The sequence below is a fragment of the Convolutriloba macropyga genome, chromosome 13 (genome assembly GCF_964194025.1).
Source record: "Convolutriloba macropyga chromosome 13, txConMacr16.3, whole genome shotgun sequence".
Lineage (NCBI taxonomy): Eukaryota > Metazoa > Xenacoelomorpha > Acoela > Convolutidae > Convolutriloba > Convolutriloba macropyga.
Window position 1 is genome coordinate 36390715 of NC_134480.1, and position 144179 is coordinate 36534893.

Consider the following 144179-nt stretch of genomic DNA (forward strand, 5'->3'; position numbering starts at 1 on the left):
AACCCCAATTAAGCAGCCACTTAACCGTGCTCTTCGGTATTACTGTTAAAACATTCTGCTCAGTGATGCCTCTAAAACATGCCGCCTTATGTGTTCACGTGATTAATATATAGACTAGCAGCCGTATTTGGAATTCTTATTCATGAGAACTCAAAACGATTAAAATGTGCAACAGGCAACATTCAAATGAGCAACCAAAACGAATCTGGTCAACGCTGAAAATTTAAATTCACACTAGCAGGTCCGCAAACACATCATAAGAAAAATCAACGGAATAGAAGGTCTAAACGATATTAGAATTTATGTTTCGTGCCATTTCCGGCTCGAATCCCTATGCCCCTGATTTGTGTCTATTAGCCTATGCAGCAGTAAACTTCTGTTAAGCGACAGTTTTGGCTTGGCCGAGTTGCATGTTTAAGTAGCGCTCAAACTTGTGCAGATAGCGAGCTTATACACTGTGGCAAAGCGCGTTTATCTATTGTCTATTCCTATTTGTGAATCAACAAATTTCTTGTCAATGCCTTTAATGACTCGCCTGCTTTGGCAAGCTTAATGAGCACAAAACATGAGCAGATTAGGAGCCAAAATATGAAATAAGAGAAAGATTGTGAAAAGAGAAAAGAAAAAAACCAAAAGAAACGAAAAAAAAGAGCGAAAGAAAAAGAAAATCAACTTCTCAAACTTGTGATCAAGGAAATCATGCGTCTTTTCGGGTTTTAATTGGACTCGAACACTTGCGCCTCGCTTAACAGTCAAGAGTCTTATCCTCTACGCTAAGTTTGTCTAATCCCTTGCGCTACCGCCGCCTGTTGCTTTTGTCTATTCAAACAACTAAATACGCAAATTGTTGGTCATTGGCTTTTCGTCTCGCTTGTTTTGGTTAAGCTGCATTCATAATTCATAATGAGCACAAAAAATGTGCAGATCGGAAGCTTAAGCATGATGGAGTGGGCTGCATGTTTAAGGTGGAGTAGGCTGCATGAGCAAAAAAACCTTTGCAGATCAGGCACTTAGGCATGGTCATGTAGGCTGCATGCTTAAGAATCGTTAAAACATGTGAATATAGGAGCGTTGTTAATCATAGAGTTCAAGTGCAACTTACATTTAATATATTAGATATAGAAGAATAAATAAGAAGGGAAATAGAGAATAGAGAATGAAATGGAGAAAGAAACAAAAGATGAAGGAATGAAGAAAGAACAAACAGAGGATACAACTAATAAATAAAAGCAAAGAAATGAAGAAGGGAAGAAAAAGACAATCAACTCACCATTTTTATCCCAGTAAATTATAAATACTTTTCCTCCCCTACATGGGCTCGAATCCATGACCCTCGCTTCACAGCCATAGTCTAATCCCCTTGCGCTACCGAAGCCCGTTGCGGTTGTCTGTTGAACTGGCTACATAAGCAAAGTCTTCGTCAATGACTTTTTTGTCTCGCTTCTTTTTGCTAAGCTGTATGCTAAATGAGCAAAACACAATTAAAGATTAGACGCTTAAGCGTGGTGGTGGTGTATGCTGAATGTTTAAGGGTCGTTAAACATCTGACGATAGTAGTGCTGTTAACCATTGCGCTCAAGTGCAATTTACATTCAATATATTAGATGAGGGGGAGAGAAAAATTTGGAGAAGGGAAAAAAAGATGAAGGAATAAATAAACACCAAAATGAATATATAAATTTAAAAAACAAAGAAACGAAGAAGGGAAGAAAAGGACAACCAAATCCCAAATTTATTTCCGAGTACATAATACATCCTTTTCCGCCCCTACTTGGGCTTGAACCCATGTCCCTCGCTTGACAGCCACAGGTATAATCCCTTGCACTACAGGGAATTAAAGAAGTGAGCAAGAAAGAAACACAGTAGTGGAAGAAAAACAAGATACCATTTTTGAGACAAAAAAGAGGCCTTTTTTCGTACCGACTCGGTCTCGAACCCATAACCCTCGCTGCACAGCCACAAGTCTAATCCCTTGCAATACCGACGCCTGTTACTGTTGTCTATCCGTTGTGGCTACATACGAAAATTGGTCGATGGCTTTTTGTCTCACTTGTTTTTGCTAAGCCGTATGCTTAATGAGCGAAAAAACATTTATAGATCAGGCACTTAAACATGGTCGTGTAGGCTGCATGTTTAAAGATCGCTAAAACACGTGAAGATAGGAGCGTTGTTAACCATTGCGTTCAAGTGCGACTTAAATTTAATATATTAGATATAGAGGAATCAATAAGAAGGGAAATAAAGGAGGGAGCAAGAAGGAAACACAGTAGTGGTTGAAAAACAAGATTCACCATTTATGACACAAAAAACAGAGGACATTTCTGGCACCGACTCAGGCTCGAACCCATACCCCTCGCTTCACAGCCACAGGTCTAATCCCTTGCACTACCGACACCAGTTACTGCTGCCTCTTGAATTGGCTACATACGAAAAATATTGGTCGATAGCTTTCAGACTCGCTTGTTTTTTCTAAGCTGTGTGCTTAATGAGCAAAAAAACATTTGCAGATCAGTCACTTAAGCATGGCCGTGTAGGCTGCATGTTAAAGGATCGTTAAAAAATGTGAAGATAGGAGCGTTGTTAACCATTGCGTTCAAGTGCGACTTACATTTAACATATTAGAAGATATAGAAGAATAAATAAGAAGGGAGCAAGAAGGAAACACAGTAGTGGATGAAAAACAAGATTCATCATTTTTTAGACAAAAAACAAGGGCCATTTGTGGCACCCATTCGGGCTCGAACCCATGCCCCTCGCTTCACAGCCGCAGGTCTAATCCCTTGCACTACCGACGCCTGTTACTGTTGTCTATCCGTTGTGGCTACATACCAATATTGGTCGATGGCTTTTTGTCTCGCTTGTTTTTGCTAAGCCGTACGATTATTGAGCAAAGAAGCATTTACAGATCGGGCACTTAAGCATGGTCGTGTAGTCTGCATGTTTAAGGATCGCTAAAACACGTGAAGATAGGAGCGTTGTTAACCATTGCGTTCAAGTGCGACTTACATTTAGTATATTAGATATAGAAGAATCAATAAGAAGAGAAATAAAGAAGGGAGCAAGAAGGAAACACAGTAGTGGATGAAAAACAAGATTCACCATTTTTGAGACAAAAAACAAGGGCCATTTCTGGCACCCATTCGGGCTCGAACCCATGCCCCTCGCTTCACAGCCGCAGGTCTATTCCCTTGGGCTACCGACGCCTGCTACTGCAGTCTATTGAATCGGCTACATACGAAAAATATTGGTCGATGACTTTCAGTCTTGCTTGTTTTTTCTAAGCTGTGTGCTTAATGAGCAAAAAAAACATTTGCAGATCAGCCACTTAAGCATGGCCCTGTAGGCTGCATGTTTAAAGATCGCTAAAACACGTGAAGATAGGAGCGTTGTTAACCATTGCGTTCAAGTGCGACTTACATTTAATATATTAGATGCAATGGCTTTAGATGATTGTTCTAATTTAAGTTTAACAATAGTTTGTTATCGTTTATCGAAAGTCACAGCTATGATCGCCAGTTTGCTCTGCTCCGAGCACGGAAGTTTCTGTGGGCAAAATAAAGGCTAGATGTTAGCTCTCCTCAGCTAACTACGCACTGCAGCGTGCTGCCCGTTATAAAGCTAAAGAGTAGCCGGACTCAGCGAAAGCTTTATTTGAGAACTTCTATAATAAAAAATTACTACTTTAGCGGAGTCCACCGATTAGACGTCGTCAGGTCAAAGAAATTGTTCGAAATTAATCTTCGAAATTTTTTTCTTCATATGGGTGGGCTCTAGCTTTAAAACTTTGTAAACGGTGAACCAAAGCTGGCCGAAAGAATTAAGGGGTCGCCTTAGCATACTGAGCAAGTAATTGTTCCCTCAAAGAAATCAATGCAGGTTTTTGGGCTTTAGTGGGACTACAATATTTAAACTCTAGTTGCGTCAAAAAAAAATTGGCACAACGCCTGATCGAGCTAGACTTGCGTTGCACCTTTGTTAAACTGTTCCTCTGGGACACTCAACTGGAAAACTATCATCAAAAAACTTTGGCAACAAGCATCCATACAATCATCATGGTCGATTATTGTGTCACCTTATCCTCTTTAACCTTGCCGTTTGTAGGATACCGAGAAGATGCGTGATTTCTTTTCATCGGAGACTAATTGTGTTGTTCATGTTGAAGACATTCTGAGCTTGAACGCTGGTTCTTGTGTCATGGCAGAGAACCCGTACAATTACCGTCGGGGAATGCCGGCTATGATTTTCTCAGATGATGTCTGGAACGCATGGGAGCAAAGAAGGGGCTCCGTGAGAGCCTTGAAATTCGTATTATCAAAAAAATTGTAGCAGAACGTTCACATAGATGCATCAGGAAGAAGTCCGTTTGATGTTTAAGAGAGTAATGTTTACAATCCTTGGTACACATGACTTCACAGGGAAGTTTTGCTTAACATATTTTGCCCTTCACAAACACCGTTATATATTTTTTGTCATCCCATTGCCTTTTAGCTCACCGTTTGCCGGATACCGCTAAGAGGTGCGGAATTCTCTTCTTGTGTGACTAATCGTGTTGTTCAGGTTGAATACATTCGGACATTAAACACTTGTTCTTGTGCCATGGTAGAGAACCCATAGGTTTGCCGTCGTGGGTTTCCGGCTATGATTTTCTCAGATGATGGATTTTCCAGAACACATTGGGGCAAAAAAGGGGCTCCGTGTGAGCCTTGAAAAGCGGAATATCATAAAAATCGTAGCACAAGGTTCGCATAGATGAATCGAGTGGAGGTTCATTCCGCAAAATTCGCCAATTCAAGATAGCATCACGGAGAAATTCGTTTGATCTTCTAGGAGAGTAAGGTTTGCAATCTTCGGTACACGTGACTTCACAGATGGAGTTTTGGACAACATATTTTGCACTGTCGAATACCCACTGAAGGCACGTCAGTCAGTGCCCGTAAGGGCCAACCTAGCCGCAGTAAAGTAATCGTTTTCAATTTTCTATTCTACTTGTTAACCAAGGAGCCGAAAATCCACCATCAGTTGGCGCAATCCTATGCCCAAGCAATTTGGTCACGTCGGCTTAAAGAGTATGTAACTGCTCTGAACCGGTACTGTTCTGACAGCTCGTCCGTCCACTCCTTAATTTTGTTCTGACCCACCAAACTTCTTTTTCAGGGCCGGGAATGTTACCGAGCGAAGGAAATGAATACTTTATATCGTATAAGGGGAATTCTTACAAAAAATTACTGCGGAGGGAGGGTGCATAAACGAAAAAGATCGATTATAAATTTTTAAGCCCAAATTTTGCGCGAAATCGTCTGCTTAGCCAGCTTTTTTCAGTTTTAAGAAATTGAAATCGTGATCGCTCTCAGATCAAGAACAGCCAAAAAATGTTGCCAGTTTTGCCGTTTTGAAGTCTTTCTTTGCCTTAAAGAAGTTTTCCCAATGGTTTATGCGTTGCTACATGAATAGATTCGCTTACAAAAGTGTGTTTTGTCCACTTCAATTTGTTTAAAAACTAAAATTCATTTATTATGCTCTCAACAACTGTTGCGGCTGAGCTTGAGAAGCATGCGTAGGTAAAGAGAAGCATAAAAGCTGAGGGGGAAATCTATTTATTGGGTTTTTTCCCTCTACTCTCTGTTGTCAACTGCTTAGTCTTAGTAACAATCTCAGTATTAGTTATAGTTACAAGTACAGTAACAATCTGCTGATATGAGGCAAAAGGCGCAAAATAGCAACCCACAAAGAACTAAAGAAAATTAGCCTTCGCAAACGGTTTTCCTCCTATATCTCAATATATTGCACAAAAAACTAATTTGCGTAATAAATATTGTGTTATTGCAGCAACTTGTTACTGTGTATTGTATTGAAAATAATTACGAGCAGTAAATTGTTTGTAGGTGTTTCCTGTATCTACGTATTACTTGAGCAGGACTTAAACTGCTTCTGTTATTTCATTTCCGGAGAAAAAGAACAAAAGCTCACTTAAGTTAAAACTTTATATAATTTTGCACAAAGAGGTTTTAGACATATATCTTTGGCTTCGATTTGCTTCACCATCAGATGGAACTGGTATACGTATAGAGATCCCATAATGTGTAATCTGTATCCATTCTGGTCGAATATTGAAGAAACTAATGTCCTAACGTCAACTGGAAAAGGAACGGTAAGATTATATATGCAATAGATATACAGTTAAAAAGTGAACTACAAAAACAAAATCTCTGGACAGATTCCAAAACACCGAAACGAAGGGGCTCGTTTAAAGTTTTCCTTGTCACAGCCGATTGGGAGAGCAGCCGTTACAACAGCACTTACATCTCATAGCCACACCATCCTCTAGGTAAAAAATTTAGTCTGTCCAACGCGTTCGTAAGCAAACAATTGCCAAAAACTGAATGACTTTATGGAAACGTCGGTACAATCAGTTCTACTTAGTCGCTGGGATGAAAAAAAATGATCCAGACAGTCTTCTATAACCACCTTAAGCAGCAGAGGTCAAATTTCCACAGATAAATATATAACGTTTGAAATGAAACCCCTGAATAAAATCAAAACCAAAACCATTGACACAGCAGATGGAAAAAACCTTATCATTTCAATCAGTAAAATAAATAAAAAAACCGAGGGATGGGTGGGATGAGTCTGAGTTGGGTGTGGTTAAAGGGTCTCAAACTTCCACTGCTATAACCCGCCCTTACAATATGAGACTAATTCCTAAAAAAAACATTTTCGGTGTATTGCAAACTTAGAGTCAGTTAGGCGTAAGGCTCTAAGGAAGCTGGCCAGCCAACTAATGCCCGCAGGTCTTATCCTCGCTTATTCAATTTGTGAGTATGAAAAGTTAAAACGTTCCGACAAAAAATCAGTAAAGCAAAAAAAGTCAACCTATAAGAACCAAACTTCACACCATAATTATAAGTCTCCAAAAGTGTCTGTGGATCGCATAATTGGAGACAAATGAAATGAAAGGCTCTAAGATCGCTTAATACCCGCCAGGAGCTGCGTGTTTATCCTGTTTTCGAGGACGAAAAGTTAAATGCGTCAGACGAAAAATCGGTCAAACAAAATATCGCATACAAAAGACCGACAAGAATAATATAATTGCTCCGAACTTCGTTTGACAGCAATTAATAATTGGTACACTCTTCGTTTAAGAGCAATTAAAAACAGTTCTTTTTGCACTGATATCATGATTGAAAGCTAATTTTTAAACACAGTAATGCCGGCGACAGTCCAACATTGTTGCCTAATCGGCAAAATACTTTCAATTTACTTTTCAAACAACGTTCGAACTGTCCAACAATTTTGAAAGACCAGAGTAGTCGGCAAAATGATACTTCTAGGTCGACAATATTTTTCTCAAAATAGTTTTCAGTTAATTTTCGTACTACAAGTGCAATATATTTTTCGTATGTCTACGATCAAAAATCTACATATTTTCGTTCCGATTTAAATAACTAAATGTAAAAGCTTCAGAAAGAACTGACTTTAGAACAAAATCTCGTGCTGGGTTCGCATTAATTTACAAATAATGCTCGTTAGCCGAAACGCTGTATTTGAACCTAAATTTGAAATTAGAATATTTTTCCTCTTGGACCTATCCGCAGTACAATTGGAAGCTTCTGCAACATTAGAAAAAAGTCTCTACTCAACAAAGGCTTTGATCTGCTAAATACAATTTTTAGAAAATGGAAAACTTTGTCACGATTCCAACTGTTTGCTCAAGTTCCGTTACAGAGTATACATGACGCTTAAAAGTTACAAGTAAAAACAATTCAAAATGTCGAGCTTTGGTTCGTAGAGTACAGAAAGTGAAAACGAAAATCTCTACTAGGATCAATTCAATATTTCAGTATAAAAAATGGGACCTCGCCTTATCTTCTTAGCATAAAAAATATTCTATAAAAAATGGGAATTCGCCTTATATCCTAAAATGGGAGCTCGCCAAATTAACAAGGAGAGTTGGACCAGCTATTATAAACATAACCGACTAACGTCGGGCGAATTGCTCTCGAACGACCAGGGAGCTGTTGGCTTCAGTAGTAGCCATCTAGGGTTCAGGGTCAATAGCATTAGGTGGGGGGGGGGAATCAAGCGATATCAGGGGGGGAGGGGTTAGGTTTGGACGAAGGGGTCGTTGTGTTAGTAACGGTGGGAGGGATTAGATACTTAATGCACCCTGTGCGTTACCTGTTTATCCCGTTTTTGTGAATAAAAAGTTTAAAGGGTCGGACGAAAAAGCGCACAAAACTAGTATAATTGCTACAAACTTCTTTTGAGAGCAATTAATAAAATTCATTAGATAAAATTTGTCAAACAGGTTTATCTTGGTTAAATATATCATTTTTATCCAAAACATATGGAAAATTTTCTGTCGCTCAGCAAACCTTGTTTACCACGGCAGTCTATTTCATTTTTCGGTTAAAACGTTGCTGAACCAACAGTACTATGGTAAAAAAACCTAGAAAACCAATCTTTTCGAGTCGTAAAAAGACTCCAGTAGTAAGAGATTGCCATAAATAGTGCCCAGCTATCACTTTACAAGCTATTAACAACAAGCCTGACCTCTGAAGCCAAAAAATCACCATAAACAATTTTATTGTCAACATGAACTTTGTACAAAGGTAATTAACTCAAATATTTTGAATAATTTGAACTGCACAAAATACTCAGTTTACTCAAAAGCACAGAGTACCGCAATAAGCTACAACTCATCATAGAATACGTTTCTACTGTTTAAGTAATGTTTGAAGTTTTATGAAATAAGTGTCAGCTGACATCAGCTGTGGATGTGGAGGCTACCATTGAATGATCTAGTCCTATTCTGTCAGATGATTCATGGGCTGTTACAGGTGCCCAATACTGTGCAGGATATTGTTGCGGCGGGTATTGCTAAACAAACAAATAACGTTTAAAAAACATTACTTTCAAAAACCAGAACTGCTTTCCCCTCCTCCCAACCCCCTCTCGCCAAATGACCCTCGATCCCCGCATTAATCTTTCTGACAATCAAATGGTCATTTTTGCTATGTTCCCAATGATTTGACTCAATAATTCTTGAACGTTCGCTAATATAAAAGTTAAACTAAAAATATTCCATACATTGTCGTCAAAAGCAAAACAATTTTTTTTGCTTAAAAAGCTAAGTTATCACAGCAGTATCAGAGATTGATAGCCACGTAGCCACTTAATAAATGGTTCGTTTTTTGTACATTTTTATCCTTAGTGCTGCAAAATCCATACCTGTTGTGAGCCATAATATGGCCAAGGGTAATAATAGTTTGGATAGTGAGCGGCTGTTGTTGCAGCCGCCATTGCGTTTGGATCATGCATGTCCCCGTTAGGGGCTGGCATGCCATTTGTCCCATTGGACATTAACCCAACTCCTCCGGCTAATTTGGCTTTCTTCTCGGGTGGCTCTGCGTCGTGCATCGAGGTGGAACTTCCACCTCCACCCTCTGACCACTTGAGCTCTTTAGTAAGCTTGCTGTATTCCTCCCGAGCAGCCACAATTCTGGGCAAAGGAAAAATTTTTACATATCAGTATAAAGGCATCACAGGTTCTTGCATGAACAAAAACACTTTTCTAAAAGTCCACTAAGTTACAGAGCAGGCAAATTATGGACAAGCAAATATTGGAGCAATGATTTCGCCGGAAGATTAAACTAATACAGTTACATTTTCTGAGAGCAAGCAATGAAACCGCAACGAACTTAATGCAGCACGTTACCTAACATACCCTTACAGCTAAATACTTATGAGCACATTAGAATAAGGGTTGAAAAACATTCCTTTAAGATTGATGGTATTTTCGAGAAAGACAACATCCGATATTTTTGCAATGTGTAAATAGGTCCGACAATAAAAAAGCGAAGGAGCCACGACTTAGATGGGTGAGTGCTATAAAATAGGGAAAACAGTGATCATACTCTGCCAAGTCAGTGCCAACATCCTCGAGCAGTTCCAGCTTCCTTTGGCAGAAGGCTATTCTGGTGTGAGATGCAATTTGGTTATTGGAGATGACAGTGTCACACGCATCACAGAAGCTGCTCACATTGATGACCTGTCGTGCAGAGTACTCCAAGTCTATCACACACAAGTGCAGCTTCTCATTTACCTGAAAAACGCAAAATCACGTCAACAATGGCCAGTTAAGATTTGCTTATAGTTTATAAAATATTAACCGAATAACGTCAGACGAACTGCTCTTGAACGACTGGCGAGGCAAATAATTTAAAACAGGAAATAGGCTAGAGAAACTTAAATAGTGGAAAAACTGATTGGGGAGGGTTTCAAACCCCAGGCTTCTCGGATGGAGTTGTGGAGATTAAACTCTAACTCTGCGCTATCCTGCGGGGTTATAATGGGAATATCCCATTCTCCAATCCTTAATTGTCTGTACCATACTTATGTGTCAGAAACTGTGGCAAGATATGGTGCACAACTCACGAATGTTTGCAAAATTCAGACGCCAACAAAAACCTTCGTCTGGATAACACGTGGGGACAGTTCTTCAGAGCACAAATAAACTTCTAAGTTTTCAAATTGTGAACAGAAAACATACCCGACAGATTGCCGGCAAATAGCCGCCGTTGATTACCATAACCACGATTGGGATTTGAAAGAATAGAAAATCAGGGAAAAAATTGACTTTTGTACAAAATCATTTTTGAAGTGCAAACTATTTTGATGTCATACTCAATTTGTAGTTGAACATACTCCTGTTTCTTAGTGTGAGGATACAGGGGCTGGTTAGCATCAACACCAACAGGCAATAGAGATGGTAATTAAGACCTATAAGAACCGAGTTCAAGTAACGGGCATCTAAGATTGAGCTTTATGGGTTTATCCCGTTTGTATTTCTGATTCAGTTTTTATACCAACTCTCTTATTTTGAATTGCCTTGCTGGGCAACTGCTGTATAAAAGCACTTTCAAAAGAATGAGAGAAGAGTTAAACCAGCTTAGAGAAGTCAAAAAGATTTCACGCAAAATGTCAAGAAAGCGGCAAAATGAGGTAAAGCGAAACAAATTTTTGTTCGACGAAGTAAAAAACAGCAGAAGTCCTTAAATACAGCCCAAATAAGTGAAAGAAACACTCAGAACAATGGCATCTGACCAGATAAAATGAAAAATGCCAGTCAAAAAGACAAACAGTCCCGAAATTGTAGAAAATAAAATGAACAAACTAACAAAAAATTGAACCATTGCTATAACTCTCGAAATTTTATCAACATAAATATAACCAATAAACCATCCACAAGCCTTGAAATGGTTTTGAACATTTAAATTTCACAAATTTAATATGTTCAAAACCATTTTTTGACTCTTAGATCTGTCCACCTACCCTTTTGCAAGACTTGAAAAAATTTAATCGGCTCTTGAAGATCGAAACTAAAATGTAAAAAAATTTGAAAGCAATTGCAAATATTATTGAAATACTGCCAAAACTCATGATATTAATATCTTTAAAACCATTTCATCGTCTTCAGAAACTATTCAGTAACCTATTTTTAAGCCCAAAAAACTTCACACTCCCATAAAGATTGATAAGCAATAATTTATGAGAAAATTTTAAACTTCTAATCCAAAACTTGCAACTCGTAATATTAAAAAGTTAATAACAAATACATTGCCCATACAAACTATGCAGTAGCACTCTATCAAACCCTAGACGAGGTTGCTTGGCCCCAGAGGCAGGAGAAATTAAAAAAAAACCGAAAATTGCAAAAACTAGTACAACTTTGGTTGTTGATATTGCAGTATTTAAACATATAGCTCACAAAATGGTCATTAGAAGTAATTATGTCATGCAGAAGAACTTTATCAACTTCTAAAAAATGAATTTAAGACTGGTGAAACAAAAAAACTAGACAAATGACTAAAAACATGAAAAATTGCACCATTTTGAGCTCAAAAACTCTTAAATGACTTTTTAACGTTGAATTAAGGCCTTCAAAGCAGCTTCACAACTCTAAACTCTTGAAGTAAAATTAAAATCGGCTAAGGGTCTCTAATGAAACTTAATGCCTTCTGTGCTTTACCTGTTAACCTCGCTGTGGAAGCTCAAAGTCATGGAAGAAGGCATCTTACAAAAAAAAAACATTGCAGGACAAGTACCGAAATACAACCCAAAAAATTTGAAAGAAAAAACAAAACTACTCATTCAGACCAGCACATCAATTGAACAATGGGAGTCGAAAACGCGAACAGTCCAGAAATTGTAGACACTAAAACAATCAAACTAAAAATGTAATCATTGCTATAACTTTTGAATATTTTGAAATTCATGTTTCATCCACTCAAATATACCCTTCAAGTCAAGCACAAGCCTTGAAAGGGGTATACTGGTCACTTCTGATTTCGATATCAAATACTTAAAATCTTCATAAATTATTTTCTAAATTATGCAATATATATTTAAAACCACTTTTGTTTGTGCAATCGGTCAAGTAACCCGCAAGAGTTAAAAACTAATTGGCCCTTGAAGACCGATAAACACAGAAGACGACTTTGACAAACAAATAGCAAATTGCTAACAATCGTGATTTTAATATCTTATAGGCCATTTCATTGTATTCAGAAACTATTAGGTAACCCAAATTTAAGCCTACGTTAGGTTTCACTGGCCCTTAAAGATTGATAAACTGAGAACATGAAGACAATTGTGAGAATGAAAAAAAAATTAAAGGTTATCAGAAAATTGCCAAAAGGGAAAAGGCCGTTGGAGCTGGAAAAAACCGACAATTAGACAAAATGAAAAAATGCAAATTTTATCAAAACCTTGTAAAATTTGGGAGATAGTGCAACATGGAAAACCCTTTTAATGCCACTAAAAATTCTACAGTTGCGTCTAGTCAAACCCTAAAGGAGCTTCCCTGGCCTCTCGGGCTGGAAAAACACAAAAGACAAACATAGCTGGCAGATTGCCAGAAAATAGCCGCAATAGCTTCGTAGATCTGCAGACTCAAAAAACAGTAAAAGAGGCAGACCAAAAAAATTCGTCATTTCATTGAAGGCTGATATGTTATATTTTGATTAAAAATCTGTATAAGTTTTTGCTGCCTCTATTAGCTGATCTCAAATAACCTTCATTTAGAGTGAAACACACCCATTTGACCTTATCTCTTTGAATTAAAGTAAATAAAAGTCAATTTCAAAGTGAGGAAGTCATTTTTGAGAGTGAGGTAAGTCAAGTGTGACCAAAAATTTAATCACGCGCATGAACAAAAAACTCGCTCCACTAAGAGCGAAAAATGACGTCACACATGCAATTCAGTTGAAATTGCATGAACGAATGAACAAAAAGTGGCTGTGACGTCATATGGTCGTAACAAAAATCATGACGACGAAATAAAAAAAAAACCAAGAGAAGGCCAATAATAGCCCCAGCTATCGCTGTGCGGCTATTAAAAAATTGTTTAGAAAAATTTAAAATTGAAGTTAAATTTAAAGATTTATAAAAAAATGCAAATATTCGTGATATAAAAGTCGAAAACCACTCCATTGCGACAAGAAAATAAGCAACAGCTCATTATCAAACCCTAGAGAAGGTTCCTTGGCCCAGAAAACCTCAAAAAATGAAAATACAAAAAAAAATTGAAGGAAATTGCAACAATTAGTATAATTTTGCGTTTTTATGTTTGCAGAACCAAAAAATATAGCTCAATTGCTCTTAGAAGGTAACGATTTCCTGCAAAAGATCTTTATCGACTTTTACAAACGCCATTTTAAGACTGGTCAAACAAATTCGACAAATGACAAAATTTGCACCATTTTGGGTTGAAAAACTCCTAAAAAAGATCTTTTAACCTTGAATTACGGCCTTCTCAGTAGCTGCACCATTATAAACGCTTGGAGGACAACTAAAATCAGCTAAGGGCCTCAAATGATACTTGATGCCCGCTGAGCTTAACTGTTTATCCCGTTTTGAAAGCTCAAAGTCATGGAAGAACGTGTGAAAACATCTTACAAAAAAGACAGCACCAACACAATCCAGAGTCTTTGGATTGTAAAAAAGGCAGAGCACCAATACAATCCAAATTCTTTGGATTGTAAAAAATAGGAACGCTATAATAGTCGGATGAGAAGATAAACTTTTTTCTCTAATTCCACTAATTTTTCTCTTCAAATGACTGAAATAAACCAACTGAGATTAGACATTGACATGAAAGATTCCCCTTTGTATTTATGTGACTTGGACTTGGTAACTGACCGGGTATTTCTTCAGTGCTTGTTGCAAGACCTCCATGGCCCCACTGAAATCACCCTCGACCTTCGCTTTGAATCTGGCCAGCTTCAGCGAGAAGAACACAATATGATCTCGCGTGGACGAGGCATTAATGGCTGATTGGAGTGCCTCGCACGCCTTACTCAAACTCCACATGCGCCTGTAGACCCCTGCCTTGAGAACTGGGATCTTGATAACATCCGGATGAAAACTCTCCAGGTTCGTCAGCACCTTCACTGCGCTCTCTTTGAACCCTGTCACAACACACGCATTGCAAGGTTTACAAAATTAAACACATCTCGCCGGTCAAAAATAAGCCTCGACATCAACAGTGGCTATCTTTTATTACAACAACCAGCATTTCAAAAGAAATCTAAAATTCAGCTTGCAAGAAGAGGATGTGCGTTCAAAAAGTGATGATGATATAGTTTGCTAGACGGCTCGAGTGATTTCAAATATAGAAACCCGACTGACGTGCGACAAATTGCTCTCGAACTACTTGCATGGGGGGGGGGGGGGGGGGTTGGGCTGTAGCCCACATCTTAGGTAGGCTAGCTTTATTACGTAATGGGGATAGACAAAGTGATAGAAGGTCGAGTGGATTGAAAAGTGCGGGGATCCAAAACTAATAAAATAGCCCTTGTCATAAATTATGCCTCTTGAGCAGTTAAACTTTCACTTAACAACCAAAGCCCTTAACTTAACCAAAGCTTAACTAAAGCTCTCGGAGAACTGCACACCAACTTTAGCCCCGATCAAATTCATCACCTATTTTGTCACAGAGCAATTAAACACCAGGCAGACTGCCGGAAAATTGATTCTCATTGATTTTCATAACACCGATTCACATTGAAGGACCAGAACATAGCCGGCAGACTGCCGGAAGAGCTGCGAAATAGTTGCGTGCCGTACAACACTGATAGAAACAGATACAAAAATGAGTCATTAGTTATGGGAAAAAAGTTATCACGGCCACCCGAAAAACTTTAATTCAAAACACTAATTCCATCATCCAGAGCCTTTTTGGGTGCAAAAAATATCGAAAATGCAGAGTTTCGAACTCCAAACCCCTGCATAAAAACAAAACCCATTAAACACCCGACTACCAGTCTCCTTCACCTTATATTCGATTTGTTGTAGCAGCCGAAAATTTACAAATGCACGCAATTTGGATGACGCAAAAAGCAAGAGTCAAGCGTAAAAAAGTGACTAAAAATAGCATGCCATAGTATGTTCTAGACAAATGTTCTACAAATGCATAACGAAAAAACGTCAGACGAAGAAATAAAAAAAACCAGAGCAATATAGCTCCACTCAGCTTAGAGCAACAAAAAAAAACAATGATGAAAATTGATTATCGTAAAAACATTTTTAAAAAGCGAAAAATTTTCATTGGATTTTGCAGTTATGCATACCCCTGTTTTTAATGAGAGGATGCAGGGGCTAGCATCAATGCTAATTAGATGTTAAATAAGAATTATCAGAAAAATGCTGAAGTAGCTTGAATCTAAAATTGGTCTACATTGGTTTATCCCGTTTTGATTTCAATTTCATTTCCTGATAATGATTCTGTTGAATTTAGATTGCTTTGCTGAGCAACTACAGTTTAAAAGCACTTTGAGCAGAATGAACTAAGATTGAAACTAGACTAGAGCAGTCGAAAATATTTCATGCAAAATGTCAATCAAGCTGTTAGCTAAGGTAAAGCGAAACAAAATTTTGCTCGACAAAGTAAAAAAACACAGCCGGCAGAACTCCGGAACAGATTCCAGTAGTCAGAAAATAAAAAAACCCGTAAACTTTACCAAAAATATTTCTGTAAAATTTTCTCCGCTGTCATAGCAAGAACGATTTGAGCATCAACATAATTGGAAAAACAATCACGACTTCATTTAGTTAACAGTACAAAAACATTTTTAAAGTGTGAGCTATTTTGATTGGATTTGGTAGTTATGCATACTCCTATTTCTTAATGAGAGGAGACAGGGGCTAGCATTAATGCTCAAAACACATTAGTGAGGCTAACTAAGACTTACAATAACAAAATTCAAATAGCGGGCATCTTAAATTGGGCTTTATGGGTTTATCGCGTATTCGTTATGATTTCGTTTTTCAATCCTGGCTATGTTCACTCTAGATTCCTTTGCTGAGCAACTGCTGTTTAAAACAAATTTGAGCAAAAACATACCCGGCACATTGCCGGAAAATAGCCGCCGTTGATTCCAATAAGCATGATTGGGATTGAAAGAATAGAAGATATTGAAAAAAAAAAGATTTTTGTACAAAAACATTTTTTAAGTCCGATTTATTTTGATAGACATTTCGTAGTTGAACATACTTCTGTCTCTTAGAGAGAGGCTACAGGGGCCACTATCAATACCAATAAGCATTAGAGAGGTAACTAATACTTATAGGAACGACGTTCAAATAGCGGGCAGCTAAAATTGGGCTTTATGGGTTTATCCCGTTTCCATTTCTGACTCCAATTTTTATACTGACTCTGTTCATTTTGAATTGCTTTGCTGAGCAACTGATGTTCAAAATCACTTTTAGCAGAATGAGAGAAGAGAGAAACTAGCCTAGAGAAGTCAAAAAGATATCACGCAAAATGTTGAAAAAGCGGCAAAATGAGGTAAAGCGAAACATTTTTTTATTCGACGAAGTAAAAAAAAATAGGAGCGCTATAATAGCCGGCTGAGAAGATGAGGGCAGCTATTAACAAGAGACAAATGAAACTACCTTAGAGAAGTCAGAAAGATCTCGGAAATTTCAAACTAAATTGAAAAATTAAGTAGAAAAACAAATACCTTTCATTATTAGCAATCAATGTTGAGAAAAAACACATTGCCATCAGCATATACAGATAAAAGAAATAAAAGAAGAGAAGCCAATTCAAAATTTGAAACATTGAAATAATTTGCAAAAAGGATCTAAAAAAGACTCAACAACAATTTTTTTTCAATTATCAAAAAAACGAAATTGAAAACTCGTAAGGTGCAAAAAAGACGTTCTAGTTAATAAAAACAAAATACAAACAAAAAACAGAAAACAACGTTCAAACACAGCAGTCAATGTCCGAAAAGAAAAAAGTCAAAAGTTCAAGTCATGAACAAACTTGCTTCAGCTTTAAAAAAAACCGTAGAATACTAATACTCTTCATTGAGTCGTAAAAAGATACACATGTTTACAATATTTTCTTCAAAGTTCGTTCGAGAGCAGTTAATTTGTATTAAGTCCAATAAGTGCAAAAAATGACGTTATGCACGCAATTCAGTCCAAAATTCAAAAATTGCGGCTGAATTGAAGTGTGCGTATGTCTGGTTCAAACTATTTTGTGTCGGAAAAAACAAACTTAATTTAACCAAATAATCCGTACCATGTTTCTCCTCGAACATTGCCCACTCTAGATGGAAGGTGATCTTTTTGGGCAGATGGGTTCGCCCTGCTCTCGAGAACACCTCCCTCGCCTCTTCAATCAGACCCTTGGATTCCAGGTACGTGATGTACTTAAACACACAAAACTGTTCACTTCAACGGAACTTAACCTTCACCTCAGTTTCAGACTGTAATTAATACTTATATTTATATAATCCAATGTCAACAATTTTACCGAGATTAAGTGCTCAAGATCAGGTGACAGCACTCAACGTTGCATTATCGCCAGTCATCATCTCGTATCATCACACCACTGTCAAGTCTTCTCTTTAGAAGGCAACGTTACCCGTTCGAGCCCATAAGAACAAACTAACGTTAGGCTGAAATACCTACAACTCGTTAAAAGTATTGATTCAAATAGGAAATATGAAAAAAAGCGGGCAAGGCACCCACAATTATGTCCACAACCATTGCTTTGCGCTCATAACTAGAACCCATTGTATAACATAACACAAAATGTTGGTTCTTGCCCATAATAGACCCGTCCCTGTTTAGTGGAGATTGAAACTATTGAAAATTCAGTTTCCGAAAGCATATTATAATGAACGACACTATAATCGAATTTGGTCTATAATAAGAAAGAGTCAACATTTGTAAACGGTTTGATACAAGCTCATTTAAGCAACTCAAGTAGTTTAGAATCTTTTCTGCTAAATTAAGAGAGCAAAGCATTCGCTGCGTATTTGATGTCAAGTTCGAGACAGGTTCTCTCTTCTTCGGGTTACTGTTGGTTCCTCGATTCTGTGGCATCAGACGCCATACAAACATACATACAAAAGAGTGATGCAGATCGTAGCTTTCCACTGAGAGCATGTGAGAGATAGCTTTAAGGCAGGAGTCTTGAAGCTGTACTTCCTTAATTCCATTTGCACAGCCACCCAAAGGGCGTTGACATAAGACAGAAGCAAGGTTACATTAACACATGGTATTATTTGATTGAATCTATTGATTGAATTGGAATTGAGTGGTATTTGAGTGACGTCACTACTCACCTTGAGCCAGTATTCCTCATAATAGCAACAGGTAATGACACATCTTTCGAATAGAAACAATACTCGCTCCCTGCTCACGCATTGTGCTCCTGTCAGATTCTCTCGGGTCATGAAGCTGTCTAGGTAGTCATTCCACGTCTTCAGCTGTCCACGCTCAAGGGGCTTCACGTGAAAGTAGTTCCGTCTCAGCTTAAAAGAAATCTAACTTCTAATTTCAAAAATGACTATTATTGCTCTGCGCGTTCTCCCCTATATTTCTTAAAGTTTCCGAAAGCATATTTCAACATTTTCTTTGTCAGTTCTCCTGCATATCGATTTTAATTATTAAAATAATTGGGACGATACCGCCTGAAAGTAGGGACAAGTAGGGAATGTGGAAAAGGTTTGAGGATGCAAAGTTGGCGATGAATTGAAATAGGCGTGTTAAAATGTCTAATGTTCTAATCGGAGGACTTAAGATGTTCCGATGTAATTTCAAGGTCAACCTGATGAACTGCACTTCACTTTGTTTGAGAGCAATTAACAACCGTCTTGTAAATCGACCGTCTTGTAAACCGTCTTCTTAATCAACTCTCGTTGCCTTTACAACAGCTGCATAATTTACGCCACATTGTAGATGATTAGACTATCTTTGAATAGCAACAGTGGGGAGAAAAGCGTGGCGGAAAAGACAGCCAATCCTAAAGTAGTTTCAGAAATGCTGAAATGTTCGTAGTATTCATCGGGCGCTAACAACTAATTTCATCAGTAATTTATCAAACTGTTGTTATTCAAACGAGAGTTGATGAAAGCCATGCTGAGTGTATCAGGTCATTAGCGACCAATTCTAAAGCTTCTTGTAATGAGCAAAACAATTACGTCAGATTCAATTTTCTGTTTAAAAAATATCACAAATGATTAAAAAATATCGCGCAGATTGCAGAAACAATTATGAAACAGATTTGCGCGTCGTGTAATATTTATATGGAAACAGAGAAAAAATTCACTAGAAGTCAAAAAAAATCTGGGATTAAAAATATGAACATAACCGACTAAAGTCGGAAGAACTGCTCTCAAACGACCGGCGGGTGGTTGGCTTTGTTAGTAGCTTGCCACGGTTTAGTGAGGCTAGCTTTAGCTTAATTGAAGGGGCGTGAGGTGAGCGCGGCGTGGGGGGGGGGGGCAACGGCCTGAACGATGTGCAGGCAGGGGTGGGAATTGGGGGGGGGGGGGGGTAATGTTGGAGGGTGGGTGAAGCGGGTGAGGTGGGGGTGCGGGATCAATTGCTAAGAACCGCCCTTCACACCATAAGTATAAGTCTCCAAAACAGTTTCTGTGAATCGTAAACTTTGTGACCAGTAGCTCAAAGAAATCTTAACGCCCGATGGGCGCTACCTGTTTATCCCGTTCTTGAAAAAGTCACATGGGTCAGACGAAAAATTGGTCAAGCAAAAAATCGCATTTTAGAAGACCAACAGGACTAATATAATTGCTACAAACTTCGTTTGAGAGCAATTAAACATAAACAGACTAACGTCGGATGGATTGTTCTCGAGCGACAGGCGGGGACCATCTAATTCACAGCGGTTGTGGCCTACAATTTTATGGGTTCAAAAATATCCGACGAGTGAGGGGCTTGATCCGGCAACCTTCTGAGTTAGAGACCTTGACCACTATGTGCTACGCCAGCTTGTTATTTCTCTGGCTCAAAAGTATCCGAGTTAGCGAACAAAATAGCGGTTCACGGAAACAAAAAAAATATTAAAAATGCGCGTCAGAAACAAAACCGAGACAAAGTATAGCAACTCTCCGCTTGCAACTTCCAGCTTTAAAAAATATTTGAAAAAATTTTGAAGTTTTGGAAGTGTTAACTGGCATCCAAGTATCTGCCAGTCCGATTAATACTCTCGGGCCCAATATAAATTACAAAATTTACAATTAAATTAAGCCCACTACGTCCAATTTTAATTCGCTGTTTCGATACATCCAAAACAGAAATGTCTCAAAAGCGCCTCCACATTCACTCACGGCAAGTTTTCTTTCTAAATACATGATTCCGGTCTTACAAAAATGAGGCACTCACCTGTGACTCAAAAGGCGCCATCTTATCAATTTCACTCTTCAGAGCCTCAAACACCGAAGAGCGCCTTTTGATCACGAGCATCTTGAGGGGTTCCTGGTCCTCACTCGCCAGATTCGCATTCCTCTCTTGCACGTTTTCTGGAGTCGCAATTTCTGCAAAGTGCTTCGCTGCCGCCTCTGCGTTGACAATTTTGACTGCTGCCTCCACTGCCGCTTCTGTTTCCCTCTCTGCATCTGTGACAGCAGAATTGTCGCCAGTAGTGTCACTGTCACTGTCCATTTTGGCATCTGTCTCATCCTTTTCTTCGTCATAGTCCCTGTCTTCCTGTCCATCTTTATCATCATCTGTGCCCGCAGCCTCTTTGACCAAAAGTTCTCCGACCAGGCCGATAAGTTCTTCTTTGCTCACTACTTCCTCCACTTTTTCACACCCCACAAATGTCTGGAACCTAAACATGCATTTGTTACCGCACGAAAAACTTCATCAAAAAATCTAGAAGCTTTGCAAAAATCAATCACAGTCGACAGAGGTATTAACCACTTGGCTATCAGGTACTCGTCATCGAGTCTGTAACAATCGGTTTTGTTTGAACAACAAATTTTACTTTGGAGTGAGAACAATGAAATCACGCAAAAATAAAAAACATAGCCAGCAGATTGCCGGAATAGCTGCGAAAGAATAGACCTGCAAGCCATATAATATAGAAACAGATACAGATCTAAATTGAAAAAAAATGACGCCGCTCAAAAAACTAGGCTAAAAAACATTCAGCGATAAATTAATAAAGCTTGTTAAAATTCATTCCACAGAAGCCTCTTATTAGGGACCTTTACTGCACATAGGAGTTCGTTTGACCTTAAACAAATTCAAATTTAACTTAAGTTTTAAAGTGCAAAAGTCATTTTATTGAGTGAGGTAAGTCACGTTTGATCAAAATCTAATCACGCAAATAACCTAAAAACTTTCGCTAAAGCGAGTGAGAATTAAAGTCACGCGCGCAAATGCCGTTAGTGAGAGGAAGAAGTCATTCAGAAAATTTGACTTTTTCAGTTTTGCTGTGTGAACAAATGTAAAACGAAAAAAGAGCGTCAGACGACGAAACAAAAAACAAACCAAGAGCACCGCAATATAGCTACGCTCAGCTTACAGCTTCGCAGCTATAAAAAACAACTAACGTCGGGTGAATTGCTCACAAACGACCGGCGAGCGGTTGGCTTCATCAGTAGGTAGCCACGGTTTAGTAAGGATACCTTCAAATTAATTGAAGGGGCGTAAGGTGAGCGCAGCGGGGGTGCAAAATGGGATTGGGGAACTGATGTGGGCCGGTGGTGTGTGGGATCAATTTCTAAGAACCGCCCTTCACACCACAAGTATAAGTCTCCGAAACAGTTTCTGTTAATTGCTTACTTGAAGACCAGTGGGCTGAACGGCTGTAAGAGAACATAATGCGAACTGGGCGCTACCACTTTATCCCATTTTTGAAGTAGAAAATCAAATGGGTCAGCCGAAAAATCGGCCAAGCAAAAAAACTGCACAAGAGAGACAAACAGGATTAATACATTTGCTATAGATGGCTTTTGAGAGCAATTAACAATGATTTCCTAAAAAGTATCTGTTAAGTCATGTATGATAAAAACATTTCTATTTTAACTCACTGTTAATGAGGATCAGAGATGATAACATTACGCCACATAACAGCAGCTGAAGTGTGGCATCGAGAGAGAGAAACAGAGAGAGAGAGAGAGAGAGAGATAAAACGTGAACGAGAAAGAGAAGGAAAGAGACCCTAACCAAAAGAGAGGGAAAGAGAGATAGGAAAATTTTCCATGATGGGATTCAACTCTGCAACTTCTAGTTTTCTAGCCTTGTTAGTAAATAAATCTTATAGAAAACTGAAAAAAGCAAAATTAAAATAAATTTTCAACTTCGCAGTAAAAAAGTTCAAAACCATTTTTTGTCTCAATCAAGTAACCCATATTCGAGACTTGAAAACATTCGTTGGCCAGTAATAGTCGTTAAACTCAGAAAAAAAAAACAAATATTGAAAAATTTTGGAAACCATTGCAAATTTTAACAAAATATTGCTATAATTCAAGATATTATATCCTAAGAACCATCTCATTGTATGAAGAGACTATCGAGTATCCCTGTTTCGAGCCTAGTTTCACTGGCTCCGTTTCTGAGTTTATAAAAACTCAGGGGTCCAGTTCTGAGTTTATAAAAACTTGGAACATGGAAAAAAATTTTAAAAATTTAAATTTCATCCAAAAATTACACATACTAGAGTCATAAAAATATTGATCATCATCCCATTAACTCACGAAATTATTCAGCAGCTTTTTATTAAAACTTGGAGGAGGTCCCAGGGCCCCTGAAGCCGAAAAAAATTTAAAAAAACATGAACAAATTCCAAATATTCTAAAAAAATTGCTTTAATTCGTGATATTAAAATCTCTATGAAGACATTCCATTACCTCTTGAAAGACATTCATTTACATCTATAGACTATGCAGTAACATATCAAACCATAGAGGACGTTCCATGGAAACTTGCCTTTTAAAATTCTATAACTTGTAATATTAAAAACCGAAAATTAATCAATGACCAACAAAAATTTTCCAGTAAATTATCATCAAAGCCTAACGAAGGTTTTCTGACACTTGAGATTCAAAAAAAAACCTGAATTACTATAAATTTCAAGAAATTGAAAATGGCAAAAAATGTCAGTAAATGCTAAAACTCGCGATGTTAAAATCTTGCAAGACATTCTATTACATCTAGAAATTATGCAGCAACCATTTTTCAAACACCAGAGGAGGTTCCTTGGCTTTTGAGGCCGAAAAAATTTAAAAAACGCCAAAAATTTTCAAAACTTGAAAAAGCAAGTTTTACCAAAAAAATGCTAAAATTTGTGACAATAAAATTTGAAAAACTATTCCACGGCCAGTTAAAACTTGTCAGTAACTTACTATCAAACCCCTTAGGATATTTTCGGAACCCTGGGTACGGAAAGACCTGGATAAGTAAAAGTAAATGCCAAAAATTGCAAGATTTGTCAAAAAAAATGCTAAAATTCGTGATGTTAAAATTCTGAAACCATTCCACTAACATTAGAAACTATGCAATAACCTATTATCAAAACCATGAGGAGGTTCCTTGACACCTAGGGCTGATAAAAAATCTAAAAATGTCAAATATTCAAAAAGCTGGAAAAAAAATAGCAAAACAGTATAAATTTGCGTGTTTTTAGCGACCGGTTGTTCGTCAGTAGCTAGAAACAGGGGGTTCATCAAGGACTGATGGGGCAACAGTGGGGTGTGTGTGGGGTAACAGCGCGGGGTTGTGGAGGCAAAAATGGAGGAGTCTTCAACCTCTAAGAACCGCCCTTCATACCATAAGTATAAGTCTCCAAAACAGTTTGAGCTGAAAAAGAGCTGAAAAGCTCTCAGACCACTTAATGCCCAATGGAAGCTACCTGTTTATACCGTTTATGAGGATAAAAAGTGAAATGCGTTGGACAAAAAATTGTTCAAGCAAAAAATTACATAAAAAAGAGCGACAGGACTAATATAATTGCTAAACTTCGTTTGAGAGCAATTAAAAAGTGCGTGGAAAAATCATTTGAAAATAAGCCAAAGATTTGTATAGAATAAAAGCGCAAAAACGGTCAAGCGGAAAATCTGCATAAAAAAGACACGTTAACAATAATTGCTTCTCAATCGAGGGCAATTACGAAGTTCAAAGCAACTGTAACAAGCACTCGAACAATTGTAATCGTTACCTGGTACAGTTCAAAACAGCTTTAATAGAAACTGTTTACATAGAGAACATAGCCGGTAGATCGCCGGAATAGCTGAGAAAGAATAGACTTGAATGTCGTATAATACGGATAGAAACAGATACAGATCTAAATTGGAAAATCGACGCCGCTGAAAAAGCTAGGTAAAAAATATTCAGCCATAAATTAACAAAACTTGCAAAAATTCATTCCCCAGAAGCCTCCTATTAGTGACCCTTACTGCACATATGAGTTCCTTTGACCTTAAACTAATTCAAATTAAACTTTAAGGTGTAATTAAAATTTTATAGTGCAAAAGTCATTTTATTGAGTGAGGTAAGTCACTATGATCAAAATCTAATCAAGCAAATGATCTTAAAACCTTTGCTAGAGAGCGAGAGGACGTGCCATTAGTGAGAGGAAGCAGTCGTTCAGAAAATTTGACCTTCTCAGCTTTGCAGTGTGAACAAATGTAAAACGAAAGAGCGTCAGACGACGAAACAAAAAAACATAGCCGGAAGAATTCCGGAAGCGACTCGAATCGTCAGAACTTCACTAACAAAACCGTAATTGCAACAGAAGCCACTACCTTTTGTATTAAACCATTAACTCACTATTTCCCCAGGTCTGCTCTAATAATTGGTGAAACTTAAACCACTGTCAACAAGAGAAACAAAATGCAGCAAAATTTTATATTATTGAAAACGTTTGGTAACGTTAAGAAATCCAAAATAATTAAGAAATCCAAACTACTAATTAAGAAATTAATAATCAAGTCCTGACGTACAATTTAAAAAATTTTCATTGACTAATCAAAAAAACTACACCTAGAACGGACTATGAGTGAATTGGGTAAACCATTTCTAAAAAAAATCAGATAACCAAAAAAGCAAATCAATGCCAAAATGCCGCTAACGAGAACAAAAAATCCACCAGCAACTGTAAATTTTATTCTGACAACAAAACTAGGCCTCGAATGAACTATGAATGGATTGGGAAAACCATTTAGAAAAAAATCCGATCCAAAAAATTGAAAAAGTACCACTAGCGAGAAAGCCACTTGCGAGAAAGCGAACTTTTGTGCAAACACCGTTTTCTCACTCTACTTTAAAATTGGAGCGAAAAAATTTCACGCCGCAAAACCACTCGCTTATTTGCTCCACTTCTTGTTTCGGCGTGACCAAAATCTCTACTCCAATGTGACTTCAAAAATCATGAAAATGTGTGAACAGATCAGATCTTTAAAAAAAGACCGCTCCAATACAATACAAATTTTTTGAATTGTAAAAAACCAAGAGCACCGCAATATAGCTCCGCTCAGCTTACAGCTTCGCCGCTATAAAAATGATTTGGGATTATCACCTGTAGTAACTAATTCTCTTACTTTTGGAAGTGTTCTGCGTGTTTGAGTGTTGGCACTTTGAACAGTCTGTCATATAGAGCTGTTACAGTCACAAACCGTCCATGGGAAATCTCTGTTTTCTTCACTTCTTTTTGCTCCGTCTTTTCTTGACTCTCGTCTACTTCATTCTGTGGACTGAGACCCTTTGGGCTTTCATTGTTGTTGTTCGTTGAGGTGTTATCAGCTGTTGATGAGGAACTAAGGGGTTCAGAAGCTGCTGCAATGTCCCGTTCCCAGTTCACAAACAAGTCCCAGAGTCGGTCTGATTTGTAGTCCCAACCACAAGCACCCACCCCACGCTCAAACAAACTAAATCAACAAATAGACATGAGAGAAGGCACGAAATTGAAGAAGACGAGTTCACACCAGTTATATAAGGGTGCGTTACCTTTTGACTTGAGTTTGCTAATCTGATGCGTTCTAAGCATTCTTAAGCATTCCTAATTCTTGACCGAGATAACCACTGATTACTAATTCACCATGTGAACCTGATCAAACATTCAATTAAAACATCCTCAAAATTTGTTTGCACGAAATGCTTCGACTCAAAAATTTCACAATTCTCGGTCACAAAATGACGTATTTCTGGACGCAGTGAATCAGTATATTTTTTCATAGAAAGCTTTCCAATTTTAAATGCATTATGAACCAGAAGTTTATTTTGTTAACTACTTACTTTCTAATGGCCATCACGTTTTGTTCACTCTTCTCGACGTACAGAGTTGAGCATGCATAGTTTATGTAGTGAATCCATAGGTCTACACTCAAAGGAATCGCAACAACTCCACGTTCAAAGATCTGAAACAGAACCCGCATGAACAAAAACGCACCTCAACTGCATCTGTTGTTATACACACAATTCCAGAAGCTTAAATCAACAGAAAAAAATTCACTCCCCAAATTCGGCGTGGATATAAAGGCAATAAGCACCAAACAGACGCTAAATAACTTTATAACTTATCCGTAGACAATCATCATAAAACCTCAGAAACCGGAACCCCGCTTGTACAAGAACTTGGCATAGTATATATAATCTAATAGTACGTAGCACTAGTATTGGCTGATGGTCTTGGGATTTCATAGTATTTGAACTTAGTTGTCAGTAGTTTATTAAATTGGTCGCAGTTCTGAATTCTTTGACTTCCATGAACAGAATAATGTAAGCTTGTACTAGTCGCGATTTCGAGCTAATTCAGGAAGACTAAAAGAGATGCACTAAGTCAAGTATACATGAGTCTTTAATCCTTATACCACTTGCCTTAGTGACGTCTTCATTGGAGTGTCCCCTTTTCTTCAAAATGTCCGCATACTTTTTCCAATAGCCAAAGCAGAGACAGTATCTATCCAAGAATACATCGTACGCCTGCATCACCTCCTTTATGTCTTCACAGCTTTCAGACTTTGCGAGCAGTTTTGTCCAACAGTCAAAATCTAAATAACCAAACATATTTTATGCAGATCCTGGTTTAACAACCGACCACAGGGTTTTACCATATCCGCCCAATTACTTTGGAGTTAGCTGGTCTAAAATGGAATCCTTATAGCGAGCCGAATAAATGCGACAGCAAATGAAGCTTGTTTGACACAGCGCCTTATAAAAACCAGTAACCAAAAATAATCAAATTAGAGACATGATTCGATGTTTAGATGAGAAATAGAAAAGGATACCGAGGCAAAGAGGAAGTGTTGAACCATGAAGAGAGCAACAGTGAAGTTTCATCTTCAAACTGCTTTAATTTCTGCTAAACACTAAGTTGCAGAGTAAACACAATGGTGTCAAATGACAACTAAACGAAAGTTATTTAGCACCAGCGAAATGCTGACATGCACAAAACTCACAAATCGGGAAAAATATACAAAAACGCAAAATTAATTTGCGATGGCATAACTCCGTCGCTTATAATCCCTCAGTTCTTTTAAATTATTGTAGTGCTGGATCTAGAACACAAGTCAGATCTAAGAAAGCTCTCAACTTATAATAGCTGAACTAAATAGCTTCAAATAATCCACAATTGCTACAGTATGACACTAAACCGCCTCCCTAAATTACTGACAATTTAAGAAACGGTTGACCACTGAGCCTGAAAATAATCTTTTTGCTAAAATTTCACGTGCTCTGCGATGTCACGGTACGCTCTCACAGTCACGATCTGTCATTTGCTGGGTTACAGAATGGTGTTGCTGGGTTACATATCAAGCACTAGGCGAAACTTTGCAAAGCTTTAACATTTTTGCATTTCTAGTACAATACGATGACCCCATCTCATTTTTGCTTTATAGTATATTTTTGCAATAATTTCTTATGAGAAAAAATTGGTCAAACTGCTGGGTTTTGAGATAATTGTTAAAAACCAACCAAAAAAGTTTTGGCGGGAAATGCAAAAGGAAGGGATAAGTTGGGAGAGTTCTGCAAACCACATCATTTACTTCTGTTTCAACAGTTTCTGGCTCAAGCGAAAATGTTTTGCTATCCTGGCTTTCGTATTGCTTTAGACGTCGGTTATTCTGAATTGTTTGCTGTTCTGGTTATCTGTCTCTCTCTTTAAAAACATAAATCTCAGTAATCTGTGGTGACAGAATGAGTAAAATGGTCAGTGGTCTGCTTTTTTTGACCGTATAACTGTCACATCTAATCTTTTGCACCAAAAAGGTGTTCAAGATATATCTCTCAAAAAAAACTTTGGTCCCACGACTGTTGGTTTGGGATAATTGAAAGCAGCCCAATTTGTTTCGCAGCCCCTAAAAAGAGGGTAAAATGAAGAAAGAACAGGAGGCAGAGCAATGCAGAGAGCGAACAGTATCAGAAAGAGAGAGAGAGAGAGAGAGAGAGAGAGAGAGAGAGAACAGGCAAATCATTAGGGCAGAAGCAGAGATAAGAGAGCAAAAGAGTACACAGAAATATATTAGATAGAAGAGGAGATAGAGTGGAAGAAAAAGAAAAAAAAACTCAGAAGGCAATAAAAACAAGGAAGAAGCATAAACAAATGTCTAACAAATTGCTTTCGAACGACAAGGGGGTCAATTTAACTCGGCGGATATAGCCCAGATCATTTCTTCTTTATGGCTGCAAAACAATCCAGCAAAAAATTTGCATTAAACAAAGTCGTTTGAGAGCAAATGAAAAAAAGAACAACCAAAACGATATCAAACAAAGGAAATAAAGAAAAGAGTATCGAACGAATTGCTTTCAAACGCTTGAAGCTCTGAACTCCAAATGAGATTGTTGAAACCAGCGGTCCCGCAAAAGGTTTCAGTAACGTCTAACTAAAATCAACTTCGGAAACACCTTAGTGTAAATCGATCTTATTTCGACTAATCACTCACTGAAAACTGCTTTACGTGCCAGAATCAATTCATCGAAAAATTGTCGAGTGAGAGCATTTACTAATAAAAATAAGAAAAGCCAATACATATCCGACTAAAAGGACGTTTGACGTAAGTTCACACAAAAATGAAGAATAACCACGATCTGTTGAACCATTCGTTTCAAACACGCTGGGGAGCAATTCATTTATAGCCTGCATTAAAACCCAGCAAAACCTCCGCATAAAAATGAAACAAAATGAGGAAAAACGCAACAAATCACGGCAATAGAGAAAAGATAGAATAAAAAAAACGCAACAAAGAAAAGATGAGTGATAACACGAAAAAACAAAGAATTCTCGACTGACAAAAAGAAAGCGAAGTCAGAGAGAGAGAGAGAGAGAGAGAGAGAGAGAGAGAGAGAGAGAGAGAGCGAGAGCAAGAGTAGAACAAGACAAACAGCGAGAAGAAGCATACGAGGAGCGCGAAAAAAAACAAGAAGATATAGAAAACAAAGGAATAGACAGGAATAGAAATAGAGAAGAAAGTAGAGAACAAATGAGAGAAAGATACACAGAGAGAGAGAGAGACAGCGGTATCAATGAAGAGCGTTGAGTTGTGAATTTGCAACCCATTAAACAAATGATTTATAAAAAACTGTTAAAAAACGGAAGAACAATATAAGTCGAGAAGGACGGGCAAGTACAGTTAAGACGAGCAGCGAGAAAGGAACAAAAAGAATTAGGGAAATCAGAGTAAACGAATAAAAGGAAGAAGAGACAAAACGACATGGAAACAATCAACAGAAAAAATAAGAAACACCAAAATAAGATACAAACAGACAAAAAGAACAAGATAAAGATCTAGTAAGAAATGGGGAAGATTAAAAGCAAGGAGACCAACATAAAAGAGCAGCCACAATTAGTAGTAGTTGTAGTAGTAGTAGTGGTAGTAGTAGAATAAAACTATTGCTTTTGAGGCACTAAATAATGAACAAACTCAGAACATGATAGTCATCATACTTGTTCTGAACAAAATTGAACACCAATGAATTGAGATTAGAATAGAACGAGGGAGCGTGATCAAACATATCAAATAACGCAATTTTGTGCAGTTCGTTGGCAAACAGGGCACTTCGAATGAAGAAATTTTTCCGCTTGATTTGACGTAGCTATCGGCAGGGGCGCAGTATCCAGCTCACAATTGGGCCAATCGGATAAGTGCGATTCGTGTCAAAGATAACCACGATCTGTTGGACAATTCCTTTCAAACAGGCTGGGGAGCAATTCATTTATAGCATTCGTTAGAACCCAGCATAAAAATGAAACAAAATGAGGAAAAACGCAATAAATCACGGCAATAGGGAAAAGATAGAACAAAAAAACGCAACAGAAAGAAAAGAACTCAGGAGAGAAGAGAAAGTAAAAAAAAAGAGAGAAAAAGCAGAAATAAGAAAACTGACATGAGATGAGTGATAACACAAAAAACAAAGAATTCGCAACTGACAAAAAGAAAGCGAAGTCAGAGAGAGAGAGAGAGAGAGAGAGAGAGAGAGAGAGAGAGAGAGAGAGCGAGAGCAAGAGAGAGAGAGAGAGAGAGAGAGAGAGAGAGAGAGAGAGAAAGAGCAAGGGCAGAACAAGACAAAGAGCGAGAAGAAGCATAAAAAGGAGAGCAAAAAAGCAAAAAGATATAGAAAACAAAGACGAGAGCAATAGAATTAGAGAAAAAGAAAGTGACAGAGAACAATTGAGAGAAAGATACATAGGGAGAGAGAGACAGCAATATCAACGAAAACAACGAAAGAACAATATAGGTCGAGAAGGACGGGCAGGTACAACTAAAACGAAGCAGCGAGAAAGGAACAAAGAGAATTAGGAAAATGAGAGTAAACGGATAAAAAGAAGAGACAACACATGGAAACAATCAAAAGAAAAAATAAGAAACACCAAAAAAGATACCAACAGACAACAAAAACAAGATAAAGATCGAGTAAGAGATGAGGAAGATTAAAAGCAAGGAGACAAACACAAAAGAGCACCAACAATTAGTAGTGGTTGTAGTAGTAGTAGTAGTAGTATAAAATTTATTGCTTTTTAGGCACTAAATAATGAACAAACTCAGAAAACGACAGTCATCATACTTGTTCTGAACAAATTTGAACACCAATGAATTTAGATTAGAATAGAACGAGGGAGGGTGATCAAACATAACAAATGACGCATTTTTGTGCAGTTCGTTGGCATACAAGGCGCTTAGAATGAATAAATTTCGCTTGATTATTGGTGTTTTCTACAAATGTTGGCCTGTTGGATCTTCGTAACAATCAGCTCTTGTACTCAAGATAAAAATATTCACCAATGGGCATGTCATAAAATCAAAATAAAATACGATTGAGCATGACCAGATCCCTGAAATTTAGGAAACACGATATAGGAAGGAGCTTGCATTTAAGTAGTCGATCCCTGTAATCTGTTCCGGAGCATATCAATTTACAGCACATTTTCTGAAGCGATTCCAGCTTTCGCAGATCACTTGCATAGGGAAACCAGACTTCTGAAGCATAAACAAGCGATGATAATATATATGACTTGTATAATCACAATTTAGTAGAGGAAGGTAAATTAGCTAAAAAACGTACCATCACACAAACGCACACCACCCCGCGCGTGAAAAGAGATCGAGACAGTCAGAAAAGAGGAGAGAGCACATAGGGAGACAGAAAGAGCAAAAAAAATAAAAAAAACAAGGAAGAAGACAAAGTGAAAAAGAAGAAAAGAGAATCGAACAGAAAATTGCAAGAGAAAAGAATTTGATTGAAATAAAAGAAAGCAAAGATAGGAGAAAAAGGAGGGAGAGAGCACCATGGAGATATATGCGCAAGGGATCGAAAAAATCAAACAAAGCCAAGAGATTGCAAGAATATCCGCGAAATAGACCTGCACGTTTCAATAACTCATATACAACGGCATTAAAACATTCCAAAGTCATAGCCCACAGGTTGCCAGAATAGCTTCGCATTGCTAAGACATATACAGATGATTTGACATAGCTATCGGCAGGGGCGCAGTATCCAGTTCACAATTGGGCCAATCGGATAGGTGCGATTCGTGTCAGCGTTTGTTCTTGTTCTGCTATCTTTGATGGTGTGCCTAGTTGCTTGTTATCTTTGTTGAGGTGAGTATGGACCGTGCGTCGCCGAATGCTTTTCAAAGCGTATTTGTATTCTTTGCCATTTATTTACTTCTTATTTAACGGGCAGCACGCAGAACTTTAACGGGCAGTATTTCACCCTCATTGGGTTAGCCATCGAAGTCCACAATTTTACAGAACCAGTAATTGTGCGAAGAGCAATGTTCTTTATGTTTTCAGGTGGCTCCAGTTTGTATTGCTGGTTGTGGAAGCCCAAACATACGCACCGTAGTTGATGACGCTCCCATCGATTGCTTTGTAGGTCACTGAGCAGTTTTGCAGTCTCTTTGGTTCTCAATGCATGTTCTCCAAAATTGAGCAGACTATCAAAGATGACACCTAGTACTTTGACTTTGGAGTTTAGTCGTATTGTTGATAGTGAGGTGAGGGTCAAACCTGGCCTCATTGCTCCAATTTGGAATTACAATGGCACCCAATAAATTAACTGCGAGGCCAATGAAGAAGCGAAGATGCTGTGAAGGCTCAAGTATGGACGCCTCTATGTAGCAGAAGTACGAGCGGTCAACCGCTCCCAGGGTCCATAAACTCAGTACATAGACTGCGAGTAACAGGTTTTTGCGGCGGCATCAGGCAAGCCCCGTCTCTCTGATCCCTAGCACGCACTTGGATTTTCATCTTTGTGGACGTTAACCTTTAGTAGTAGTAGTAGTCTAGGAATTAGAATAGGTCCAAGGGTCTTCGCCACTTTTTATCATTACAGAATGAGTTTTCCGTTGCAAAAACTGCATTTGCAAAAGTATTCCCCAGGCCACAAAATGGAACAATTTCCCTAACTCCCTTCGATTATTAAACATAACAACAAAATTAACAAAAAATTGAGAAGATATCTTTTGATTATTTAGATAACCCCCCTACATTTGAGAATACCTCTTGGATAAATACCCGATCTGGTCAATAAATAATTGATAAAGCCAAGAAGTCAGTCTCTATTTTGTTTTTTTACCAATTTACTCAACAATAAACATTTTCAATACGCTTTTTTGTTAAAAATGTCTGCGTATATATATTTCCAAATTAAATCCTCTAATTTCAAGTTTAACACACCGGTGAAATCCGTGCTAACTTGCGCCCACAATTCATCTAATCCGGGTACAGACGATAATCCGAGCCTGCCAGAAGGTTTTGTATCTACTTCTTCTGCCGCTTCCACCGCATTCTGCTCATGTTCAATAACACTTCCACTTAAAGCAGCTTCCTGCTGAAACGATTGTTCATCCATTCAATCTGAAATCATTTTATTTGGTAAAAATTAGGAAAATGTCCTTCCAGTTTGTGCTACCAAACCTTATGTCTTCATGAAGCATTTCTTCAAAACACTACGTCTTCATGAAGCATTTCTTATTGTTTAAATCTATCAATAAAATGATTATATATATAAACATCAAGTGAGAAAGTAAAACAAAAGACAGACCGCATTAGAAAAAACTAATGACGAAAGTAGATGAGTCAAACTAACAGCCTCCCTTCTTCAACCACAGCTCCCATCGAAGCATCAACAGGGACTTAAAACTCCCCTGAACTTGACCCTAAATACTGATTTATTATTATTATTAATAAAAATAAGGGCTCAGATAGCAAAGAATTTGAAGTGAACTACTGGTTTTTGATTACCAATTTCAGAAAACTACCAGTTGAAGCCGTCTCTACAAGTCAAACGAAAAACGCGCCATAGAACTTATTTAAACATAACCGACTAAACGTCGGAAGAACTGCTCGCGAACGACTAGTGGGAGCTCTAATAAATTGCAGCCTGCTTCAGTCGGGGGGGGGGGGGGGTGGAGGAGGGAGAGGGAGCATAAATGGGACTAAGAAGTTCAATAATGGGCTTCAAATAACCACATTAGAGGTTAGCATATACCACTATTAAGATTTAAGATTTAAATTAAAAAATGGCACCAGTTTCGGCGCTTTTCAGTTGACTTTTAGTATTAAATTACCGCCAATTGAGTTCAGCTGCTTGAAATTGCGATTGAGCGAGAATTTTAGATCACGCGAAACGCAAAAAGTCAAGGGCGTAAAAGTCACTCGAAAAGTCAAAATTGTCAAGCAAAAATTTTGCATAAAAAAGACACGTTTACAAAAACTGCTATGAACTTCGTTCAAGAGCAATTAACAAAATTAAATACTTTCAGCTTACAATACAAATAAAAGTTGTCGTAGTAGAAACTGATTTGTCAAATTAAAATTAATTGATTTCTAGGATCTTTTCCGTTTGTGCCCCCAGTACGTTCTGCTCCCTCAGTAACAGAGCACGTAATTGGGAAATGGGTCAAATCAAATAAAACTAAACTGGGAGTCAATAAACGCCAATTACTCAACTTTCGAGGGACACGTGCATGTCTATCATTAAACAGACAACAGCTAGGGGAGCCCGGGAAAGAGAGACCTGGGAGTCTACATTGCGGACCCTCTAAACTGGAGTACGCAAATCGAGCATCGAATCGAGAAAGCAAATAAAGTATTCTGCCGCTTGAAGAGAAATGCTGCCGTCAAATTCTCAGTGAAACTAGGACAATGCAAATCAGTCATACTACCCGTTTTGCTCTACGGGCTGAATTGCGCGTTCCAATCTAGAACAGATCAACGGAAGCTCGAAAATTTTCAAAGGTGAGTAATGAAATGGGTGTTTAGACCCCACCGTTGTAACTACAAAGCTTAGTTGAGACTACTGTATGTCCTACCTCTAAGCCTCTTCATTCAGTTGAATGATCTTCTGCTCCTTTCGAAACTTTACAAGGACATTGAGGAGCAAAAAATCAACCTACCCATTGAATCATGGAACAACAGAAGGCAAGTAACGCTGAAGTTCAATGAAACACACTGAGCGAAGAAGTACTGAATTTGTCTACAGAACTGCTAGAGTAGTGAACAGAATACATGAGAAAGTCGACTTTAATTGCGAAGTTGGTCTAAAGAACAGAATCAAAAAACTTATGTGGTGGCACGGGGAGAATCGGTTTTCAAAAAACAACGTCTGCACGTGGCAGATATGCTGCGACTGAGGGATTTGCAGAAACAACTGGACAAATTTCTGAACAGACAGCGGGGGCTCAGGCCCCTCCAGGCCAGCTGGGAATCTAAAACAACGGCAACAACATAAATATTGCATGTGCGTCTCAGGGTGCAAATAATTTGCACCAAGTGGGGGGGGGGGGGGGGGGGAGGGAGGGGAACAAATGGAAAAGATCCGATTTCTAAAGCAAACGTTTTCGATTTTCACGTTCATCTTCAGGTTAAAACTGTTTAACGAATTGTCAGAGGCTAAAAACATGAAATTACATTTATCGGAGACCACAATCTAAACAGTTCTAGGAATTATTTTGAAGCGAAATTTTATTTACACAATATTGAGCCTATTTAAAACTTCAAATTTACATCTGTTATAATTTTCGTCAATTTTGTCATTTTCGTATTCCGGTTTGCATTTCGGATAGTAGTCGTTGAGTCATTAGGAAAAAAGTTTCATTAAAAAAATAATAAAAGTGTTTTGAGTTAATATCAAGTATTTCAACAAATTTTGCAGTTCTTCAGTTATTGATCTTTTTAGGTGTTTCAACATCTGCAAATCACTCTCGAGGTAGATTTTCTTCGGAGTAATCTTTGAGAAACAAAATTCCAGTAAGTCCTAATAATAGTCCCTTTTCGAGAATAAATCGAAAATTTCAACGTTCTCCGTAGACTAATTTCGTCCTCCGAAAAAGGTAGCTCTAAAAGGCGTTCAGCGTATTTAATTGGAATCCAAGAGTTTTGAGACATTTCTTTCGAAGAGTTAGACAGTTTTAGTAGCATTGTTGGTTAGTAGTTCACAACTATCATTCAAGGTAAAATTTGAAGAGGTGAAAATTCCCGATTTTGTTTAGCTGCTACAGAACTAGATATTTCTCCGTTTTGAGAAAATTGCAAGATTCCTTAGATTATAAGCAATGTGCTTGATATCAGTTAGTTTTTATGTCATCCAATTTACAGCAGACTTGCTTCTGTCTCTGGAATAGCTTTAAAATAGTTCTCAAAATATAGCTCTGAACGCCTAATATAGCTCTGAACGCTAAAATATTTGGGAAATAGCTAATTTTTATGAAGAAAAACATTTGTCTGATGATTGAACCCTGTGATTTACACATTGTCTTACGGCAAAAACTACCCAAAAAAATTGTATTGTACCTTTTACGAAGGGGAAAACCGTTTTAGCAAACATCCTTTCATTAAAAATGTTTTGGTTTTGATGTTATTTTGTCAAATATCTTTCTGTTGATTGCTTTTCAGTCGCGCAAAATTAATTATTCGCGTTCACGTTTCAATGCATCAAATTGTAAGAAAACAGCGCTGAAAAACCTGTGAAACTGGAGATTTTTAACACCGTGACTTAATTACGCCATGTTGATTCTTGAAAAAATCGTTGATCGCTTTGTTGGTAAATATCCCAAATACTCGAGAAAAATGCACCAACAGAGAAAAAGTTAGTTTCTAATATAAAAAAGACTACTTCAGAAAAACCTTGGATGACAAAAGAAATTAAACATTTAGTTTCTGAGAAACATCGTTACTTCAATGAGTACAAACTGACACAAAGTGCTGAAACTTTTGCGTCATTTAAAAAATATCGCAACCTTGTAAACCGAAAGTTAAAAGAAGCACAAAATCAATTTTCAGAGGATTTTTTTAAGAAAATTGAAACCACAAAAGAGAAATGGAAATTCATTAAGAAAAAAATTGGAAAGAAAAATAACAGTCCAAACATCACTGAAATTGATGAGAATGGTAAAAAACGAAAGATAAAAAATCAATATGTAACGCTTTTAACAGAGTTTTCAGCGAAATGGACATCTACAGAGGGCAGATTGTTCCATTGAACGTCGAAAAAGTAGAGCGAACTTTTCAAGAGTTTAATTTTAGACCTTTTACTTTGAGGGAAATCTATAAAGTTATTGACAATCTAGACAACAACAAAGCACCAGGGCCGGGATACATCAATGCTTGGGCATTGAAATCCGGAAAATATGCTATTGGGACACATCTTCAGATTATATTTAACGATTGTATTCAAGAGAAAGTTTTTCCAACAATTCTTAAGGATGCACACATCACACCAATTTTCAAAAAAGGAGATGTTTCTGTTTTAACGAATTATCGTCCAATTTCTGTAACACCAACTTTTGCAAAAGTTTTTGAAAGGCTTTTACTTAATCAGTTATTAGAATATCTTGAAAAATTTGCGCTCTTGAACAAAAAACAATTCGGTTTACAATCTCGAAAGTCGTCTCTGATGCTGTTCTTTACTTTATTGAAAAAATAATAGGAAATATGCAAGATAACGACACAGGTGCTGTGTTCTTAGATCCTGCAAAAGCTTTCATTTCATTTTCACATGAAATCTTTCTCAAGAAAGCTGAAAATTTCAACCTCTCTCAATCAACAATTTTACTTCTCAAATCTTTTCTCGAAAATTGAACACAATGCGTAAAACTGGGTATTGACTTATCAGATAAAATAACTATTAATCATGGTGTTCCACAAGGAACTGTGTAGGACCTCTTATTTTTCTGTTATATGTCAACGATTTTTATGAAAAGCTGGAAGGTGAAAATGATGTTGCTCAAGTTGCTCAATTAAATGCCGATAAAACAGAGATGTTATTCTTTACAGATCATACTAATTCGGATCCAGAAATTTCTTTTAATGGCGAAGTTATCAAACCAGCTCATGCATGTCGTTATCTGGGAGTACAAATTGATTCAAACTTAACCTTTGAAAATCACCTGAATTCAGTTTTAAGCAAAATGGCTAATGCAATTCGTTCTTTGTATCTTGTAAGAAATCAAATACCTTTGAAAGTAAGAATTGATGTTTTCAAGTCAGTTGTACTCTCTCATCTTTCTTTCAGTGGAGTATTCCTCCAAACTCTTACAGTGAAAAACATAAACCGCATAAACAGGCAAATTAACTGGGGAATAAAAGTTTGTTATTTTCGTCAAAAATTTGACCACTCCATTGATCTTCTCATTAAGGATCGTATCCTACCAGCCGAATTGTTTATCTCAAAAGTTAGCCTAATGAAGCTACAAACAGATATAAAACAATGGGAAACATCCGAAAATTTTAAAATGTTTACTAGTCGCCATAACGCCAGACAGAACAACAGGACAAATCAAATTATTATATAAAAGAAAACGAAAACGAAGTGGAATAACAAATCTTTGATCTTGAAAAGCGTTCAAAAATGGAACAAATTGCCCTCTTCAATAAGAACTTTTAACAGTAAAACTTGCTTTAAAAATGTTTTAACCGAGTTTTTGCTCGATCAACACAGGAAATTTCCCGTTAATAGGCAAATAGGAGCCTTCAAATCCTATTTTTAGCTATAAAAACGAACAGCCACAATTTGAAGATTACTATATTAATAACAATGCTGATTAATTTATTTAACATTTTAGAGCATGTAGATATCTAACCTTAGGGTTATAGTCTGAGTAATTTACATGTTTCAAAAAAAATTTTAATTTCCTTTGAGCTGCAACCAAAAAGTCTGAAAAGGTTTGAGCTGCAACCAAAGGTTTGAAAATGGAATGTTACATAAGTTTTTGCTAATATTAAAAAAATCGTGACAATTGTCTTTATCTACAACAATTTCGCCCTTATCTAAAAAGTTTTATCGCATAAAACTTTCGATTTAATTAATAATAAAACAAAACAAATTTCATCAATTTCTGGGTCATCAAAACAAAAAATAGGCTTTTTTCAATGGTTTGCAATGAGTGTGATTTGTTTCCAAAAGACCAGGAGAAAAAAATTGTTGATTGCTTTGGTTTTTAATAAGTCATCTTTGGCGATGAAATTTCTGAGGAACATCTCTGGCGGTGAAAGAGACCCGTTCAGATGCAGGACAAATATTTCTAATATTGCTAATCTGGCTTCAAACTGGTTTGGTAGTTATTAACACATTTTAGCTGCTCTGCAACGCGATTGTGATGGGAAAAATGATGCCCAATGATTTTTTTTGACTGCCTTAGGAAAAGGTCTTGACTGCAGTGCGTAATAATTTGAAAGCTGATATAGAGAACAATGTCTATTCGAGCATCAGCAAAACAATTTGTGAGCCCGTTTGCAATTTATTTTTGTAACTTATTTAGCTCACATTCACGCGTAGACTTGACTGTCGACCAGCAAATTTTGCTGAATTTGATGTCACCAGATACTATGATGTCTGCCGTCAACACTTTCGCTTCGTGAAATACGTTTTCCTTTAAATTTTGAAAAATGTAGGTGCTGAGTTGATAAGGGCAACAATCTTGCGGAGGTTAAATAGAACAAATAAAAAAACTGGTTTTTGAATGAACAGTTTCCTGACAGTATTAGTCCGAAATCTAAACCGGGATTGATTATCATGCCTCAATCAAACGTTTTAAGTTTTAAAGGCTACAGTTTATGCAACTGTTTCAGTGCCTAGCGCATATGAAAAAAGTTTGGACCATATCTATTTATTTTTTAACGTGTGTTTGAACTTCTGAGATTTTACGAAAGATTTTATGAGAAATTAAAAAAAAATCAGAGATTCCAAAAATTCGATTTTGAAGCTTTAACTGCACTTCGCCCAGCAAACTGTGTTTAATGTGATTTGTGAATTTTTTGAGTACCTGTTCTTTTTATCTTCTGTTTTAAAAACATCACATATGTGGAGTAGGTTTTTTTTTGTTTTTCCGGGAACTGAATGGAGATTTTATCAAATATACTGAACTCCGATGTGATGACAAGTACCTTACTGCAAAACCCCATTGAAATTTTTCCCCATCACTTTTGGAATGTTTTCCGTTTATGTCCTCAGCTCAGTAGGCAAATTTTATATAAGGATTTACTATTTATTGGCACGTGCTCCCTAACTGGAGTGGGGAATAACGTACGGGGGGCACGAATGTAGAAGAGCCATTTTTAAAATAAAAGCATCTCAGATTTCACATTTTTCATTTACTGTCATTATCAATGGCTCCTTCTCTTGGAAAAACAACACAAAACCACGATAAACAAAACTCTCTTTGTCTTACTCATGGTTTCGGCGAAAAAAAAAGAAAACAGAGCAAATGAGTTATAATTGAGAAAGCAAAGGAGAAAAGAAAAAAAGTCGTATTAAAAAAACGTACAAAAAAACTTGCTAAGATATGCTAAACTCGGATCAGTTCCAAATAATCAATTGAGCGAAAGAAGAAAGTTCGATTGAAGCGAAAAAAAGATAAATAACAGCCTAAAACTACTGATGAAGCAAGGAAAAGTTGGTGACAAAATTTATCAAAATTTCATATCAACTGGTTCGAAACCTGAAAGATTTTATCAAATCTACTGAACTCGATGTGATGACAAGTACTTTACTGCAAAACCCCATTGAAATTTTTCCCCATCACTTTTGGAATGTTTTCCGTTTATGACCTCAGCTCAGTAGGCGAATTTTATATAAGGATTTACTATTTATTGACACGTGCTCCCTCACTGGAGTGGGGAATAACGTACGGGGGGCACGAATGTAGAAGAGCCATTTTCAAAATAAAAGCATCTCAAATTTCACATTTTTCATTTACTGTCATTATCAATGGCTCCTTCTCTTGGAAAAACAACACAAAACCATGATAAACAACACTCTCTTCGTCTTACTCATGGTTTCGACGAAAAAAATAAAACAGAGCAAATGAGTTATAATTGAGAAAGCAAAGGAGAAAAGAAAAAAACGTCGTATTAAAAAAACGTACAAAAAAACTTGCTAAGATATGCTAAACTCGGATCAGTTCCAAATAATCAATTGAGCGAAAGAGGAAACTTCGATTGAAGCGGAAAAAAGATAAATAACAGCCTAAAACAACTGATGAAGCAAGGAAAATTTTATCAAAATTTCATATCAACTAGTTCAAAGCCTGAAAGATTTTCTTAAATCTACTGAACGCCAATGTGAAGACAAGTACCTCACTGCAAAACCCCATTGAAATCACCCCCCTTCACTTTTGGAATGTTATTGGTTTATGTCCTCAATTCAGTAGGCGAATTTTATATAAGGGTTTACTACTTATTGACACGTGCTCCCTAACTGGGTTGGGGCATAGCGTTCGGGGGGCACGAAAGTAGAAGATCCATTTTCAAATTAAAAGCAACTCAAATTTCTCATTTCTCATTTACTGTCATTATCAATGGCTCCTTCTCATGGAAAATTACACAAGAACAAGATCAAAAGAAGCTCTCTTTGTCTTACTCATGGTTTTGGCGAAAAAAAGAACAAAGCAAATTAGATATAAATGAGAAAAAAGGCAAAGGAGAACAAAACAAAACAAGAAGACGTACAAAGAAAAACGCGCAAAGAAAAACTTTAGCATGTTCTAAACTCGGATCAGTTCGAAATATCAACTGAGCGAAAGGTGAAATTGTGATTGAAGCTAAAAAAACAGATAAATAAAAGCTTAAAACAGCTGATGAAGCAAGGAAAAATTGATGACGAAGTTTATCAGATTTTCATATAAAAGTGGTTCAAAATCTGAAAAATTTTACCGAATATACTGAACAGCGAACTGAAGACAAATACCTTACTGCAAAACGCATTGAAGTTTTACCCTTTCAATTTTGAATGTTTTCCGTTTATGTCCCCCGCCTAGTTAGTGAACTTTATATAAAAATTTTCTTTTTATTGGCACGTGCTTCTAACTGGGGTGGGTCAAAACGAACGGCGGGCACAAATGTAAAGCATCCATTTCTGAATTAAAAGCATCTCAAATTTCACATTTCTTATTTACTTTCATTATCGATGGCTCCTTCTCTTTGAAAAATTACACAAAAACATGATAAAAAAGCTCTCTTTGTCTTACTCAGTGTTTCGGCGAAAACAAAGAGAACAAAGCAAAGGAGCTATAAATGAGAAGAAAGCAAAGGAGAACAAAACAAAAAATGAAGTCGTTTAAAAAACAAAAAGATGTGCTAAACTCGAATCAGTTCCAAATAATTAATTGAGCGAAAGGTGAAATTGTGATTGAAGCTAAAAAAACAGATAAATAACAGCTTAAAACAGCTGATGAAGCAAGGAAAAATTGATGACAAATTTTATCAGATTTTCATATAAAAGTGGTTCAAAATCTGAAAAATTTTACCGAATATACTGAACAGCGAACTGAAGACAAATACCTTACTGCAAAACGCATTGAAGTTTTTCCCTTTCAATTTTGAATGTTTTCCGTTTATGTCCCCCGCCTAGTTAGTGAACTTTATATAAAAACTTTCTTTTTATTGGCACGTGCTTCTAACTGGGGTGGGTCAAAACGAACGGCGGGCACAAATGTAAAGCATCCATTTCTGAATTAAAAGCATCTCAAATTTCACATTTCTTATTTACTTTCATTATCGATGGCTCCTTCTCTTTGAAAAATTACACAAAAACATGATAAAAAAGCTCTCTTTGTCTTACTCAGTGTCTCGGCGAAAACAAAGAGAACAAAGCAAAGGAGCTATAAATGAGAAGAAAGCAAAGGAGAACAAAACAAAAAATGAAGTCGTTTAAAAAACAAAAAGATGTGCTAAACTCGAATCAGTTCCAAATAATTAATTGAGCGAAAGATGAAATTGTGCTTGAAGCTGAAAAAACAGAAAAATAACAGCCTAAAACAACTGATGAAGCAAGGAAAAGTTGGTGATAAACTTTATCAAAACTTTATATCAATTGATCCAAGACCTGAAAGATTTTACCAAATATACTGATATCCGATGTGAAGTCAAATACCTTACTGCAAAAGCCATTGAAGTTTTACCCCTTTACTTTTGGACTGTTATCCGTTTATGTCCCCCGCTTAGTTTGTGAATTTTTTTATAACGATTTACTTTTTATTGGCACGTGCTTCTAACTGGGGTTGGGCGTAACGTACGGCTGGCACAAATGTAAAGCATCCATTTTTGAATTAAAGGCATCTCAAATTTCACATGTCCTATTTACTGTCCTTATCTATGGCTCCTTCTCCTGCCAAAACTACACAAAACCCTGATAAACAAAGTTTTCTTTTTCTTAATAATGGTTTCTGCGAAAAAAAAGAGAACCAAGCAAATGAGTTGTAAATGAGAAAAAAGCAACGGAAAAAATAACCAAAAAAAAGTCGTACAAAGAAAAACGTACAAAGAAAAACGTACAAAGAAAAACTTTAAGATGTGCTAAACTCGGATCAGTTCCAAATAATCAATTGAACGAAAGGTGAAATTGTGATTGAAGCTAAAAAAAACAGATAAATAACAGCCTAAAACAACTGATAAAGCAAAGTTGGTGACAAAATTAATCAAAATTTCATATCAATTGACTCAAATCCTGAAAAATTTTACCAAATATACTGATATCCGATGTGAAGACAAATAGCTTACTGCAAAACCCATTGAAGTTTTACCCCTATACTTTTGGAATGTTTTCCGTTTATGTCCTCCACTTAGTTTGTGAATTTTATAAAAAAGATTTACTCTTTATTGGCACGTGCTTCTAACTGGGGTGGGGCGTAACGTACGGCTGGCACAAATGTAAAGCATCCATTTTCGAATTATAAGCATCTCAAATTTCACATTTCCTATTTACTGTAATTATCAATGGCTCCTTCTCCTGGCAAAACTACACAAAACCATTATAAACAAAGTTTTCTTTGTCCTACTGATGGTTTCTGCGAAAAAAAGAACAAAGCAAATGAGTTATAAATGAGAAAAAAGCAAAGGAGAAAAAAACAAAATAAAGAAGTCGTACAAAGAAAAACGTACAAAGATAAACTTTAAGATGTGCTAAACTCGGATCAGTTCCAAACAATCAATTGAGCAAAAGGTGAAATTGTGATTGAAGCTAAAAATCCAGATAAATAACAGCCTAAAACAACTGATGAAGCAAGGAAAAGTTGGTGATAAACTTTATCAAAACTTCATATCAATTGATCCAAGACCTGAAAGATTTTACCAAATATACTGATATCCGATGTGAAGTCAAATACCTTACTGCAAAAGCCATTGAAGTTTTACCCCTTTACTTTTGGACTGTTATCCGTTTATGTCCCCCGCTTAGTTTGTGAATTTTTTTATAACGATTTACTTTTTATTGGCACGTGCTTCTAACTGGGGTTGGGCGTAACGTACGGCTGGCACAAATGTAAAGCATCCATTTTTGAATTAAAGGCATCTCAAATTTCACATGTCCTATTTACTGTCCTTATCTATGGCTCCTTCTCCTTCCAAAACTACACAAAACCCTGATAAACAAAGTTTTCTTTTTCTTAATAATGGTTTCTGCGAAAAAAAAGAGAACCAAGCAAATGAGTTGTAAATGAGAAAAAAGCAACGGAAAAAATAACCAAAAAAAAGTCGTACAGAGAAAAACGTACAAAGAAAAACGTACAAAGAAAAACTTTAAGATGTGCTAAACTCGGATCAGTTCCAAATAATCAATTGAACGAAAGGTGAAATTGTGATTGAAGCTAAAAAAAACAGATAAATAACAGCCTAAAACAACTGATAAAGCAAAGTTGGTGACAAAATTAATCAAAATTTCATATCAATTGACTCAAATCCTGAAAAATTTTACCAAATATACTGATATCCGATGTGAAGACAAATAGCTTACTGCAAAACCCATTGAAGTTTTACCCCTATACTTTTGGAATGTTTTCCGTTTATGTCCTCCACTTAGTTTGTGAATTTTATAAAAAAGATTTACTCTTTATTGGCACGTGCTTCTAACTGGGGTGGGGCGTAACGTACGGCTGGCACAAATGTAAAGCATCCATTTTCGAATTATAAGCATCTCAAATTTCACATTTCCTATTTACTGTAATTATCAATGGCTCCTTCTCCTGGCAAAACTACACAAAACCATTATAAACAAAGTTTTCTTTGTCCTACTGATGGTTTCTGCGAAAAAAAGAACAAAGCAAATGAGTTATAAATGAGAAAAAAGCAAAGGAGAAAAAAACAAAATAAAGAAGTCGTACAAAGAAAAACGTACAAAGATAAACTTTAAGATGTGCTAAACTCGGATCAGTTCCAAACAATCAATTGAGCAAAAGGTGAAATTGTGATTGAAGCTAAAAATCCAGATAAATAACAGCCTAAAACAACTGATGAAGCAAAGAAAATTGGTGACAAACTTTATCAAAATTTCATACCAATTGAGTCAAAACCTGAAAGATCTTACCAAATATACTGATATTCGATGTGAAGACAAATACCTTACTGCAAAACCCATTGAAGTTTTACCCCTTTACTTTTTGAATTTTTTCCGTTTATGTCTCGCGCTTAATTAATGAATTTTATATTTTAATTTACGTTCTATTGACACGTGCTCTCTAACTTGGGTGGGGCATAACGTACGGCGGGCGCAAATTTAAAGGATCCATTTTCGAATTAAAAGCATTGCAGATTTTACTTTTCTCATTTACTGTTATTATTGATGGCTCCGTCTTAAAGAAGAACTACACAAAACCGTCATAAACAAAAATAAAGTGAACAAAGCAAAGAAGTTATGAATGAGAAGAAAGCAAACAAGACCAAAATAAAAGAAGAAGTCAACGTACAGAGAAAAACTTGAAAATGTTCTCAGCTCGGATCAGCGAAAGGTGAAATTGTGATTGAAGCTAAAAATCCAGATAAATAACAGCCTAAAACAACTGATGAAGCAAAGAAAATTGGTGACAAACTTTATCAAAATTTCATACCAATTGATTCAAAACCTGAAAGATCTTACCAAATATACTGATATTCGATGTGAAGACAAATACTTTACTGCAAAACCCATTGAAGTTTTACCCCTTTACTTTTTGAATTTTTTCCGTTTATGTCTCGGGCTTAATTAATGAATTTTATATTTTAATTTACGTTCTATTGACACGTGCTCTCTAACTTGGGTGGGGCATAACGTACGGCGGGCGCAAATTTAAAGGATCCATTTTCGAATTAAAAGCATTGCAGATTTTACTTTTCTCATTTACTGTTATTATTGATGGCTCCGTCTTAAAGAAGAACTACACAAAACCGTGATAAACAAAAATAAAGTGAACAAAGCAAAGAAGTTATGAATGAGAAGAAAGCAAACAAGACCAAAATAAAAGAAGAAGTCAACGTACAGAGAAAAACTTGAAGATGTTCTCAGCTCGGATCAGTTCCAAATAATCAATTGAGCCAAATATGAAATTGTGATTGCAGCTTAACAAACAGAACAGCCTAAAACAACTGATGAAGCAGGGAAAATATGGTGAAAAAGTTAATCAAAAACTCATATCAGCTGGTTCAAAGGATGCATGACTTTATGACTCCGCAAAGATACCGTGAAGGTAACGTCCTTGACTTGTTACTTCGATACCTAGTAGCAGTTATGAAACACATTTTTGTCACCGTTTCTCATACAAACTATAGAACGCAAACTTTGAAAATAACACGCAAGATGTTAGAAAAGTTTTAGAGTAACTCCTTCTTGAGGATAGCATCGATAGTATCTCTTAACGTTAAAAGCAATTGCTCTAGGAGAATTTCACTCAAACAACCAAACTTCAGAGAATCCAAGGTCCCCAATGGAAAACTTATTAAGGCTAGCGATGACAAATGTTCAGTTTGAAGGTAACGGCATCTGGTATGTACAACCAGATGCTCTAACTCTGAGTTCATCACTGGCTGTAACACTAGCAAACTTGTGGCTGAAAATGTTTGAGACATCACTGCAAACACACAGAGAGCAGTGGAAATGTCTCTGCATTTGATCAAAACTTGAATAGCAAAAACTGCAACCGGAGAGTTACTTTCCGGTGAGAAGGAATACAAATTGAGACATGCAAAACCTGGTTTCAAGTAGGGTGCCAAAAAACATCGAAAGAGGAATTTGACAACAAGCAGGGTGATGTTTGGATTTGACTTTATTGCAGCAATCAAAAAACAGAAGCGCAAGTTGAGAAAAAAATATGGTTCAAAAGTATATGCTTGACATTATTTGCACTTTTCGTGGTAACAGGACGAGTACCTAAATTTTCCAAATGCATTTCACTAAAACCTGCAATTAAATTTAGAAACACAGAAAAGGGTTTCGTTTTCCTTGATATCAACGTAAATGTGAGAAAAAACCAACTGACACAGGAGAAATATTGAATTGTTGGAGCTGTTCACCGCTTCAGAAAAAAATGTGATAATTTGGGGGAAAAATAACAGGGCTTTAAATGCACCATCTAACTGGCTGGTTTTGGATCAGGCATTTCAAAAGATCAAGACATACTGGACACAAAATTCACTATCCAGATAAATGGTCCTCAAAAAACGTGAAACTTACCTTTGAAAAGATAATAATTGGCTGTAAAAATCCTTTGAAAACAACACCAAAGCAGCATCAAAAAAGCAAGACTCGATCAAGACTCGACATGAAGAAACAGCAATTTTTATACAACTCAGACGCAAACTTACACAAAATTTTGCAAGCAAATTGAAGAAAAAATGTAAATTGCAAGTGGTATTGATAACGCGAGAAAAAAAGATCGTCCCTCCCCACCCCAAAATCATCTTTCGATAGAAACCTGAAATACACCAGGGTATTTGAGAAAAACTGTAATGGATGCGGATCTATCTATATTGGGCAGACAAGCCGGCATGTTACCAATAGGATAACAACATCAGAAGAAAGTTTCACAGGTGGGTCAACATACTGTTGAATGCATTGGCTCCACGGATGACATTGAAAGGAATGTTCTGGATGAACAGTAGAGAAATTCAATACCCAGGAAAGCTTATATATCAGCAAATTGAGGCCTTGACTAAATATACATAATAAATATAGGGGCGGGAACTCACGCTAAGTTATTTGATCAAATCAAATTTTGATTCGGGAAAAGATAATTATGGCGAAAAGTATTTTGTGCACGACAAAAAGAAAATTGTAAATCCTCACAAGAGAGTTGCTTAGAGTTGGCACCAATTCGGAATTACACTAAAAATTCAAAAACATAGCCAAAATTGAAAAATCCGAAAAAGGAACATTTTTAAATAAATTGATAACAGATGTAAATGTGAGTTGTAAATATTATATATATATATATATATGCTAATTTTAATGTAATATTTATATATATATATATATATATATATATATATATATATATATACATGGAAACTTTCGATTTAATTTTTTAAGATAAAATTGTTTGAATTAAATGTAAATAATATTCGTTTTATTCTGTAACAAATTGTGAAACTGTTTTAACCTGACGATGAACCCAAAGTTTGAAAACGCTTCTGTTTTAAATGTCTGAATTTTTGTAAATTGACAGTTTTTTTCTACGAAGGAGTATTACTTATCTAGTTCAAACCGTTATATCTGCCATAAAGCGCTAATTTCTCGAACACCCAATTATTTTAAATATAAACTTCGGAAATTTATTTTTTGCGTAACACAAGGAGGTTGTTGAAATTGTTTATGCCATCATGCCACGAAACAGTTCTTCCTGTGGTATATTTCTTCGTTATCCGCCAAGTACCTGTTGCCTTATTGATCACTATGGACACTTCTGGGATCTTTTCTGTTTCCCACCCCCCCCCCCCAGCTTAGAGATTATAAATTTTTTTATGACCCCGTGGCGCACGTGCCATTTTTTTACGTAGTAACTTGCTCTATAACAATATATAATTGGTAACATATTCTCGAGTCTGTGTAAGCATTTTGTGAAATTCTTATGCAAGCAACAGCATGGTTTTTTCACGCGAAAATCAGTTTGGACAAGAATTACAAACCTGAAATTGTTGCTGTGTATACTGAGTTTGCCAAGACCTTTGACAAAGTTCCTCATTTTGAGCTAAGGAGATAAGTTGCCAATATTGGCATCGGCGATTGTCTTCTGGAAACTCTGTTTGACTACTTCAAGGAAAGGAAGAAAGCATTTGTGCGAGTGGACAATGTATGCTCTGTTTAATAGAAAGAAGTATTAAAAGGAATACCGTAAGGCTTTCTTTTGGGTCTTCTGCATTTCTGTATTTTTTTAAACGATCTTCCTGATGCGCCTTTCTTTGCAGAGCCCTTCCTTTTTGCTGATGATCTGAAGTTATTGTCCTTGGGAAATAATTTTTGGAATTTCCTGGACGACCTGCAAGCGAAAAAGAAATGAATAATGCGAAATAAAATGGATCTTGCATTGGAAAAGTGTTTGCAGATAACGTTCCAAGGCGTTTCGAATCAAATGAAGGCGCTTGGCGGGAAACTCAATAGCAAACTAGCTATCGAAGACCTTGGTGTCACAGTGCAAAAGATCTTTCTAGGAGACATGTTGACACAAGAGTTTTTAAGGCGAGCCAAGTCTTTTATATGTTTAGGAGAAATGTGCATGCGAAAGTCAGAACATGCGTAAAATTGGGTCTTTACAAATCACTTTCTTCGGATTCTACAGTACGGCTTTAACTGTGTATCGCCGTCAAGCAGAGATCTCAATGAACTCGAAAGATATCAAAGAAAGGTATTGAAATGGATCACCGGAATGAGAGAACTGAACTATCTGAACCAGTTGAGACTTGAATATTCTTCCACTGCCCATGTTTCTTTAACTGTCTGACGTATTGCTAATTTTGAAGCTAGTAAAAGATGATAACTGCGATCTGGTTCTCTCAGAGATTCTAGACGAAGAGAGTCGACAGCACGAGATTTTCATTTTGCGGAAGAGATGAACTGAGAGAGCACGAAACGAATTTGTGTTTAGAACGTGCCGAGTCATCAATCGATTAGCCAAGTACACAGACGTTCGCCAGTCTACAGGACTAAAAAGTCGCATTCGCGTTCCGGTGGATAGAATTGAATAGAATATCCGTGTACTAACTTTAATAGGAGAGCTCTGACCGATTTTTGAAAACCCTCTTAAATGGTCGTAGTAAATGGTCCCAATAGGCAGGCCGTTATAACCACCATATCAAAGCGCGAACCGACCCGACCCTATTTAGAGTTCGAGTTCGAGTATTCTGGTCTGTAGGTTTGTTGCCTCTGTCGACCAGCTCCTCCGTGTTGTCCCTTACCCTAGGACAATTCGCGGAACATCCTGTGTTGCCAGTGTCTGTCAAGTCGTGTCTTGAAGATATCCAAGCTTTCACTTGACACGACGTGTTCTGGTAATAAGTTAATCATAACAATTAAAAGGATAGCAGGAAAACGATTCCTGCAGAATTCAGGGCTGCACAAACTAACGATTTTTTGAAAATAAATGAAAACCGAAAACTATAATTGGGTGGGGTGAAAAAAGCATGGTGCTGTTCTTGAATTTTTAATTTCTACTGTTCTTTAGGGGAGGGTTTTAATTTGCAGCATATTGAAACTGCTAAGATTTTTAAAACCTATCTATTGAGACAAAGGCAAGGAGCTTCAACTGCTGTGTTGACGGAGCGGATTTGAAATATTTTCAGAAAGGAATGATTGGCATAAATGAGTACTGGTATTCACGAGGAGCATTGCAGTTTCTGCTTTACAATAGGCTCGTGCTCGTTATTGGACAGTCAGAATGAAGATTGCCCAATTTTACCATGTGAGTTCTTAGAACGGTAAATTCCGAAATATTTTTGAACAATAACGTACAAATTGTAATTAAGAACTTAAAAGAACTTGTGTAATTGAGAACTTAAAATCGAAAGAACCTTCCCCCAACACTAAGTGAGTATTCATGGGTCTAGGGCCCTCGGTTTGTAGTGCTCTGTAAAACGAAAACGGAGCAGGCCTGCACCCAGTACTTGTGTGACATACTCTCTCCTAGAATAAATTGGGAAATTTTCTCTTGATGAAATTGATCTTTCCCTATCCCTGGTGATAATTATTCTCTTGAGTCAATCATCGAATGAATTGCGAGTTCTTGAGCGGGAACATCAATGCCAGAAAAGTCGTACGTAATAAATATACTGAATGTATGAGACCTAAAAACCTCTTTGAAACTCCTAGCAGAGTAACTAACAGAAAACCTCTACGTCGTAATTTTCTATCGGAGTCAAATGAATTGGAATAAATGAATGGTTTTTCAATTAGTTGCAGTTATGCCTAGCAACTAATTGATTGCGAGGCCTTTCAAAACAATTAATTGATTGGTAATCCGTTATTCAAAAAAATCAGGTTCGCTCTTCTTCGACGCTGCTTCCTCTGCCTCGGAGGGTGTCGGTCGTTACAAAAAACTAAGCAACGGAAAATTCGTTCTCTGCCATTGTTCACGAGGGTAGGCTGAACTCTTCTAATGTTTGTTTTGTTTTCTTTTAAACGCTTGTGCGTTTAAAACGAGACCCCCATTAGATTTTCTTAATTCTGTATTTAACCATGGACACTGAACGTAACCATAGCGCCAAACCATTCTTTTGTTGCGCTAAAGAAATACCTGAGTATAAGTGTTATATGTTCCTTCATATTACACCGATATTTTCTCGTTTATCCATGGAAAGGATTGTATGCATGTGTACGGATATTGAAATAAACGTTTTTGGCATTAAATGATAGGTTTAAAGCCAATTAATTACAATTCTTTTTACAGTCAACATTCCCGAATTATACCGTAAATTGAAAAATTCAGACAACCCCCAAAATTAAAAGTGTCGATCTATCATTGTGAAATGAATTGAGCTCAACATTAGATACATAAAACGTTTGTTTAATTTTCCTTCTACAGCATAAAATAACGAGAAAGGGTACTTAAGACTTGGCTCTAGTATACTGTTTTCGGCCCACTCCTCTTCCTGTGGTTTATAAGTGATCTGCCCGAAGCAATGCCAAACACGAAAAGCTCCGGCTATGCCGATGACTTCAAAGCAATTGTCCTTGATCAGGACCAAATGAACAAAGTGACTGAATGCATGACTCGAGATGAATAAAATGACGGCAAATACAAAGAAATTACATGTATTGAACATAAAAGGTAATTTGAAAGCCACATTCATGCACAAAGAAAAAAACCATTTATAGCCCAAAAAGTTTTTTTTATTGTCCAGCACAATTTAAATTGGAATGAAAATTGCTATAGACGATCAAAGAAAGCAATGAGTGTTCTGTTCTAAATTAAACGCAACTTAACAAACTTGTGTGACTGGAGAACTAAATTAAGTGCCTACACTGGTTATGTAGTACTCATAGCGGTTTATACCTCCCAAACGGGTACCTAAGAGAAGGAACTTACATCGAATTCGAAAAGGTCCAACATCATTCAACAAAATTGATACTTGAATTGAAATGCTAATTATCCAAAGAGACTTGAAACACTTAAAATACTACCGCTGAGCCTCTATCTTGAAATGCATGACCTTGTGTTTCCACTGTCACTAAGAAAGGGAGAATATGACATCAAATATGCTGAAACACATGTAACTTGCAAAGAACCTACTCGACAAAATGAGAGAGGAGAGTATAGCATCCCCAAAAGTTGTTCAATTAAAACACAAAAACTTTTTCGATAAAAGAAGTTAATCTTCAACTATGTTTCACGATTCTTCAACGATTACAGGAACGAGTTGAACAAAACTACTCTGCAAAAAATGTATTGAGGTTTTTTCAGGAAACACTTCGGAAGAAAATTAATGCAGTTGGAGAGTGATCTGCAGATGTGGAAACTGCAATATGAGTGGAAAACTTAAAAACTGAACTTTAGAAAGGGTGAAAACCAGAGAGATCAAGCTCCAAATCTTTAGTGATTATTATTATTATTCTTGTTGTTATTATGTACTCATAAATAAGGTTTATCCTTGCCTTAAAAAACTGCCATATTGGAGGTCTGCCAATTATTTCATTGGTTCGAAACACAGTTGCAATTAAATGATTGCTTTAGTTTTTAATAGCCAATTTTATTGCAATCAATTATTCGAATTCCTCGGAGTCCATCCCTCTAGTAGTAGAAATTTTCAATTATTTTAGGCAACATTTTATCTGAATACCTTCAAACACACAGACGCAATTTCTACCGTCAATATGAATGTTTCTCCAAGATGTCTTTGAGTGGGAAGTAAATCTTTGAATAAGCAAAATTTCTAATCGGAAAGCTGAGGAGATTGATAATATCCGTTAAAATGATCAAACTTAGACGCACTGTACTTTTGCCGTACATTACTAATCTTTTCGATCGGGCACTTTTTCTCACTGTTTAGTACTTGCTCGTGTTACGCCTGTTTACAAATCTGGAGCTAAACATTTTCCGGAAAATTCTAGACTAGAGAAGGAACTTATATGAATTTGAAAAGGTCCAACATCATGCAACAAAATCGATACTTAAATTGAAATGCTAATTATGGAAAGGGACTTGAAACAATTAATATACCGCTGAGCCTCAATGTTGAAATCCATGACCTTGTGTTTGTACTATCACTACGAAAGGGAGAATATGACATCATATATTCTGAAACACATGAAACTTGCAAAGAACCTGCTCGACAAAATGAAAGAGGAGAGTATACCATCCCCAAAAGTTGTTCAAATTGAAGCTCTTGTTGAAGTAGCCGAAGAAGTCAGATTTGAAGTGAAATCCATGGAACAGTACTGGATTGGGATCTTTTCAACAATTACTCCCCTTTTGCAAAAGAGGGGCTATTCTTGAATAGAATTTAAGCGAGCATTTTTTTAACCAATCAGAGACGAATAATAACTTTCCACGTATGCGCATACTATGTTAAACTGAATAGAATAAAATGCGGCATGCCATGTTGATTGGAATACAAAGCAAAAAGAATTTCCGACGGGCGGGTCGGTGGGTGCGCACTTCGCCGCTATAACCGACCCGCGATTACATCCCATGCGCTGTAAATTATAGTTTTAATTATAGAAATCCGAAGTCCTGTGCTTTAGAAATGCAAACAAACCGCGCCTGAAACCTGGCGGCGCTAAACTACCTAACTTTGAGTCTACTAAATATTTGAGTGTGCATTTTGACAAAAAGTGTTACCACCTCGTCTCTTCAGTTGGTAAATAAAATGGGATGCGTATATCGGTAATAATTATCGTACGTCACTTATTAACCACATCAGTTGTTTTGAACCACTATGTTTTTTTTACATGAAACCATCCATCTTAACGAGTTAATAGTTGTACTGGTAAAGACACTTTTCTACCAGTTTTGCGGAAGAGGGCTCTACTGTTATTCTTAATTCAAATTGATATTGTTTCCTAATTAAAATTTGTTTAATAATACTAAGATATCTAGCATATACGAGCTTTACGTCACTGGAATCCGTAATTTCACGCTGACATCGATTAGGAAATCACAAGTGTCTAGTTTCCTAAACTCGCTGCACCAGAATATTACCAACTACGTAGAAACTCGTAGTGTCACTTCAGGTAGCTAATACTCACCTGCCCAACCTAGTCTGTGTAAAAAATTCGTTATAAGTCACGAGCGAATCTGTTAAAGTTTTTTATTAAGAAAAATGAACCTATGGAATTTTTTAGTACAATGTTATTTCATCAATTTTTCTGTAGAGAACTGAGATTAAAATTTTCATGCCATGATGTTGCTGAGTTAAGTTTTAATTATTGTGTCTTTTTCGCCTTAGAATAAGTATTACAGGTCCTCGCATTGACAAGCCTGTCGAGCTTCAGGAGGGCCCTTTTAGTGTGTTTTGAATTTCCTTAGTCTTTTTTCTTTAATGCTGATACATTATAAATTCAATTTTTTCGTCTTCAATCGAAATATTTTTATTCAAAATCTGTCGAACGCGGCAACAAAGATATGGAGTCAGAGTTTTTACAATTCAACAATAATTCAGCAAATAATTTCGTTTTAAATCTCATATATTTCGTACTTTTATGAGCTAAAAAATGTAAATTGGAATGTGCTCACAGGAATAGCTGCTGTTGCTCTTAAATCTTGGATTTATAAGGTTTGATTCAAAGTTTGATTCTTTCGGCTTTGCTGAAGATGGTTAGATAAATACATCACCTTGTTACCTAGTTGAGAGCTTGTGAAGCGCAATTGTCTGATAGCAATCGATGAAATACTTCTCGTATCCATACATTAGTCTCCTTTTTGTAGACTGTCTTATCTCCGCAATAGCCAAATGAGTAACTTGGATTCCTGGCCGAAATTGTTTGCTGTCTGTTTCAGGCATCAACCCAAAGTGCAATGCATTAATGCACCAATGCAAACTAGAGGATCACCTTTCAATCTGTCTGCAGTCGCAGCTGCCCTGCATCAATGCAGAATATGGGTGTGAATTGGTCTTGGTCAATGAGGATAGAGGCCCCCATCTGGTAAGAAGTCCTCCCTTTAACCAGTAACGTTTTGATTGAAAATGCGTATCTATTCTCATCCCCTTCCTACGGAGCTTAATGGTCCAAATCTTTGGGTTCCTTACACGCACGCTCCGCTTTTTACATAATACGAGATTCCTGGTAACTGTGGGTAATAGATAATAGGTTGCACGTTTGGAATAGAATAGATCCGAATGGGTATCTCAAATTTAGACTTTGCATTTAGGGCACCTTGCGAGCTTGATGCTGCAGAAAATCAAGTGTTGAGTACACGTATCTTTTAAAAGACCCGTGGTATGGTTTTTGAGCATCAAAATATTTGAAGAAATTTGACGTAATTGGATTTTTTGCTTACTGTTTTGTCCGATTTATTGTCGAAACCTTTTTGCTGATTAGAATCTTTTTAATAGCCGCACAGCGATAGCTGGGGCTATTATTGGCCTTTTCTTGGTTTTTTACAATTCAAAGAATTTGAATTGTATTGGGGCGCTGTCTTTTTTTTAAAGATCTGTTCACACATTTTCATGATTTTTGAAGTCAAATTGGAGAAGTGATTTTGGTTACGCCGAAACAGGAAGTGGAGCGAAAAACTGAGTGGTTTTGCGGCGTGAATTTTTTTCCCTCTAATTTTAAAGTAGAGTGAGAAAACGGTGTTTGAACAAAAATTCGGTTTCTCGGTAGTGGTTTTTTGTTCACATGCGGCAATTTCACTCTGATTTTCACTGCTTTTTCGATTTTTCGAATCGGATTTTTTCTAAATGGTTTTCCCAATCCATTCACAGCCATTCTCGGCCTAGTTTTTTGATTGAATTAAATTTTCATTTCTCGCTAGTGGTTTTTTGTGTTCACGTGCTGCATTTTGACATTGATTTTTTGTTTTTTTCTTATTTTTTATCTGATTTTTTTCAAAATTATTTTCTCGATTAATTCATAGTCCATTCTAGGTCTAGTTTTTTCTGTTTAGTCAATGAAAATTCTTTGAATTGTTGTCCTGACTATGTTTTTTTTATTTCGACATGATTTTTGTTACGACCATATGACGTCACAGCCACTTTTTGTTCATTCGCTCATGCAATTTCAACTGAATTGCATGCGTGACGTCATTTTTCGCTCATAGTGGAGCGAGTTTTTTTGTTCATTTGCGTGATTAAATTTTTGGTCACACTTGATTTACCTAACTCTCAAAAATGACTTCCTCACTTTGAAATTGACTTTTATTTACTTTAATTCAAAAAGATAAGGTCAAATGGGTGTGTGTCACTCTAAATGAAGGTTATTTGAGATCAGCTAATAGAGGCAGCAATAACTTATACAGATTTTTAATCAAAATATAACAGATCAGCTTTCAATGAAAAGACAATTTTTTTGGTCTGTCTTTTTTACTGTTTTTTTTAGACTGCCGATCTATGAATCTATTGCGGCTATTTTGTGGCAATCTGCCAGCTATGTTATAAACTTTGCAAAGAATTTTAAAAATTTCCTTAAAAATCTGTTGACTCCAGCAAGCTTTCTGAGAATTGTATGATCTCTCATTGTGTATCTTGTTGGAAAGTTGGTTTTCACTATTTTATTGCTGAATATAAATTATCTTACAATTAAATTATTTTTGCACTTTTTATCGGTTTGTCTCTGAACATCCTGTTTCTGTTTTTCTATGCATCAAGGCTTTTATTTTCCATGAGCCTTCATGCACATTCTTGCAATTTGATTTCATTCCAAATTGATGACCTTTTTAGAACTCAGAACCTTCACTTTGCTATTAATTGAAGGTTTTCGGAATTAAGGCAACAGCGGCTCATCACTGATAAGAAACACGGGAAATTTGGGTGTGAAAGAGTTTTACATGCATAGATTTCTAAGTTTTGGTCATAATTTCAGTTCAATGATTTACAAACAGATCCACACATTTTCCGTCAGATTCTTCTTCGAATTATCTTTGATATCGAAACATTGAGTCCTCGGTGAATGGTGGTGTGTTAACTATGAGCAGCACTGTGGCACAATTGGTTTATTTCCGGAACCAATTTTTTCTCACTGAAGATACTGGTTGATTAGACGTGACTCATGCAAAAAAATTTCAGTTCATTTAATATAATGGTAGGAACGTAATATGACGTACATGTTTAGGAGAAATGCGTCGCATCAACTGTAGCATGCAAAGCGAGTTATTGTCGACAAGTTTTGCAAAAGAGACATTCAGAACGAGATTCAAATTCTTATTTGCCCCGCAGCACAATTGACTCAAATCTCTCCGAGAGAACGTCGCTCGACCTCCATGAAGGTACGAAACGATTTATCAGCAGTTCTATCTTTTCCGTGAAAGACGAAATTGTTCATGCTTAAATATTCAGGGCTCTTTCAATTTCACCAGAAATTGGAGTACGAGAATGCAAATAGCGATAGTTCAAGTGACGTCAATGGGAACATCAGAAGTAGTGTCAATGGAACCAAAGCGCGCAATCGCGCTCTTGCTAAGAAGAAATGTGTAACTTGTGCCAAACTGGGAGTGACATGTATGTACGATTTGGAGCAACAGAATCGGAAGCCTTTTTGGGTAGAGGCAAGAAGTCATTTTGATGGGCCGTCTAGCAAACGCCAATCAGATCGTGTTTTATCGCCGGATGTGTTCGATGGACCACGTATGCATCCTGAAATGTGAGCTCTTGTTAATGGGTTAGAATTAAAAACCAATCATTGATAAGGATTTTAGCACAAAATTTTTACAGTTGTGATTACCAAACATTTTCGAGATGTTGATTTTCATTCAGTATTAGCGCAATTAGCATGATTTAGCGCAAATTTTATCCGATTGTTGAGGATTGCAGATTTTTTTAAAAATTCCATTGAAGTTCTGAGAGGCTAATAGTTTAAACTATATTTCGCCTAAGACATTTATTAATAGCCGCACAGCGATAGCTGAGGCTATTATTGGCCTTCTCTTGGTTTTTTTTACAATTCAAAGAATTTGAATTGTATTGGGGCGCTGTCTTTTTACGACTCGAAGAGGAGTATTGGAGAAGTCCTTTTTTTTTTTAATCAATTTTATTGGAGTGATTTTTGAAGCGGGAAATGAAACGCGTGAAAAAATTTGGAGTGATTTTGGTGCTGAAGAAAAGTGAAGAGCGGAGCGAAAAGAGAGTGGTTTTTGTTCATACCGCTGTTTTTGAGAGAGCGAGAAATTGATGTGTGAAAAAATTTTCTCTAAGCGAGCGAAATTTTTTTTGTTCACATGCGGCTTTTTAAAACCGTTTTTTTGTTATTTTTTTGGTTTAGAGGTCTGATTATGATATTGTGTGATGCTTAGGGTTGTTTTAATAGTGGTTCGCAAGTTTTTGGTTATTAATAAGATTTTTATACCATTTTGCTGGTTTTTCAGCTATTTTGCTGAATTTTAGTCGAATTTTAGCAATTTTTTGCGTTTTGTTTTGTTATAATGCTTTGTAATGGCTTTGAATAGACGCATGTTAGTAACTGAGTTTTTAGATACCAAGTGATTACATTCTCTTAGGTTGGAAACGATTTTTTTGTTTAGAAAAATGACAATAAACTGAAAAATTTTGAATTATTTTTCTTAATTTTTTTTGCTGTTTTTCGTTTTTTTTTCTAAACTTAGAAAAATTTTTCAGCCTCTTCGACTTTCCTATTGTTTTCGAAGTCTTCCAGTACTAATTCGCTCCAATTAAAGTTTTTTGGGTCTATATGCTCCCGTGAAACTAAAAAAAAGCTCAATTTTTTCTATGATTTTTTTTTCAATTTTTTAAAATGCCCTTTGTGTTCTTCAATTTTTTTTAACATTTGGGGATGCCTATAGTCCAAATTAGTTGTCCTTGATGCGTGTTGATGATTTTGATTTCAGTTTTGAATCATTTTGCTAAAGATAATTGAGTAACTTTTATGAAGAGTTCCGCAAATTTTCGTGTTTTTTTTTTGGAATTTTTGCTCAGTTCTTCTGATTGTCTGCTTTTTGCTAGTTTTTAGTGGTCTAGCTTTTGATAGGAGCTTTTCTAGAGGTTTTGTTGAAATATTTTTAGTGCTTTTTTCAATGACAAATATCACTAACTTTTCTTAAACACTAACTTTTTTTATATTTTTTTCGTTCTTCGTTTTTACTCATATAAATAAACAATGATTTGGATTGGTAGACACTTGACCAGATGTAGTATTAAAAGTTTTTTGAAATAATGATTTGATTTCAGCATAATGATATTTGATTCATTATTTGTGGCCAATTTTTTCGTTTTTTTTTACAGAAAATATTTATGGTTCTGTTTTTCATTTCCTTTCTTTTACCTTCGTTTATTCTACTTGAAATTTGTGTTTGGTTTTTGTCTCAAATAGCAGTGATTCAACAAAATTAAACTAAACCTATTTCACGGGTTTTCGCCAAAAGTTGTTTTTAAACTTGCAACTCAATGTAAAATTTTTATCACATGCTTTTTCGTCTTTTCTGGTCAGTTATTTTTTCGTTGTTCTTTTTCTTTTTTTGTTTTAAAGGGACAAGTGTTATTCAGTAGGATAAGCATTATGTTAGTTATTGTGGTCAATCAGTAGAATAAGTTTTATGTCTGTTAGGGGCGTTCGTTTTTTACTTCGAGTCGTTTCCGGAATTCTTCCGGCTATGTTTTTTTTTTAAAGATCTGTTCACACATTTTCATGATTTTTTAAGTCAAATTGGAGTAGTGAATTTGGTCATGCCGAAACAGGAAATGGAGCGAAAAAGCGAGTGGTTTTGCGGCGTGAATTCCGCTTTAATTTTAAAGTAGAGTGCGAAAATGGTGTTTGAACAAAAATTCTGTTTCTCGGTAGTGGTTTTTTGTTCACATGCGGCAATTTCACTCTGATTTTTACTGTTTTTTCAATTTTTTGGATCGGATTTTTTTCTAAATGGTTTTCCCAATCCATTCACAGCTCATTCTATGCCTAGTTTTTGTTTGAATTAAATTTTCATTTCTCGCTAGTGGTTTTTTTGTTCACATGCGGCATTTTGACATTGATTTTTTGGTTTTTTCTAATTTTTTGATCTGATTTTTTAAAAATGGTTTTGTCAATTCACTCATAGTCCATTCTAGGTCTAATTTTTCTGTTTAGTCAATGAAAATTCTTTGAATTGTACGTCAGGACTTGTCCTGCTATGTTTTTTTATTTCGTCGTCATGATTTTTGTTACGACCATATGACGTCACAGCCATTTTTTGTTCATTCGTTCATGCAATTTCAACTGAATTGCATGTGTGACGTCATTTTTCGCTCTTAGTGGAGCGAGTTTTTTTGTTCATGCGCGTGATTAAATTTTTGGTCACACTTGACTTACCTCACTCTCAAAAATGACTTCCTCACTTTGAAATTGACTTTTATTTACTTTAATTCAAAGAGATAAGGTCAAATGGGTGTGTATCACTCTAAATGAAGGTTATTTGAGATCAGCTAATAGAGGCAGCAATAACTTATACAGATTTTTAATCAAAATATAACAGATCAGCCTTCAATGAAAAGACGATTTTTTTTGGTCTGTCTTTTTTACTGTTTTTTTTTTAGACTGCCGATCTACGAATCTATTGCGGCTATTTTCTGGCAATCTGCCAGCTATGTTTAAATTTTTAAAGAGTGAAAAAAAGCAGACCTCGTTTGGAGGTTGGAAATCCCACGATTTAAAAACCAACGATTTTAAAGCCCATTTTTTGTTATGTAAGTTGGGTAGCCATCAGGTGTTTAGTTTGTCAGAGTGACTTATATGAAATGGTTTTTTTAGGAGAACACAGACTAGACGGTATGCCTACTTTGATTGTAGCAAGGTGGTGAGGAGAGACGAATTTGCCACTCACTACTTGCTCATGCACAATCTTATATTCGAGTTCCAGCCTCAGAGATGCCCTATGTGGGCAACAGGTCAGAGGATATTATTTAGAGTTATTAATAGCCGCCCTCATCTTATCAGCCGGCTATTATTGCGCTCGTATTTTTTTACGACTCGAAGAGGAGTATTGGTTTTCTCTCGGTCTTTTTTTTGACATGAAGTAGATTTGTTCACGCGGCATTTTGACCTAAAAGCGAAAGTGAGAAAAGCTGTCTTGGTGAACAGATTTTCACTAAGCGAGAGCAGTTTTTTGATCATGCGCTGCGTTTAGTGAATGTTTTTTTGACTTTGAAAAGTAGTTTTTGACTGAATGGCACATATAGATAACCGTTTTTAGCCGTTTTTTCGTCTAAGTGGCCCAATTTTTTTGCTTTTAATTTGGTTTCTTGCAGAAATAAAGTTTATTCGATACTTTATTGAAATGTCAACTTCGGAAATTGATGCCACAGTGTTTTGAAGAGCCTGAAAATGCGTTTCAAGTTGAAAATTGGCACATATTTCTTGATTTTTTAGTTAATTTTTGGCTTTTTTTCTATTAATTTCATAATTTTTGGATCTTTTAACCGTCTTTTTGTCAAAAATCAGTTAATAGTGCAACTTCTTTCTGATAAATAATATACTCTACGCCTCTTTCTACCTCGATGTAATTTTGTTTTATAGAATTGTACATATGCTAATCCGATTTTGGTAGTTTTTTTTCCAATTTTCGTCAGTTTTTTTGTTTGTATTTTTGTTGTAATTGCTAGAAATTGTCTTTTTGTACAACATGAGGGACTTTAATTTCGTTTCAATAAAAATTCAATCATTTTTGGCGTTAAGTTTTTGAAAAACAGTTAAAACTTTCATAAATGCAGTCTTAAAAGTTTTTTGACCATTTTTTTTGCAAAATGTTTCAATGTTTCGTATTAATGAATTCCGCTTTTTCCTTTTTTTGTTCTCTTCAGGAGGATAGATCTTTGTATCGGATGACTAGTTATCTTTTCTATGTCTTGAATGCTGAACAATGAAATGTTTTCGTTTTTCTTGAGTTTTTTAAATTGATTTTTAACTTTCAAAAATCAAGAATGTCTTTTTGTTACGGTGTTCCTTACATTCTGCCCATATTCTTCACACTCTAGTTAGTATCATCCTATCTTTGTCCTGGCACCTACGTTTATTTTGCGGTATATTGATTTTTTCAGTTGTTAAAAATGAATGATTTCAGCTTTTTCTTAGATTTTCGTCATTTCTTTGGTTTGCAATTGATTTATTCAACATAAGGCAGCACTGAGAGTTCGATAGCAAGCTTTTTCCAGAATTTCCATTTATGACTATTTACTGCAACTTTCTTTTGACCTTGGTTTTAGTTTAAACGATTTTTTGCCTTTGAGTATTCTTCTGCTGCTTATGTCTAAAATCAATTTAATTTTTGAATTAGTATGAAATCATGTTGTCTAGCATATGTACAACAAGGAAAAAATGTGTTTTGTTTTGTATTAATTGCAGTGATTTGAAGTGTAAATATAGGTGTTTTCTGATTCTTAAATTTGAGCTTTATGTTTTGAAAAGATTTAACTTATTTTCTAAGATTATTATCTGCCGTTTGCTATCGCAATCTTTTTCAGGGTAGAATCATGAATTATTTGAGGGCAATTGATAACCTTGTCAGTTTTTTCAGACTATCATTTTTTTGACCACCTTGATTATTTCTGTTTTTTTAACGTTACCAAACGTTTTCAATAATATAAAGTTTTGCTGCATTTTGTTTCTCTTGGTGACTGGTTTAAGTTTCACCGATTTTTAGAGCAGTCCTGGAGAGCTAGTGAGTTAATGGTGTAATACAAAAGGTAGTGGCTTCCGCTGCAATTACGGTTTTGTTAGTGAACATTTGACGCTTCGAGTTGCTTCCGGAATTCTTCCGGCTATGTTTTTTTTGGCTTTACCATTTTGCCGCTTTTTCGACATTTTGCGTGAAATCTTTTTGACTTCTCTAGGCTAGTTTCTCTCTTCTCTCATTCTGCTAAAAGTGAATTTGAACATCAATTGCTAAGCAAAGCAATTCGAAATGAACAGAGTCGGTATAAAAAAATTGAAGTCAGAAGTAGAAACGGGATAAACCCATAAAGCCCAATTTTAGATGCCCGCTATTTGAACGTCGTTCCTATAAGTCCTAGTTACCACCTCTAATGCTTATTGGTGTTGATAGTAGCCCATGTAGCCTCTCTCTAAGAAACAGAAGTATGTTCAACTACGAAATGCCATCAAAATAAATCGGACTTAAAAAATATTTTTGTACAAAAATCTTTTTTTTTTCAATATATTCTATTCGTTCAATCCCAATCATGCTTATTTGAATCAACGGCGGCTATTTTCCGGCAATCTGCCGGGTATGTTCATCATCTCTTCTATTCTGTTTAAGATCATTGGAAACTTTGAAGGTCATGGTAGCTGCCAGGAAAATTGAGCATAGAAATTAGCGGATAAGCTAAAAGAAACGGCTGAACTTTCCTATTATAGCCTTGCTACCAAAAAACCCACAATTATAGTATAATTACCTACCCCTTAAAAACTTGTCACAATGAACTGGTGAGGCTATAGGCTATAATGATGGCAGGAACAAAACTTCTGTTAAAAATTTATTTGTTTTTTAAAAAAAAGTATTCGAAGGGATTAAAGTAGAAAGAAATGCTGTGCAACTGAGATTCACATGAAAATATTAAAATGAATCTGATGTATTCGTTTGACTCATGTTAAGTGCGTTTTGGTCGTATATTCTGAAATTTGAGGATCATTAATATTCCTGTTCGAAAGGAGAAAATCCTAAAACTAAACAGAATAAATTGCTGATTTCTCTTTGATGTGTCGTTTTCGATGTGCCGCTGCACAGATCAGGGAATATGAGTTCATTGAAAGTACAACTGGACGACATATTTGTTAGGTTGCACGTTTGCGCGTTCGCGATTGCCGAGTGTGAGCAAGCTTCAGTTGAGATTCGATTCTCAGATGCAAGGACCCAAAGTTTGCCTTGAACTACATGGAGAGAACTCAAGTCAAATAAATTATAGAAAGTTAGTATGTTTTGGAATGTTTTGGAAAGTTTTGGAATGTTTTTTTTTGCGATCTTCACAAAAAGTTTTTACCTATTTTTTGGTGTTTACAGTTCTAACAATATGCTGTCCAAAATGCCCGAGCATCTGATGTTCTTCATACTTGAACGCCTGGATAGTCTTTCACTCAAGTACCTGTCACAAACTTGCCTCAGCCTGAGGTTAGTTTCTCCGTCATGTTTGAACGTGATTAAATGATGGGTGTAGTATTTATGATAAATTGTCGCGTCGGTCATTTCATCCGAAAATTCTGCACATGGCGACATTTTTAAATCAATGAGCAACATTAAAATAAGTGCTCAAGACAGGTGCTCAAAAACATGCTCCGGTGAAAATTATTGAAGAGCCAAGAAAGTAAAGACCACTCTGTTCGTTTCCTCTGTATCAAATCTGTCCAGATATTACGTTTCCGAAGTTCCTTTTTATGAAGAGTATATCCACTATATTGTAGATTACCGAAAAGTTGCTCTACAGCCAGTTATTCAAAATACCGAATAGTTGAGCTTTGCTGAAAAACAAGATGTCTAGTTGCAATAAACGAAAGATTTCCATTTTAAATGGTCAATTTGTTGCAAAATTATGACTTTGCGTGATCAAGTAAATTTTAATTGATTTGAGATACAAATTTACCTAGAGGTGAATCTTGTGTATGTCAGCTGTCTCATATGCATGGGGCTACTACCTTTTTAGTCAGTACCCTATCTTTATACATGGGCAAAATTTTAAAAGTTAATTAGCTTGACCATTATTTATTAATTGCTCTTGAACAAATTAGAGCAAACTTTGCTGTGCCATACTTTGCTGCGGCCCATGATTGATCACAAAAATAAATGAACTGATTTTGCGAACTGGTGTCAGAAATAACCAATGAATTTATTAATTGAACGATTTATTTTAGAAGCCAATTTTTTCAGTAAGTCAAAGTAACTTCAGCTGAAAAATCTACAGTTTACACAGAGAAGTCTCAGTAGCAGGTGGTATACTGATTTTTAAAGAAGAATGGCTTTTATCCTCTGATGCTAAGAACTTTTAAGCTCTCTATATAAGTCTTCGTCACGTGATCAACATGTCAATCTTTTACTTTTGATTGGTTGTGTATAAGGAAGTCGACAGAATATTGACATATTTTGATATCGCTACTTTTTTTGTAAGTTTGATGTAGAATTGTTTAATTGCCCTCAAACGAAGTTTGTAGCAATTAAATTAGTCCTGTTTGTTGTTTTATGCGATTTTTCGCTTGACCGATTTTTTTGGTCTGACCCATTTGCCTTTTCGTCCTCAAAAACGGGATAAACAGGTACCGCCAGGCGGGCATCAAGTTCTCGGCTCATTCCCGTTTGTGCACACCAATACGTTTTTCACCCCGAATAACAGAGCACGTGCCGTTACTTAGTTAAATCATTATAAAAAAAGATCTTTTCCGTTTGTGCCCCCCAGCTTTGCCATATTTTCGCATAACGATTTATTATGTAATGGCACATGCTCTGTAACTGGGGGCGCATGACGTACTGGGGGCACAAACGCAAAAGATCCATAAAAAATATGGAACGTGCGTCTGGGGTGCAAAAATTATGCACCCACTAAGCTGGGGTCACAAACGGAATAGATCCGTAAATCATTATGCAAAAATATGGGGTCTTCGCCATTATAGCCCTAGCTTAGCTGCCAGAAAACCTATAGCTACCTCAATCAAGGTGAATATACCATAATGGGGTGCTATAATTTCATGGGGGGTTATAATGGGAAAGACTCAAAATATGGCACATGCGCCTAGGGTTTGCAATTAAAATGCACCCACTATGCTTGGGGGCACAAACGAAAAAGATCCAAATTCTCATAGAGCGCTTCTGCTAACTATTCTCCATGTATGCGATTCACAAATTGTTTTAGAGACTGATACTTATGGTGTGAAGGGCGGTTCTTAGAAGTTGACCCCCCCCCAACAAACCCCCTCACTTCACGCCCGCTTCAACCCCAATCCCCACCCCTGCACATCGTTCAGGCCGTAAGGGCCCCGTGCAGTCAAAGACACCCTCACACCGTTCCCCCCGTGCAGCCCTCACCTCACGCCCCTTCAGTTAATCTAAGGCTAGCCTCACTAAACCGTGGCTAGCTACTGACGAAGCCAACCGCTCGTCGATCGCTTGAGAGCAACTCGCCTGACGTTTGTAGGTTATGTTTTTTGTTTTTCTTTGCTGTTTCTGCAAAGCTTCAAATGGCAATTTTGTTTGCAGATCCAAATACTGCTCTTGGATCGGATCGCATTGCGATTGGGCGCTCTAATAGTCTTCTGTATATAATGTAGAATATGTTATCCCGCGAGTTTATTCCGTTTACCATATGTCCGTACGCGGCTCTATTGAGTGATTGCTCTCTATTGGTCTCGTGATTGGAAATTGTATTATCCAGATGGAGTATTCGGGAATCTTGTTCTCGATTACTACCTAATAGAGTTAGCTCCAGTTGGCTAGATGTACGAACCTTTGACTTTGAAAAAGAAATAAGTTCAATAATAAATTGTTTGGCCACGAGGCCACTGTTTTTCTTAACGGTTTGTTTCTTTTCGTCTGCAATTAGCAGATGTGTGAATGTGAAAGCACGAAGAAATACCTGCTATTTATGCAGGCGTGAAATGAACTACACTGAACTCTCCTTTCGGAGTTACATGTGTAAAAATGCATTTGATTTTATAACATAATAGTTTATAGATATGAATACTAAATACTTTTAAAATTTGGTTACACCTGACAGTTTTATTAGATCCGGTGCAGTCCGGTATCTCATTCCCTCTGTTTAAGAAATCTCATTTTATGGGATTGCGTTTAAAGCTTGGATATCCTCCTCGTTGAGATCAGAAATAGAGTCTGCTTGAGGTGATGACGGCGGCGTTTTATAAATTAGGGAGCTGGCTTGACTGTACACCGTCTCCGTCTGGAGTAGTTCGATGTTTTCTAGTGGGGTAGCTTTGTTTAATTCCGGTTCTGATGTGTTAGTGTTGGATGCTCTTTTTGTTGTTTTTGGTTCCTTATGGGTTTGTTTGTCTGAATACTCCGATGATTTGAGTAAGTGGGAGTATCGATAGTTGGTTAGACGAGTTGGACGAGTCAAGGTAAATTACCTGTCGTTCCGTGTGAAAGTTGTTATCCGTTTCGTTTAATGGCTGGGGATTTTGTTTCTTAGTGTTAAATGAATATATCTTCTCTGTCACTTTGTCGATGTTTTCGTTGTTAACGTTGCAGCTATTAGTGGCCGAGACATGGCTCTTGGGCTGATGGAACTAGTTTCTATGAAGTCCTCTGTTGTTGCTAGTTATGACTTGATATGACTGTTGGTCTTGTCTGCCTCGATGTTGAATACTTGTATTGATGCTGGTTGGGGCTCGGGAGTGTCGAAAATTAAAAATGAACTGTTAGATCTTTCTGTATCAGGTTTTGCTGATTGAGTTCTCCGCGCGGAGTTCGTGTCTTGGCTACATTTGATTGCAGCTAATTTTGATCGTTCGTTGAAGTTCGATAGTGGGGTGCTTTGTTTCACTTTAGATTTGCTTACTCCTTTGTTGCTTTTTGTACTTTTTACTTTATTGTTTTTTCTGGTTCTTGGTTGCTAATTTTACGATTTTGTCCTTTGACCATCTTGTTTTTGATGGAATGAATCTCGTAGCAATAGGTCTCTTTTGGGCCTTCTTGGTTCCCTCTTTTTCTGTTGGTTTCTTGGAAATAGTGTTCTTTTTGGGGTCAGATGGCGTACGCGAAGGTCCGGGTAGATCGTGAGTGTTGGAGCTACCTTGTATGGTGGCTTGTGAGATGCCTGTTGCTAGGGGTTTGTTTGCAAGTTTTGCGGTCCTGGCTTCTTCTAAACAAAACTTTCGTATTTTTTCCTGATTCCTTTTATATTCCACTACAGTCTTACATGCTACCATGTGTATTAGTCTTGGTTTGGGTTCTGGATTCGGCCTAGTTTCAGGGATAGGCTTAGTTTCGGTAGCTATAGCAATATCGCTTTTTCGAATGACTAGTTTTTCGTAATAATGTATCAATGGTAATAGTATGTGGCGTATAATTTGTTATGGTGCCATCTGGAATTATATTCCATCGGGAGGCTAATGTATTTCTTGGGTCTTTTGCTTTTTTATCAATTGATTTACGCGCTATGTTTTTGTTATTATATATTATTGTTTTGTCTCCCATTGAAAAATGTAATTCGGATATGGTTATCTTACGTGGAAAATTTCTGCTTAGCGGCAGATTTTCTGAGTTGTCAGAGTCTATGCGTTGGGTTGAAGCTATGGAGCGACGTCTTTTCTGTACTGAATATCTAATTCGTCGTCAGTGCTTCCGTCCCGTCTCCACATTTCTTCTTGGGTTAGGGTAACGTGACGAAGTAGTTGCTTGTCTTAACAACGACTTTTTAACTTTTGGTAAGTTAAATTTTTCGTTGATCGTTTAGTTAACATGTATGTTAACTCTGTATTTGGTTTTCTACCTAAGTGTGCCTCAAATAGAGTTACCCTTGTTGTTCTATTAGGGATGAGTCGTTTGTTTTCATTGATATTAACTAATCTTGAGCTTAATGATTCTGAAGTCCAGTTGGGGTCAATATGCAACACTGCTAAACGTCTCTTTATCGTTTGACTTAGCCGTTCAACCATACATGTTCCTCGGTGGTATGTGGGAGCGAGGATTAGTTAAATATTTCTATTTTTACAGAATATTTCAAATTCTGCTTTAAAAGCTTGGGCCTGATCGCATCGTATTGATCTATGGATACCGTGATTTTTACAGTATTTATCTAGGTAGTCGATTGCTGTTTCAGTATCACAGTTAAGGAATATCTCCGCAAGGGGAAAACGTGATCGTCTATCTGCGGTAACTAGTATGTAGTTATTTTGTGTGCTATTTTTGTAAGGGATTGGACATGCGAAATCCATTTGGATTTCATTTGGTTCTTTTAATTGTTAGTTTCCCTAATTCATTTTTCGGAATAAGAGCTTTAAAGTTTTTACCTTTCTCGGTGCAGTGTCGGCACGCTTTCGCTTTGGATACTATCTCTTAAAGGAAATACGGCCACCATACTAGTTTTGCTAGTGCTAGCATCCCCACCTGTCCTGGGTGCTTATGATGAATTGTGTCAAGTACTATTTGCTTGAGTTTTGTTGGAATAACTAGTCGGTTATCATATAAAAAGCATTTGGTGGGAGTAACGGATAAGTCCCGATGGATGCGAAACTATAAGGCATTCACTTTTTTCAAGTCTTCCCAACTAAAGTCTTCCCAAATTCCTGCTTAAATACTTTCCTGCTTAAATACTTGATAAGCAGTAAATAATTCTGCGTGTTTTGTGGGATCCAACGTGTCAAGGCCTTTGCCTTTGTTAGATGTGTACTCTGTTTGAGTACTTGAATGAGTAAAGTTTTTGGATGAACTACGCTTCTCCATTTGGGATCTTTTAGTTTTGTTTGGGGCTCTGGGTCTTCGAATGGTAGGAGCGTTAAATGTTTCTTTTGATCGATTTTGTCTTGTTGGAATAACTAGTCGGTTATCATATAAAAAGCATTTGGTGGGAGTAACGGATAAGTCCCGATGGATGCGAAACTATAAGGCATTCACTTTTTTCAAGTCTTCCCAACTAAAGTCTTCCCAAATTCCTGCTTAAATACTTTCCTGCTTAAATACTTGATAAGCAGTAAATAATTCTGCGTGTTTTGTGGGATCCAACGTGTCAAGGCCTTTGCCTTTGTTAGATGTGTACTCTGTTTGAGTACTTGAATGAGTAAAGTTTTTGGATGAACTACGCTTCTCCATTTGGGATCTTTTAGTTTTGTTTGGGGCTCTGGGTCTTCGAATGGTAGGAGCGTTAAATGTTTCTTTTGATCGATTTTGTCTTGTTGTTATGCCGACAATGTTTTCGTTGAATGAATGGGACGGAATTTCTGAATTTATAACTTTTGTATTAATTGAGTGCGAAGATTATCTGACTGAATCGTAAGCGTGTTTAAGCAAAAAGCGTTGTTTGTTGTGCTATATAACCGCTTTGATTAATTACGTCATTTTTGGCTTGTTTTTTGTTTATATTGTGATTGGTTGTGCTCATTGCTCCATTTGGAGTTAGCGCCTTGCGTAACAGAAAGAGTTTTATTTCTTCTATCAAATTAATTACGAAGTTTTCATCTTCCGTTGGAAATTGCTTCTTCTGTTGGATATCCACTAAGGTAGTCTGCAAACCCCATATTTTTGCCTAGGACATGTTCAACTGAGAAATGAAATGGTAACAAAAGCGATCTACCCAGCGAGTTAGTCTACTTTGATAGGTTTTGTTTCCCCTATTTTCTTTCAGTGCTGTAATTAGTGCTTGATGGTCCGTTTGGAGAAAGAATTCCGACCCGTTTAGTTAATATTTGAAATCTTATAGGGCCCAAACGACTGCTAATATTTCTAATTTGTTTTCACTAAACGTGTTTCTAAGTTGTTTAAAAAACAGCTGGGGAAGGCTATTGGCTTCCATATATTTCTAATTTTTTTGTTCTAAACACGCTCTTATGCCTTTTTTGCTCGGGTCGCAGCGTACTCGTTTGTTTTGATGTGTCGAAAAGTTTATTTTCTGTTATTCGTTTTATTTGCGCTTTGATTTGATTGAATGCTTCAGTGTGTTGTTCTTGCCAATCTAATTTGTTTTGTGATTTTGCGTTTGCTTTTGATAGCAGCGGTCTTAGTGGTTCGGATATTTCTTAACGATTGGGGAGAAACTTTATCAGCTGATGTATACATCCCGTGAACGATATTAGCTTTTCTAATCTTTTCGGCTTTTCTAACTTTATGATCGAATCACGTTTTTGTTTTGTAAGAGTTACTATGAATCCTAACCACACAATTTGTTCTTTGGCAAGTTCGTACTTTTGAAGATTGATTGCTAGGTTTTCTTCATTTAGTCTGTGCAAGTTTTTATCTAGTTCTTTCTCGTGTTCTTCACGAGTTCCTTTTATTATAAGAATGTCATCCAGATGTGCGAATTTTGTTTTTATATCATGTAATGTTTTATCTATAGTTTTCTGAAAAGTTGCCGGCAGGTCTCTCAGTCCATAGGAATCCGTTTATGAATCTATCTGTGCCAGTTGCTTTGCCGCCTAGTATATTGAAATTGCAATGGTTTTTAATGTTTTCGTCTAATGGGATTTGACTATAGGCATATTTCAAGTCAAGCTTAGAGAAGAAATATTGTCCTGGCTTGTTTTTCCTTTCGGAGATGAATACTGCTATTGAATCAATCAAATGTTCGATGCTTTGTATCTGATATTTGTTTTTGTGTATAGCATCGTTTAGCTTTTTGGAAGTGCTATTTTTACTGATTTGTCTTTTTTCACAATAAGAACTATAGGACTTATGAAATGAAGAGTTGATCTGAATTTATCTAATTTTACAATTGGTTTGTCTTCGATGAGTTTTCGCAATTCGTTTCCCACTTTGTCAAGTAGATGGAGTGGTACTCTACGTCCTTAATGTTGGAACGGGGTGTATTGTGGTTTGAGTATAGATTTTGCAATGTAATTCTTAGAGCGTCCCAATCGCGTGCATAAATGTGGGTATTTTTGAAATACCCATTTTGTTAGGTTTTTCTCCGTTTGGATTTGAGATATTAAGTTAATTTTCTTACCGGCTTGTTTGTTCGCGCTGAGTTGATGCCTAGTTTGGCGAGTATATCTCTTCCCATAATGTTATTTGTTCGATTGGTCACTATCAATACTTTGAACGCTTTTGCTGTCCAGAATCCTGACTTTATGTCGAGGGTTAGTACTCCTTTCATATCTATGTTGTTTTTGTTGAAGCACTTGTATATTGTGTTTTCTGTGTAAGCACTTATTTTAGCGTTTGGGATCTCCTTTTGGAGTTGTTGCGCGATGTGTTGATTTATAAATGACGTGGGAGAGCCAGTGTTTGCTAACCACTGTAGTTTGCGTGAGCGTGTTGTGGTTCCTACCCGGAATTCTCCGTTAAACTCTTTGTTAATCGCATCGTTTGTGTTCGCGATGAATTCTGTTGGGCGTATGAGGTTTATGTTGGCCCAATCTTCATTGAGTTCTTTGATGTACAGTTCGCCTTCAGCGTCTACACTTTCCTCCGTTTGATCACTTTCTGGTACATCTTGTGTTATATGCTTTGATCTTCTAGTTTGTTGCGGTTTTTTTTGTTGTGTGGAGTTATTCTGGGTACCTCGCGGGGGCCGTCTTTGGCATTTTGGCTGTACACATGAAGTGTAGTGCCCAACCTTTTTGCAAATTTTGCCGTGCATGGTTTTTGCAGGGCATGTTTGGAGATAAGCCATGGAGAATGTGCTCCCATATTTCCAGCAGGCCGTGATTTGTTTTGCGTATTTAACGTTGATGCTCGTGGTTTATTTTGACGAACGTATGAAAATGTGTTCCAGCTTGTTTTTGCCTTCAGGATTTCCTGTTGGTTAGCTTGCCCTCTCTCTCTCTCTATTGATTGCGTAGTTAAGGGCTTGTTGAGGTGTACGAACTTCTGAGAGGAGTTCCATTTGGATATTGGAGCTTCTCATGTTCGATATGAATATATCTTTCGCGAGATCTTCTAGATTCTCAAATCTACAGTGGGCTCCTAATTCTCGTAGACGACTATAGAAAGTTTCGAGAGATTCTTCTGGTTGTTGCATTGCTTTATAGCACTGAACTCGATCGAATGTTGTTTTCCGTGGCCGGGTGAATGCAAGTGCTAGCTCATGTACTACTTCATTCGTTACAGCGTTTAATCTTTGTTTGGGGGTTTCTTTGGTCATAAGTTCTACTGCCTTCTGATCCTAGGGAGAAGTATTTTAAGCTTTTGAACTTTAGGTCAGCTTCGTCCCATGGGATTATGTCTATCATAGGCCCTGTTTGTTCGATCTGTTTACATTCATTTTCCCAGTCCATTTTTTTTCATTTCGCTGCTCTCTTTGTCTCTCTTCGTCGCCTGTTTCTCCTTCGAATGGTTCTTCATAACTTGGGAGGGTTGGGTAGAATAATTCGTCTCTTGTCGGTTTAAGCTTTAGAAGCTTATCGACTTGTAGGTTATCTCTTGCCATTATGGACATTTTTAATGTGCCAAACCGTGTGCTCCAATCTGTAGGTGGGTTGGCCCCTGTAAAATACTGCAACTCCGAGTGGAGTTTTTGTCCTGCTGACTGCGCATGTTATCCCGCAAGTTTATTCCGTTTACCATATGTCCGTACGGGGCTCTATTGAGTGATTGTTCTCTATTGATCTTGTTATTGGAAATTGTATTATCCAGATGGAGTGACCGGAATCTTGTTCTCGATTACTATCTAATAGAGTTAGCTCCAGTTGGCTAGATGTATGAGCCTTTGACTTTGAAAAAGAATTAGATTCAACAATAAATTTTTTGGCCACGAGGCGACTGTTCTTTTTAACAGTTTGTTTCTTTTCGTCTGCAATTAGCAGATGTGTGAATGTGAAAGCACGAAGAAAAACCTGCTATTTATACCGGCGTGAAATGAACTACACTGAACTCTCAGTTCGGAGTTACATATGTACAAATGTATTTAATTATATAACATAAGAGTTTATCGATATGATTACTAAATTCTTTCAAAACTTGGTTACACATGAGTTTTAGCAGATCGGGTTCAGTCCGGTATCTCTTTTTAGTCTTCTGTATATACTATAGAATATATCAAAAATAAGTAAGGGGTCTGTACTAAATCTTGATGCCTTCATTTGGCTTTCTTACGCTTTCTTCCGCCCGGCAATGCTAGAATTTACGCCGCTAATTGAAACCTCAAGGAAGCCCAGTATATAAAGGATCGGATCAAAAGTGCTACAGGAAAAGAACTTGTCCTTAAATGACACCGATGTTCAGGTACAGAGTTATCGAGTATGCAGAACAGCGTGACCGTGGCATTGTGGTGAGTACCTGGGTCCCTTCAGAAGCAACTGAGGAACAGGACGATGGAAATGTGTCGTGGAAATTTTGTTTTCTATCACATGATAATGATCATGATGATGATACTGCTTTGGTAGCTGAAGTTCTTTTAATTGTTAGTTTCCCTAATTTATTTTTCGGAATAAGAGCTTTAAAGTTTTTACCTTTCTCGGTGCAGTGTCGGCACGCTTTCGCTTTGGATACTATCTCTGAAAGGAAATGCGGCCACCATACTAGTTTTGCTAGGGCTAGCATCCCCACCTGTCCTGGGTGCTTATGATGAATTGTGTCAAGTACTAGTTGCTTGAGTTTTGTTGGAATAACTGGTCGGTTATCATATAAAAAGCAATTGGTGGGAGTAACGGATAAGTCCCGATGGATGCGAAACTATAAGGGATTCACTTTTTTCAAGTCTTCCCAATTCAAGTCTTCCCAAGTTCCAGCTTAAATACTTTTGATAAGGTTTCTCTATATAAGTGGGTTGGGGTATCTTGATAAACAGTAAATAATTCTGCGTGTTTTGTGGGATCCAACGTGTCAAGGCCTTTGCCTTTGTTAGATGTGTACTCTGTTTGAGTACTTGAATGAGTAAAGTTTTTGGATGAACTACGCTGCTCCATTTGGGATCTTTTAGTTTTGTTTGGAGCTCTGGGTCTTCGAATGGTAGGAACGTTAAATGTTTCTTTTGATCGATTTTGTCTTGTTGTTATGCCGACAATGTTTTCGTTGAATAAATGGGACGGAATTTCTGAATTTATAACTTTTGAATTAATTGAGTGCAAAGATTATCTGACTGAATCGTAAGCGTGTTAAAGCAAAAAGCGTTGTTTGTTGTGCTATATAACCGCTTTGATTAATTACGTCATTTTTGGCTTGTTTTTCGTTTATATTGTGATTGGTTGTGCTCATTGCTCCATTTGGAGTTAGCGCCTTGCGTAACAGAAAGAATTTTATTTCTTCTATCAAATTAATTACGAAGTTTTCATCTTCTTCCGATGGGGAAATTGCTTCTTCTGTTGGATATCCACTAAGGTAGTCTGCAAACCCCATATTTTTGCTTAGGACATGTTCAACTGAGAAATGAAATGGTAACAAAAGCGATCTACCCAGCGAGTTAGTCTACTTTGATAGGTTTTGTTTCCCCTATTTTCTTTCAGTGCTGTAATTAGTGCTTGATGGTCCGTTTGGAGAAAGAATTCCGACCCGTTTAGTTAATATTTGAAATGTTTTAGGGCCCAAACGACTGCTAATATTTCTAATTTGTTTTTACTAAACGTGTTTCTAAGTTGTTTAAAAAACAGCTGGGGAAGGCTATTGGCTTCCATATATTTCCAATTTTTTTTCTAAACACGCTCCTATGCCTTTTTTGCTCGGGTTGCAGCGTACTCTTGTTTGTTTTGATGTGTCGAAAAGTTTATTTTCTGTTATTCGTTTTATTTGCGCTTGGATTTGATTGAATGCTTCAGTGTGTTTTTCTTGCCAATCTAATTTGTTTTGTGATTTTGCGTTTGCTTTTGATAGCAGCGTTCTTAGTGGTTCGGATATTTCTTCACGATTGGGAGAAATCACTTCTTTTTATCAGCTGATGTATACATCCCATGAACGATGTTAGTTTTTCTAATCTTTTCGGCTTTTCTAACTTTATGATCGAATCACGTTTTTGTTTTGTAAGAATTACTATGAATCCTAACCACACAATTTGTTCTTTGGCAAGTTCGTACTTTTGAAGATTGATTGCTAGGTTTTCTTCATTTAGTCTGTGCAAGTTTTTATCTAGTTCTTTCTCGTGTTCTTCACGAGTTCCTTTTATTATAAGAATGTCATCCAGATGTGCGAATTTTGTTTTTATATCATGTAATGTTTTATCTATAGTTTTCTGAAAAGTTGCCGGCAGGTCTCTCAGTCCATAGGAATCCGTTTATGAATCTATCTGTGCCTGTTGCTTTGCTGCCTAGTATATTGAAATTGCAATGGTTTTTAATGTTTTCGTCTAATGGGATTTGACTATAGGCATATTTCAAGTCAAGCTTAGAGAAGAAATATTGTCCTGGCTTGTTTTTCCTTTCGGAGATGAATACTGCTATTGAATCAATCAAATGTTCGATGCTTTGTATCTGATGCTTGTTTTTGTGTATAGCATCGTTTAGCTTTTTGGAAGTGCTATTTTTTACTGATTTGTCTTTTTTCACAATAAGAACTATAGGACTTATGAAATGAAGAGTTGATCTGAACATTTATCTAATTTTACAATTGGTTTGTCTTCGATGAGTTTTCGCAATTCGTTTTCCACTTTGTCAAGTAGATGGAGTGGTACTCTACGTCCTTAATGTTGGAACGGGGTGTATTGTGGTTTGAATATAGATTTTGCAATGTAATTCTTAGAATGTCCCAATCGCGTGCATAAATGTGGGTATTTTTGAAATACCCATTTTGTTAGGTTTTTCTCCGTTTGGATTTGAGATATTAAGTTAATTTTCTTACCGGCTTGTTTGTTCGAGCTGAGTTGATGCCTAGTTTGGCGAGTATATCTCTTCCCATAATGTTATTTGTTCGATTGGTCACTATCAATACTTTGAACGCTTTTGCTGTCCAGAATCCTGACTTTATGTCGAGGGTTAGTACTCCTTTCATATCTATGTTGTTTTTGTTGAAGCACTTGTATATTGTGTTTTCTGTGTAAGCACTTATTTTAGCGTTTGGGATCTCCTTTTGGAGTTGTTGCGCGATGTGTTGATTTATAAATGACGTGGGAGAGCCAGTGTTTGCTAACCACTGTAGTTTGCGTGAGCGTGTTGTGGTTCCTACCCGGAATTCTCCGTTAAACTCTTTGTTAATCGCATCGTTTGTGTTCGCGATGAATTCTGTTGGGCGTATGAGGTTTATGTTGGCCCAATCTTCATTGAGTTCTTTGATGTACAGTTCGCCTTCAGCGTCTACACTTTCCTCCGTTTGATCACTTTCTGGTACATCTTGTGTTATATGCTTTGATCTTCTAGTTTGTTGCGGTTTTTTTTGTTGTGTGGAGTTATTCTGGGTACCTCGCGGGGGCCGTCTTTGGCATTTTGGCTGTACACATGAAGTGTAGTGCCCAACCTTTTTGCAAATTTTGCCGTGCATGGTTTTTGCAGGGCATGTTTGGAGATAAGCCATGGAGAATGTGCTCCCATATTTCCAGCAGGCCGTGATTTGTTTTGCGTATTTAACGTTGATGCTCGTGGTTTATTTTGACGAACGTATGAAAATGTGTTCCAGCTTGTTTTTGCCTTCAGGATTTCCTGTTGGTTAGCTTGCCCTCTCTCTCTCTATTGATTGCGTAGTTAAGGGCTTGTTGAGGTGTACGAACTTCTGAGAGGAGTTCCATTTGGATATTGGAGCTTCTCATGTTCGATATGAATATATCTTTCACGAGATCTTCTAGATTCTCAAATCTACAGTGGGCTCCTAATTCTCGTAGACGACTATAGAAAGTTTCGAGAGATTCTTCTGGTTGTTGCATTGCTTTTTAGCACTGAAATCGATCGAATGTTGTATTCCGTGGCCGGGTGAATGTAAGTGCTAGCTCATGGACTACTTCATTCGTTACAGCGTTTAATCTTTGTTTGGGGGTTTCTTTGGTGATAAGTTCTACTGCCTTCTGATCCTAGGGAGAAGTATTTTAAGCTTTTGACCCTTAGGTCAGCTTCGTCCCATGGGATTCTGTCTATCATAGGCCGTGTTTGTTCGATCTGTTTACATTCTTTTTCCCAGTCCATTTTCTTTCATTTCGCTGCTCTCTTTGTCTCTCTTCGTCGCCTGTTTCTCCTTCGAATGGTTCTTCATAAGTTGGGAGGGTTGGGTAGAATAATTCGGCTCTTGTCGGTTTAAGCTTTAGAAGCTTATCGACTTGTAGGTTATCTCATGCCATTATGGACATTTTTAATGTGCCAAACCGTGTGCTCCAATCTGTGGGTGGGTTGGCCCCTGTCTCTCAAAATACTGCAACTCCGAGTGGAGTTTTTGTCCTGCTGACTGCGCATGTTATCCCGCGAGTTTATTCCGTTTAGCATATGTCCGTACGGGGCTCTATTGAGTGATTGTTCTCTATTGATTTCGTGATTGGAAATTGTATTATCCAGATGGAGTGACCGGAATCTTGTTCTCGATTACTATCTAATAGAGTTAGCTCCAGTTGGCTAGATGTATGAGCCTTTGACTTTGAAAAAGAATTAGGCTCAACAATAAATTTTTTGGCCACGAGGCGACTGTTCTTCTTAACAGTTTGTTTCTTTTCGTCTGCAATTAGCAGATGTGTGAATGTGAAAGCACGAAGAAAAACCTGCTATTTATACAGGCGTGAAATGAACTACACTGAACTCTCAGTTCGGAGTTACATATGTACAAATGTATTTAATTATATAACATAAGAGTTTATAGATATGATTACTAAATTCTTTCAAAACTTGGTTACACATGAGTTTTAGCAGATCCGGTTCAGTCCAGTATCTCTTTATAGTCTTCTGTATATACTATAGAATATATCAAAAATAAGTAAGTGGTCTGTACGAAATCTTGATGCCTTCATTTGGCTTTCTTACGCTTTCTTCCGCCCGGCAATGCTAGAATTTATGCCGCTAAGTGAAACCTCAAGGAAGCCCAGTATATAAAGGATCGGATCAAAAGTGCTACAGGAAAAGAACTTGTCCTTAAATGACACCGATGTTCAGGTACAGAGTTATCGAGTATGCAGAACAGCGTGACCGTGGCATTGTGGTGAGTACCTGGGTCCCTTCAGAAGCAACTGAGGAACAGGACGATGGAAATGTGTCGTGGAAATTTTGTTTTCTATCGCATGATAATGATCATGATGATGATACTGCTTTGGTAGCTGAAGAAAGTGCACATGTTGATGAGGGCAATACGGCTGCTGTAAGTTGGCACTTCTAGTTTATGAAGGAATCTTGAGGGGTATTTGATTACCTATATACATGAGTACTCAATTCTGTGAAATCGAAAATAACTACAAACGAAAAATTTAAAAATTTTATATTGAACTTCATTACATTTGTTCCGTGTAAACAGCATGATTATGCATATCTTTTTAAGTTTTCTAACGTCATATTTCGTAGTTAATATTTGTTTTAATTGCCTTTTGTGGATCAAAGATTTTGTCATGGAAAACATCCATTAACAGGCCTTGAAATGTATTCTTTGTTAAGCCTGGACTTTTCCATCAGTTTTTTTCTGAAATGTTTTTGGTTTAACTTGATGAAACATTTGATGAAACATTTGAAATCAACCACCATTCAAAATTCTCGTTTTCTCGGAGAACTGATAATGTTTCGACTTGAAGTTTTGAAATTTTTTGAGCAGGTTGTTGAAAAAATAATGAAAGAATGAATGTGAATGCTGTTAAATGTTCAGTCTTTTGCAACAGAAACATTTGTAATAATTTGTTTCCAATAATTTGAATTGCTCTTAAAGGTATTTTGTCGCAATTATAATAGTCATGTGTTTTTTTTATAGCTGCGAAGCTGTAAGCTGAGCGAAGCTATATTGCGGTGCTCTTGGTTTTTACAATTCAAAGAATTTGAATTGTATTGGGGCGCTGTCTTTTTTTAAGATCTGTTCACACATTTTCATGATTTTTGAAGTCAAATTGGAGTAGTGATTTTGGTCACGCCGAAACAGTAAATGGAGCGAAAAAGCGAGTTGTTTTGCGGCGTGAATTTTTTTCGCTCTAATTTTAAAGTAGAGTGATGAGAAAATGGTGTTTGAACAAAAATTCGGTTTCTCGGTAGTGGTTTTTTGTTCACATGCGGCAATTTCACTCTGATTTTCACTGTTTTTTCGATTTTTTGGATCGGATTTTTTTCTAAATGGTTTTCCCAATCCATTCACAGCTCATTCTATGCCTAGTTTTTTGTTTGAATTGAATTTTCATTTGTCGCTAGTGGTTTTTTGTTCACATGCGGCATTTTGACATTGATTTTCTGTTTTTTTTTATTTTTTGATCAGATTTTCTTTCAATGAATTTTTTTTTTCAATTCACTCATAGTCCATTCTTGGTCTAGTTTTTCTGTTTAGTCAATGAAAATTCTTTGAATTGTACGTCAGGACTTGTCCTGCTATGTTTTTTTTATTTCGTCGTCTGACGCTCTCTTTTTGTTTTACATTTGTTCACACAGCAAAGCTGAAAAAGTCAAATTTTCTGAATGACTTCTTCCTCTCACTAGCGGCATTTGCGCGCGTGACGTCATTTCTCACTCGCTTTTAGCAAAAGTTCTTAGGTTATTTGCGTGATTAGATTTTGATCATACGTGACTTACCTCACTCAATAAAATGACTTTTGCACTTTAAAACTTAAGTTTAGTTTGAATTTGTTTAAGGTCAAAGGAACTCATTTGTGCAGTAAAGGTCCTTAATAAGAGGCTTCTGCGGAATGAATTTTAACAAGCTTTATTAATTAATCGCTGAATGTTTTTACCTAGTTTTTTTGAGCGTCGTCGATTTTTTTTCAATTTCGATCTGTATCTGTTTCTATCTCTATTATATGGCACGCAGGTCTATTCTTTCGCAGCTATTCCGGTAATCTGCCGGCTATGTTTTTCAATTTTTCGCGTGACAATTTTTCCTCTGAGGCTTTAAACCTTTCTTTTCGCCCGGGAAAGCGGAATAAACAGGTAACGCTGAAATTGTTTTGGAGACATAAATTTATTGTTGTTTATATTTAAAATTTAAGCCAAAGTTGCTGTGACTTACACGGGCCAATAATTGTTTACAAAAATGGACAATGAATTGTTTTGGCTGAATTCTCTTAAGGAGGTGACAACCGAAGTCGAGGAATAATTTGAGATAAACAAGTTCTGCCTTACTATTCTGTATTGTGATTCAACGAAATTGTTTTGAGGAGACCTGAACAATTTCGATGACACCCCGTTTCCGCACCCCCTGATACCCCGTTTCGCGCCCCCTGATAACGCCACTCCGCGCCCCTGACACCCCCACCTCGCTCCACACTATCGTACACCTAATGCTAGCATCCGAAGCCAACCGCTCGCCGGTCATTTGAGAGGAATTCACCAGAGGTTAATCGGTTATTAATAGCCGCAGTTAGGCTCTCAAACGGCGATTATTTACGCGCTCTCCTTTTTACAGTTCAAAGAATTTGAATTGTATTGGGGCGCTGTCTTTTTTTTCAAGATCTGTTCACACATTTTCATGATTTTTGAAGTCAAATTGGAGTGGTGAGTTTGGTCACGCTGAAATAGGAAGTGGAGCGAAAAAGCGAGTGGTTTTGCGGCGTGAAATTTTTTCGCTCTGAATTTAAAGTAGAGTGTGAAAGCGGTGTTTGAACAAAAATTCGGTTTCTAGCTAGTGGTTTTTTGTTCACATGCGGCAATTTCACTTCGATTTTTACTGTTTTTTCGATTTTTTTGATCGGATTTTTTTAAATGGTTATCCCAATCCATTCATAGTCCGTTCTAGGTCTAGTTTTCTGTTTAGTCAATGAAAATTCTTTGAATTGTACGTCAGGACTTGTCCTGCTATGTTTTTTAATTCGCTTTACCTTTTGATCACGTTTTTCGTTTTACATCAGTTACGATTTTCACGTTTGATTTTCTGACTTACCTAGCTCACTGTTTCAACTGAATGGATTCTAAATACTTTTACGCATTGAATTACGCAATGTAATGAATACGGTCAATGTCAAAAAGATCGAAGTCAAAAGAAACAGGATAAACCGATAAAGCCCGGTCATTAAGTCATAGCGCATTAGGTTATCAAAGTTCCTTAGAGCGATTGCTGGCTGATATTAGTATTAAGCTTAATGCGCTTCAGTTTCAGAGCTGAAATAACTATAGATTTAGAACCTAACTGAAACTCGACACTGAGTTAGAACAATTTTTAAAACTTAGGAAAGATGTTGTCAATTACTATCTCATTTTTAATAGGCGCACAGCGATAGCTGGGGCTATTATTGACCTTTTATTGTTTTTTTCGTCGGCAAGATTTTTGTTACGACCATATGACGTCACAACCACGAGTTTTTTTAATCATTCGCGTGATTAAATTTTTGGTCACACGTGACTTAATCACTCTCAAAAATGACTTCCTCACTTAAATTGACTTTTATTTACTTTAATTCGAAGAGATAAGGTCAAGTGAATGTGCCTTCAATGAAAAGACTATTTTTTGGTTTGTCTTTTCTTTCTGTTTTTGGAGATTGCAGATCTACGAAGCTATTGTGGCTATTATTTCTTCTTCTGTTCCAATCCCGATGTGCGTCTAGCGCATCACCGGCGGCTATTTTCCGGCAATCTGCGGGCTATGTTTAGTTGCTCTCATACGAAGTTTGTAGCAAATATATTACTTCTGTTGGTCTTATGCATTTTTTTGCTTGGCCGATTTTTCGTCTGCTCCATTTGAATTTTCTTTCTCAAAAACGGGATAAACAGGTAGCTTCCAATGGGCATTAATTGCTCCTAGAGCCTTTCAGCTCACTAGTCTCCCAAGTATGCGATTCACAGAAACTGTTTTGGAGACTTCTGGTGTGAAGGGCGGTTCTTAGAGGTTGACCCCCAACACCCCCCCCCCCCCCCCCCTCCCCCCAACATCAGCCCCAATCTATACTATTAGTTTCACAATTCTACCATTAGTCATTAGTTTTGTTAAAAAAAAGTATCAACAATTTCCTTTTCAATTTATCGCAGTCGCTATCCTAGGAAAGAAAATGATGCTATCCGCTCTTGAACCTTTTTACAGTCATACTTTTTCCATAGAGACCAGCACAATCGGATTGTAGTATTCAAAAAACATTTGCAAACAATGGGCCGAGAAAAATGTTATATTACCCCGAGATCCTGGAAACGTCAAGACCAACTCTACTTGACCCAATTGCACTGGTTATCAGTTATGTAATGCAGCATATCTGGTGGCATCGAATACCCGATTGTGTGGGCTGCACTTTTAGATTGTGCAGCGTGTGATACCATTTGATTTTTACATGATTCGGACTGATTATATTTTTCCGATTCGCCAAGATTGTTTGCAGAGACATTTGACTATGCCTGATAAATCGTCTTTTCAGGACTTGACTTTCTCATCTGAGTGTTTTGTGCCACCGAACATCAGCTCCGTACAGCAAATTGGGACATCATCATTAGGAAATTGCTATTGTGATATGATGATAGATAGTGTTGCTCTTGTCAATCCTCAAATCAGCAGATTCTGTACTTACTCGGGACCTTCTTGCTCTGATGAAATGCGTAGACATTTGGAGTGTTGCAACTTTATTGCAGAACGCGCGAGTTATAAAGAGCACATGCATTATGATTTGGAAGGACGTATTCCATTACCAATAATGAGATAAACTTGACATAATGTAAATTAATTTAGTTGATTGAAAATTATTTTGATATGTTTACTAATTTGTTGAGCTTTTTCACTTGCCTTCTTTATTACAATATCACTTGCAATGATTGTGTAGGATATACAATTTGGTGGTTCGCCTTGATTTATAAATTTAGATAGATTTATATTTTTAATGAATGGATTTCTTTTCACACAAAAAATTATGGATGCTATGCTTTGATGAGCGCAAGATGTAGACCCCTTTCTCCATGGTGAAATCGTTGAAATTTATATTTTAATGGGATCTTTTCAACAATTGCCCCCCCTTTTGCAAAAGGGGTGGCTATTCTTGAATAGAATTTAAGCGAGCCATTTATTAACCGATCAGAGACGACTAATAACTTTCCACGCATGCACATACTATGTTAAATTGAATAGAATAAAATACACCGTGGTATGGCATTTAGCCGAACCGAAATACAAAGCGAAAAGAATTTCCGACTGGCGGGTCGGTGGGCGCGCTTCGCGCGCGTTGCGGCTTCGCCGCGATAACCGACCCGCGATTTCCGGATTACATCCCACAGCGCATGAGAGGCATGGCCACGAACAGCGGTCCGCAATTGCGCTTAACTATTATTTGGCTATATCAACTGTAGGCCAAGTGATATCGTGGTAAAGTATAGCACAGAAGGGGAGGCGATTCTCAACTAGGTACCAAAGGGGGGGGGGCAATTGTTGAAAAGATCCTTTTAATGTAACATTTAACGACAAATTATTCAATATATTGGTTCTATTCGAAGTGTATCGATCCTATTCCCATCCTGTTCACTGGTTGTCATATTGCGGGAGGAAAAGTTGAGAAACATTACTGTGGTGTTGCTGGATAGGACATAATCCCAAAATGTTTACTTACATGTTTCTGTTTCAGATTTGACTTTGTAAAGGCTTGCCTTAAATTAACCAGCATTCCTAGTTAGTACTAGTAATACTATACAGTATCATGGATGAGTTTGGATTCGGAACTGGAGGTGAGACTGACGAGGTTCAGGACTTTTTAGCCCGAGAGCAGCAGCAGTTTGCTGAGCTGAACGGAGACGAGTCTGTAGTGACTAGTAATACACAACCCGACTACGATTTCGAGGTCAGTTTGTGTCGATTGACAAGCATGTTTTTTTAACGAAAAATTGAATCAAGAACTGATAAAAGAGGCGCAGTTGTTATCTCATACGCACATTAAGTCATGCGATTATTCCATAGAATCAAGAAGTCTAATTCTGCAGCAAAATTGAGGCCTATAATGTTAAAATTCCCTGGCTGAAGATTTGGAGTATACAGCTGCAAGTGATTATCTTGATGTCTCGATTTACTACAATTTCTTCATTTCTACCCTCCCACTCTCTCTTGACATCGGCTATACATCATTTGCTGTTCATATATCCGTTTCATTTCAAAGCGCAACAAACTTCTCTTTGCCTATAGATATATTGAGTCAACTATATTAGACCTTTAATGACAAGTAGTTGTTGTCAAACTAACTATAGCGTTTTGAACTTGATCCTAACAGGCGTCCAACGCGTTCTAGACTTTTGAGATTGTTTGCCCATTAATCTTAATCAACTGAAGATTAATCTCAATCAATCTAATTGGTTGCTTCAATTTATATTGAACTTTCATCTCACTCTATGGTGGCTGTTTTAATCTATACCACACTTTGCAAAATTTGAGAGAAATAGTTGGTTATTTTGCGTAGTTTGATCAGTTCGGCGGCGGGGCTCCAGTAGACGAATCTGCAACTGGGGCTTTTGATGGTGCATTTGACAGTACTAGTAGCTCAACTGCAATGCCAGTAGATCCATATGCCGCAGTGAGTGCAGTTGACACTCAACGTGCGGAACCAGAGAGCATTCGCAAGTGGCGTGAAGAGCAGACAGCCAGATTGGCAGAGATGGATGCCCTGGAACAGACCCAGATCGATGAGTGGAAGCAGCAGGCACAACATGAACTGGAGGAGTGGTACAAACAGTACAATGAGCAGGTTATTATCAATAGATTTTGCCTTGCTTTTGTGAAACAATATTTGGGGTTTTTGCGTGAAGATTAAAAGTTTACCATTTTTTTCATGGTTTCGATATCTGTCATATGGTATTAATAAAATGACAATGGAAGTTAAAACTTGTATCATGTACAGAATTTTTAAAGTCAAAAATGTGTACAACGGGAACAGCAATGCGTTCTTGAGGCATTACTTACTGTAATTACATTTGTTTTCAAAACTCAATAAGTTGCTAGGAGGAATTTTATCCGTAAAATTGGACACACTGTCGACTTAATATCACGTATGACAACGGAACAAATTTTTAACTCAATCTATAAAATAACCAGGTTCTACTTGTCATACTTTTTTTGGATTCTGTTTTGACCTGGTAAATGTCACTGGCATGCTGAAGCTTGTTGCTCGTTGATAATGTTCCAAGTTGCTGCATATAATCGAAGAAATATTGATATCATTTTATGCGAATGAGCGTGGTCCTGTTTTCTTTCTTTCAGGTGGAAAGGGGCTGGGCCAATAATCGAGTATGGTTTAATTCTGTTCATATCTTTGGTTCTATCTTTCTGCTTATCAGTTCCTCTGAGCTTTTGAGTTCTCAAAGTGATGTAGATTTATCTGAAGAATTATTTATCTGCATTAAGTTGAAGCTTTTATTCCTTGAAAATGGACTGCGCTTGCTTCTTAAGGTGTTGGAAAATACACGCTGTTATAAATTTGAACGCATTTGCATATGTCACTGCTATGTTCTATAGTGGTAAAGGGTTTCCATTTTACCCCCTTTGACGGACGAAAAACTGCGCTTAGTTTAACGTTAACCTTTATGATCAGACTTTTAGACGTTGCACCTGAATTTCCAGCAAAAGAATATGCAATTCAATTTACTTGAGTGGAACAAAACAAGAGAAAATTGAGATTCAAGCTTTTGGAACTAATATAAAGTATAACAATTCAAAAGCTGCTATGTTGTCCACGTGAAATGAAAAATTGCAAAACTAAGATTCGCACTGTTTATATGTTGAAAAGAATCTACTAACGTATGCAAAAATAATTTGAGATTTGTTTTTAGATCGGGAAGAACCAGAACAACAACCGGGTAGCCGAGGAAGAAATGTTGAGATGCAGAGAGACCTCTAACACCGACGATGGGGCATCATGGGCCAGGATCTCTGACATGTGCGATTTCAACCACAAGAACCATAAGGCAACCAAAGACGTCTCAAGGATGCGAGCACTCCTCATTAACCTCAAGCAGAACCCACCTGCGAACGCCAATGCCACCGCTTCATAAAATCACAATTTTCAGTCAGTCTAAAAATCAGGAACAAAATGTGGGGTGGACGTTTGGAAATAATATCACTGAAAACAATATAAGGAGTAATATAAATCCTTGTTAAGACGAACATCAGTTATTGACGAACAGCGGCAAATTATTTGTAGCGTTAAAATAGGAACACGAACTTGCAATAGAAATTCAATGCACTATCAAATTCTCCTATGCACTATCAAATGTCCTAATTCTCCTGATTAATTGCAATTGTATCATGATTTAAAGTGTTAATTGAGAAATTGTATTGCCGAAGAAAACCGAAGCAAGCCAGATTTGAAATTGATCAGCTTTTCTTTTGGTTTTGCTCGCTTTTGTGCACTAGATGCTCGTTGTTATAACTTTGCAATTTTATCCAATCATCGTGCAAATTGATGGCTAACACATTAAGTTATAGTAAAGATAATGTATTTAATTTTGGGAATGAAGTTCATGTTGTAAGACTTCGACGTTTGCTCAGTGTTGTGCGTGGCAAGATGAATCAACGCGAGTTGTTTTAGATTTTGTGATTTTTACAATCAAGTCACCTTAGCCGTTCCCTTTGAAGTTTTCCTTATCTATTGTGTTGTATATGGAGTAATTAATGGAATGCGACTTAATTTGTAGTAGCTATATGTACCATATTATAAATGTATACAATTCATAATTTACTTTTTCCATTCAATTAGACCATCTTGCAAGTGTTGTTTTAACGAGGAGGTTACATACGAGAATAGTTCGCACTAAAATAAATCTTGACAGGTTTTCCCAGAGAGACGGAAAGTAAATGCAAAAATTTGAAATTAAGTTGAAAACGCATTGCCCTATTTCGTACAAAAACTGTGATTACATCTATAATACGCAGCCTAAAGTCAAAACCGAACCAAACGAAATGGACAAGCACAATGCCGAAAGTGTTCCATTATTGCTTAAATTTGCAAGGTAAGGTACCTATTTCGCACGTAACTGATTAAAGGGGAAAAACATTCACGTTGATGGAAAAACGCAGAAAGACAGCATGGAAAAATTTTCGCCTCAGAATTGAACTAAAACTTAGTTTCAATTACTAGTCTTAAAAATGATCCTGATGGTGATGTTTTGAAAACCGATTAATTATGCATGAACTTTATTGAAATGTGTTTAATTGCTCTTGAACGAAGTTCATAGCAATTATTGTAAACATGTGTGTCTTTTTACGACTCGAGGAGGAGTATTGAGAATCTACAGGTTTTTATTACGACTCGAAGAGGAGTATTGATATTCTACAGGTTTTTTTTTTTTTAGCAGAAAGCAAGTTTGTTCATGACTTGAATTTTGACTTCTTTCTATTCGAGCATTTACCTCCGTTTTTGATTGTTGACTTCTGCTTTCGAACATTGGACTTTCACAATAGCTTAGTTTGTAATGTATAGCAATCGGTATCAGTCTGTAATTCAAGTTGAAGAGGTCAATTTGATAAAATTTGATCCCAATTAACTACCTACCCCGCCCCCCAAAAAACTATCCCCCCCCACGTACCTAACCCCCCCTCCACCCCAACGTGCCTACCCCTCATGTACCTACCTACCCCACCAACGTACCTACCCCCCCACCCCTCGTACCTACCTAACCCCCCCCCCCCCCATTCGTACCTACCTACTCCCCCCCCCCCGCAACATACCTACCTCCACCCCACCTACCTACACCCCCTCCACCACCACTTACCTACCCCCACCTACCAACCCCACACCACCAACACCAGCACCTATCCACAACCCTGAACTGAAAAAATTTTAACGCTCTTTTTATGTTATATTGGTCTACTATTTTTGTTATTTCTAGTGTTTTTTAAGTTAGGGTAGAGATTATTTTGCACGACGATTCGGGTCGTTTCCGGTATTCTACCGGTTATGTTTTTTCAGCAGAAAGCGAGTTTGGTCAAGACTTGAATTTTGACTTCTGTTCGAGCATTTACCTCCGTTTTTGATTGTCGACTTCTGTTTTCGAACATTGGACTTTAACAGTAGCTCCGTTTGTAATGTATAGTAATAAGGAACTGCTGGTAATGTTCAAGGTGAAGAGGTCATTCTAAGATTTGTTTCTATGTAAGTCACCCCTAATTATCTAAACTACACCGCACAACCCCCCCCCCCCTCCCCACCACCTATCTACCCACCCCCCAACACCTACCTACCCCCCCGGCACCAACCTACCCCACCCCAACTACCCCAAACTACCCTCTCCTTTCACCTAACTACCCCTGCACTACCCACCTCCCCAACCTATCTACCCACACACCCACCTAACTACCCCCGGCCCCAACTTGCCCCCCCCCCCCCCTCCCATCACCTACCTACCCCCCCCCATGGCCCCAACTTACCCCACCTACCCCCAAAACTACAACCTCCCTTCACCTAACTATCCCCCAACTACCCCAGCACTACCCACCTCCCCAACCTATCTACCCACCCACCCCACCTAGCTCCCCCCGCACCTAAATAATTGCCGGCCTTTTTAAAACATCTTAATGTTGTTTGTTGGGCTACTTTTAATTTTTTTTCTCGTCTATTTTGATATTCTTTTTTCGGTAAGGTTAGGTTTGAGATTATAATGCACGACGATTCGAGTCGTTTCCAGTATTCTACCGGCTATGTTTTTATGCAAAATTTTCGCTTGACAATTTTGACTTTTCGAGTGACTTTTACGCCCTTGCCTTTTTGCGTTTCGCGTGATCTAAAATTCTCTCGCAATCACAATTTAAAGCAGCTGGACTCAATTGGCGGCAATTTAATATTGAAAATCAAATGAAAATTGCGCCGAAACTAGTGCCATTTTTACTTTAAATCTTTATAGTGGTATATGTTAACCTCTAACGTGGATATTTGAAGCCCACAATTGAACTTCTTAATCCCATTTAGACTCCCCCTCCCTCCCCCCGACTGAAGCAGGCTGCAATTGATTAGAGCTCCCACTAGTCGTTCGAGAGCAATTCTTCCGACGTTTAATCGGTTTTGTTTACTTGCTCTCAATGAAAATCGTAGAAATTACATTAGTCCTAGATTTTTGTACTACCTACTTTTTGAGCTTATTTCGGCTGATCATTTGACTAAGCTCACCACCCCTCAGCAAAAATAAAGCCAGCTTCCTTAAGCCACAGCTAGCAACCAACAAACACAATCGTTCGCCCGGACACAATCGCTCGCAACGAGCACAATCATGACATAACATAAAATTGGAGATAGTTTATACATCTGCGCAAGATAAGCTATAACGCACGTTTAAACAACTTGGAGTTACTTCATCAAGCCAAGTGGAGTTTTCTGAAGCATTTTTATTGATTGACTCAATAAACTCTCGATGAACAGAACAAGATAAGATTTGACGACAAACCACTCATAAGCGAAAGCACGTTTACAGCACTTCCACTTAACCCTCGAACATCTTTTTTAATGAATCATACCACGCACAAAATTTCATTTGCTTTCCCGATACTCGCCATTTAGTTTTTAACCAAGTTAAGCGAAAAATTCGTTCGTTAACGTATCGTTTTTGTTTGTTAAAGCAATAATTTTTTGTTCTGTGAATGTGACTTATCACTTAATGAATCTCAAGCATGGAAGGAACACAATAATGACAATATTAGTTTGATTGGTTGCTGTTTTATTATTATCTGAAGATTATTATTGCTTGAGCAAAAGATAGGTTTTCCATATCTCTAATTTAACATCCTTTTATTGATACTTTTGATTTCATAAACCAAAGTTTGCACTAGGTTTTGTACTAAGTTTGCGATAAGTTTGCGATAGGTGGGGCACTAAGTTTGCGATAGGTGGGGCTATTATTAGCCTTCTCTTGGTTTTTTACGACTCGTAGACGAGTACTGGTTTTCTTCGGTTTTTTTTTACCAGAAGTTCAATTCGTTCAGACGCTGTTTTGAACTAAAAACGAAAGCGAGTAAAAGTGCCGCGTGCACTGAATTTTTCTGAGCGAGAGAAGTTTTCTTTGATAATGCGCTGCGTTTAGTGAATGATTTTTTGACTTTGGAAAGTAGTTTTTGACTGAATGGTGCATATAGATAACAGTTTTAAACAGTTTCTTCGTCTAAGTGGCCTAGTTTTTTTGCTTGTAATTTAAATTTTTGTAGAAATAATTTTTAGTCGATGCTATATCGAAATGTAAATCTCGGAAATTGATATCACAGCGTTTTGCAGAGCCTTAAAATGCGTAACAAATTCAAAATTGGCCTATATTTATTGATTTTTTAGTTAATTTTTGGCTTTTTAAATTAATTTCTTAATTTCTGGATCTTTCAATCGTCTGTTTGTCAAACCAGTTAGTGTGACAACTTCACTTTGATAATTCATGTATTCAACGCCTCTTTCTACCTCGATGAATTTTTGTTTTATAAGATTGTACATGCTAATCCGATTTTGGTAGTTTTCCAATTTTTGTCAGATTTTTGTTTGTATTTTGGTTTTCATTACTCTTTTTGTGCAACATGCGGGACTTTAATTTCGTTTTGAAAAACTTAAATCAGTTTCTAGAGTTAAGTTTTTGAAAAACAGTTAAAATTTTTTTCATAAAGGCATAGGTTTTTTGACCATTTTTTGCAGAAATGTTTTTTGAAGTTTCGTATGTTTGAATTCTGTTTTTTATATTTTTTTGTTCTGTTAAGGAGTATGGATCTATGTTTCGAATGCTGAACAATGAAGTTTAATCGTTTTTCTTGATTTTTTATTTGATTTTTAAATTTTGCATTTTATTTTTTATTTGATTTTTAGTGGAGCAAGATTTTTTGTTCATTCGCGTGATCGGCCACACGTGACTTACCTCACTCTCAAAAATGACTTCCTCTCTTCGAAATTGACTTTTATTTACATTAATTCAAAGAGATAAGGTCAAGTGAATAAGACACTCTAAATGAAGTTTATTTAAGGGCAACTGATAGAGGCAGCAATGACTTATACAGATTCTTAATCAAAATATATCATCTCAGCCTTCAATGATAAGACAAAGTTTTCTGGCAATCTGCCACTTATGTTTGTTATTTGTATATTTAGCTTTAGGTGATTTTTAATTCTTTTCACATTAAAAATTTTGACATTAAATTGGCAAATTACTTGAACTCAAAATTATTTGCTATTGTTGATAACTAAGTCAGCAGTACATCTTGCAAAACAATTCAATGGTTTAGAAAGCAGCCTGAATGCATTTGGACGAATACCATCGGGTCATCAATTTGGCCCAACAAACCTACCCTCTGGTTTTTCAATTTTTCGTGCCAACTGTGACAACGTCCTGAAATTTATTTAAGTTTTGCAACGAAAGATTTTATGTAGTTTTCAGTGGTAACTTTTTGAGTTTTAAGTAGCTCGGTGAGGCAGCGTTGTATCGGACCCACGAAAGATGACATCAGCGATTGGCTGAGTCAGCTTATTTATACCTTTTCACGAGGAAGTAACTGGGTTGATTAAATTTGCAATACACTAGCAGAGCAATGCGTTTCAAAGCTTTCTTCAAAATCTGGAAAAAACTAACACCACTACTGCCCTGGTTTTAAATACTAATCTTTGATTTTAAGAATTTTGCTTCTGCAGTCAAATTGTAATCCTCTGCTGCTTCAATGGGATCATAACTTCTCAGCCGCTTTATTAGCAACGTATATACTCAGAGGATATGTCACTGTAATTCAAACGCAGCGCATCAACTCATTTCTTTGACACGAGAAAAACAGTTGAGAGCATTGTCTATAACAGAAAAATTCGTTTTTTGGTAACTAGGGATAAATAAGCCGTTGTACATACGGTTTCGATTTAGTCCTGAACTTTATGATGTCTATATATTGCATCACCTCGTCCCTGAAAGACAACGGCATGATCTCCAAATTTATCAAGAGTGTCGGTATCACAACAATATGTTAAGCTTGGTGATGTTCCTGCGGTAAACATGTTTTTTAACACCAGATAAAATTCAAGTATGCAAAAAACAGTATGAAGATTGATTAATTGAACGGTTTCTATACAAAATACACTGTTATTGTTTTTGTCTGATATGGTTTACTGTGAAAGAATTCTTCTCCAAGAGAAAGAAAAAATCAATTTTCTGAACCAACTTATCATAAACCTGGTGTCATGTGTTTAATTATATTTGATTATGGGAACCCTAGGATACCTTTTTCCACATAACAGCTCTTATGCAATGCAGAAACGAAATAATTTAATTCCCAAAATTGTTGAGCAAAAGCAACAATAGTGATCGGTTTCGACGCAAAAACGGTAGTCTTTATAGGTCTACTTCTATCTAGGGCTACAAACTGTTTGTTTTTATTAAGAAAATGAAGTGTACAAAAAATGTATAGCGTGTCCCATAAAGTTGAAATAAGCGAACGTTTCAAAAGCCTTAGGTTAGAGTTCAAAGGTCAAAATTCAAATTTAAAACATGTAGAAAAAAATGATAAAAGAAAACTAAATGGAGAAAACGTTGACATTCAAATGAGCACATTGATGCTCAATTGCACGTTTTTGGCATTTTTCGAACGTTCGCTTATTTCAACTTTATGGGTCAGACTATATAATATCGAACGTAGACACAATGCGCATTGTTTCCAATCAAATTATCACTATGCTACTGATCCTTCAGTGCTGCCAAAAACAGTGCTTTTTCTTCAAAATAAACAATTTTCACCGAAAACTTCTGGCGCTTAACGAGAACCGCGAAGCTGTTCGAGATATAAAGTCAAACTTTCGAAGTGACTTCTGCAGAGTCACTTAACCATGTTTGAAACACGAAACGCGCACGTTTTAAAATGACGAAAGTCAACGATATCCAACTTCTGGCTAAGTAGAAACTTCTGGCATTTTAACTTCTGGCACTGCAGACTTTCAGCATTTTAAAATGTGCACGTAAGTGTTTTAAATACCTCTCGGGTCCTCTAGCGTTTTGACTACTAGATTAAAGAAAAATTATAAACTTAACCAACTAACGTCGGGCGAATTGCTCTCAAACTACTGGGGATTGCGCTGGGTTACGAGTGCAACGATGTTCAGGGCCGGGAACTGAGGGAAGGAGGGGGGTGTGCAGTGGGGTTGGGAGGGGGGGGGGGGGGGAGGTGTGTTTCACAACATAATATGTCTCCAAAAAAGTTTTGGTGAATTGCACACTTAGAGTCCAGTAAGCCGCGAGGCTATAAGAGAACTTAATGCCCTCCGATCGCTTCATATTTATCCCGTTTTTGAGGACGAAAAGTTAAAAGGGTCAGACGAAAAATCGGTCAAGTGAAAAATTGCATAAAAAGACCACGAGACTATAATATAATTGCTACAAACTTTGTTTGAGAGAAATTAAGAAAGATAATGGGAAACGCTATCCTTTTTTCATACTTTCTCTGTTCATGTTGTCGGGGGTGGAAACAGATCGAAAACAGGCAGCTCTGAATTTATCTTGACACTCTCGAATGTGCAGTCTTGATGTGTTTGTTGTTGTGGACGCGTGAAACGATTTACTACCTCTGAAAATGCTACTGAAAAAATTGGTCAAGATCTCTCAAAATTGATTATCAATTTCCTCGAAAGTGATCTCTACTGGGACGAAGGAGTGCTTAAGCGAATCTAAGTGCCCTCTCGTAGGAGTACAATAGAGTGATAGTTGTTTCCAGTTTTATTTATTTATTGCTTGGCCGGTGTTTCTTCATATTTGAGCTTCTAAAACTTAAACTGAAATTTTTCTGAACTTTATTTTTCTAATAATAGATTACAAAAGTTTGACGTTAGAAAGGTTCGCTTGTTCTTTGCTTCAAAAGTTATTTTACAGAAGTAGCTATGAATTGTCTTTGCTCAAATGAAGCGTAATTTTAACAAGTTCAGCATAATGTTCTTGTACTTTTTTTCGACTAATCTCACTTATCTATGTTTGATGCATAACTTTACTCTTTTGCACTCTAATGAACTTTATGAACTGTTTTTTCACCTCATTCAATCTGAAACGTTCTTAAAAGTCGTATGAGTCGAAGACCTCAAACGAACTGTTGACTCTTATAAACATGTACATAACAGTCAATAACAAGATGTCACAAAACCAACATTCAAAAACTCGTTTCAATTTTTGCCTAACAACTTGAATTTCTTTCTCTTTATTGAATAAAAAATTGTCACAAATTTCAAAATGGCGCTATTTAAGGATTTAAAATCATGGATTAATGACCATTATATGCCCGTATCTTTTCTATTGCTTTTCTGGGCTTCGTTTTCAGTCTGGCTCTGGACGAATGGTCTGGTAATAGAGCTACCCTTCTTTGTACCCTATTTGCCCGAGGGATTGAAACTGGGCTCATTTCTGGCACTCGTGAACGGGCTATCCAGCTTATCTCTGTTTTTCATCCCTCTCTGTCTAAAGCTGGGCTTGGAGAAATCTTGCTACGTTGCGTACTTTTTTGGGTTCGTTTTTAGTTTTTCCATCAATTTTCTTTGGGATCAAGTTATAAGTATTTCAACTTCAGTATTTCCAGATGGATTTAGTTTTGGACTTCTTTTCAACTCCTGGCTTTTGTTATCTTTCGATACTCTGCGTTTTACGATGCTTTGCATGCTGGTGAGCCAAAGTTATCCGGACTATTTCATGTCAGCTGTTCTTTTGGGCACAACTTCTAGTGGGTTTTTTGAAACTGCGCTGGCTTTTATCCAGGGTCGCAAGTTAGTCCGCAAGAAACCGAATTTATCAGCTTGCAAAGATTCAACTCGCGATGATGTTGTTTCAAACCCGCACCGATTATCGACTGATTTTACGTTTGGGCCTCAATTTGCTTTGACTATATACTGCGCTGTATTTATAACGTCGGCTTTTGCGTTCATTTTATTACGTCATTTTGGTCGCAGGTATTTTGAAGAACTTCAGTACCAAAGACTCAAAGCTGAAATCGTTATCAGATCTCAAAACGAGGCGAAAGAAGCAACACCTTTGCTAAAACAGGAAGAAACTAAACCAGATATAATTAACCTTGAGCTGTTCGAAAAAGTTTCATGGAAAGAACACGGCAAAAACTTTTTGAAATGGATATCTGACGAATTTGACGATAAACAAAGTCATAAATATTTTCTGTGGTTTGTTTGGTTTTCGAGCAGCGCTACCATTTACAATTTTATGTCGCCGTTTTTCACTTACACGGCATTACCCTACAGTCAGAAATATTATACGTTATCTGTCACCTTATGGGGTTTATGTTTACCCCTGACTACAATATTGGCCCAATTTGTCCCTGCAAAACGGGTTTTGTCTTTAGCTTCAGCTTTGGCTTTTCATGTTATTGTATGCGCAACATTACTGGGGCTAGCTGTAAAAAGTCCAGAAACACCACTCAAATGTACAGAAATAGGTGGGGTGGTAATAATAGTATTATGGATGGCGCATGCTGTGTCGGGTTATTACTCTTTCGCCTCTTCGTGTTATCGGCTAAACGAGATGGAAAGACGGGTACCAGGATCTCTAAAATGGGGAACTATTGGGGCGCAATGCGGAGATGTCATTGGAGCCTTTTCATCATTTATTCTAATCAATTTCACAGATGTATTCATCACACAAAACGAAGAACTTTAAATGTTGTGATTAGACATAAATACAAAAAAGAATTATTATCATTTTAGTAAAGTGCAACTTATCGTGATACGCAACAAATCAATGTTTTGTATTACTACGCTTTGTGATAAAATGGATCCAGGTTGAGGTTCCAGACCAAAGTGATCTGTGATTAGACATTAGTGCACTCGACGTGTGCTCAAAATCGGATCCCAGCCGGTCAAAATTGTATCAGACGGTTCGTCGCCAAAATCACCTCTCATCAGATGGGTCTCTGATCACAATAGTAAGAACGGAAAAACGAAATTAGGCGATTCTTTTTTTAAAAAAATTAATTTTTACTAACCTTGATTTAATCCCAAGAAGAGAGCGATTTCTATGTTCAAACCAGTATGAAGTTAATAACGCTGAAGTTATGTGAACTAATGAGAAAGACTGAATAAGTAAATATTGAATCCGATAAAGATTCAATTCTAGATCTGCCTTCAAGTTCTCAACAATGAAAAGAAAGGCTTAGAGTCCAAATTAGGGACAAATGATATCAAAATTCTGAACGATTTTCCAGAAACAAATAATAATTATTCTCTCACAAATAATAATTCTATTTTTGTTGAAACTCGGACTCAACTATCATCATAAATTATAGCAAGGTTATAAATTTAGCATGGATAAAAATGACTCATTTTTAGTAACTTTTTGGAGACCAATATGTGAGATATAACTCCATTTTTGTTCGCGAAAATATTCGGAGTATAATTTGTTGATCGAGATTTGAATAGAGACTAGTGAGATAACTGATCTCGGTCAAATCAGGTAATTATTAGCGCTTATATTGAAATAAGCGTGACTATGGTGCGTATTTTACATATTTCAGACATTTAACTACTGTTTCTTTTACTTAGCCGTTTTCTCGACTTCTTAGAAATTAAAACTTGTATTTAGAACGAATAGACTTAACTTTTCGTTGCTCAGTTTTTATAGGAAGCTCTAACCAGTTTTCGGAAACAAGTGGAAACTTGGTATTAATTAGTACCAAGTGATTGTTAACTATTGTTGGAAATTTCTATAGGGAAACAGTGTACGGTTATATAGGGTTTAATTACGTCATTTCCCAACTTTGCAGTGAAACCCAGTTAATTGAAAACAGTTCCATTTTTTGGATATAGCTCAGTTGGGTGACTATTAAATATAATCATCGACAAAGCGATAAACAAGTTAGGTTAGGGAAAGATTCTGCAGGATAGCAGAGACGACTATGGATATCATCAAACCTTTGTACTCTTTATTGGAGAAGAACAAGTTACACCTCTCTGAGAGTAGGGTTTTCTACACATAGGAGACTTGGCAAGCTATGTTAATTTTTGTAATAAGACGTGTGTGCGCTCGAAGCTAAAAATAAGAATCGATGATCAGACGGTTCTTTGCCAAAGTCATTTCCATTTAGAAGAAAAAGTTAATGGAATGACCACATGCGCAAATGCATCTCTCATGAGACAACCTTGTGCTCGACTCATTCCTATTATTGTCGGTCGGTAACTTTCAGTTTTATCAACTTTAATTTACACAATTATAGGTATTTGAAATTGTTGAGAGATCGCTAGGGCCTGGTTTTACAGTCTTCTTGTACAATTTTTCTGGATTCAACTTTTTAAATTCCTCAATTATCTAAAGATCTAAAAAAAACTGTTAGGGTCAAGATTACCGTCTGGTTTTAAGTCGTGAGGGAATGTTAGGGGCTCGTTTTACAGTCTTCTTGGGCATTTTTTTTCGATTCAACATAACTCTCTTGATTTGCTCCATCAATACTCTAAATGTCTAAACTAATCATAGTAAAAATTATCAGCGGTCAGACATTTTGGCGGCACGTTCTGTGTATAAGCAGCTTTATAGACCAAAAAGTGTTGTTGTTGAGTCAAATTTTGTACAATCTGTTGACACCAGTTCGTTCTGAATATGCAGTTTTTTCATTGCTAGACAAAAAAAAATCTGTTACAAGATTGTATTTGAAGAAGTGACCGCAGCTTTGATTGTTTCTCGCAATTGTTTTTCTTTCTCTAAAATGTTTTGTAGCAGTTATATTTTTTAATCTAAGATCGCGTTTTTTAGGTAACTTAATGCCTGCTACACAAATTTTTAGTCTGAAAACAAGAAGTTGTTATTTTACTAAAGTTTCCGAGTTATAATTCCACAGACCAGTCTTCACAGATTATCAACTGTAAATTCACTTTATTTCCTTAAAAAAAACGGTAGAAAAAATTACGTAGAGAAAACTAACTTCCTAAAAATCAATTTTGTCATTGTTATTTGATCTAAAATTTTAATTCAATGACCTTTAGCTATGAATTCGTATGTGAGACTTTAATCTCCAAAAATCCATGCCTAAAATAACAAGGAATAAAAATAGACTTCTGTTGGTCTTTTTTAAAAAAATTGCGTTGTCTATATCACTGTTTTATCAAAATGATTTGACTGGCCTTAGAGAACAAAACGACTCCATCTATCCAAAAACTTACAAATTGAAATAACCACAAGGAACATGCTTTTTTGCGATTAACTCGCGCCATAATGTTAAATTTGGAAATGGGCTCTTAAGGAGTTTCTTTTTTTCTTGTATCAAAGCATCAGATACGCTTGTATTAAAAATAAATAATACTTTCTTGAAGCCAATGTAAGAAACTGACTTTTTTGTTTTGTACAAATTCAAACATTTTTGTTTGCGACAGAAAATTTGAGAAAAGGAACGTTTTTTTAAACTAATCAAAGTAAATTAAAGCTGTGGAACCACTAATTAGGCATACAAAAACAGGATACAAGGATCAAAAACTACCCATCGAGAACATTTTATTAATACCCAATGTCAGCTTTATACCACAGAGTCTGCAAGATTTACTTGATATTGAACGATTTGCGCGCTTCTTCTTATACTTAAAACTACATGATATAAATTTTAATTTTTCATCCTTGAATTGCTGCAGAACCTCTGTTGAAAATTTTATATCGGCAACGTCGCCGAACAATAGTCAGGAGTCCGTACAATCGTTAAATTACTGATTTCGTGATAGCAGTATAGTTCAGAATAAACATGTCTGAGTGTAATTTTCACTTACTAATGGTGAAAGTCAAAAAAAGGCATGAACAATTTTTCAACATGATTGCATTGTGATTTAACATTTTGTTAAAGTTTGCTTTTTCTGCAATTGTGGGTATAACTTTTAAATTGACCTGGAGGTTATTTGCATAGTACGCGTGGTAAAGTCAGCCTTGTTAACACTGGACGACGTATTTTCGGTATCCACTCCACCAAACAAAGTCATCTGCTTTATTGTTTTTTTCTTAGATTGACATTTTGGCCCCTATTTATAATTGACCATTTGCTTCTTCCAAAGACTATGTCAATTAGAGTTTCGTAATCGCGTAATCATTAGATTGTTGAAAGAAATGAGGCTGAAAAAACAAACTCCACAGCGCATGATAAAAAATAAATTTTTGGAATCATTTTGGCAGGTACCAACCTTTCCAAAGAGCAGTAAATTACTCTCATAACCATTACAATAATCAGTTGCCTTATCGCGCTAACTCTAATGCGTATACATTCAATGGTTCTAACAGAAGTTATGGCTTTTAGTGTAAAGTATCTGATCAGTTTCTGATGTAGGGAACCGCACAATATTGTAATTTTAATTGCTTTCTTTCTTTGTCTTAGCTCGACCAAGAATTTTCATTTTCCTTTGTTTCTTATTGCTGTCCTCAAGATTTCCCGCGACAGCAGTAAGAAAAGAGGAATACGGATACATACCAAAAGTTTAAAAAATATATTGGCTTTGAAAAAAAGAGTTCCAATAGAAGTGCTTACTGTTTTAGTAATAAACTGCAACATACTGTACGAATTCTTCATCCCAATTTTGCTGATCAGCTGTGGCGACATAGATTTGAATCCCGGACCAATTCTGTCCTTTGCAGAGGCTAAAGCAATAAACAAAAAAGAAACCTAAAATTTTCCAGGTTAACTGTCGAAGCTTTGTAAATAAACGACGGGCATTAAATGCAATTGTTGGAGAACTGCCAGAGAACACCATTTTTTGTTTCACAGAGACTTGGCTCACTAGCAATGATCATGGTGACTTTTATAACCCTAAGAAAGACCACTATTGTGTGTTTTAGATTTGACAGAGTGAAAGAGGGCATTTCAAAAAAGGTGTAATGCTGCTTATACCAAAAATCTTTGCTCCAAAATTGAGGAAGCATCTCAATAAGTTCTCAGTTGACTTTAAAAGTATTTGGGCAGAATTAAAAATAAACAACCGGAAAACACAAAACACTACAATCTTACTTAATGTCACTTATTCCTCCCAACAAAAACAAAACGAACATTTTTCTGGAACAATTGGCTACAAGCATTGATAATGCCATAGTCAAGGCTCATAAAATGATCCTCATGGGTGATAACAATATTAATTATCTGAACTCAAAGGAAAAGGAGAATTTAGACTCAATATTTTTTACCATACCATCTCCAAATACAAAACAAAACTGAGGCAACTCGTATTTGCAAGGCGAGCAAGACTGCAACGTTAATCGTTTACTTTATTTCCAATAATTACCTCAAAAAACCATAGTATTTGACAATCCAATTCTATCTGATCGTTTTGCCCTGTGCACTATACTGAAAGAAGAAACAAACCCATTAAAACTAGTAGAGAAGAAAAAAATCAGTGGCTGAAGTACAAATAACAAAGAAAAATTCCTTGATGATTTGAACAAAGCAAACTGGTCAGTCATATACCAACCAAAAATGCAAATTAAATGCTTAAATCTTTCACTAAAATTTTCACTAGAGTACTGCAAAACACGCGCCACTAAAAATGTGTTCATCAGAAACGACAAATCTTGCTTTGCTCGTTCACAAACTTTGTTGAAAGAGAAAAACAAAGAATTACAAAAAGAGTGTGACTCTAGTTTGGAATCGAAACATTTCGAAACCATCTTTGAATTGATACAGAAGTTGTTCTGCTCATTTAACAATGATTTCAATAAATTTTATCGGTCATTAGTTATGTCATCTAAAAATTGCAGAAAACGTTGGAACCTTATGAATGAAATAAGAAACTCAGCTAGAACAAGAACCCAGATCCACAATTTAAAAAATATCTTCAATGATTATGTCACGGAGCTCAAGAAAATAGCAAATCTTCTTAATTACAGGTTTTCACAGCTAAGAAAGTTCATAATATCAGACGAAACTTACGAATATATCGATGACTTTGCGGGTAGATCAATCAAAATTTTTTCGATGAGATGTACTACAGAGTTTGAATGCTTACAATGCATAGACAACTCTACTATCCCTGAGATTCTAAAAACTGCTGATGCAACACCTATTTATAAAAAGAATGACCCCGAGGAACCAGACAACTACAGACCTATATCAATTATATCAATAACACCCTGAATTTCAAAAGTTATTGAGATCCTTATCAAAGAGCAAGCAATTGACAGAGTACTTACAAAAAAAACAAACTACCAGTCGCTCTCAATACGGATTTAGGAAGAAACATTCTACAACTGACGCTCTCGTTTACACTACTGAATTTATAAGATATAAAACAGATCAAAACAAAATTGTAGCTGCTGCCTTTCTAGACCTTTCAAAAGCATTAGACTCAATAAGCCATGTTATCCTTTTCAAAAAGCTAGGAAGATTAGATGTCGACTCTAAAACCATCAAATTAAAGGAAAGTTTCATCTCGGAGAGAAAACAAAGAGTTCTAATTAATACCCTAAATTCAGATGAGATTACTCTAGAACGTGATGTGCCTCAGGGGACAGTGCTTGGTCCTCTATTATTTAATATTTATATAAACGATCTGCGAGATCAAATTGATAAAAAGCTGATAAAAGCTGCGAGGTGGTACAGTATGCAGATGACACATTACTCCTTGCTTCCTCTCCTATACAACAAGAGTGCAAAACAGTTATAGAAAAAAATGTAATATTGCTTACCAAATGTTTCACAAAACAATTTAATCCTATTCTAAAACTACAATTGAATCCATCAAAAACTGAATTCATAATATTCAGCCACAACAGATATTTCAGCGAATCTGAATAAAAAAACCGGGAGCAAAATTATTCATACACTCTGTAATCGGATACCAACGTTTCTAATGAAAACGGTTCAGAACGCATTTGTTATCAGCCATCTACACTATCCATTACTGTTAATCCAATCAATAGACAAAAACTTGCTTATATCGCTTGAAAAGCAACTAAATTGGGCCATTTGTGCTTGTTACTCTAGAAATATAATGGATTTAACAAAAGGTCTCAAGATAAAGCATTCTATTCTCCCTGTTGAATATTTAATCAAATTGAAAAGAACCACTGATATGTGGAAACTGAGAAACTGTCTTTTACCCGCGTTTAATCCTTTAGATGTCACAACCTTGCCCAATTGGTGCCTCAGACGGAATCTTAGAAGCTGTGACATATTTTTTGATTCTATATGTTACACTCAAAAATTAGGACGTTCAATTATAAAAACTGCATCAAAGGATTAGAATTCACTTCCTAAAGAACTAAGGGGTTTGGAAAAGAAAAAAAAACTTCCCAAAAGAATTGAAAAATTTTTATACTAAATCGTTTTCTGATAGTAAACAATATACAAGTTATGGGTCGTTTAGTTGGAAATCTATCAGATTTAAAAAAGTTTACTAAACCACGACTCATGAATCAACAATACCTGGTCGAGCTAAGAATTAGTTTAATTTAATTTAATTACACTTATGTACTGAAATAAATAACCACACCCCAGGCAGTATTATAACAATTGTCAAACTCTCCGTTACTTGTTATGACTGTTATGGTTAATAAAGTGCTCTTTTTTATCATTGCTCCTATACCGTTATCATCTGAACTGACAGTTGACAAAGGCCTGGAGTTTATGTTTTGTTCAATAATATTTATCTTTTTTGTATCAGATTTTATGGTTCGTTCTCAGTGCTTCATCAATTCTTTTTTTGCAGCTTATAACCCAATGGAGGCGTTCTGGCCAAATTGAAAATGCATACAATCTTTTGTTGGATCATATTAATCTTCCATTACAAAATTGGTACCATTGTCATTGATTACATGGTAACTTGTTTGCCTCTTCGCGAAGTCAGTCAATTTTTTTGTTCGGTCAATATTTTGCCCCTAAATCAAGTAATAGATCTATGTGATAATCAGAAAGAGAAAGGACGAGAACTGTGGAACTCTACTGCGTTTTGGAGGATTTCGATGTTCTTTTAGTTCTTCACTTCGCTCAAATTGTTGCGTAGAAGCAACTTGAAGATGAGTGCCGAGGCGTTGCCTCTTTCGTCAGCAACTATTGTTCTCCAAGCCATTTTGTGGACGTTCGATGTTCGATTTACGCTTGAATTTGTTTTCTGTATCCTGATAAGTGCTTTATTTCAATCACTTTGAATTACGGCGTTTCTTTATATATATTGTTGTGTGTGGTGCTGTTAGTGATGCTGGTCTTTTTTCTTCTTATGAAACAGTCCTAGGTCCATCTTCTGAGTTTTGAAAGCCGTTCTACTGGTTTTATTGATGTTGAATACTTCTGTGACATGTTAGTTGGCTTGATGACTGTTACATTAAACTTTAGCCTAAAGACTAGCAATTGTTATTAAAAATAGTTTCTGATTTCCAATTTAGTTTCTGTAGTCAATGAACATCTATGTTTCATTATAAATGAATGCATTAACAACTCTTCCATCCCTGAGATTCTAAAATTCGCTGATGCAACACCTATTTATAAAAAGAATGACCCCGAGGAACCAGACAACTACAGACCTATATCAACTATATCAATAACACCCTGCATTTCAAAAGTTATTGAGATCCCAGTCAAAGAGCAATTGACAGAGTACTTACAAAAAAAAACAAACTACTAAGTGGCTCTCAATACGGATTTAGGGAGAAACATTCTACAACTGACGCTCTCGTTTATACTACTGAATTTATAAGATATAAAGCAGATCAAAACAAAAAGGTAGCTGCTGCCTTTCTAGACCTTTCAAAAGCATTCGGCTCAACAAGCCATGTTATTCTTCTAAAAAGCTAAGAAGATTAGGTGTCGACTCTAAAACCATCAAATTAAAAGAAAATTTCATCTCGGAGGGAAAACAAAGAGTTCTAATTAATAACGTAAATTCAGATGAGATTACTCTAGAACGTGGTGTGCCTCAGGGGTCAGTGCTTGGACAGTGATTGATAAAAACTGCGAGTTGGTAAAGTATGAAGATGATACATTATTCCTTGCTTCCGCTCCTATAAAACAGGAGTGCAAAACAATTATAGAAAAAAATGTAATATTGCTGACCAAATATTTCACAATACATTTGAATCCATCAAAAACTGAATTCATACTATTCAGCCACAACAGAAATTTCAGCGAATCTGAATCAATAAAAATCGGGAACAAAATTATTCATACACTCCGTAATCGGATACCAACATTTCTAAGGAAAACGGTTCTGAACGCACTTGTTATCAGCCATCTACACTATTCATTACTGTTAATCCAATCAATAGACAAAAACTTCCTTATATCGCTTGAATAGCAACTAATTTGGGCCATTCGTGCTTGTTACTCTAGAAATATAATGGAATCAGCAAAAGATCTCAAGATAAAACATTCTATTCTCCCTGCTGAATATTTAATCAAATTGAAAAGAACCACTGATATGTGGAAACTGAGAAACTGTCTTTTACCCGCGTTTAATCCTATAGATGTCACAACCTTGCCCACTTGGTGCATCAGACAAAACCTTAGAAGCTGTGACATATTTTTGATTCGGTATGGCACACTCAAAAATTAGGACGTTCAATTGTAAAAACTGAATCAAAGGATTGGAATTCACTTCCTAAAGAACTAAGGGGTTTGGAAAAGAAAAAAAAACCTTCCCAAAAGAATTGAAAAATTTTTATACTAAATCATTTTCTGATAGTAAACAATATACAAGTTATGGGTCGGTTAGTTGGAAATCTATCAGATTTAAAAAAAATTACTAAACCACGACTCAACCACAATCAACAATACCTGGTCGAGCTAAGAATTAGTTTAATTTATTTTAATTACACTTATGTTCTGAAATAAATAACCACACCCCAGGCAGTACTATAACAATTGTCAAACTCTCTATTACTTGTTTTGACCGTTATGGTTAACAAAGTGCTCTTTTTTATCATTGCTCCTGTACCGTTATCATCTGAATTGACAGTTGACAAAGGCCTGTAGTTTATGTTTTTGTTCAATAATAATTATCATTTTTAAATCAGATTTTATGGTTTGTTATCAGTGCTTCAATCATTCCTTTTTTGCAGCTTATAACCCAATGGAGGCGTCCTGGCCAAATTGAAACTGTATACAATCCTTTGTTGGATCATATTAATCTTCCATTACAAAATTGGTACCATTGTCATTGATTACATGGTAACTTGTTTGCCTCTTCGCGAAGTAAATCAAATTTTTTGTTCGGTCAATATTTTGCCCATAAATCAATTAATGGACCTATGTGATAATCAGAGAGAGAAAGGACGAGAACTGTGAAACTCTACTGCGTTTTGGAAGATTTCGATGTTCTTTTAGTTCTTCACTTCTGTCGTACTTTATTATTTTGCTGTGATGATTTGCGGTGCGAGATTACAGAGAGAATATTATTTGACTATTCGCGGCGCGAGATCTACTTTCACTTTTGTTTTGCTTACTTGCGGAGCGGGAAATCAAGAGCAGGTTTTGCAAACTGAATTGAATTGCGGAAAGTCAGAACAATGAAATTAATAAACTGAAACCACTCGAGCACAACGTGAATGCGTGATCAGACATGTCTGATCACGAAGCGGGAAATTAACCAGACAGTTGAAACAAGATCATAAGATTAAGATTAAAATAATAAACTAAATTAAAGGCATCATATAAATTTTACTGCATCAATGAAATTGAAGAATAAATAAATGTTCGGGTATCACATACCCTTTGCAGCAAGAGAAAATTGTACAATACAATTTTCAAAATTTATATAATAACAATATTTACAAATTAATACAAGGTCCCCGGTTAAATAGATAATATCAATATATTTACTGGTTATCATAGCTAAAAATACGATGATTAATACAATATACGATGTTTTTCTTTTTGCAGTTTTCGAGCATTACATATTCCAATCTTCATTGTCAGAATCTTGTTTCTCTGCATCGAGGGCTGTCATCGTCTGAACCAGCGTTGGGGTGTCCATATACAGCAGAGGCGTATTTCGGGTAGCGGGAGGCGAGACAGAGCCGATACGGGTTGACACATTTTGTTCCTCGGGTTGAGTTTCCACAATTTGCTGTACCGATTCGACAATGGTGTCAGGTGGTGCAAAATTTTCCAAATCACCCGCTCGGCGGGGTCGTTTCGGTAGAGGCAAGATATCAGACGCTGGTGGAGAAGTCTCGAAGCCATAATATGATGGGCTCCGACGAGGACGGTCTGAAGTACGCGTAGTAGATGATGTTGTGTCCGGGTGAGTAGACGTAGTTGTGGTTGGTTCGCTAGTCGAGAGTGGAGGTTGTTGATTGCGTATCGCAGAGAAGTTTGGTAACTTTGGGATGCGTCCCCGCATCGCGCGTGAGATGTTCGATCTTTGCGATGAAACCCCGCTGCCCGGTTCTCTCTTCCTGTGCTTCATTTTCTTGTCACCCTTTTGCTTTCGGGTGAACTCTTTGATATGGCTGTGAATCAGCTCTTCCACGACTTTTTCTCCAGAACGGGGTCCGCGTCTATCAGCATAAACTTTCAGTGGAGTTTGCCTCTCCAACTGTGTGCCAAATTTGGCAATATCGCTATTGCGAACTGTCACCACTTGCTTGCCCGGTTCTTTTATGGTCGACGTGGTGGGGCTCACTTTAAGAATTTGCGACCCAGGGGCAAGGACCTCGTATAAACCCTCCAAGTTCTTTTTCGAGCGTCTCTTACCATGCACCTTTCTCGCAAGATTCAATTCGGCCGCACGCTCTTTCAGGGGAATGGGGCGGATCGCCTTGGTCTTGAGGAATCTTGGTTCCCCATCTGTACTGGCCTGCTCCCTGGATCGTGCTTCTGTAGTAGCTCGGGCCAAGTTCTACTTCGATATCACTACGATATCCATTGGTCCACTTGTCGTCAGGCAGGACCTCTTCGGGCATCACTGTGTCCTCGTCTAAATAATGATTTATAATACTCTTGTATGACAGGTTCAGCAAATTAGGTTTAGTTGCAATCACGCTTAGCGGGGTATTAGGCTTTCTTCCAAAGTGTGCTTCGAAGGGCGAGGTCTTTGTTGTTCTTTGTTTACATATACGCAATTGGTGCATGATTATCTTTAATGCATGCTTTACATGAAAGGCGTGTGTAGATAATTTCTCTTCTTTGATACATGCGAGTCTATTCTTAATTGTTTGAATTAATCGTTCCAATAACCCAATAGCACGATGATCATTTACAGGCGCTTCAATAATTTCGATGTTGTTTTTATTACAAAAAGTCTTTACTTGATGTCCAATTAAACATTTTGCTTGGTCTAAACGAATAGATCTTGGAGTTTCAATATACATGTCCAAAAATTTCAAAACATTTGGGCCATTAACTTTGTCGTAAATATATGCAGTTAGGTATTTAAAAAAGCGATCAATTGCTGCCAAAAAGTACACCTCATTGCCCTTTTCATCAAAAATTGGTCCCCAAAAATCGATTTGAATTTCTTGATTAGGTTCAACACATGGTATATGAGGAGTGAATTGCTTAGCAGGAATAACGGATTTAAGATTCTTACCGATTGCTGTGCATGGTTTGCACTCAGTGGATTTGACTATTAATTCCCGGTGCAGGTAGGGCCACCAGGAATGTGTAGCCATACAAATCATGCCCCAGGTACCAGGTTGACTTGAATGGATATCATCGATCAGCGCTTCGCGGAGCACGTTAGTGATAGCCACTCGTTCATCTACGCACACGATCCCGGAGCGCACGTGCAGGTCCCTCCAATACGAGTGTATGTAGGGGTTTATTGCTTTTAATCGGCTTTCGTTGTTGGTCAAGATGCAATCTCTGACCTCCTTAAGTACAGCGTCCTTACTAGTTGGAGAGGCAATCAAAGACTTATTGAAAATTTTGGATACGATATAGTCGAAAGTGGGTACGTGCGGGCTCGGCGTCAATGGTGTACTACCATTAGAAGAATGAGTTGGGGATGTTGGAGTTGTGTTTGGTGCCGTACTTGTTGCATGCTGTGTACTAAGATTTTGCGTAGATTGATTCGCCGCGCGAGAGCTGGTTGGCAAATTAGATCGCGTACTTGCGGGGCGCGTAGTGTTGTCGCTAGTTGAAAGTTGATCCGCTTCGCGGGATGCATCATTGAATCGGACTCGGGTTACTCTCTTTTTCGAAGGCATTCTACTATTTATTGAATTGATATATTTGAATACGGATAATGATTGATTAGAATTTTTTAGTTTAGAAGGATGCAACTGATTTCTAGAATGACAAGAGGCAAAAAGCACTGATTTTAATTCTGAGTGATGACTTTTAGAATTATTTGTGGAATGTGATTTTATTGGCGGGATTTGTAATTGAGTGAATGAATGCTCGCGCTGCGCGTATGTCACTTTATTCCTAATTTGGATTAATTTTTTGTTGTTGCTGGTATTTTGCGGGGCGAGAGAGATGCAAAGTGGACTTTGTGAGGCTAGTGTTACATACTTTAAATTGTTTAATTGACAAATACTATTTGAGGCATGATTTCGCGGAGCGAGTGAATTGCCAAATACATATTCGCGTACTCGCGTAGCGCTAGTGTTAATTGAATTTATTGAGTTGTTAGTGGTCCCAATTTTAGGTGTAGTTTGTAATGCGGGATCAAGTATCCCAATTTTAGATGTGTTTTGCGGGTCGAGAGTGTAATTTGTTAATAACTGGTGTAAATGTGATGCAGGGTGTTCAGTGTTTAATTCTAATGCGTTAACTGATTTCGAGATCAGTTTCAATTTGGCAACAATAAATTCTTCATCGTATGTAGAGATCTTTTTAGCTTTTTGGGATGGATTGCGGGAAATATAATCGACCAAACCCATTTTTGCCCCAGGAAGGTGTTCGATATCAAATTGAAAAGGAAGAAGACGATCGACCCAGCGGGTCAATCTACTACTGTATGATTTATTAGATCTATGTTCTTTCATAATCGAGAGAAGTGCTCTGTGATCGGTAATTACTTTAAATTGTTTTCCATACAGATAGTTTTTAAAATATTCTGTTGACCAGACTACACCCAAAAGTTCAAGTTCATTTACACTATAACGCTCTTCACAGGAATTTAAAAATCGAGACGATTTGCAATTGGTTTCCACCCATCTACAGTTAATTGTTCGAGAGCCGCACCAAGACCTGAGCGGGATGCGTCGCATTTCACGCGTGTTTCGAGTTGCGGGTTGTAATGACTATTTGCAGTTGCGTTCGCTATGCGAGTCTTAATTTCTTGAAAACAGTTTTCATGTTCAGTTGTCAAGATGAATTTTGAAGACTTCCGCAGTAGCGGGAGAAGAGGATGACTTATTTGGGCTAGATTAGGGATAAATTTCCCAATATAATGGACGGATCCCAAAAATGAAAGGAGTTTCTTTAACGTTTTCGGTGCTTCGAGAGCCAGAATTGCCGCGGTCTTAGATTCGAGGGGCGAAATACCTTCTTGTGATATATGATACCCAAGCCAATCAATTTCTAATTTACCAAAGTGGCATTTAGGAAGATTTATCCTAAGATTTTCGTCGTCTAAACGTTGGAGACATTTCATTACATAATTTTTGAGATCAATCAGAGACCCTTTTCTAACAATCAAAATATCATCCAAAAAGCAATATGTATTTTCTAAGCCAATTAGAGTATAATCCATAGCTTTTTGAAATTCAGCTGGCATATCTGTAAGTCCGTAAAATCCTGTTTGAAATCTGTAAGTGCCAGTCATATCTCCACTAATAATATTAAAATTACAATGATTACCTGTGTTGATGTCCAGATTTAATTGACTATATGCGTATTTCAAGTCAATCTTAGAAAAGTACGTTATGTTTTGCGAAGCGGGAGCACTTATTTGCTGGGATATCGATTCAATTAGCGTATCAATGTTTGGCATTTGATACTTGTTCTTGTGAATAATTTTATTTAAAACTTTTGAATCCAGTGCAAGCTTTATCGTTTGGTCTTTTTTAACTGTAACCACAATAGGTGAGATGAAATAATTATCAGGACAGCTTGACAGTCTTATAATGTGTTTTTCAGCTAATAGTTTTCTAAGTTCTGTATTAACTTTGTCTTGAAGATTGATAGGAATTCTTCTACCTTTTTGATGTCTAGGTTGGAAATTTTTTTGAAATTTAGATTTTGCTACATGACTTTTTGATCGTCCAATGCGTGATACCAAACGTGATACCAAACGTGATACCATAGGAAATTTTTTGGCTATCTGTTCTTTAAATTCAGGGGATGCGATGTTGTTGACACTGTTACCTTTAAGAAGTGTAGACTGAGTTACAGCAAGTCCAAGTTGGTTGAACAAATCACGACCTATTAAGGACTTTAAACCGTCGGCCACAACTGTGGAAGTTGCTGTGTCGCATACCCATCCTTTGCTCGTTACGGGGGCATGAATCTTCCCCAGTACCTGTATTGGTTCGTTAGAAAAGTTTAGTAGTCGTGGTGGTGACGATTCGTGAATCCAGAAAGCGCGGGGGCTGCTTTGTTTCACTTGCGACGCGAGTGAATGATGAAGTATACTGCATGCACTCCCGGAGTCCACGAGTAGAGTTGTATTGACATTTCCAATCTTGAGATGCATATTGAGGGGTTCAACTTTCTCCACTGCGGTTTCAATCATTGCAACTGTGTTGTCCTCTTCACCGCTGCTGTAGTCTGATTCATAGAGTTTTGCCGGTTGAACAAAATTTACCGAGTCCTCTGGGTGTGGCTCTTCTTCTACCACCCGAACCATCTTTTTCTTTGGATCTTGTGGCTTTACGTTGATGTTCTTTTGCTGTTTACGGCAGACCTTTGCAAAGTGATTTAACAACCCGCAATTGTTGCATGTCTTTCCTTTTGCAATGCACTTTTCGCGATGATTTGAGAGCCAGACTCCGCCACAATTCGAACAATACAGTGTTGATCTATTATTTTGTTTTGGAATATTATTCTTGTTCTGCCAATACGCTCTTCGTGAGTTGTTGTTGAATTGAATAGCATTGACATTCGCCGGAACAACAATTTTATTGTGCTGTTGTATTTGATATTGGTTTCGCATCCCGAGTTCCATATTGATTGCGAGTTCCAATGCCTGTCGCGGTTCTACCGTTTGTTTTAGTAGTTCTTTTTGGATCTCGGGATCGATCAGATTTGTGATGAATACATCGCGTATCAGAGTTTCTTCTTTGTTTTCAAAATCACAGTTTTCCGCCAGTTCTTTTAATTTACCATAGAAATGCTCAACAGTTTCTCCTCTAAGCTGTTTTGTGATCAGGAAGACATGTCTGTCAAATGTTATGTTGCGCTGGCGAATGAATGCTTCCTCCACGATTTTCCAAAAATCGATAGCAGCTAGAGTGTCTATCATGATGTGCGGGTTCCTACAGTTAAGGATACGACGTCCCTCTATTCCGATGCTCAAGTAAAGAAGAGAGACTGTTTTTCGGTCTGCCAATGACCACGGTTTGTCGCCACACATGATGCCTACCTCAATAAGTCGTTGGCATTTGTTTTGCCAGTTCATTTTCTGTTGCGCGTTGCGCGCGTTCCTCTCCCTCTCTGATTGTGCAGATGCACCCACAATTGTCTCTTCGTAGATTGGCTCTAGAGGTAGCTCTACCGTATCAGGTTTTGGGCCGAGTAGCGTGTCCAAAATGATGTTTTCTTTGGCTAAGAGTGCCAGTTTGTATTGTACCCTCCACTTCTCCCAGCCAAGTGGTGGATCCGGTGTTGGTTTGTCCCAGAAAGGGTCGATTCCAAGGGGTGTTCTTTTCGATGCTGGCTGCGCCATGTCGTACTTTATTATTTTGCTGTGATTTGCGGTGCCAGATTACAGAGAGAATATTATTTGACTTTTCGCGGCGCGAGATCTACTTTCACTTTTGTTTCGCTTACTTGCGGAGCGGGAAATCTAGAGAAGGTTTTGCAAACTGAATTGAATTGCGGAAAGTCAGAACAATGAAATTAATAAACTGAAACCACTCGAGCACAACGTGAATGCGTGATCAGACATGTCTGATCACGAAGCGGGAAACTAACCAGACAGTTGAAACAAGATCATAAGATTAAGATTAAAATAATGAACTAAATTAAAGGCATCATATAAATTTTACTGCATCAATGAAATTGAAGAATAAATAAATGTTCGGGTATCACAACTTCGCTCAAATTGTTGCGTAGAAGCAACTTGAAGATGAGTGCCGAGGCATTGCCTCTTTCGTCAGCAACTACTGTTCACCAAGCCATTTTGTGGACGATCGATGTTCGATTTACGCTTGCATTTGTTTTCTGTATCCTGATAAGTGTTTTATTTCAATCACTTTGAATTACGGCGTTTCTTTATATATATTGTTGTGTGTGGTGCTGTTAGTGAAGCTGGTATGTTTTCTTTTTATGAAACAGTCCTAGGTCAATCTTCTGTGTTTTGAACGCCGTTCTACTGATTTTATTGATGTTGAATATTTCTGTGACATGTTAGTTGGCTTGATGACTGTTACATTAAACTTTAGCCTAAAGACTAGCAATTGTTATTAAAAATAGTTTCTGATTTCCTATTTATTTTCTGTAGTCAATGAACATCTATGTTTCATTATAAATGAATGCATAGACAACTCTACTATCCCTGAGATTCTAAAAACTGCTGATGCAACACCTATTTATAAAAAGAATGACCCCGAGGAACCAGACAACTACAGACCTATATCAACTATATCAATAACACCCTGCATTTCAAAAGTTATTGAGATCCTAATCAAAGAGCTATTGACAGAGTGCTTAAAAAAACTACAAAGTTGCTCTCAATATGGATTTAGGAAGAAACATTCTACAACTGACGCTCTCGTTTACAGTACTGAATTTATAAGATGTAAAACAGATCAAAACAAAAATGTAGCTGCTGCCTTTCTAGACCTTTCAAAAGCATTCGACTCAATAAGCCATCTTATCTTTTTAAAAAAGCTAGGAAGATTAGGTGTCGACTCTAAAACCATCAAATTAAAAGAAAGTTTCATCTCGGAGAGAAAACAAAGAGTTCTTATTAATAACGTAAATTCAGATGAGATTATTCTAGAACGTGGTGTGCCTCAGGGGACAGTGCTTAGTCCTCTATTATTTAATATTTAAATAAACGATCTGCAAGATCAAATTGATAAAAACTGCGAGTTAGTACAGTATACAGATGACACATTACTCCTTGCTTCCGCTCCTATACAACACAATTATAGAAAAAAATGTAATATTGCTGACCATATATTTCACAAGTCTAAAACTACAATCCATCAAAAACTGAATTCATACTCTTCAGCCACAACAGAAATTTCAGCGAATATGAATGAATAAAAATCGGGAACAATATTATTCATACACTCCGTAATCGGATACCAACATTTCTAAGGAAAACTGTTCTGAACGCACTTGTTATCAGCCATCTACACTATTCATTACTGTTAATCCAATCAATAGACAAAAACTTGCTTATATCACTTGAAAAGCAATAAATTGGGCCATTTGTGCTTGTTACACTAGAAATAGAATGGACTCAACAAAAGGTCTCAAGATAAAGCATTCTATTCTCCCTTTTGAATATTTAATCAAATTGAAAAGAACCACTGATATGTGGAAACTGAGAAACTGTCTTTTACCCGCGTTTAATCCTTTAGATGTCACAACCTTGCCCACTTGGTGCCTCAGACGGAATCTTAGAAGCTGTGACATATTTTTTGATTCTATATGTCACACTCAAAAATTAGGACGCTCAATTATAAAAACTGCATCAAAGGATTGGAATTCACTTCCTAAAGAACTAAGGGGTTTGGAAAAAAAAATCTTCCCAAACGAATTGAAAAATTTTTATGTTAAATCTTTTTCTGATAGTAAACAATACACAGCTTATGGGTCGGTTAGTTGGAAACCTATCAGATTTTAAAAAGTTTACTAAACCACGACTCATGAATCAACAATACCTGGTCGAGCTAAGAATTAGTTTAATTTAATTTGATTACACGTATGTACTGAAATAAAAAACCACACCCCAGGCAGTATTATAACAATTGTCAGACTCTCTGTTACTTGTTATGACTGTTATGGTTAATAAAGTGCTCTTTTTTATCATTGCTCCTATACCGTTATCATCTGAACTGACAGTTTACAAACGCCTAGAGTTTATGTTTTGTTCAATAATAAATATCATTTTTAAATAAGATTTTATGGTTTGTTCTCACTGCTTCAATCATTCCTTTTTTGCAGCTTATAACCCAATTGAAGCGTTCTGGCCAAATTGAAACTGCATACAATCCTTAAGTAAATCAATTTTTTTGTGCCATAATAGTTGGCTTGATGACTGTTACATTAAACTTTAGTGTAACAAGGAGGCTCGGTAATGTGCAATCGCACATAAAGTTCCGACCCCGCTCATCCACAATTTCAGCATAATTGTCTACCAACTGAGGAAGAGATAAAAAAAACAAAAAATATCAAGTACTTTTCAAAAAAAAAATTGGCGTATGAACGAAAAGATAGCCTCCAAAGCAAATAGCTGAGTGGAGTAAAAAATAATGCATTAGACTGATGAGATATGCCGATATTAAGAAAGTGAGCGAAGACGAACGGCAAAATCAAACAACAACAACAAACATTAATTACATCAAAAAATTTATGTCCGTTTTAAAAAATAAATCTTAATAACAAAGTCAAAATAGCGTCAGATAAAACTGAAAATAAACAAAATAACTTGTAATTCACCAGACAAAAATGGTTATTCACCAGTTCATAATAAAGCTTGGTAACAATTAGACAAAAAAGAACAGAAACTTTAAAGTTAAAAATTTCGCTGAATCATTTTTTAAAAAAAAGTTAGTTTAAAAGTAATGAAAACCATTAGGAATCTATTAAAATATCCCATAGGTTTACAATTACTAATTCTTCTATAAAAAGGAATTAAAAACTCTCGGTATTCAATTTTCAATGCAGTTACAAAAAGAACAACAAATCGACAACAAACAAAAAATCAATTAAAACATGCCAGAAAATATTTTGGAAGCCGTAAAACCAAACTTTGGCCCCCAAAAATATGTTCGATTGCACCGTCTTCGAACACCGATGATGTAATATGTGACCGCTCATTAATGAAACTAGGCAACAGTTAGACAAAAAAGAAAAAAGATGCGAAATGTAATACTTGTTTTTTTTTCGAAAAAAATTTATTTCCAAAGACATGTAAGCCATTAATTACAAAATGAAAAAATTGAAAAGTTTCGTTTATTTTTCCAAAGGAAACCCTCGAGACCTGCAATTATCCAGAATATGTCCTACGTCTACAAAAAGAACGGCAAATACAACAGAAGTCAAAAAATAATTTACTTTTTTTTTGTGAAAAACCCGTGTCGAAGCCAGTAAAGTCATAACGCATTCTTTGAAAACATTAGATTTTGTGATCAATCCCTTTTGACACCTTCCCTTGAAAAAAATAATGTCATCTTTAACCTTTAATACACGAGACCAGGAAACAAACAGACAATAAAAGGAACAAAATTGCGAAGTTGAAGTGTCTTTTTTTTTGCATTTTGGAAAAGAATTGTTTTCAAAGTCATGAAAGCCATCGTCTTACTACTAATATCAGAATATCGGCTCATCTACTCTTCTATGAAAAGCCAATCAAACGGTGTCATTGTACAAGAAACTAAATACAACTAAAAAGACAAAGTAAAAATGACAAATAAAGACAAAATTTAAAACTTCATTTAAATTCTTCGACAAATTATTGTCGAAGTGGTAAAGAACCACAACCTATGTCTTTAATGATTTAAATATTATCAATTATGCGCTATTTTGAACTCTAACATTGTGATATATAAACTGCCAATAACGTGATAATTTGACAAAACTAGAAAATATTAAAATTGGACAAATACCTAAAAATTAAAAAAGAATTGTGAAATCTAGTAGCATCAAAGCCAGAACACCATAACTTAAGGCTTAAAACTACAATAAAGACTAATTTTGAAATCAGCAGAAAGAAGGAGCACTGTTTGATTGCTGACACTAAGCTAAAATTTGACCAAATTAACAGAAAAATGGAGGCAAAGTTCAATAAGCAGTTTTTTTTAAAATCAAATACTTTAAATGTCAAGACGACCATAAGCTTTCAAGCAATCATCTAGAATTTTAAATAATTTGGAGCTAATTAGGAAGCCAATAGAACCTGTCACTAGTGAGCTTCGATTTGAAATGTTCTGTTATTTACTTTAAATAAAAAAGATCGAATTTTTTATATAAAAAAACGACTGATGACAATCTGAATTATTTTTGGATTGTAACGGTCACAGATTGGTACAAAACTAGTCCTTCTAAAGATGATTGTCAAGTAGGAATATTTAGTTTTTCAAATGTCATTGATATAGATATTTTGTTAGTTAAAAAATCAAAAATAAATGCTGCGTTTTTGATAATCAACGAATAAAGATAGCAAAAAACGGCAAAGTTTTAATTACAGAGCACTCTCAACGGAAGTTGAAGTAGAATTAGCCCGCTTTTTAGTCCATAAAAATTGTGTTAGTGGTGTTTGGTTGTGCACTTCCTGCATATTTAATCAGAGTTGACTAAAGAAACTTTTGCTGTTTTTGATGAAAAAGTCTGAATTTTGTGAAATAATTGGCCGGAATTTGTGACAAAAAATTTTATTGAGAGTAGCCGACAATATATTTTGTCTTTAAACGTAAAATCAACAACGTTTTCTTGATAAATTTTTTTAAATTTCATCAAAATTGTCAAAATTTTAGTCAAAAGTTTCGAAAAAAGGTGAATGAAATCAAGTTTAAACCTCGATATCTCCCTGTAAAAAACGAAAATCAAAAAAATCTTTTTAATTACATATTCTGCGCTGGACAAGCTTACTATCGATACCAGTCTCAACTCTCTACGATGAATATATCGATCGGCCAAAATTGACTGAAAAGAAAACCCATTTGAGTACATAGTTCCTCCCCCCTCAAGAGGGGTCGGAACAAAAACTAGTAGTTGTTATTAAAAATAGTCTCTGATTTACAATTCAACGGAGCGGTCATCACACAGTCTATCTCAACTGTAAGATGGTTATATTTTTATAGATGAAAGGTTGAACAAGTTGTGTAGAGAAATCTAATTTCTTTTACAGAAAACAATTTTTGAGATTCTGTCAGCTAACTCAAACCTTGATCAACTTTGGCCAGGAATTGTCATATAGGATTTACATTTTCCCAAAACTGTTTTGGCAAGTGGTATTTTAAGGTAAGCTCTATCCTGTCTAGAGGAATTTAAGTCAGAAGGAAGGGATTTCTACAGGTCTTTTGTAAAAACAAAACATCATCGTCTCAACAAATGTGAGCTTCTATCATTTTTTTTAACTAAAACGTTATGACTTGCCTCAGAAAGGAATCTGATTCCATCAAGATGTATCCCAATTGGAATAACCGCAATGAGTTTGTTTGTTTCTGAGATTAACTAACACTAACTATTATATTTAGAAAGTGAGCTCTTAGGATGTTTCGACTGTTGACAGCACAAAACTCAATTTTTATTTTTAAGATGACTTCATTTCTCTAATTGGTACAAAAACACTCGTTTTATTAGTCAACTGAGCGTATATTCTTCACTTCAATGTAATTGCATAGTATACGCGTGGTTAGCTCTGCTCCGTCAACATTGGATATAATTTGTCAAATCGACCAAAAAAGTCATCATCTGTAAAATTTCTTTTTGCCAGAGAACGTCTTTTTGTACATTTTTAAAAATTGCAACCAATAAATCTATGCCCAGTGGGATTTTCATAAGCTTGAGGATGTCGAATGAACTATCGTTGAACGAAAAATCCACAGATTTGGTAGCAGAAACTTTGTTGACAATAACGAAGTGTTTGGGAATCTATACCTCTAAATCGCTATCGTCTGAGCTAAACAGAACTTTCGTGACAAATTTGTTCCACAGGACTTTTTCCTTCATTGCTTTCCTAAAACTTCTAACCCAATTGCGTGTCTGCGGCTGGATTGAACATGCAATTAATCCCATGCTGGATCAGATATATCCAAACTTTTCCTCATTCACTTCTTCCCTCAGTATAACCACTAAATAATCTATCTTCCATAACAAACGTGGTCCCACTGTCACAAATTCTCTTACACTTTTGCCTCTTCGTGCAACAAAATCAAACGGTGACAAGGACAAGAAGGCTACATTCTGTGTATAACCTTGTTATTAGATCTATGCAGAATTCAAGAAATGGTGGTGCGGCTGTGGGCGTTTGCTGCGTCTTGGATTTTTTATTCAAAGTTTTGGTAGATTTTATCACTTCGACAAACTCGTCCTGCTGTAGCAAATCTTTCTCTAGCAACTACTATACTTCTCACCTTTTGGTGGATAATCGCTGTCCAATCTAGCCATGCATTTCTATTCCTGAGTCTGATAAAGTTGCTAAAATAGTCGCATTGATTTACCCCTTTCCTTTATCCATTCTTTTGTGTGAGAACTGATGACTGAGACAATTTTGGGTTATCACGTTAACCCGTTGAGTCAAATAAAGTAATCTGTTCTCTTGAGCTCATCAATGTTGAAAGTTATTGTGCCAGGTGCTAACTGGATTTTGACCAACAATTGGCACTTTTGACTTTCACTCATTTTTCGTAAACCATCTGTTCCCTCAGTTGCATTGCGATGGATATTGCCTCGAATTCAACGTGTTGTTCTGAAAGATGCAGCATCCGAGCCGCTCACCTATTCCAAATGACAACTGATTGTGAGCATGGCTAAGCTATTGTAAGCGGGTAAGAATGAACAAATAAATATACGTAGTTTTTTCTTCCTCTGTTTTGAAGAACTTTCAATCTTCTGTATTGGTCTAAACCTCGATTTATTCGAAGTTGCTGACAGCCCTAAAGCTTTCTGGTATCAATGAAGCTCATCCAATTCTTCAAATCAAATTTACTTAGAGCAAAAAATTGTTCTATGTGGTTAAATAATTCATTTGTCAGTACTGAATGTCCATACATCCAATGATGTATTTGTCTGGTCGGTTTTAATCAGTTTCACTCCACACAATTGCCACATGGCGCGCTCACCTAAAATTTTCGGATTTGCTAATAGTTTCTAATGCTGACAGTTTACCCTTTGTTTACTGATGTCAGTGAATTTGAAAGCGTGGGTTTCTATAAACCCACTCTTCATTTCGGCCACTTTTAAAAATTCTGTTGAGGCAACACGTATTTGTAGCCGTTGCCTGCTTTCCCAAAATTTTTGTGGATATATGTACCTTGTTGTGAGTGCACTATTTACACTATTGTCTGAGTTAGTGTGATTTTTGTTCCCGTCCTTTTGTTCTCCGTTGATTACTGAAAACATTTCATGCGTCGACGTTTTTTTGACGGCCTTTCGTTAAAGAAATTCAACTCAAACTAATGTTCATTTTGTTTATAAGAAAAAACATTTTATTTTGAGAACACCAGGAAAACTTTTCATTGTCATATAAACTTCGTATTTAACGTCATATCTGAGTACAGATTGGCACTATTTCTTTAATCTATGAAATTGATCGCAAAAGTAGACAGAACAACAGAAAAAAAATGACAAAAAAATTTGCACTCCACGTCTTGGGTTTCAGATGGCTCTTCTTCTCAGACTTTAGTGTTGGACGTTTATCCACAGTAAAAAAGAACATAGATCTTTAAGGCCATTCTAATAGTTTTCTGTCGATCTTTCTTCAAAATCGATAGACCAATTGTCCATCTGAATCAAGTTCAACAATTTTCATAGATTTAGATAATCTGCCTTCATTTCTCAAAAAAACTTGGTTGCTTTCATCAAAAGAGATAGGCATTAGCCTGATTTTGTGATGTTAGAAAATGGTTGTCAAAAAAGCGTTTGTGCATGAAGGGATTTAACCGTCCAAAGGAACAAAATTAAGAAGAAGTACAACACATTGAAAGAAGCAAGAAATTTTTGACACCATCGCTTTTCAGTGCGTCTCTGAAAAGGAAAAAAATAAAAGAAAAATGATCACAATCGGTAAACTAGTGCCACTCATAAACAGTGAAGTAACATTTGTTCAAAATACTGATTAGAAAAAAAAGAGGAAGCAATGTTTTAACTAAGTATGTGTGGGAAAAGGACACGCAGTCACAGTTTATATGGGCGAGGACAAACACTGTCAGCATAAAAATATCATCATATCACTTCCGTAATCAAGTAACCTTTTTTCCAGGTTTTTCAAATTTCAACTCAGAGTAGCACAAACACTTAGTTTTTCCCGCATTTGCTGATCGACGGCAGCATTCACGGATAAAACATTTCAGAAATTGAGAGTCCAAGAAATCGAAGTCAGCCTTTAAAGAAATTGGCTAACTTGAAAAAAAAAATTAAAAAAAAAACATAAGGGTTTCCACTCAAAATAAAGGCAATGCTTTCAATAGTGCACTCAAATTGAGCGTTTCCACAACTTTCAAGTTTTTTAAAAAAAAACAATGTACTACTACATTAAATTGAAATTGATGTTCAATCTTTTGAAGATTACCTCCACAACAGAAATTTAAACGTGCTGAAATTTCACAATTTTCAGCCAAGAGTACATTTTATTCAGTGGACAACAACATTGAAATGATGTTGCACCTGTGCCTGTTCCGACCGAATAAGCGTAATCAGTTGGCCAAGGATAACTAGAGAAATCAGAGTTTTTGTCATTTAATCTTCACAGAAGATGTCAAAGTGGCTGATATTAACGAAAAAAGCGGCGCTAGAAAAAGCTATGCGCCTAAAATAAACGGCGTGAATTGTTCGAAGAGAAAATTGATGCGTAAAAGCCTAGAAGAAATAGCAAAAACGATAGACGAGTGTACGAATTTATAATTCTGTGTCTTAAAAGCGAACAAAAGAGTTGGATCAGCGTTACTCATTTGAGCTCAGAGTGGACACACGTTACTCATTTGAGCTCAGAGTGGACACAATCCCGGAAATATTCTTTATACGTCAGCAATTTAAAATTTTGAAAAGCCATTCAATAAGATTTTAGTTGAATCTGAATCCTATTTTCGGGGATGAGTGTTGTGTACTCATAATCAAAATTTGAGCCCGAACAAACACTGAATCGATCGATGTGTTGCATTAGTTTACAAAAAAAATCAAAAGACTAGAACCACATGTACTGCTTGGGTTGGTTGTAACGCAATTCAGATTTAGAGAAGGTACAATAGCTCTGAGAATTGATTTCGACTCGATGTTCTTGAACACAAAATTCCAAATAGGACAGAAATTGCTAGAGGTTCTTATAGCCTCCAAGACCCAACAGTTTTGCTCAACAATATGAATAGTGGATTTTGTATTTGAGGTTAAAAGTTCTCTGACATGTGCAGTTTATGTGCGAAACGAGTGCGAGTGGATAATCAGTAAAATCATCTCTTGGCAGCAAAGAGTATACAACCGGTGAAAAGACCAGTTGATTTGAGCGGAGTGATAGTCAAGATGAAACTCATTTGAAGATATAAATAGGGCTCAACATTGCAATTGTCAAATCAAAATCAGAAAATTTCAACTCGATCAGCAAGACAAAACTTTTTGTGATTGAAATTGACAGAGGAGGATTTTCAAAGTTGGGTTCCCAAAGGATTGTTATTGACAATAATATTCGATTGTATGGAAAAACGAACCACTTTTTCGAGAATTAATTAAAACAGAGGATGATTTTGTCTCTAGTATCTTTGCTGATTGAGCGGATCGAAATGCTTCCTGAATTTAGATTTAACACGAAAAGTCTCCTGATTTAAAATTAGGCAATATTCGGACATCAATATGAAATTTGAAGTTGAACTAGAAATCTAGTTGTCGAACGAGCAGCTTCTCATTTTAACTAAAACAAGTTTGATGAATTATACTTCAAGATCGTGAAAACTCGTTTGTCTGAATGCAGATAATGTGTTCTGACCGCACAGGCTGAGCTTGTTGACGAAGACCAAAATTTTCAATTGATTTAGCTTTTGTTTTGGAATTTTAAGTGTCAAATGGATAAGACATCAGTGCGACGATCGCAGTTGATCATCTCAGTCATTTCAGTTCGATTGAAGGAGGACATGATCAACCATCTTGAAATGAAGATCAATTCATGCAATGTTTTTCCAACTGAACTACAAAAGTACTATTGATACACAGCTCTCATGGAATTTACAAAAAATTGTAGCTTCTTGACAGGCTGAAACATTGGATACAATTGATGTTTGACATTGTAAACATAAAAACATTGTCAGTAATCCAGTGGATATTGGCACATTGCACAAAGCAACCTACTTTGCTGAATTCACGAGAACAGTTTATCTCACGTGTTTGTCCTCGTTGATCTGAACGGAAAAAGAAAGAACGAAGGCCCGGGATATGTAAAGGCACATAGGTTTTGCCTCAGCCATAAACATACCCATAATCAGCTTTCACTGTACAGTTTGATTAAAAAGCAGTAAGTCAGTTATTTTGATTTAGCAACTTTGCCAAGTTATTCATTAAATAAACATTAATGCACAAATCATACAATGAGCACCAACAAAATTGGCCACGAAAATGTTAGTTGTTCAGCAAATGAAAATTCCGAGGCTCTAATCTTCAAGTCACTAAACTGCGATCAATTTGATGAAATGATGAATTCACTGAAAAATTTGTACAAAAAGTTTTCAGAAGCAGCGAACTTTTACAGATCCTCTTGTTTCTCGATTAAAATAAGATTAATTTGTTCAAAATGCAAAAAAGGCAGAAACGAATTTGACTGATTGCTTTATTGCCAATATTGTTACATTAGTGATATCAGGCAGTTCCTATGAAATGAACAGAGTTGTTTTTATCAAAATTTTATTAAATCTAGCCAAAAATGAAATCACTAACTTGCTAAGACGACATCAGAATCCTGATAGATTTTCAGAATACTGTTTTTTTAGATTAACGGGAAAGAAAACAAAACGAAAATGGCAAAAAATTCAAAAACGCTAATTTGTTGTAATTTTTGAGAAAAAATGACTTCAAAGTCATACAAAGCGTTAACTATTGACTGTGGACAACGATAAAATCTGTATTTGGTTCTCCAGAGGGCAGAATGATTTTTTTAGTCAATAGGAGTTATTAACATTCCCATCAAGGGAACAGCGAATAAACAGGCCTAACGAAAAAACACGATGTTCATGCCACAAAAACCAACAGTTATCGACTGACAGTGTCATTTAAAATCAGGTATGCTTCGTTGGTAAGACCAATGGTACCTTTCAATAATGAGATCTTTGGTAGGAAAACAAATAGAGCAACAAATTAGAGCAAATTTCAAAAGCTCAATAAAAGTTTAAAAAAATAGTGTCAAAGCCATCTAAAACCTGAGTCCTCAACTGAAAGCGTTTGAAGACAAAATTTATGCTTCTTTAGAGCACCCCATTTTCCTGACATTAATTGAGTTTATTGATCAGCACTCAAAACGAACAAAAAACACTTGCGGAACCCAAAATATGAACGAAATCCTTCGAAACCCTAATGTCAAATTCATAAAAACAACTGAGCTGTTGTAAGATACATAAAAAGTCTCAATAATGCCTTTCTAAATCATCGAGAGATCTTTTCGTTATTGAAACTATGTTAGAAGATACTAAGAGTTATAAGAAATATCTGTAAAACTAAGATAACACGGAGACCTTATGAAATTAAATAAATCAAATTCATAAAAATTAAACGCTGTCGATTGATTGATTTCAACAATCGCATCTATACAGCATTTGAACACAAATCCATTTATTTTAGAAGCTATTGAAAAAATCAATGGAAAACAGCAAAAGCAACAGTCAAGTAGCTGCACGTGAAAAAAAGAGTTTTCGTAAACGAAATCGGTTTTCTTAAAATACCACTCATGTGCTTGTACACGTCAAATACATCGATTGGCAAAATTGACTGAACATAAAACCCAATTGAGCAATTAGTTCCTAGACCAATTTCTGCTGATTCTTTGCTTGATTTTCTTCTCTAGTTTGGACATGCTTCAAAGTTTCATTTTGACAAAAATTTTGCGAATATTTTGTATCAAAGGAAAAATAATTTTTTAATTAAAACGCCATAAGAAACTTTATATTTTTTCGTAATTGTTGTGAACTATGAAATGAAGATGATCTACCACTGCAGGTTCGGCTTATAGGATTGGTAAAGTTGGTATCAGCAGTCGATCGTGCTTTCATTGTTTTGTCCAATATGACACTTTGATGGACTAGACGGGCCACGTAATTTTCATCAACGTTGCAACCCTTTTGACTTTTTATACCTTGATCACATATTGAACCTTTTTAAGGAAATACTTCTCATTAGAAAGAAAATTAATCAGTTTTTACTTAAAATGGACTTCATATAAGTTTTAATTATCACAATTTCTGGCACTTAATAGCTTTGGTCAAGTCACTGTCCATCAGTTCCAACTCTCGGGCAAAGAAGTTGACCATTCTGTCGTTTTCTTTCCACTTCGTAGAAGTTTTTTTTAACTTTTCACATTCGCTTGACTTGTGATTTAACTCCTGTTTCACAGTCGAGTTTTCATTTTGTAACATGCTGATTAATTCACATTTCTCACTCAGCTCTTTTTTCAGCCTTTCATTTTCCAATTCTGCCCCGTTTGGACTCATGCCAGAGTTTTGGTTGATATTGACTGATGAATTTAGTCCCCCTGGTAAATGATTGCGTCTATTGAAGGAATCCATAAACCCGAATACAGGTGGGAAGTTACCAGGAAGACTATGATTGAATTGACTTCTGCTAGATTCAGCCAATCTGTGTGAAAACGGATAGGCTACACTTGGAACTGTTGAGCTTCTTTTTAAGTCAAAGGAGTTCATTTGGGTTTCTGGTGACTGATTTGCGTTTAGACAGTCAGCGGGCAAATCTTGACGCCTATTTGCAGTTTCAAACCGCGACTCGTTGTAATGTCCGTCAGTTCCCCGGACCCTGCTGACCTTTGTTTCATCCGGTTGTGTCAATTCAAGAGAACCATTGTCCCTGAAAACTTCCAGATCATCTCTTCTAACTGCATCAGGTTGCTCGACATCTGAATTGTTCAAGTTATTCGGTCTTTGCAGACCTTTCGTCAATTTTCTGTTCAGAAATTCATGTTCTCCCGCTGCAGTAGCATTAGCGCCACCACAATTCTTTCGTAAATTCAGATTATGTTCAAATTTTTGCTCAAAAATTTTAGCAGGAGTTTGATTTGAGTCGGGCGGCTTTTTAAACGGTGATTCTTCTTCGTCACCAAAAGACTGAAGATTTGAGCTGGACTGAAGAGGACTTGATTGGTTCCCAAGACTGTTTGAACTATACTTATACTTCAGAAAATCTTCAACTTTAGAGCTCTGCTCTCGGCTTGATTTTCTGGAACTTTCAGTCGGAATTGGCGATCCTAGACCGGAATCCATAAATTGGGAACTTATTGAGTTCCTGGGAAAATCACTGACACCTGGTTGCTGGATAAAACTGGAAAACGCTCTTTCCATTCCTTCGTTTGACTGGTTGTGAAACAATAGGTTTGGATCATTTTCAATCTCTTTGATCCGGTCATTAAATGCTCGAATTTGCGCAGATTTTAATCTGTTTTCATCGCGTAATTTTTCTATCTCATCGTTCAAACTTTTCACATTCCGTTTTTCAACTTCAAGTTGAATTTTCAGCTCTGAAATTTCAATTTTATTGTCTTTTAGCACATTTTTGTACTCAAGTTTTTGCGCTTCAAACGCCATTTTGCCAGCGCGTTTTGAATCTCTCAAATTTTGTATTTCGTTATTCATTTTCTCGACTTCTTGTAAATGATCTTTCTTTCTCTCAGCTAGCTCGGATTTCAAACTTGTTCGATTTTCTTTTAATACTTCCAATTTTTCGCGCATTGATTCGGTTTCTTTCTTCAAATCGTCGATACAATTTTCGAGTCTTTCATTTTCAACTGAGAGCGTTTTAATTCGGCGATCATTTGACAAGCGGTTATTTTTCGTATTTTCAATTTCTGTTTTTAGAGAACTAAACTGATCACTTATCATTTTGTTCTGCTTTTTTAGATCCTCAATTGTCAAATTTTGTTCTGCAACTTTTACAAGAAGATCTTGATTTTTAACCTTCAGTTTATCAAGTAGTTCTTTTGACGCCTTTTCGCTGTCAGAGATTGATTGAAGCCTTGATTGCCTATCCTTCAAGCTGTTTTCCCGTTTTTCTCTCATCTGTTTAATCAAATCGACCTTTTCCTCTGTCAAACTTGAAATTAGAGACTCTTTTTCTGTGCGATATTCGTCAAACTCTTGTAGCAGAACGTCCAGCTGTGATTCGAAAGCCGCCTTGCTCTGATTGGCTAATTCAAACTTCCTCGACCAATCAGAGTTCGCTCTTTTCAATTCGGTAATTCTTTGAGCTTGATCTTGTATGTGAGCCTTTAAATTAATGTTTTCGGCTTCAATTATCTCGGATATCGTTTCAGAAGCTTCAGTTAAGTCTGAAAGATTTTCCTCTGAAGCGTTGAAACTGTTTTGTTTGACACCATTTTCTCCAACGCCGTCTTCTGACTTTTCTGCAAAAAGTTTGTCCGACATGTTTTGTTGACTGATCAAATTTGAATCAAAATTGAAACTTAACGGAAAAAAGTTGCAAAGTTTTCTACAAGCTTTTATAAGGATTGTTACCTTTCAAAATAAATTGATTTTTGGGAGTAATTATTTATATATATCTATCAAATCGAACCAATATAACAACGTTCTATTTTTGCACTTAACCGGATGTCAGCAGCAGTAAAAATTACTCTTCAAAAGACAATTTTAATTCGCAAAAGTGAAAAGTTTTGAATAGATATTTTATTGTTCTTTCAAATATGCCAAAAACAAAGTTGTAAAAACTTCTGTATATGGGAGCTATTTTCTTTTGAACTTTATTGATAAGTACAATTTTATCATTCGTCAATGGCTTTCAACGTCCAATTTTAATATTTATTACAATTATTTATTACAGTTCTCAAGCTGAGAAGTTATCAGCGCGGCTCAATTTGATTGAAAGTTGAGACAAAGAAAGTTGTTGAAAATGTCAGAACAAAGCGAAGCAATTTTCTCGGTTGATTACCTCTGAAAATTGTCAAAGGTCTACAACCGAGTACCTTTTCACTTTTAAGCAGAGTACTTTTTAGCAAATTTAGCGGTCGAACAAGATGTTAAATGCTTATAGGACTCAAAAACTTAGATTTTGAGTAACCAAGGTCTTCTTCATCCATTGGACAAGGATCCATCATGATAACATCTTGGATCGATCTAGAAAGATGGAGATTTCTACAACATTCCACTCCGAATATTCATATATAACAAGAAGGCTGTAGAGACCAGTTTGGTACCGAATACTCCGAGACCATTTTTTGCCGAAGTATAGTTTGTTTTTTTTTTCTTTCAGTTTATACAAAAATTGTGGAATAAATAGGTGTTGTAGTAGTAGACAACACGGAAATGTATCATATTGACACATATTGATAGAAATTGTTACAAAGTATTTAAAAAATCTCTTCTAGGATCGATCTGGAAAGAGTGGATTTAATACATCTTATACATCTAGAGCGCGTAGGACAACTGAGTAAACTTCAGTAAATTTCAGTGTCCGTTTAGATGGATGGCATAGGTAAAAAAAAATGAGTTGGCCTATTTTGCTTTGTTTTACTTAGTCTTTGTCTTAGATGTCAGTCATCCGAATAGGGACTATATAATCCCAGGACTACCAAAAACAATTCTTCAGATCTGTATTGCAACGAAAACTCCTCTGCACGATGTTCATCGAGTAAATTTGCCCGATGAATTTTAATGGCAACCTGCTCAGAATACTTATAAACCGTGATAATTAAGTTGATTTATTGGATTTTTTCTGCTAGCGCCCCCCAGCCTTATATAGCCGATAAATTTGCACCCCCAAAATCTAAGTTTTCGCGAATTGTAAGAGCGATATTTAAAATTCATTGAAACAAGTGTCTAGGTAGATTGAAGGTACTTTTAGAATAGTTTCCTTTAAAAAGTTTTAAAAATTCAAGCCCTTATTGTAGCCGATAACACCAAAAATGATCTAATACAGAAATCTTTATTGATGCTTACGTTATATGCAACAAATTTTGGTTGAATGCGTAATACTTTCAAACCATAGCTGTGCCAGCTTTTAGTAAATGCATATTGCTCATATATGTTCACGTATAAGATTACTTAGCTTTAACAATATGTTTACACATTTATAAATGGGGGTTGCCTAACTAAGCGGGGGGGGGGGGCGCTAGCAGAAAAGATCCGATTTATTTTAGTTTCACAGCTTAAGAGTTTACGCTTAGAAACATCAACGTAATGTATAATCTACGCCTAAAAGCGCTGAAACTATACAACGCCTGCGCTTTAAAACGCAATCTTTTGCGAGATTTACGCTTAAAAAGCGTCAATATTATGAAAGATCTAGGCGTGGAAAAGCCATTATATTGTAAAAAAAACGCTTTTTTCAAAACACTTTCACCGCAAAATTATGTAAGAAAAATATAGGATGTTTCTAAGGGTTTCACATCAGTTACACAGGAAACATCCGGGTGAACATCAGCAAAACGAAGATTCAGACAGGTCAAAATTTTAATCCTCAAACCCTTTAGCCCCGCCATTTTAGCTCATTGTATAAACATCAAACTTGTCTGGGGATAGGAAAATAATACTGGCGGAGCTTTGTTCTAGCCTAGAAATATCTAACCCTAGAAACGCAAATTAATACTAGATCAACGCTTAGAATAACGCCAAAATATGTAAGATCTACGCTACGGCCAACTTATGTACAATCGAAGCTCAGAAACAGCAAATTTCTGTAGGATCTCTGCCTGATAGCGCCAAGATTATGTTTGATCTGCATTCGGCAGCGCCAATTTTATGTAAGATCTACACCTATGATTACACAATTACAAAACTTTGTGAGATCAACGATTAGACAAGCTAAAACTATATAATATCTACGCATAGAAATGGCAGTATCATTTGAGATAAGCGCTTAAATTTCAAGTTTTTCACCGCAAATTCATGTAAAGAACTGAAGGAAACTTCTAAAATTTTAACTCATTTTGACAACTACTCATCCGTGTTCAAATCAATATCAAGATGAATATACAAACAAACGAATATCAAGACAGATCAAAGTTCTATTCCTCACAATATTTTCCCGCCTCAAATTAGCACATTATACCTAACTCAAATTCTTCTTGGGAACCTATTTCGAAGTCCATTTTTCGCGAACCGATATCTTGTTCGGAGACATACAATATTCATATTGACAAACGCCAAAGTTATGTAACATCTACGCTTAGAAACAATGAAATTATGTAAGATCTAAGTTTAGTAACGTCAATCTTATCTAGAATCTACGCTTAGCGACGACAAAATTATGTAGGATCTACAATTAGGAGCGTCAAAAATATGAACTTTCTACGCATAGAAACGCATAAAAGTTTTATGTAAGATAAAGCTCACATTCAACACGTTCAGTGCAAATATATGTCGGAAAACTGAGCAAACTTTCTAATTTTTCGGTTAGTTTTAGTTTCCGATTTTCTTGAAAAAGTTTGCCGAAATTCTTCGGCCCAGGTACACGTAAACAAAACAAAGATTATGACTACTTGTCTTTTTAGTCCTGTCAATTTTCTCCTCCAATTAAGCTCATTGTACCAATCTCAAAACTTGTTTTAGGAAAGAAACTTTATGCTGGCATAGCTTTTTTGTGAGCTCAATTTTAACGCCTCCATATCTTTCGTGGAGCAGAATTACGAGAAATGTGTAGGATCTACGTCAAGAAGAAAGACTTAATTTATGCATGAGATTTGCTTAGCAATACCAAATTTAAATAAGATCTAAGCGTAGAAACACGAGGATTGTGTAGATGAACAATTAATTTTACCAGTTTCACCGCAAATTTATATGAAAAATATGCAACAAGTTTTCTCAATTTTAATAGCAAGTTACGGGTTATAGTACAAAATTTTGTCGAAATTTCTCTGACCGGTTGCCCCTAAGCAAAACAAAGCTTATGACACTTTGAACTTTTAATCCAAACAAATTTATCCCGCGCCAAATTAACTCATTGTACCAAACTCAAAATTTGTTTTAGGGATAGAGTTTTCAAGTTAACCTAGCTTTTTCTGTGAGGCCATTTTTGGTGGATCAATGTATTTTGTGGAGACATACAAGACTGATTTTAGAAACACCAAAGTTGTGTAAGATTTACGGTTAGAAACGCCAAAGTTGTGTAAGATATACATGGGGAACAGTGATTTTTTCTTTTGAACTTGTTAAGTGTAGATTTTACATAATTCCAACGCTTTCACCGCTAATTGTATATAATTTTTTAACGGTTTCCAGCGTTGACACCTCTTTCCGGGCAGGCCAATTTCATGATCGTTTTCTTTTTATGCTTTTTGGAAAAACTTTTTTACATCTTTGGTTTTGAGATGGATAATTTGAAGCCTACTGCATTTTTGATCTTTAGCTGATCTCTTTTAATTGTCAGGTTCAGAAAGTGTGTTGGATTTTCTGAAAAAGTACATCATTATTTCAACAGAGAAAAGAGCGCAAAGGTAAAAGTTTTTTCGTAATTTAATGCTAATTTTTTCCATTGGAGCTTTTCCTGCTGAGACCAAAACCAAGCCTCCGTTTTTAACCGGAAGCTTTTTGTGAAAACCTGCATTTGGAAGGCATTGTATACGTTACATTATGGGTGCTTTAAACCTTTTTATGTACGTAAAAATAAGGAAAATTGGGCTTTACAAGAAAAACGTGGATAAAACGCCTGAAACTGTGCTGAAAGCGCCTTAAAGAAGGAAGTAGTTATACGTTTATCCCTTGCATATATGAAACGTTGTTTGTGATTTCACGTGCTAACCCGCTACGCGTTTTGGTCTATCATACAAAAATATTGCGCCTTCAGAAAAAAATTAGAAAATAAAAATATTAAAAACAAACAGAAATCAAATCGCTGAGCGGTGTATAAAAGCGTTCGTGGTGCGGAATTCATTTACCATCTGAAGAGAAATTTAATCGTTATTATCATCAAAACACTTCCGCAAAGGCTTAGAGAAATTGTTTATATTTTTTGTTGTTGTTTTGGTACAAACGAGCGTGTTCAAGTGTTTCAAATAATGCGACAGATCTAACGCAGTTATTTGTTCAGATGAGGAAATACGAAAAGGATGGTTAGAATAAACGAGGTTTGTAAAATAGTAACTTTTATTTGGTCTTACAAATAAAAGAGATTCACCATTTTTTGGAATTTATTTAATTATGGTAAAATTTTCTGCAGAGGCGGTTCCCGAGAAGCGAAACTTGTAAATACCTTGATATAGCAAACTTATAAGATTCTTGATGAGAAAAACATCAAACTATTGACAAACTTGCAAGACATTTGCATGTGTTTCAAGATATTGGGTGTGTTTTAAGACAAGGCTTAGGTTAGCAAACTTTAATATAAAAAACTTGTTCAAAATGCGACTGAATAATGGGAAATTTTCAAAACTGACCCAAAATTATTTAAATTTATTTTTCATTATTTTTTCCCTAAACGCAGAGTTTCAATTTGAAAAAATAACTTTCTGAAATTTCAAATTGGTGTTTCCCCAGAACAGTAGCGTTTTTCATCTTTTCGAACTAGTTTTTTTTTAAAAAGATTTTTTCAACCAACTCAAGAGAGACTTGATTTAGTGAGAGAGACTTTAGTGGGGGAGGAACTATATACTCAAATGGTTTTTTTTTGTTCAGACAGTTTTGGCAGATGGATAAATTTTTTGTAGAGAGTTGTGAGTGGTATCATTAGAAAGACCTCCAGCGTTAAATATGGAATTAAAAAGATTTTTTTTGATTTTCGATTTTTAAAGGAAGTTACCGAGGTTAAAAGTTGTGTGAATAGCAGACGATATTAACTTCTTTTAATTCACATTTTCCGTTTTTTTCCAATTTTTTGTTAATTTTTGGTAAAATATGTTAAAATTGTGAAGGGTAGTGTAATTTATTTTATGTCTAAAATTAGGGTAGGGTTGCTGAATTGTTCGATTTGTGTTTTTGACAAGATTTAATGCTGAATTTTTTCATAATTCTGACTTTTTCCGTCAAAAATGGGAGTAAATACTATTTTAGCCCACTTTCTACAGATTTCATGGAAGTGAACACCTTGAAACTGCACTCATATTCTTTGTAAGCTCAAACGGAACTAGTGGTACACTTGCCGACCTTAAGAGTCTTCTGGAATTCTAATATTGCGAAGTTATCGGCAATTTTAAACTCGATAAATATGCAAATTCATGATTTTTTTTGATATACTGAAAAGTTGCATTTAACATTTAATCTCTTTTGCAACCACTTGAACAAATGTGTGTATTTTTATTGAAGCAGCAATATCAGGGCTGATCTTGATCTCACCCTGGATCATTACGGTTAAAAACTTTAGATTTTATTGGGGCGCTGCTTTTAAAAAAAATTTTTCTGCATTTATAGTTTTTCATATAAGTTACAGATAGGAATATCATACCAGGACTCAATTATTGACAGATCCTAATTTCAAAAAAGACCCTTTGATAGAGGCCCTATGATTTTAGAGTTAAGCTCATGATTTTTATGCCTGATCAATTGTTTTCGTAAAATTTTATGGATTTATGTTTTTGCTTTTTTTTGTTATGCTTTTGGTATGCCAAAAATTTAGTCTCCAAATCGAAGATCCATTTCGTTTTTTAAGAAGTGAAAAAGAACCTAGACATTGGTTTCAGTTTTTATCTAATATCTCTTATGACTGTGAATTCATTTTTTTAAGAAAATGTCGGTGAATTTTTGAACTTTTGTACTAATTTATCACACTTTTCTCGACTTCAGGCGTAGTCTCCGTAAAAACAAGAGAAACCTATTTCCTCTAAGATATAAATTATTTGCTTTAACGGTTTTGTTTAATTAACTGCAGTTTTCTTGCATTTTATACTACAATTTTTCTTTTTTTTTGAGTTTTGAGCATACATGAATATTAGATAAGTTTATTTTCTTTCCTTGTCGAATTATCACATTGACAAGGAAATGTTGACAGGTCCAATTGGAAAAGAGGATAATTGAGACCAACACTGCACAAGCGTTGCGAAAAGGCGTTTCTGAAAATATTAATTGTTTTTGTTGAATATTTTGTGCATTTTGGCTCAGACACAGTTCTCTCGCAAAAGTTAGTAGATTTATTTTTATGTTTGCCTATGTTTGTCCTTGTTGTTGTTGTTGTTTGACATATACGTGGAGAAATAAGGTCTCAATTGCATTTCAAGGACGTTTAAGTGAAATTTTTCAAAGACTAGGGTTCATAGCTATTCATTTTAATGACCTTCAATTTAACTCTTTTTTTTTTTTTTAAAAAAAAACAGATTTTTTAAACTGTCCCTTTTTGCTTTTATTTTTGTCATAGTGTAATCAACCTCACTATTGAGAAATTTCAACTACATTTGTTAACTCAAAAACTATGTTGTTGGTTGGTCATATGTTTTGACTGATGGCTTCGATCATTTAGTTTCATAAAAAAAATTCTCAATAGTTTCGATATTTCTATACTGTTCAAATTTTGGGACTGTTTTGATGTGATGCCTACGTAGTGGTTTCATAACGAAAACCAGTTGCTGTTAGGATAAAAAGCATGTGAAGATTTACAGTTCTTGCAAACAACAACCTAAATTTATAGTGCCTTGAACCTTGTGATGTCGTAAAATTCTTTGTGAAATTTGGGCTTCTGCCAATATTTTTTGTAGTCTTGTGACTTAGTCTCATTAATAACCAGCGCAATTGGTTTTTTGAGGTGTTGCAACCCAATTGATCAGTTTTTTGAATGTTACGGCCTATGTCTGTTACGGCCTTTGGAATTATTTGTTTTCAAAAATATATTTGGATTTTTGAACTTCTTCATCCTTTAAATAGTTTTTCGTACGATTTGTTGCTTAATCTCTGTAAAAACAGGTAGGAACGCGTGTCCAGTGCGCTATTTTTTAATCCTTATCAAGGTTTTAGTTTCAATCGTTTGTTTCTTGGCTTTGTTACAGCTCTTACTAAGAGATTTCATAAATTGTTTGAGAATATATAATTATACATTTTGAAGATTTTTTGTTTTCTTTGTAAGTTAAAACATTAATGGTAGGTCCAATTGGCTATGAAAGATTTTCCAATTTAAAGATTTTGGTGCTCAATGACAGATATATGGTCTCAACTGCTTCACTGCAATATTCGCGAAAAGTTTACATGAACTTTTTTTGCCGGTATTTGTCCTTCTTTTTGTAATGATATGACCTATACTGGATAATGACAGGCCTCAACTGCTTTCTGTGAAGATATAAATGAAAATTTTAGCGTTTTCAGTTAATAGTCAATGATTTTAATCACTTTGAAATAATATATTTCTAAATAATGGAAACGTATTTTTGAACTTCGCACCTATTTCCTCTTTTTGTCGACCTGTTACCCGGTCCAAAACCTTTTCTAATGAAATATAGCTTATTTTGTTTTGTTTATGTTTTATCTGATGCGAGTTTGATTTTGTTGCTATTTTAATATAGACGTCTAGTTTTGGTCGTAATTAATGTTTGTTATTAGATTTTTAGTATCGAATTTTCTAGTAGTCCTATTAACAAAAGATTCCATCGGCCCTGTAGCGTGGCTTTATGGTATCACATTTGTGGTTTATTGAACTTTATGTAAGTTTTCGCTCTCATTGGGTAACCAATTAAACCAAGTGTGTGGATGAGCGTGTCTCATCTTTATGTGTGTACGCACATTAACGAGCCTCCTTGTTGTATTTTTGTATCATTTGATGCAGATTTGTACATCTACTGTTTCCAATTTAATCATTTAGCCAGATAATGTTTGAGAGAGAACTTTTTTAAAATAAAATTTTCTATATATTTCAGCTCGAAAATTTTTAAAATTTTGATGAAAATAAACAATTGAATCAGTTTGGTAAAAAAATGTTTTTCTAATCTCAGAATTTTGAGGAATTTATAATCACTGATATTTGTCAATATTTTCATTATTTCTTTTGTAGTTTTACTTTCCGAAGAGAGTTTTCAAGATCGTATTGTAATTCGTGGATTTTTTGCAATTGTTAACAACGTCAGCTTAGAAAGTGATTAGTTGAATGGAATGTCAAAAAAATTTAACAGACAAAATCTGACTAATAGGAGAAAGAATGGTTTCCACCTTCTACTAAGAAAACAAAAAAGTTTTAGATTCGCGAATTCTTTTCAGATTCGTTCAGTTCTGTTCACGTGGGCGTTGGGTGTGGTGCTTCTTCTAGGCAGATGTTCTGACATTGATCTATGCGACTCACACGATGGAGAACCGGGTACGCAATTATGAAAGGGTTTTTACCGCTAAAAATTGCTTAAGATATAAAATAAATTTTGTTAAATTAGGCAAATTTTTGCAACAAAGGCGATGTTTTCGTTGAAACGAAGCCAAGTGAAACCGCGATTGTGAAAGGTGCGCTATAACTAGAAATTATACTATAAAATTAAATTGAGAACATGAATTAAACAGTGAATCAGTAAGTTTTCGATATTCTGATAAATTATTTTTTTCTTAAATCTAGAATATTTCACAGACGCTTTGTGACCTGATTCGTAATAGACAAGCTCAAGACGCTTAGTCCAACACGGGCAAAGGTGATAAAAAATGATCGCCAAAACTTTCAAAAGAGTTCCAAGTTGAGATCAGTATTTATATAGCGAAATCCACATCTTGCGTTAAAGATTAACTGCATGTCCAATTGTAATTCTATTTTTAAGCAAGGCAAGCCAATGTTTTAGTAATCCTGGGTCGATCTCAGATAAAATGGAGAAAGCGTCCAAAAACAATAGATTGAAAAGGCCACAGAAGGTACTCCAGCGTAACCTTTGAAAAAATTTCAATTTACAAGGCGGCTCAGCAATGTGCGATGGCACATAAGGTTCCGACCACACCCATCCACAATTGGCATAATTGTCTACCAAATAAGGAACAGATAGAGAACCCAAAAATCATTTTTTGGGAATACCAAAAAACCCATAAAAGCCCAACTATTTTTCAAAAAAATTGTGTATGAACGATAAGATAGCGTCCAAAGCAAATAACTCAGTGGAGTAAAAATTGAAGCATTATATTGCTGTGATATGCCAATATTAAGAAAGCGAGTCAAGAGGAACAGCAAAATCAAACAACAACAACAACAACAACAAACACATCAACAACAACAACAATAACAACAACAACAACAACAAAAAACATTAATTACATCAAAATTTTTTGTCCGTTTTAAAAAGCAAAATTTAATAACAAAGTCAACATACCGTCAGATGAACCTAAAACTAAACAAAATAACTTATAAATCACCAGAAAAGATATGGACCAGTCCATAAAAACGTTTGGTAACAATTAGACAAAAAAGAAAAAAAACAGTAGAGTTAAAAAAATTCGCTTATTTTTTTGAAACAATTAACTTTAATGTAATTAAAACCATCAGATAACAATTAAAATATCACAAAGGTTTACGATTACTAATGCTTCTATAGAAGGGCATTAGGACCTGTCCTTATTCATTTCTATAAGCGGCTAAAAAGAACAACAAACAAAAATTCAATTGAAATTTGCCAGAAAACGCTGTCAAAACCGTCAAGCCATATTTCAACCCTCAAAATATATTCGTTTGCGCCTTCCTCAAACACCAATAAAGAGGTATTAGGCCATTTATTAGTGAGACTATTTAAAAAGTAGACAAAAAAGAGAAAAGGGCAAAAATATATAATAATTTTGTTTTTTTTTCGAAACAAAATTATATCCAAAGTCATGAAAAACATTAATTACAAAATGAAATACTTAAATAGGGTAATTTATTCATCCGAAAAAAATCTTGGAAACCTGCAATTATCCAGAATAATTCTTGCGTCTACAAAAAGAACGTCAAACATGACAAAAATCAAATTAATTTACTTTTTTTTGTGAAAAACCGGTGTCGAAGTCAGTAAGGTCATAATGCATTCTTTAAAAAAGTATTACGGGACTCAATCCCTTTTGATAATTTTCTTTGACACCATAATGTCATATTTGACCTGTAATTAACGACATTAGGTACCAAAAAGAAAAATAAGAAGAACAAACTTGCGAAGTTAAAAAGTTTTTTTTTTAGTTTTGGAAAACGATTGTTTTCAAAGTCTTGAAAGCCATCAGCTATCTACTATTATCAGAATATCGGCTCATCTATGCTTCTATAAAAAACCAGTGAAACCTATAGTTATACAGGAAATTAATATCTTGAAGAAAGTATTGTCGAGGCCGTTAAAACGATAATCTATATCTTTAAGGATTTTAATATATTCAATTTTGTTTCATTTTGAACGCTAATAATGTGATATGGGAACTGTCAGTATTGTGATAATGTGACTAGAAAACGTGAAAAACTGGCAAATTTCTAAAAACAAAAAAAAAAATCTAAAATCTAGTAGTATCAGAGCCAGAAAACAATAACTTCAGGCTTAAAAACGCAATCAATACTAAATTTCAAATCAGTAGAATGAAGAAGCTTTCTTTCTTTTTTGACACTAGCTGCAAGTTGACCAAATTAAGAAAAAAATGGAGGAAAAGTTCATTAAGCCTTTATTTATTTAAAAATCAATTTAAAAAAGTCAAATTTTTTTTAAAAGTCGAAACGATCATAAACTTTCAGGTAAAAAACTAAAGGCATTAACTGGGAGCTGCTTAAGAGGCCAACTGGACCTGTCACTCCTGAGCTTTCATTTGATATGTTCGGTTCTTTAATAATAAAAATACGTATTTTTTCAAAAAAAACCCGACTGATTGCAATACGAACTCTTTTTTGGATTGTAACAGTCCACGATGGGCTTAAAACTAACCCTGCTAATGCTTATTGTCTGTTAGGAACTATTGATTTTTCGAATATTGTAGATATAGATAATTTGTTGGTTGAAAAAAAAAATTCTGCAATTTTGATAATAAACGAGTAAAGCTAGAAAAAAAAACGACAAAGTTTTAATTACAGAGCACTTTCAGCGGAAGTTGAAGTAAAAATAGCCCCCCTCTGAGTCTAGAAAGATTGTATTAGTGTTGTTTGGGGTTGCAGTGCCGACAAATTTAATCAAAGTGGACCAAAGTAGCTTATTTCGTGCTGTTTTTGATAAAAAAGGCTGAAATTTGAAATATTTATCCAGAGTTTTTGACCAAAAAATGTAAATCAGAATAATCAACAAGGCTTGTTTGTCTTTAAAAACAAAATCAACGACACTATTCCTAAAAATTTTAACAAATTTTAGCAAAATTGACGAAAATTTAGGCAAAAATTTCGGAAAATGTGAATAAAAACAACTTGAATTCACTCTACTTTTCTCAGAAGTTTAAACCTCGATAACTCCCTGTAGAAATTAAAAACTGAAAAAATGTTTTTAATTCCATATTCTACGCTGGACGAGCTTTGTAGTGATACCAGTCTCAACTCTCTACGATGAATATATCGATCGGCGAAAATTGACTGAACAAAAAAAAACCCAGTTGAGTATATAGTTCCTCCCCCTAGGCGTGATCGAATTTTTTTTGTTTTGACGCCCAAAGACCACCAAAATTCCTCACCCGCTAGGCGTGATCGAATTTTTTTATTTAGACGCCCAAAGACAGAGTAGTGTAATTAGTAGCCCTTTTTTTTGAAAAGAAAACAACTGGAAAGTTAGTCATAGATCTTCATATTAAAAAACGAGATATGATTCGAGAGTTTTTCAGCTTTGACAAAGATTTAACTTAAGCGCTAAAAATAGTAGTTTTATTCAAGGCGCTCCAATACTAACAGTTAATAAGATTAGAGGTTTTAGGCATTAGTGATCGTTTCAGGATAAAAATTTACTTTTTCTTTGAATCAGCAGAGATGAAATACGCTCAGATTTAATTTTTAAACCAACTCATTCATCCAGTGTTTTTCTGGGTTTTATGTTAGAAGTATTTTAACAACACGGTCAGGTCAATAGAGCTATTTCTAAATGATTTGCTAGAAAAACTGAGAATTCAAGCTAGAGCTGGATATTTCACTCAAAAAAAAATTGGTTCAGGAAATAAAATTAAACCGTATGATATCAAATTTTATGATATTCATAGTTAATGGTTAAATTTAAATTTTGATTTTTTTAAATTTGGATGAATATTAAAAAATTCGATTGACGGCAGTTACCCTCGGAAAACAGGTTACTTGACTCCAGAGAAACGATCTCTTTCTCGTACAGTTTGACGCGGCCAACAAGGTTTTAAAATTAATTACCAAAATTTAAACTTGATTTAAAATATTCAGGAATCTTAATCAATCTTGATGAAGGAAGATGCAATGCTCAATTCGAGTAACTTTATGTTTAATTTAGACCTGAAAAAGTTTGAGTAGATTTAGTACTTGAACCAACCAGACAATTCAACGTTTGGTTCTATTATGTTTGCCCCCACTAAAGTTAGCTTAAACTTTCACGTCCCCAGGCGCACGTGCTATATTTTACACAGCAACGTGCATTATAAAAATATATAATTTACAACTGGGTGTCGTAAAAGACAATGGTGTTAAAAAATAATAGATCCTAATGTTTTTTTTTCGACGATGGTCTTGGAATTGTTTCAGTCACTTCAGTCAATGCAATCATTTCATAAGATATCACACAAACCATCTCGGAGATAAGTTGTTCAATGACTTATGAGCGTTGTTAGTAAAAACAATTTTCAACAGAATAGTTTTAGGACTTGAAACGGCTAGGTAATTGTGAAAAGTTTCTTAAGGTCATCAAAATTTAGCATTAGATCCTTGGATGGGATGTTTCCGCTACAATTTGCTAAAATGGAAGAATTTTGCAAATTTGGTGAAACTTTATAACCAATGCGGTGTCTGCGGTGATTTGTTTTGTTGGTTAAACAAGCCAAGAGCTAAAATCACAGCTGCATATCCAATTATATTTCAGATCTTAAAGTTTACCAATGGTTGACGGGTGGTCCGGAGTCAGATTCGGATATTACACGGGAAAAAAGTTTCAAAAACATCAAAAAGAAAAACAATGGAAGCCAATATTTGAAACATATTTCTGCAAAAAAATCCTTTGAAACTGGATTGATTGCCATATATTTATGTCAGATTTTTGAAGCAAAGTACAAATAATTGTCAGAAATCTTCCAAATTTGGAACAGACTTAATTAAAGAGACTTCCAGTACTGAAAATGATTTGAATAAGGCCGCGACAAGACTGGTTTGATGGCAAGCGTTCCAATAAAAAGAAAGCATCCTAAGATTAGAATACTCATGTTTTAATTATTTTTTTTCTGAATCATCACTGATAAAGTAAAATTTGACGCTCGATCCCAGCGGCTTAACTGTCTAAATTTATTTATATCAACAATTTTGCTTAAATTTTTTTTTCTCAAGTCAACCATTCAATGTTTGCTGTTGTTTACCTTGGTGTTTTTTCAACAATGCAGTCATTTCAAAAGGACGTCACACAACTCCGAATATATTTGATTCTGTGATTACTCAGCAGTTTTGTTGAAAAAAATTTTTCAGGAATGTTTTAGAACGGCAACCGGCTATTCAAGGTATTGGTTCTAGATATTACCGATAAAAAATGCTTAAACTGTAAGAAATTTGGGAAATACATTTAATTTTTGTAACAGTTGCGTACTATGCGGCCAATAATTTTTCTCTAATGCTGAAACACTGACTGCTAAAAGCAAATCATAATTTAAATTTACACTGAACCAATAAAATTGAGAAAATGAATTAAACTGTGAGTCATTAAACTTAACGAGTTATCTTAATTAATTTTCTTTTGCCAAAATCTTAAATACTCATTCCTGATTCTTGATTAAATAAAGCTCACGGAAGATTGGTTTGAAAAGGGCAATTAGGTGATAAAATTGATCGCAAACATTCTCCCATCTCACTTCGAGAATTCTCCCCGTTTAAATTTTCCCAAATTTTTAATAAGTTTTTGGAAATATAATTTATCAATCTGCCTTAAAAATCTACTTATGAAATCCTATTTTAGTTACTAAAGTTAGGAAACGCTTCGCAGAACTGGAGTCAATTTCAAGTGTTACTGTGCAAAAAGTATCCAGATACCACATTAGGTAAGACACTGGAAGGTACAATAGCACATTTTTTTTTAGAAATTTCAACGGAACCTACTATATAGGTTCCGTTGAAATTGAACTTTGAGGAAGTGTCTAGCTGAGATTGACGTTTTTTTCGAAATCGGTTGTCTTAAGAGAAAAAACTGTTATTGATGGAAACTTTTTTGTTTTTTGAAACCATGAACAACTCTAAAGCTAGTCTCAATTCTTCCAATTTTGGAATAGAAAGAGTTTTTACCATCTGACATCTATTTAATTCAAGGTTCGGCAAGAATTGAGGTAATTGAGGTTTGATTGAAAACGCTTCAATACTGAAAATTGTCAAGACTAGAGACCAGATTCATGAGTGACAAATTTTGAGACAGTTTTTTTCTGAATCAATCTTGATGAAGGAAGATGCAATGCTCAATTCGAGTAACTTTATGTTTAATTTAGACCTGAAAAAGTTTGAGTAGATTTAGTACTTGAATCAACCCGACAATTCGATGTTTGGTTCTATTATGTTTGCCCCCACTATAGTTAGCTTAAACTTTCACGTCCTCAGTCGCACGTGCTATATTTTACACAGCAACGTGCATCATAACAATATATAATTTACAACTGGGTGACGTAAAAGACAATGGTGTTAAAAAATAATAGATCCTAATGTTTTCTTTCGACGATGGTCTTGGAATTGTTTCAGTCACTTCAGTCAATGCAATCATTTCATAAGATATCACACAAACCATCTCGGAGATAAGTTGTTCAATGACTTATCAGCGTTGTTAGTAAAAACAATTTTCAACAGAATAGTTTTAGGACTTGTTTTAGGTAATTGTGAAAAGTTTCTTAAGGTCATCAAAATTTAGCATTAGATCCTTGGATGGGATGTTTCCGCTACAATTTGATAAAATGGAAGAATTTTGCAAATTTGGTGAAATTTTATAACCAATGCCGTGTCTGCGGTGATTTGTTTTGATGATTAAACAAGCCAAGAGCTAAAATCACACCTGCATATCCAATTATATTTCAGATCTTAAAGTTTACCAATGGTTGACGGGTGGTCTGGAGTCGGATTCGGATATTACACGGGAAAAAAGTTTCAAAAACGTCAAAAAGAAAAACAATGGAAGCCAATATTTGAAACATATTTCTGCAAAAAAATCCTTTGAAACTGGATTGATTGCCATATATTTATGTCAGATTTTTGAAGCAAAGTACAAATAATTGTCAGAAATCTTCCAAATTTGGAACAGACTTAATTAAAGAGACTTCCAGTACTGAAAATGATTTGAATAAGGCCGCGACAAGACTGGTTTGATGGCAAGCGTTCCAATAAAAAGAAAGCATTCTAAGATTAGAAAACTCATGTTTTAATGATTTTTTTCTGAATCATCACTGATAAAATAAAATTTGACGCTCGGTCCCAGCGGCTTAACTGTCGAAATTTATGTCAACGATTTTGCTTAAATGTTTTTTTCTCAAGTCAACCACTCATTGTTTGCTGTTGTTTACCTTGGTGTTCTTTCAACAATGCAGTCATTTCAAAAGGACGTCACACAACTCCGAATATATTTGATTCTGTGATTACTCAGCAGTTTTGCTGAAAAAACTTTTTCAGGAATGTTTTAGAACGGCAACTGGCTATTCAAGATCTTGGTTCGAGATATTACCGATAAAAATTGCTTAAACTGTAAGAAATTTGGGAAATAAATTTAATTTTTGTAACAGTTGCGTACTATGCGGCCTATAATTTTTCTCTGATGCTAAAAAACACTGACTGCTAAAAGCAAATCATAATTGAAATTTACACTGAACCAATAAAATTGAGAAAATGAAATAAACTGTGAGTCATTAAACTTAACGAGTTATCTTAATTAATTTTTTTTTGCCAAAATCTTAAATACTCATTCTTCATTCTTGATTAAATAAAGCTCACGGCTGATTGGTTTGAAAAGGGCAATTAGGTGATAAAATTGATGGAAAACATTCTCCCATCTCACTTCGAGAATTCTGACCGTTCAATATTTCCCAAATTTTTGATAAGGTTTTTGGAAATATAAGTTATCAAT

The 144179-nt window shown here is 36.1% G+C and overlaps 6 protein-coding genes across 7 annotated transcripts in view; 4 read left to right on the plus strand and 2 right to left on the minus strand.

Annotated features, from left to right (window-relative positions):
* Positions 1-8566: 8566 nt before the first annotated feature.
* On the minus strand, positions 8567-33624 carry LOC142351448 (pre-mRNA-processing factor 39-like). The gene is made up of 11 exons (XM_075403459.1): positions 33441-33624; positions 27142-27314; positions 26560-26681; positions 25866-26192; positions 20704-21151; positions 18642-18830; positions 17591-17720; positions 14200-14468; positions 9915-10102; positions 9229-9499; positions 8567-8877 (listed from the first exon to the last, which is right to left on the minus strand). Exons 1-11 carry the CDS (start codon positions 33613-33615, stop codon positions 8755-8757), a joined length of 2415 nt encoding a protein of 804 aa, XP_075259574.1. The 5' UTR covers positions 33616-33624; the 3' UTR covers positions 8567-8754.
* Positions 33625-58213: 24589 nt separating this feature from the next.
* On the plus strand, positions 58214-75696 carry LOC142351709 (uncharacterized). The gene is made up of 6 exons (XM_075403852.1): positions 58214-58251; positions 61327-61463; positions 64349-64478; positions 64571-64678; positions 74384-74561; positions 75679-75696. Exons 2-6 carry the CDS (start codon positions 61409-61411, stop codon positions 75694-75696), a joined length of 489 nt encoding a protein of 162 aa, XP_075259967.1. The 5' UTR covers positions 58214-58251; positions 61327-61408.
* Positions 75697-79093: 3397 nt separating this feature from the next.
* Positions 79094-83978, plus strand: LOC142351818 (uncharacterized). Its single transcript, XM_075404021.1, has 2 exons — positions 79094-79351; positions 83514-83978. Exons 1-2 carry the CDS (start codon positions 79133-79135, stop codon positions 83793-83795), a joined length of 501 nt encoding a protein of 166 aa, XP_075260136.1. The 5' UTR covers positions 79094-79132; the 3' UTR covers positions 83796-83978.
* A 691-nt stretch (positions 83979-84669) lies between these two features.
* LOC142352040 (clathrin light chain A-like) lies at positions 84670-87814 on the plus strand. Of its 2 annotated transcripts, XM_075404384.1 has the most exons (4): positions 84670-84917; positions 85527-85811; positions 86324-86350; positions 86893-87814. In XM_075404384.1, the coding sequence occupies exons 1-4, from the start codon at positions 84777-84779 to the stop codon at positions 87112-87114; spliced, it is 675 nt and encodes a 224-aa protein (XP_075260499.1). In that variant the 5' UTR covers positions 84670-84776; the 3' UTR covers positions 87115-87814. The 2 variants fall into 2 exon arrangements, with proteins under 2 accessions (XP_075260499.1, XP_075260500.1); XM_075404385.1 differs by lacking the exon at positions 86324-86350 and having other exon boundaries at positions 84672-84917.
* Positions 87815-125308: 37494 nt separating this feature from the next.
* On the minus strand, positions 125309-127828 carry LOC142351425 (uncharacterized). The gene has a single exon (XM_075403431.1). The coding sequence runs from the start codon at positions 127546-127548 to the stop codon at positions 125350-125352; it is 2199 nt and encodes a 732-aa protein (XP_075259546.1). The 5' UTR covers positions 127549-127828; the 3' UTR covers positions 125309-125349.
* A 4163-nt stretch (positions 127829-131991) lies between these two features.
* LOC142351989 (uncharacterized) overlaps positions 131992-144179 on the plus strand; it is a 379819-nt gene continuing 367631 nt past the window's right edge. The window contains exons 1-2 of the mRNA XM_075404285.1: positions 131992-132200; positions 136243-136339. Of these exons, the coding sequence (XP_075260400.1) occupies positions 132183-132200; positions 136243-136339 (115 nt within the window). The 5' untranslated portion in view covers positions 131992-132182. The remainder of the gene's footprint in view (positions 132201-136242; positions 136340-144179) is intronic.

Coding starts and splice junctions, on each gene's coding strand:
- LOC142352040 (XM_075404384.1), top strand. CDS start 84,777: ATGGATGAGTTTGGATTCGGAACTGGAGGTGAGACTGACGAGGTTCAG. Junction 84,918..85,526: donor AACCCGACTACGATTTCGAG/GTCAGTTTGTGT, acceptor TATTTTGCGTAG/TTTGATCAGTTCGGCGGCGG. Junction 86,351..86,892: donor GGGGCTGGGCCAATAATCGA/GTATGGTTTAAT, acceptor ATTTGTTTTTAG/ATCGGGAAGAACCAGAACAA.
- LOC142351818 (XM_075404021.1), top strand. CDS start 79,133: ATGACACCGATGTTCAGGTACAGAGTTATCGAGTATGCAGAACAGCGT. Junction 79,352..83,513: donor ATGAGGGCAATACGGCTGCT/GTAAGTTGGCAC, acceptor TCGTCTTTTCAG/GACTTGACTTTCTCATCTGA.
- LOC142351425 (XM_075403431.1), bottom strand. CDS start 127,548: ATGTCGGACAAACTTTTTGCAGAAAAGTCAGAAGACGGCGTTGGAGAA.
- LOC142351448 (XM_075403459.1), bottom strand. CDS start 33,615: ATGGATGAACAATCGTTTCAGCAGGAAGCTGCTTTAAGTGGAAGTGTT. Junction 26,682..27,141: donor CCAATGAAGACGTCACTAAG/GCAAGTGGTATA, acceptor GTTCTGTTTCAG/ATCTTTGAACGTGGAGTTGT. Junction 26,193..26,559: donor AACGTGATGGCCATTAGAAA/GTAAGTAGTTAA, acceptor TTGTTGATTTAG/TTTGTTTGAGCGTGGGGTGG.
- LOC142351709 (XM_075403852.1), top strand. CDS start 61,409: ATGCACAATCTTATATTCGAGTTCCAGCCTCAGAGATGCCCTATGTGG. Junction 61,464..64,348: donor ATGCCCTATGTGGGCAACAG/GTCAGAGGATAT, acceptor CATATTTGTTAG/GTTGCACGTTTGCGCGTTCG. Junction 64,479..64,570: donor AGTCAAATAAATTATAGAAA/GTTAGTATGTTT, acceptor TGGTGTTTACAG/TTCTAACAATATGCTGTCCA.